Consider the following 144,179-nt stretch of genomic DNA (forward strand, 5'->3'; position numbering starts at 1 on the left):
CACATAGACACAGGCAACAGGCTGCTATTCTCCCATGGAGACGATCGTAGAGATGCTGGACGTAGTCCTGTGGAACGGCTTGCCATGCCATTTCCACCTGGCGCCTCAGTTGGACCAGCGTTCGTGCTGGACGTGCAGACCGCGTGAGACGACGCTTCATCCAGTCCCAAACATGCTCAATGGGGGACAGATCCGGAGATCTTGCTGGCCAGGGTAGTTGACTTACACCTTCTAGAGCACGTTGGGTGGCACGGGATACATGCGGACGTGCATTGTCCTGTTGGAACAGCAAGTTCCCTTGCCGGTCTAGGAATGGTAGAACGATGGGTTCGATGACGGTTTGGATGTACCGTGCACTATTCAGTGTCCCCTCGACGATCACCAGTGGTGTACGGCCAGTGTAGGAGATCGCTCCCCACACCATGATGCCGGGTGTTGGCCCTGTGTGCCTCGGTCGTATGCAGTCCTGATTGTGGCGCTCACCTGCACGGCGCCAAACACGCATACGACCATCATTGGCACCAAGGCAGAAGCGACTCTCATCGCTGAAGACGACACGTCTCCATTCGTCCCTCCATTCACGCCTGTCGCGACACCACTGGAGGCGGGCTGCACGATGTTGGGGCGTGAGCGGAAGACGGCCTAACGGTGTGCGGGACCGTAGCCCAGCTTCATGGCGACGGTTGCGAATGGTCCTCGCCGATACCCCAGGAGCAACAGTGTCCCTAATTTGCTGGGAAGTGGCGGTGCGGTCGCCTACGGCACTGCGTAGGATCCTACGGTCTTGGCGTGCATCCGTGCGTCGCTGCGGTCCGGTCCCAGGACGACGGGCACGTGCACCTTCCGCCGACCACTGGCGACAACATCGATGTACTGTGGAGACCTCACGCCCCACGTGTTGAGCAATTCGGCGGTACGTCCACCCGGCCTCCCGCATGCCCACTATACGCCCTCGCTCAAAGTCCGTCAACTGCACATACGGTTCACGTCCACGCTGTCGCGGCATGCTACCAGTGTTAAAGACTGCGATGGAGCTCCGTATGCCACGGCAAACTGGCTGACACTGACGGCGGCGGTGCACAAATGCTGCGCAGCTAGCGCCATTCGACGGCCAACACCGCGGTTCCTGGTGTGTCCGCTGTGCCGTGCGTGTGATCATTGCTTGTACAGCCCTCTCGCAGTGTCCGGAGCAAGTATGGTGGGTCTGACACACCGGTGTCAATGTGTTCTTTTTTCCATTTCCAGGAGTGTATATATACTTACCTAGCAGCAGTCAGATTATGGCTGTTACCGTCCCATGTGTGGGCATCTGTTGACACCACAACGCGTTGTCAGTGGTGATGTGATGGGGAAGCATGGACCGCTGCTGAATGGTGACGCATTGTGTTCACCGACATTTCACGGTTTTGTGCTAACCAGGATGATGATTGTCGGCGAATATGGCGTCAGTCTCGGGAAGGTCCCATCTGTACAATAACACGGAGAGGCATAGCGGTAATACTTCTGTCTTCTGCTTACAGCGAGCTATTGGGTATGACTTCAGGTCAAAGCTGATAGAGATGGAAATATCCCTGACGGAACAAAAGTACGTCACGGACATACTGCATCTTCTGTGTTGCCTCTCCTGAAATGTGATCGTGACACCATTTTTCAATAAGTCAAGTTGAGGTACTCTCGTTGGCAGCAAGATCCATAGACTTGCCTTGACAGAACATGTTGATTCCGTTCAGACAACAACTTCGTCCTAGTGCCATAAAAAGATTTGTTTCTCCTTCTTTCAGGATAATGGTTACTGAAACGATAAACAAATAAATATTGAGAAGTTCCACATTCATAATGAATCTGTTGTTGCAATTACGTGGGAATAAAACAAAAGAAGTACGAGTATGAGCAGCGAGATTGCATCCAGAGACCTCGCAGTAATGAAACTAACTGCTTGCTCGCCCGCCTATGGACTCCTTGAATACTACCGACTATACAAGCATATAACCACGCCTTAACTTTCAAGCTCGATTTTCTCGAAAACGGTTGAGAGTTGCGTATTACTGCTTACATATGTAGAAGTTCTAGTCGTCCCCTACACAACCTGTCAATAAGAATGAAATCGGCGAGGGGATCCTTCGTACGGTCCTCTCGTTAGCTCAGGATGGGACAGCAGGAGGTGCCCAGTGGCAACAGAGCGGTCTGGCCACACGCGTGGCATCAGTGAAACAGCCAAGTCAGCGGACAGTGTCACACCCACACACCACAGCAGCAGACTCTGACGTATCCTGGCCACGTCGTTTGGCAGCCAGTAGCCTGAGGTGTGCCCGGTGCGGGAGGCACCAGTGTGCTGGCAGCAAGCACAGCACCACCTGGCAGACGCCCTGGAGTCACCTGAAGTCAGTCAGCAGTTGGCCTCCAGTATCTGAAGGCACTAGTTCGGCTGTGGGCAGCTTCATCACTAGGCAAAGTGCATAGTCTGGTAGTAGTGATGTGCACGGGTCGTCTAGCTGCAGTGGTACACACACACCGTATTAGGTGCTCTGAAATGGACGGAGGAACCGTGACAGTGCAAACAAATTACTGGCACGCGCCTATACACTTCATTCGGCTTAACTTCACTAAAGGTGTACAGCAACTTGTTGGATGTACTTGTGGATATATACAACTAAGCAGTGGCCTGTGAAGGCGTGTATTACTGAATACAATGACAACAAGACTATGTACTTCCTGAATGCCACATTGTCAATCACTCTAGCAAACTCTCGTCCCTATGCAAAGGCGACTCTGCTTGTGGAGTAAGTCTCACAGTCTGATCTCCACTATGAACTGCATCTAAGAATACCAAACCTTGAAATCCCATATTATAAGTTCTACGCAAACGCCATTCAAGAACCTACATTGCTGCCTGTGCCTGCCACTTATCACGATGCAACAAAAGCCCATCTCATTGGTGGCGTCGTGGAGATTGCCGATTGGGCCGCGCTCGTGGTTGACGGCGAACTTCAGAGAACGGACAGTGGCGCCGGTCGGAAACTGTCTCAATCCGCCACCTCTAGTTGCCTCCATTGATAAGGACACAACAAGTAGTTAGAAAGGAGAGCCCACATCAGCTCGACGACCAGCGTGCAGTACGTCTCAGTGCTGGCTGTGGACAATGTCAGGTATTGCCTAGTTGAAGTGGGCAGTTTTTATGGCCGCTAAACCCGACCTTGTTCTGACAAGGCACTACTTTTTATTGCGTAGAGCACGGGTGAGCAACCAAGGGCATGCAGGCTGGACCCGGCCTGAGATTGGGTTCAATCCAGTCTGCGGAAGAAATGTATTGTCATTGTACTGTGCCCGGAAACCATTTTGCGATATATCTGATGGCATTTGATTCGCCTTGGGTTTGCAGCTCACGACGCAGACCACTGAAAGTTTTCTTAATCCGTGCAGGCACAGTGCTGTTTCGGTGCAGCTGCATGCGTTTCCAATCTGAGAGCGAAGTTGTGGCCTATGTGGTTATGTGTGTGTGTGTGTGTGTGTGTGTGTGTGTGTGTGTGTGTGTGGAGAGTGGGAGCAACGGCTCACTACCTTGAAAGAGATGCGGGGAGAACAATTTTCGCCTCTGGATCAGTGCTGACGACATACTCATACCTTACTTCTTACTGCCTACGACTGTGCTTTACATCGGTAGCCCAAGATAGTAGCAACAAGGGGGCGAAAATTATTGACTAGTGGCGTAATGTGCCTTTGAACCGGGGCAAACTAGTTATTTGTTGTCAGTTCGTGTGTTTAGCTCTATACTAGTTGCTCGTTAATTTTGTGCAAGTGTTTCCATGCACCTACCATTAAAAGAGAATAGTGGACGTCGCAACTTCCAGCAGAAAAGGGAAAAATTACGGCCGTAGTTTCCCCTTGCTTTCAGTCGTTTTCAGTACCAGCACAGCAAGGCCATTTTGGTTAGTGTTACAAGGCCAGATGAGTCAATCGTCCAGACTGTTGCCACTGCAACTACTGAAAAGGCTGCTGCCCCTCTTCAGGAACCACACGTTTGTCTGGACTCTCAATAGGTACCCCTCCGTAGTGGTTGCACCTACAGTACGGCTATCTGTATCGCTGAGGCACGCAAGCCTCCCCACCAACGGCAAGGTCTATGGTTCGTGGGTGGGGGGAATGTAGTTATCTTTTCATAAGTAACATTTCAAAGATATAGCGGCAGTTAGCCTTTGGCTGATTGCGATCATTTATGTCACTTATTTTTGTTTTAGAAAATAAGTGAAGGGCACTGCTGGCCATTTCTCTCTCTGCTGTTTGTCGGCTTTTGTACTGTTAGGACGCTCTACATCTGTGTTCTTGTGTACTAGTAAGTAATCTTTCTTTTTGTATACAGATCAGATGTGGAAGTACCTTTAGAAACGTCTGTAATTAAATTAATGGAAATTAGTTAAGTCTCATGAGTTGTCATTTTAACAGTTGTCCTAAAAGATATATGTGAAATGTTTTATTCTGACAGCCAACGACAAGTATGAGCTTAAAGATCTTGGCATGGAGACGAAATGACCGAATCAATTAGTATTCAGCCATTTATTCATTTGAAACTTACTCCAGCGTCCCTAAGATTAACTGCCGAAAATCACAAAACGTTTTGCCAACTAGAATGCAAGTGTGGGAGCTTAAATGATATGGCCACAGTCTCCAAACTGCGATTCCATTTCGCCTGCAATTACAATATACTGGCCCCTCAAAACTGCTGGTGCTCTTATAAGATGTAATCTTCTCTAAATTTTACAGCTTTTTTCTAGAATCAGTTTGGTCACAGAAATGCATCCAGCATCAACAATGGGTGTCTGCTCCAGTTAATTTTAACAGGTTTCTTTCCAGCGGTCAAATTCAATTTCTACTTCTCTTGCGTGAACAGACAGATAACTCAAATTTAAATCGACGAATGGAAAATCCAGGATGGAATGTAACAATATTATGAATGGGAAAGTTGCCACTCTGCACGTAGCGGAGATGCTTTGGGCCAGGGACGCTCATGTGAAAACGCACACATGACTGCAGTCTCAGGCAACTGAAACCACACTGTGAACAGCAGTACCAGTCCATGATGGGAGTGGCAACTGGGTGGGGGTAAGGAGAAGGCTGTAGTGGGGTGGGGGAGGGGGAGGGGAGGGGGAGATATAGTAGGGTATGGGTGGTGGAGAATGAAGTCCTGCAGGTTAGACAGCGAGCAGGGGAGCGGTTGGGAGGGGGGGGGGGGTAGTGGAAAAGGAGAGAAGTAAAAAGTGCGATGGTGGAATGAGGGCTGTGTAATGCTGGAATGGAATCAGGGAAGGGGCTAGTTGGGTGAGGACCATGACTAATGAAGATTGAGGCTAGAAGAGTTACAGGAGTATTGGATGTATTGCAAGGGAACTCCACACTTGCACATTCCAGAAAAGCTGGTGTTGGTGGGAAGGATCCATATGGCACAGGCTGGTCAGCAGTCACTGAAATGAAGGATGTCATGTTTGGCAGCATGCTCAGTAACACTTGTTTCTTGGCCACAGATTGTCGGTGGCCATTCATGTCGACAGACAGCTTGTTGTTTGTCACGCCCACATAGAATGCAGCACAGTGGTTGCAGCTTAGCATGTAGATCACATTACTGGTCTGACAGGTAGCCCTGCCTTTGATGGGATACTTTATGTTTGTGACCAGAATGGAGTAGGTGGTTGTGGGAGGATGTCGGACAGTCTTGCATCTAGGTCTATTACAGGGATATGAGCAATCAAGTGAGGGGTTGGGAGCAGGGGTTGTGTAGGGATGGATGACTGACTTTTTGTTGTGCCTGCCTACGACTCAGCATCTCCGCTACATGTTGAGTAGCAACTTTTCATGATATTGTCACAAATTTAAATCATATTTACCATGACTTTGTTGGTGGTGATTCAAGTTTTGATAATTTTAAGGAATATTGTAGAACACATTAGAATGATCAGATTTTTTTATAATAGACATGACAAGGAAGCTAAAGGAAGGTAGGTGTAGATTTTGAACAAAAGATTGTTTACACATGTTATAAATGTTTTATTAATGTTTTTTTATCTATATTAAACGTTTGCCAAACAAGACCCATGGCGTGTTGAGAAAGCTAAACGAAACTGAAAGGAAAAGGAATAATTAAAAGAAGAATTTAAAAATTATAACAACAAGAAAGTAGGAATAACAAGAATACTAACAAATAAATTTAGTGACTTCATCAACAATCCATAAGGAATTCTAAATTTGATTAGATTTTTTAATAACTTACCACACACGTTTTGGGAAAGTGAAAAATGTGGAAAAGACAATTGGACTTTAAATTATTTATCATTACGAGATATGCATTTTCCATGATATGTGAACAACTCCTGGTAGTGGCCACACTGCCAGGCCTAGACCTCGGACGAGATTCCACTCCCTGACAAGACACTGGCACAATCAAAAGTTTCTGCCCGAATCACAAAGACATTCCAATGACTCTCAAACACAGAAACACTCGGCAGAACCTTTGACTCGATATATGGGTAAGTGTGTAAAGGAACACGTTACACTACTGACAAAATCGCAGCTTTGACCTTAAGTATTTTACACATAACCAACTGTATTAATAGAGTGCAGGCTTTGAAAACGCCAACATAAAATCATTTGATTACAAGAAACACAGAGTACTAGTAAAACATTTGAGAAAACTTTCAAGTAACGGTCACCATTTAACTAGGCCGACTGAACTCTTCCACACCATCTTAAAGATCGACTATAAAAGTCTCGCCATAACAATAAAATTTAAATGCCTCTGAGTGCGTCGGTCAACAAAACATAATTACGACCACTTACTTCATATCACGTACACAACACGAGGGAGTTGGTTCGACAGCTTCACTGCTTCACTTCAAATTTTGTTCCCAGTGAAGTCACAGAAGTTGCATCTCCAAGCTACCCATGTCACCAAAACGCCCGACGAATTTCACAATACAACATATAAAGGTCATCACACTCGTTTGGTAGCCGTTGATACTCGTCTCCCAGCGACTGTCACGAGGTCTCGAGGGTTACCCGTCGAAGGCTAACAACCCAATCGCTTCACCACCTGAAACTTATTGCCAATCAGTGCCAAGGAGTCTGCAAGAGGTACCTTTGTAAAAAGAGTGTGGGAATCACTGCTTTGTTTCGCCACGCTCTCTCCTCAACATATTTTATGTTCAACCAAGAATGTTTTGAACAGATTGACGGCGTCGCCATGGGTAGCCCCTTGTCTCCCTTGGTGGCCCACCTTTTTATGGAGGATTTTGATGAAGAACACTTGAAGCAGCAGCCCTCAAACCATTTGTTTTTTGGAAGTACGTGGATGACACTCTCGTAGTGTGGCCTCATGGAGAAGAAAAATTAATGGAGTTTTTAGATCACCTCAACTCCATTCATGAGAACATTCGGTTTACCATGGAATTAGAGAAAAATGGTTGCCTCCCTTTCTTGGATGTGCTAGTTAGACGGAAGAGTGATGGCTCTCTAGGGCATTCGGTTTATCCAAAGGCCACACATACTGATTTGTATTTAAATTCGTCCAGCTGCCATCACCCATCGCAAACAATGAGTGTACTTAAAACACTTGTACACTTGTACACAGAGCTCATGTAGTGTCCGATGCAGATAGTTTGCCTGAAGAGATTGCCCATCTGAAGAGGGTTTTCAAAGAGAATGGATATTCTCCCTGGCAAATTGGCAAGGCACTTGCAATTAAGCCAAAGAAACAGGGTGTGGAGAAAGAAGACAACACGCCTACTAAATCTTTAGCTTTTCTTCCCTTTGTTGGCAACATTTCCTTCAAAATTGCAAGAATCCTCCACGGTTTCGAAGTGAAAGTAATTTTCCGTCCACCATCGAAGATTTCCGACCTGCTGGGATCAGTGAAAGGCGATCTTACATTGCGTAAGGCGGGAATTTATAAAATACCTTGTCAGTGTGGCATGTCATATATAGGACAAACGTTGCGAACAGTAGAAGAACGTTGCACTGAACATCACCGCTGTATTCGCCTTTTGCAACCTAGCAAGTCTGCAATTGCTGAGCACTGCATTTCCACTGGACGCTCAATGGAGTATGACAAGACAACAATTTTGGCCACACCAACATCCTTTCGGGACTCCGTCATAAAAGAATCAGTGGAAATTCGCATGACAGACAATCTTATCAACCGTGACAATGGATGTCAGCTAGATAATGCGCGGAACCCCGCCATCTCTAAGATCTGCTCCAGACGAAGACGTCAGAGTAATCGGATGGCCGCGGCAACTGACAACGCCGAAGACAGCTGAGTCCTGCAGCTCCACCAGCGAGGGCGCTGCTGGCGGGCGGTGTGGTTCGTCTCTCCATATGATTTTGACGCATGCGCGGAATACTCGCTGCACGCTATATATTACGGAACGGAGGGCGTCTTCGTCCCCGGTTCTATCAAGCCCTCCAAATCCTCGAACGCCATGCACTCGGCCTCGCCTCCGCATCCGCCTTCCGTCCCCCACGCGCATCCTCTATGACCTCATCCCCTTCCCCCACCTTCTCCTTTTCCTTGAACACATCCGCACACTATATATTGTCCGCCGCCTTGATCCCCCTCACCCCCTGGTGTCTCCCTTCCTCTCCACTCCCACCCAGTTGCCGCGCCTTTACCGTTGTGTCCCTCCCTCTCTCCATCTCCACACCCTCCATCTCCTTTCTCAACACAACTTCCACCGTCTACCCCTCTCGGATGATGAGCTTCGCCCTGACATCTACCCTTCCTACCAACTCTAACCCCCTCTTCCTGCCTCCTCCTCAGGGCTCCCTCTCCTCCCCCTCCATCCTTCTGAGCAATTTCCCCTCCTACTCCCCCTCCATCTCTTGTGCCTTCTTTCAGTGTCTCTGCGCTCCCTCCTGCCCTGTCTTCCCTTTTCCTCTCCCACCCCCTGTGTCTCCTGCCTCTTCGTGAACCCTCGGTTGCCCCTCCTCTCTTCATCCCGCCGCTTCCCCAGCTGCCCCATGCTCTCCCCTCCTTTTCCATTCTCTCTGACCTTTCCCTCGGCAGGTCCCCCCTGGTAGTTTTATTCTTCGTCGTGTGTGCTCCCAGTGGGTTTTAAGTGTGTTGTTTCGGAGTGTTTTTAATACTGTGGCAAACTTTTAACCTGTGCATGAGCATCCAGTGTTTTCTCTGTGTTTTAAGAATCGCCAACTGTGTTTTTTTTAACTTTCTGGTGACTTTTTAACTGTCCCCCATGAACGTCTACATGTCCATGTCTTTTTACCTCCATTTTTTCCCCTCACTCTGTTTTATGTTCCCCTTTTTTATCTCCTTATGTATGTATTATTTTATTCTTGTTTTAGTTGTCGTGTCACTCGGCTGAAGAGCGGCGGATTGTGCTGCTGACAGCCCTCCCCTGCCCATATGGGCAGGGGAATGAAATCACAATAAAGAAAAAAAAAGGCGTCTTCGTCAGACTTCGATGGCTCACCTGAGGATGGCTGACAGTTGTCCAGTCGACGACCGGCTGCAAGCCGGAAATCTTTTTGAACAGCTTGCACTTGATGGACCGTAAGACAGCCCGTGTCAACCGGCACATTGCACACATAGCTCACATACCCTGCACCAGACTGCTGGCACGAACACAAAGAGACAAGCTGTGAGGCGCAAACTTAAAATAAATGACACTCCGACAGTATTCGAATACCAAACTGGCATGCTGGATGAATCACACTCGAGCAACAAAGGGACCCTCAAATTCTTAGCTATGAAAAATCTATGACGCCATGAGAATTTACCGACATGCAACCACTGCCTCACCTCCCCTACTAGAGGTAACTCTCGCCCATCGGCGACCCGACATCTCTGAACTGGAGACTGCGGAGACGAAAACCTGTACGTATGTTATATTCTATGTACCAGTCATAAGAAACTAAGGATTTGGAACTACCCGAATCCAACAATGCACACACTGGTTCCTGTCTTACCCTAGCACAGAGAAAATGGAGCGCCGGAACATGCGTCGCCTGAATGGCTTTACAATTCACTGGCCAGTTAGAAAAACTCACCCACTTTTCCCATACTCCGGCGTCAGCTATTTGAGCGAAGGCTCCTAAGTACCGGACAATCCCGTACTAAATGATCAACGGCATCGCAGTGGTAGCAACACAAAACTACTGTATTAGAACTGGTATTAATAGAGTTACTAAACGTTGGTGCCTCAGATATTACTTTCCCTTGTAAGGCGGAACGCTGTCCGTCGGCCAAAGAAATAGCATGAATAGCATGAAACTGTTCCATAGAGCAAGGGCGCTGTACAACGTTCAACCTGGCGCGATCCTGTACCCACATGCCTTTCAACTTATGTTCCATACTCGTACAATCAAGATCGGACACACGCATATTCAACGCCACTACGGCCATGCGAACCCTCTCCAAACACTGCGCTAAGGTTTCGTTACGAGCTTGGAACTTCCAGTAATATTCCCGCTCTAATTCGACACGCATTCGAGCTGAGAGGTTTCTCTTAATAATACTTGTGATGGCTAAAAGATTTGTCTTCTAGAAGCCAATAAAAAGGAAAAGAAAAGAAAATTAATAATACGCTGGCGGAGCTGAACTAAGGTACCCTGTTGTTCCAGTACCTCGGCTATCATGCTACTATGCACACCGTTACCCATCGGATATAATAATGCTAATATGACAGACTGTGGAACATGCAACGCATCAGTGTGAATGTGGAGACGGACTAACGACCACAAGAAAGACTGAATCTGGCTCAAATTTCCAATGTACAAGACAGATGTATCTTTCGAGACATTCATAATTTGATTAGGTAACTTGGAAATTAACCTCAAATATTATTCGTTACACTTAATGAGTGTGACCTCACTCACATTTTCAGGTTCATAATTAGTACCTAAACCACCCCCGCTTAAAGCAAACGCCACGGCGCGTGACTGCAAACCTCCGGTGACACCAAGCGACTGATGACGGAGAGCACGCATTGCATCATTAAGATCGATTGAAGCGATATCTGATAAACAATTACAGTAATGGGCTAAAGGTGCCCGTACGCGACATATTTGTTTATGCGTCGGCTGAGCAGACGCCAGAAATTCAACTGTCCGAGCTTCATCACTCAAAGCTGTTTCGATAGTCGACAACAAGTCACCTACCTCGCTAACGATGTCAGTCGATAGGGCAATGGGAGAGTCGACCTCTGGATGAAGCCTGGCCACCACATCAAACGCATTTCCGTGTACCGGCAGCCCGCGTACACGTAGTTCGTACATCATTTCCTCTTTCCGTAAATAAATTACGCCGAGGCAAGCTCGGAGACTCATGTTACGTAACTTCCTGAAACAGGCAGAAAAGTCTCAAAACACAATAATGAGAATTTTACAACTTACTAAGCAACGACTATCAACCATAGGAGAGCATAGGAAAAGCAAGCCCCCCCCCCCCCCCCCCTCTCCAATGTGTCTCTGCTACCAAGTGGTGCGTGGATCGCTATTCGTACCACACTTACCGAGCATTTCTTAGATACCATAAAAGAGGAAGCGGGATGGAATCATGGTTGGTAGTCACAACTTATAATTAAGACAGTTTATTGACATTACGCCTTTTAAGGAATTTGACAATTAAAAATGAACCGAGCGGTCTAATGCGCTGCAGTCATGGACTGTGCGGCTGGCCCCGGCGGAGGTTCGAGTCCTCCCACGGGCATGTGTGTGTGTGTGTTTGTCTTTAGGATAATTTAGGTTCAGTAGTGTGTAAGCTTAGGGACTGATGACCTCAGCAGTTAAGACCCATAAGATTTCACACACATCTGAACATTTTTTGAATTACAAATGGTGGACGAGCCACTGGATAAAACTTTTCAAATACAGTTAGAAACCCAACGTACTCAGTACTCAAATAAACAGTCCCTTAAGAGAAAATTATAAGAAACTTAATGTGCGAGGAATTTACAGAAACCTTAATCATTGCAATTATCAATTACTTCACATATCCACTCCATCAAAATCCTTAAAACCAATTATTACATTAAGATGGCCACACTTAACATTCTTCTATAAAATACCCTAATAAGCTTACTACTTCAGTCCGCTAAGAAACACTTGTTAAAAGGTCAATTACAAACCTAACTTTGCCGGGGTACTAATAAATGGTTCAAATGGATCTGAGCACTATGGGACTTAGCATCTGTGGACATTAGTCCCCTAGAACTTAGAACCACTTAAACCTAACTAACGTAAGGACATCACACACATCTATGCCCGAGGCAGGATTCGAACCTGCAACCATAGCGGTCGTACGGTTCCAGACTGAAGCGCCAAGAACGGTACGGCCACACTGGCCGGCGGGCATTAATACCCTTCACTTTATTTTCGCTTATTAAGAAAACAGAATTACTGAAAAACTTGAGAAATTCAAACTCCCACATAGAATTTCCCTCAAAATACATATAATGAAAACAGTTACCAATTAAGTGTGAGTTAATTACACTTCAACACGAGTGCCAAGCTAAGATCCAATTGCATAACATAATAGAACAACTTACATAAAAAACTACAGCAGAAACACTGATCTTAAAAATGAATGTTCGCCTGCTCAGGCGTGTTAATAAAAGACGACGAAGGAGATGCGCAAGGAATTCAGCAGATGCTATGCAATTTAAAGTTTAGCCAGTTTCCAGACACTAATATTTAAGGAAACAGGTTCGTATAAGAACAGATTACATACAATATACACTACTGGCCATTAAAATTGCTACACCAAGAAAAAATGCAGATGATAAATGGGTATTCACTGGACAAATACTTTATACTACAACTGATATGAGATTACATTTTCACGCAATTTGGGTGCATAGATCCTGAGAAATCAGTACCCAGAACAACCACCTCTGGCCATAATAACGGCCTTGATACGCCTGGGCATTGAGTCAAACAGAGCTTGGATGGCGTGTACAGGTACAGCTGCCCATGCAGCTTCAACACGATACCACAGTACATCAAGAGTAGCGACTGGCGTATTGTGACGAGCCAGCTGCTCGGCCACCATTGACCAGACGTTTTCAATTGGTGAGAGATCTGGAGAATATGCTGGCCAGGGCAACAGTCGAACATTTTTTGTATTCAGAAAGGCCTGTACAGGACCTGCAACATGCGGTCGTCCGTTATCCTGCTTAAATATAGGATTTCGCAGGGATCGAATGAAGGGTAGAGCCACGGGTCGTAACACATCTGAAATGTAACGTCCACTCTTCAAAGTGCCGTCAATACGAACAAGAGGTGACCGAGATGTGTAACCAATGGCACCCTATACCATCACGCCAGTATGGCGGTGATGAATACACGCTTCCAATGTGCGTTCACCATGATGTCGCCAAACACGGATGCTACCATCATGATTCTGTAAACAGAACCTGGATTCATCCGAAAAAATGACGTATTGCCATTCGTACACCCAGGTTCGTCGTTGAGTACACCATCGCGGGCGTCTGTGATGCAGCGTCAAGGGTAACCGCAGCCATGGTCTCCGAGCTGATAGTCCATGCTGCTGCAAACGTCGTCGTCGAAATGTTCGTGCAGACGGTTGTTGTCTTGCAAACGTTCCCATCTGCTGACTCAGTGATCGAGACGTGGCTGCACGATCCGTTAGAGCAGTCATTTCGACTGCTATTGATACGAGGCCGTTGGGATCCAGCACGGCGTTCCGTATTATCCTCCTGAACCCGCTGATTCCATATTCTGCTAACAGTCATTGGATCTCGACCAACGCGAGCAGCAATGTCGCGATACGATAAACCGCAATTGCGATAGGCTACAATCCGACCTTTATCGAAGTAGGAAACGCGATGGTACGCATTTCTCCTCCTTACACGAGGCATCACAACAACGTTTCACCAGGCAACGCCAGTCAACTGCTGTTTGTGTATGAGAAATTGGTTGGAAACTTTCCTCATGTCAGCACGTTGTAGGTGTCGCCACCGGCGTCAAACTTGTGTGAATGCTCTGAAAAGCTAATCATTTGCAAATGGGATCTTCTTCCTCTCGGTTAAGTTTCGCGTCTGTAGCACGTCACCTTCGTGGTGCAGCAATTTTAATGGCCAGTAGTGTATTTGTATATCTACCAGCTTAACCCGCCTTGGCGGAAGGAATACTAACTTAGGCGGTATGTGAAGAACTTCCGTTAGTGGTCAGGTTTTTAAACACTGCCAGGCCTAGACCTCGGACGACATTTAACTCCCCACCAAGGCGCTGGCACAATCAAAGGTTTTTGTTCGAATTACAAAGACATTCGGATAATTCTGAAACACAGACACACTGTGGCAGAAGCTTTGACTCGATATATGGATAAGCGTGTAAAGGAACACGTTACACTACTGACAAATTCGCAACTTTGACCTTAAGTACTTTACACATGGACAACTGTATTAATAGAATGCAGGGTTTGAAAACTCCAACAGAAAATCATTTGATTACAAGAAACACTGACTGTGCTATGTGCAGTCTAGGGCTGGTCGACATTGTTGCAAAAATGGCTCTCAGCACTATGGGACTTAACATCTATGGTCATCAGTCCCCGAGAACTTAGAACTACTTAAACCTAACTAACCTAAGGACATCACACAACACCCAGTCATCACGAGACAGAGAAAATCCCTGACCCCGCCGGGAATCGAACCCGGGAACCCGGGCGCGGGAAGCGAGGGTATTGTTGCAATAGTCGCTATTGTAGTGTTGGGCAGTTGGCTGTTAACAGCGCGTAGCGTTGCACAGTTGGAGGTGAACCGCCAGCAGTGGTTGATGTGGGAAGAGAAATGGCGGAGTTTTGAGAGCGGATGAACTGGACCTGTGTCCATCAGAGACAGTACATTTGTAAGACTGGATGTCATCAATTGCTATATATATTATGACTTTTGAACACTATTAAGATAAATACATTGTTTCTTCTTTATAAAAAATTATTCATTTGCTAACTATGCCTATCAGTAGTTAGTGCCTTCAGTAGTTTTTATTTATCTGGCAGTATTGGCGCTCGCTGTATTGCAGTAGTTCGAGTAACGAAGATTTTTGTGAGGTAAGTGATTTGTGAAAGGTATAGGTTATTGTTAGTCAGGGCCATTCTTTTGTAGGGATTATTAAAAGTCAGATTGCGTTGAGCTAAAAATATTGTGTGTCAGTTTAGTGTTGATCAGAGTAAGTAAAGGGAGTAATGTCTGAGAGCGTTCAGTTTTGTTCAGCTGTTTGAAAAACAAATAACGTAAGAGGTTTATCAGCACAGTAATTCATTAATTTTTCTAAGGGGACGTTTCACTCGGACTGATCATCTGGGAGGGATGAACACACCGGTCTACAAAAGTAGAGCAACACTGAGTTACCAGATCGCTCGCCGTGTTGTCAGTCTCGTTACTCCCATCTCGTAGGACTTGAGGTTCAGTTTCTGTTTATCCACCTCGCTCACTTTGTCTGAGATGGCAGGTTCCACATATGTGGATCGGCCTGTATATACTAAAGAAAAAATAGCCTGACTAAAGGTGATCGATCACTCAACCATCCTGAGACAAACTGCAAACGGCCGCTCTATGGATGACAGAAGAGCAACTGCAGGTATTGTAGCATGATGTTAACTGTTTCATGTAGTCACAAAAGTCTTAGTCTCGGTCACATCTTGATTTATCTGTTTTATTTGGAATATATCAACAGTACGTTTCCGCATACAAACTATTTATTCGTGAATCTTTCCAGTAACTGCCATTGCCTCACTGGCGCTTGTGACTGACACGATTTGACCTACGCATCGACCCCAGGTTAGAGTCCACGCACTTCGTGCCTTACTCATAGCTGTGCGAGAGACACTTGCTTCTCGCATGATTGCTTGTACTTCTGAAGCCCAACTTGTCGCAAGATGAATTCGTTGTACTTAGGAAATGCTTCGTGTCGCTTCGGAAAACACTCGAACTCAAGTTAGAATTTATAACGTCTCGGAAGAAGCAAGAAGTACTAACAAAACAAGATGACACACGGTTCACAGGGCAGAAAACGAGAAATTAAGAGTGTAGCATTAGCAATTTACATTATGAACTAACTGTTTTGCATGAAAATGTAAAGGAAACAGTGTCAACCACTTGGGATACACCGAATGAGGCTGCGCTGTTTTTAACAGACTAGCTTTGTATTGAGGAAGTCGAAGGTCCCAGTCGCCTATTTGTTTTCCGTCTCTTCCCTAAATTACTTCAGACAAGATTTTCCCTGTTATAGGGTAACGGCAAACTATGCAGACTACCTGACCCGTTCTTGTCGAGCTGGACCTGTAAGTATGTAAATACGAATTACGTTTCTTGTTCTTGAACAGTAATAACAAGATGCGACCAGTGTCCTCCGAAAAACGACCCACGGGAGAATACACTACTCTTACTACTACTACTACAGTTACTGCTAAAACGACCACTACCACTATCACACAACTGAGTGGACGTACCTTCTTTATTACATCGCATACATCGAGAGACGAAGGATTTAAAATATAGTTACTTCCTTGTTCTGTCATGTTTCTTAAGCATGTTGCTTTTATCACAAGAACTGAACAGATATCTTGTTCTCCAGTTTCGTGATGTGTGGAAGTTCTCACTTTACTTTAGGGTAGCTCCACGAAACGCTGAAACGTGGCACTGAGTAGTCGTGTCGGTATGAAACTAGATCAATTTGTTTCACTCGACTAGTAGTGATTTATGGCGGCACTTCCTCCTAATCGATCTTTCTTTCTGATGGTGGTATTTCGTTTGTCTAGTAGCGTATTTTAGTCATTGTTTTATAACTGTTACTGTGATAAAGCTTTATACACTTTAACACACACACAGACACAGGAAATGATACATCACCATAGAATTATCCAATGGGGTGGAAATAAACAGATGTGACGCACACGTACAAACAAATAACTACAATTTCAGAAAAATTGGGTTACTTTATTGAGTAAGAGGAGCTTCATAAATTGAGCAAGTCCTTATGCAAGTAGTTATTAGACATGGCAATGATTGATACGTCAGTTGGATATCCTTCTGTGGGATATTGTGTCTAATTCTCTCCTATTGGTGCGTTAGACAGTCCAAATACCGAACTAGTTAGAGGGCCCTGTCAATAATGCTTCAAACCTCAGTTGTTCCGTCAGCCTTGCTGGTGAAGGTAAAGTTTAGCAAGCTCGAAACCAAGCAGTAGAAGCGTTTGCCTTGTGCGGGTGGGCATTATCTTACTGTAAGCCCAGGATGGCTTGCCATGTAGGGCAACCAAACGTGGTTGTAAAATATTGTTGATGTACCTTTGTGCAGTAAGGGTATTGTAATAGGATGGCCGGAGCGGGTGAAGTGGTGAGGGTCGTAGGGCGTGGCTGGGTAGAAGAAGGTGGGTATTTTTAGCAATCTTCCTCTTTATTGTTGGTGCTTCCAATACATTTGCCGGTAGCTCAGCCCCACCGCTCGTGTCGTGGTGGAGACGTGCTGATGTACAAGCCCGGGGAATGCGACGCCATGCTCTGTCAGTGGCTGCGCAGGCGGTAGGAGGTTAGCAGCATGAGGCCCAGCCTAGCTCACCTGTCCCCTGCAGATGCTGTGGCTAGTGACGACGCCGGGAGTTGCTGGTGCAGCAGCAGGCAACGCCCTCCGCCGGCCGGTCCTCAGGGACAGCGTCACTGATGACGACGACGTAACAATGACCGAACGCCCAGTCGGTCGAACCGAATGCCGACGCCCTCCTCTGATGCCCTTAAACAGCATAGATCGCTGCTGAATATGCCGGATACGCGGCGCCTTGTTTATTAGAATGTTCCCGATGAGTTGGCTAACGCAACCGCTAAAGCTGCATTCTGGCTGTTGGTGGCTGCCGCGCACGTACACACATACCGACGCTCGTTGCAAAACTGTCACCTGCATAAAGCGCCGACCAGCCTTCGTCTGCTGTCTGCCATGAGGCTGGCGCATTGTGTACTGAAACACACTAAATCACAATTTAGCACCATATTTCCTAAAAATAACCCCTTGTCCTCTACAGTACTGTGGATGACAACCAAAGATATCCTGCAATGAAATAAAATGGCGCCCCAGACCAAGACTCCTTGTTGCTGGGCCGTGTGGCGTGTCACAGTCAGGTTGGTATCCTACCGCTGTCTGGGACGTTCCAAGACACATCTTGGACCTGGAATCTCATTGCCTGGAGTAGAATTGCCTTCAGTAATGAGTCCCGCTTCGCAATGAGCCCCGATTACCAGATAAGACGCGTCCGGAGTCGCTACGGACAGCCCAGCCGTCGACCGTCATACGGCGTGACAACCAGGAGAGATGGGCGGAAGTGCCACTTCAGTTCATCGCAGGACGCCTTACGTTGTCATCTGTGGCACCCTTACAGCACAGCGGTACCTCAGTGATACTCTAAGCCCTATTTTGTTGCCCTTCTATGCAAGCCATCATATTGTGGGCTTTCAAAATAACTACGAACCCTCCGACTCAACGCTGCAATATTAAAAGTTTTGGGTGGTTTCGTTGTTGAGCAGTGGTAAAAATTTCTGTTTTGAAGAGCGCGCCACAGCGCATAGTGTAAAGCAGTCGCCCTCCGTTTCTGGCGGTGGGGCCGTTGTGGCAATCGCAGCTTTGATGTCTCCCTCTGCTGGGAAAGGGGAAAGGTTCCCTGTTCACGTGCATTTAAGGGGCGCTATCAGCTCGGCAGTGGGTCAGTCGGTCAGTCTCGGCGAGTCTGCTCAGTTGGTCAGCCGGGCCAGTGTGGGGCAATCAGTGTCTGTCTGTCGTCCAGAGTGCTAGTATGAGTTAGGCCGCCAGTCTGCTCGAGTTTGCTCAGGCAATGGGCATTGTCGGTTGGATCGATCGGCTGGTCGGTCGTGCACTCGGATACAAGATGACTTGTCGGTCTCGAGCGTCAGCGCATGTGAGGTCGCCACGTCAGTCCAGTGGCCCACACCATATAGCGAGGGGTAGTGGCTTTGCGGCCGACACGAGAGCAACAGGAGTCAACCCACGACAGCGGTCTGGCAGGCGCGAGCTGCGACGCCCTCCTGCGTCCGTTGAAGTGGCTGGCAGCGGACGGTTCGGGAGAGCATTTTGGGCGTGCTACGCCTGGTCTTCACCAGACATCGCAGTTTATTAAAAGTTAAGGGATTCGTGATGTTGTTGTTGTTCTGGTCTTCAGTCCTGAGACTGGTTTGATGCAGCTCTCCATGCTACTCTATCCTGTGCAAGCTTCTTCATCTCCCAGTACCTACTGCAACCTACATCCTTCTGAATCTGCTTAGTGTATTCATCTCTTGGTCTCCCCCTACGATTTTTATCCTCCACGCTGACCCTCCAATACTAAATTGGTGATCCCTTGATGCCTCAGAACATGTCCTACCAACCGATCCCTTCTTCTGGTCAAGTTGTGCCAAAAACTTCTCTTCTCTCCAATCCTATTCAATACTTCCTAATTAGTTATGTGATCTACCCATCTAATCTTCAGCATTCTTCAGTAGCACCACATTTTGAAAGCTTCTATTCTCTTCTTGTCCAAACTATTTACCGTCAATGTTTCACTTCCATACATGGCTACACTCCATACAAATACTTTCAGAAATGACTACCTGACACTTAAATCTATACTCGATGTTAACAAATTTCTCTTCTTCAGAAACGCTTTCCTTGCCATTGTTAGTCCACATTTTATATCCTCTCTACTTCGACCATCATCAGTTATTTTCCTCCCCAAATAGCAAAACTCCTTTACTACTTTAAGTGTCTCATTTCCTAATCTAATTCCCTCAACATCACCCGACTTAATTCAACTACATTCCATTATCCTCGTTTTGCTTTTGTTGATGTTCATCTTATATCCTCCCTTCAAGACACCATCCATTCCGTTCAACTGCTCTTCCAAGTCATTTGCTGTCTCTGACAGAATTACAATGTCATCGGCAAACCTCAAGGTTTTTATTTCTTCTCCATGGATTTTAATACCTACTCCGAATTTTTCTTTTGTTTTCTTTACTGCTTGCTCAATATACAGATTGAATAACATCGGCGAGAGGCTACAACCCTGTCTTACTCCCTTCCCAACCACTGCTTCCCTTTCATGTCCCTCGACTCTTATAACTGCCATCTGGTTTCTGTACAAATTGTAAATAGCCTTTCGCTCCCTGTATTTTACCCCTGCCACTTTTAGAATTTGAAAGAGAGTATTCCAGTCAACATTGTCAAAAGCTTTCTCTAAGTCTACAAATGCTAGAAACGTAGGTTTGCCTTTCCTTAATCTTTCTTCTAAGATTAGTCGTAAGGTCAGTATTGCCTCACGTGTTCCAGTATTTCTACGGAATCCAAACTGATCTTCCCCGAGGTCGGCTTCTACTAGTTTTTCCATTCGTCTGTAAAGAATTCGTGTTAGTATTTTGCAGCTGTGGCTTATTAAACTGATTGTTCGGTAATTTTCACATCTGTCAACCCCTGCTTTCTTTGGGATTGGAATTATTATATTCTTCTTGAAGTCTGAGGGTATTTCGCCTGTTTCATACATCTTGCTCACCAGATGGTAGAGTTTTGTCAGGACTGGCTCTCCCAAGGCTGTCAGTAGTTCCAATGGAATGTTGTCTTCTCCGGGGGGCTTGTTTCGACTCAGGTCTTTCAGTGCTCTGTCAAACTCTTCACGCAGTATCGTATCTCCCATTTCATCTTCATCTACATCTCCTTCCATTTCCATAATATTGTCCTCAAGTACATCGCCCATGTATAGAACCTCTATATGCTCCTTCCACCTCTAGCCATCCTTGCTTAGACATTTTGCACTTCCTGTCGATCTCATTTGTGAGACGTTTGTATTCCTTTTTGCCTGCTTCATTTACTGCATTTTTATATTTTCTCCTTTCATCAATTAAATTCAATATTTCTCCTGTTACCCAAAGATTTCTACTAGCCCTCGTCTTTTTACCTACTTGATCCTCTGCTGCCTTCACTACATCATTCCTCAAAGCTACCCATTCTTCTTCTACTGTATTTCTTTCCCCCATTCCTGTCAATTGTTCCCTTATGCTCTCCCTGAAACTTTGTACAACCTCTGGTTCTTTCAGTTTATCCTGGTCCCATCACCTTAAATACCCACCTTTTTCCAGTTTCTTCAGTTTTAATCTACAGGTCATAACCAATAGATTGTGGTCAGAGTCCACATCTGCCCCTGGAAATGTCTTACAATTTAAAACCTGGTTCCTAAATCTCTGTCTTACCATTATATAATCTATCTGAAACCTTCCAGCATCTCCAGGCCTCTTCCATGTATACAACCTTCTATCATGATTGTTAAACCAAGTGTTACCTATGATTAAGTTGTGCTCTGTACAAAATTCTACCAGGCGGCTTCCTCTTTAATTTCTTAGCCCCAATCCATACTCACCTACTACGTTTCCTTCTCTCCCTTTTCCTACACTCGAATTCCAGTCACCCGTGACTATTAAATTTTCGTCTCCCTTCACTATCTGAATAATTTCTTTTATTTCATCATACATTTCTTCAATTTCTTCGTCATCTGCAGAGCTAGTTGGCATATAAACTTGCACTACTGTTGTAGGTGTGGGCTTCGTATCTATCTTGGCCACAATAATGCGTTCACTATGCTGTTTGTAGTTGCTTACCCGCATTCCTATTTTCCTATTCATTATTAAACCTACTCCTGCATTACCCCTATTTGACTTTGTGTTTATAAACCTGTAGTCACCTGACCAGAAGTCTTGTTCCTCCTGCCACCGAACTTCATTAATTCTCACTATATCTAACTTTGACCTATCCATTTCCCTTTTTAAATTTTCTAACCTACCTGCCCGATTAAGGGATCTGACATTCCACGCTCCGATCCGTAGAACGCCAGTTTGCTTTCTCCTGATAACGACATCCTCTTGAGTAGACCTCGCCCGGAGATCCGAATGGGGGACTATTTTACCTCCGGAATATTTTACCCAAGAGGACGCCATCATCATTTAATCATACAGTAAAGTTGCAAGCCCTCGGGAAAAATTACGGCCGTAGTTTCCCCTTGCTTTCAGCCGTTCGCAGTTCCAGCACTGCAAGGCCGTTTTGGTTATTGTTACTGATGTGTTGGCAGAAGAGCCAACACTTTGTTGCTAGAGGAGGCCAAAATGCATGCGTTTACGCTCACGCTGACTGGCGTGAGGTCTGGAACAAGTAAAGGAGTTGAGTCTAATAAATAAAGTACGAATTTTATGTAATACTTAACTTTAATCCACAATTGGTGGACATCTCTCTTCACTGTACATGCTTCACAATATAAATAGCAAAGGATATGGCGCCCGCATCTCGTGGTCGTGCGGTAGCGTTCTCGCTTCCCACGCCCGGGTTCCCGGGTTCGATTCCCGGCGGGGTCAGGGATTTTCTCTGCCTCGTGATGGCTGGGTGTTGTGTGATGTCCTTAGGTTAGTTAGGTTTAAGTAGTTCTAAGTTCTAGGGGACTGATGACCTAAGATGTTAAGTCCCATAGTGCTCAGAGCCATTTGAACCAAAGGATATGGCGCATTGCTAGGTCGTAGCAAATGACGTAGCTGAAGGGTATGCTAACTAGCGTCTCGGCAAATGAGAGCGCATTTGTCAGTGAAGCTTCGCTAGCTGTCGGCTGTACAACTGGGGCGAGTGCTAGGACGTCTCTCTAGACCTGCCGTGTGGCGGCGCTCGGTCTGCTATCACTGACAGTGGCGACACGCGGGTCCGACGTATACTAGTTGACCGCGGCCGATTTAAAAGGCTACCACCTAGCAAGTGTGGTGTCTGGCGGTGACACCACAGTTACAAGGCCATATCAGTCAATCATCCAGACTGTTGCCCTAGCAACTACTGAAAAGGCTGCTGCCCATCTTCAGGAACCACACGTTTGTCTGGCCTCTCAACAGATACCCCTCCGTTGTGGTTGTACCTACGGTACGGCTATCTGTATCGCTGAGGCACGCAAACCTCCCCACCAACGGCAAGGTCCATGGTTCATGGGGGGGGGGGGGGGGTGTGGTGATTGGTGATATGTTGTTTCATTTACTTGCTTGTCTGTCTCTCGTCCGCATTTGTTAGGCAGTTAGTGTCTGTCTGCCTGTCTGTCTGTCTGTCGGTCTGCCGTACGTTGGTAGCTGCCTCTGTCATGTTTGTCGGATTCAGTGTTAACGAATTTATTGCTTAAGGTGTAAAGGCCGAATTCCTGAAATAGTTTTTATCTTGCCTATCATCTTGAGAGGTGGTATATGCGTAATGTAGAGCATGTTTCTACATTTTATGTAAGACTGCATTTCATGGGTTTATATTTAAATGGTCATTTTAGTATATAAAGTTGTCATCCTTCCACCGTAAGAGTTCTTTTAAAAACAAGTTGCACTTTCGGTGGCAAATAATTTTTAATGTGAGTGTTTTATACCATTTCCATCCCTCTTACGGGGTGCATAGTTTATGTGTTTGTATGAGTTGTTAAAATGTTTAGTTTAAAGTAATTTAGTGTGTTGCAGATGTGCACCAGTGTAGTCTTTCAGAGGCCGTGTTAAAAGGGAGCGACAAGGTTCTCAGCGCAAAAGCTCATAAAAAAAATCTGCTTCTGAATCAATTGTAATTTGATATTTACAGGATGCTTTCTGGTTATAATTTTTAAATCTGTTTTTAAAAAAAAGGCTTTTAGGAATAAAATTTCCATTTATTAAAAAAAAAATTTAATTTGTGTCATCAGTTACCATTGGCAACTACTTCCACGCTCACATAGTGTGATTAAATGAGTTAAAGTTCTTGATGAATCGCTAGTAAATACAGTAAATTCTTAATAAAAGGTTTTGAAAGTAACTTCACGGTTCAGTTGTCTTGGGGCTGGGATGCATGGTTGCCGCATTACAGACCAAATACTACTGAGTCTACAGTATACGATAAGAATACACACATGAATCGAATGGTCGAAGGTTTCTGTCACTCGGCAATTGCGAATTATGAATGTAAAATATAAATTTATAAATGAGAGATTGCAATTAAATAAAATCTGCAAGTACTGTCTTACGATAGTAGAAGTACTTTTGAGAATGTGGTATATTTCTGCAAAACACTTATTGGTGTCCTATCCCTGTGTCCTCATTCACGAGCGCTGTGATTGGCTAGAGCGCTCGCGCCATGTCTTCATCCCAACGTACAGTCACACAAACATAATGAAACATATACGAAATACTGGAGTTACATTTAAATAAATCGAAATTAAATAAATATTCCTACGGCTCAACCTTAAAAACGCTCTGACACACATTATTAAATACATAAGCAATTAAATAAACATATATCAAAAGAAAAGAAGCAAAAGGTAGGCCAGGAGACTAATGTCTCTGTGCTTTCTAACACACTGTAAATGTTTGACCAATTTCTTCATCAATATTATATATCGGGTGTAAACAAAGACATAGATGAACAAATATATTTATAAGCACGCTGCTACCGTTTTTTCGTGTAACTGCGGAGTACTTATAGCCTGATGCGACCGATAGTAATCGGCCACTTTGACCTCCAATAACTCATGTACTATTTAAGTTACATGCCTGTAATTTATACCAATTTAGGTCTACACTAATAGCTTTCTAAAGACACGTAGATCGACGTAATCGGATGAACCGTTTAGATTTTGGAAATTCCTTGCTGCGTGTTACTTGTATAATTTATCGTCAGATACTAAACTTTAAACTAATAAATATATTGAAAATCTGATTACACCATCAGGATCGTCGTGCAAATAATAGTAATGTACATGTTTATTTTTGAGGTATCATGATTCATCTGGCTACTATTAATTTCTATACGAACTGTGAAATGTCTGCCATTAAGGTCTCACAAAGTCCGCCATCTTTGGCAGTCCCGGTATAGAAATCTCCTTCATCGACACAAAGCTCTGTCTTCGTCACAGTGTCAACAGTAAATTCCCAGCCACGTTGTCGGACCATGCACTGGGGCTACCCCTCTCGTCCGGCTAACGTTTGCCACCACGTGTTTTTGCTGCCGGGCCCCGGCTTTGAGGAGCGTCCTGTGTGGCCGCCCCAATTCCGAACACATAACATTTCTAGGGTGCCACAACTCACCCTTTACTTCACAATGTGCTTACATTTCAGCAACATAATGCCGGCCGGAGTGGCCGAGCGGTTCTAGGCGCTACAGACTCGAACCGCGCGACCGCTACGGTCGCAGGTTCGAGTCCTGCCTCGGGCATGGTTGTGTGTGATAGGTTAGTTAGGTTTAAGTAGTTCTAAGTTCTAGGGAACTGGTGACCTCAGAAGTTAAGTCCCATAGTGCTCAGAGCCATTTCGGCAACATAATGCCCACCAGCACACGGCTAGAGTTTCTACTGATTGTCTTCGTGCTTGCCAAACCCTATTTTGGCCAGCAAGGACGATGGAACTTTCCCCAGTTGAGAAGATTTGGAGCATTATGTACTTGCTGTGGATTCAAAAAAGAGCTACATATTCATGCGGAGTCGAATACTTCTTGACCAGAAAAAGTCAAAAGAAATCAAAATAGCTATTTTTCAGAAGTACAAGAAGTGAGGGAAATTAAACGCAAAGTTTTATCAGCCTGTTTTGAAACCGATTTGTCCTCGGACGTCCGACACTTGGCTGTTCAGTGGGTTCTTAGTTCACGGATTTTAGATCTTTCTATCAGGTTACACCAGTTAACTTTACACTTTTTTCAAATTTTGTTTTCCAAATGGAAAATTTGTAGCTCCTGTCTTATTTCTGCCTTTCGGATTTTGTCCGTCACTGCAACCTTCGACTCTCTTGTGAGATTTCATCTAAGCTGATGTCTTCGGCCTGGAACCTTATTAACTGAAGTAGAATTGAAGTGATGTGACCTGTATTGAAATGAGCTTCAATGACAAGCAAAGACAGGTATGGAGATGTCCTGGACAGTGGCGGGATACCAACGTCACTGTCGCCCGTCATGCGGTCTGACAACCTGGAGTGATGGTGTGGGTTTGTAACCTCCCCCTCATTTATCGACCTTAATGACAGTGAAAAATTAAACCGCGTGTACCTAACGGAAATTTGGGAAAAGCAATCGTCACCGTAGCTAATCTGTCGGTAAAGAGGGAGGAAAGGGTTACATCTAAATGAAAGGAAAAATGCTAATGAAACTGGTGGAAATTAATTTTGAAATAAGGGTAAAGTTAATAAAGAAAGTAAATGTACGGCCGTTACGTTAACAATCAACTAGCGGTAATTAGATATTTGAGATTTGGGGGAAATTACGGTCGCCAGTCCTAAGGACAATTACTATAGTAACTGAAAAAGAAAGATTATTACACATATAATTAGCTCTAGAAGCGTGGCAACTGAAGGTTGACAAGTGTAGTGTGAAAACTGAAAGTTTGTCAGAAGTAATAAATTTCGCTACACTCTGACTTAATTTAGCAAAAGAATTAATAAAACCGGAAAATCGAAAGTTAATTTAGTGACTGAAGTTAATAGTGAGCTTTCTTTCTGAAGCACATCGAAATTCAGTAAAATACGGATAGTCTTTGACTACCTCAACAATCATTTCAAAAGCTACTTGAATCTACGCAATTTAGAAATAAGAGATTTAACTTTGAACTTGAATTAAATGATTCTGAACAATTAACAATAGTAAAATTTAGCACGTACCAAGCTGAGCTGCAGTCACAGGTAAGCTAAAATACGGTAACAAAACTCGCACTCTTAATTTGTGCTTGTGTAATCTAAATATTGTAGCCAGCTATGAATACCTTAACTGAACTTTGAAATTAAAGCAATGAAATCGAATGATATTACTTTAATGCTGGCGTTTGAATTTCAACGACACTCGGGTTCATTCCGGAGAAGGAAGGGACCCTGCTTGGTAATGCAATTGGGACAATGAGCAACAAAGGTTCATGCTACGTTGCTGTAATTTTGTGATTTGAACAGTTTTAAAAGCTGAGGTCTGCCATACAGTTCTAAAACTTTACGTGCTTCCAGTCTTCCTTGTTGGTTGATTGAAGGTTTGAAGCCGTCGATCGAGGAGGTGGCGACAGTCACTCATTGTCGGCCGTCGCTGTTGCAGAAGCTGGGTGTTGGCGCGCCTTCTTCTCGACACGGTCACCAGACGAAACGGGCTCTTGATGTGCGCCAGCTAATGCTTCCCGTCCGCGACACCATGTCAGAAACTATCATCGCAAGTCGAGCGCAATTACATGCTGCCAAACCCCGAAAGCGCGGCAACTCGCGGGAGCTTCACACAACACACCTGCTCCACTCGCTACTCCAGCCAGTCCCCGCGGCAGAGTTAACACTACCAAAGATCCTAAACACTCTGGTTCTCCACACGAACTATCGACGTATTCGTTCGATAGCATACTTTTCCCTAGGCAAGACCCAGCGTAAAAATACAAATAATATTTACAAAACAACCAATTATACATCGACATAAATGCATATATATATATATATATATATATATATATATATATATATATATATATATACAAACAGTAAAACAATTACAATATATAGAGAGACAGAAATGTCATATCTTGAGGTAACAAAACAAGGAAAAAAAAATTATAGTACAATAGATGGAAATAGGAGGATATGCATTTCCGGCGTTAGGGTTGTCGTTTCTTTTCATAGCAGGACCACTTTGCTTGTCATCCGAGGCCCCTGTACAGCACAGTTGCACGTCGACAAAATTCTACGCCACATTCTGGTGGGCTTCATGGCAAGCCGTCATGGGCTTACAATTCAACACGATAACACCTCCACTCCCTGCCCCGCACATGAGATTTTCTGCTACCTGTCTTCGTCCTTGCCAAACCCTACCTAGGCCAGGAAGGTCGCAGGATCTCTCCCCACCTGAGAACGTTTGGAGCATTATGAACAGGGCCTGTTCAACCAGTTGGGAAGTTTGACTATCTAACTCACCAACTGGACAGAACTTGGCGTGATATCCCTCAGGAGGACACCCAACAACGATGTCAATCAATAGCTGCTTGCGGAGTAGACAGGATTTGGGGCTATGAACGCACTTTTCCGAAAATCAGTAAGACACATCAGAATAACAATATTTCATCAAAATTATAAGAAAATAACAAAAAATAGTCATCGCAAGGGATCGAATAAAATATCCGTTTTCCCACCTTTCTTCATCACTTTTCGACCATTTTCCTCGAATATCTTCACGAATTTTTGAAATATTTTCACAACATTTTCAAGTCTGTCTCACCGATAATTTTTTCAAAATAGTTTCATAGTGACAAATCATTTCTCTATCATTTTTAAAATATTTCAAGGAAAAAATCGTAAAATTTCTAGTTATAAAATTTTTAAAGCATCTCTTTTTTCTTGAATATCTGGATAAGAAAATTAAAAACTCAGTATAACTAGTAATATTTTTTTAATTCCTCTAAGTCATTTATTAGTTTAATAGTTTTAGCACTTTATAAGGCAAAAAGATGTTAAAAATGTAATCAAAAATCTGATATATTTGTAATAAAACTCTCAAATCATAAAATTCATTATATTTATCCCGTTTCTTTATTCCTTTGTGTTGTACCATCTCCTGAAAAGCCTTCTAAAAACTGTAAGAAACTGCTATGATAACCACAAGTGAACTGTGTCACTAGCAAATAATTCTATGCTTGTTTATGTTTGTAGATCCTGATCATTAAAGAAAAATTATTTTAGAATATGAAAATTCAACACCTTTATGTGTTTTCAACATAAAAAATGTTAATACCAAATATATTTCCATGTAACAAATTCTAAGAATAATAAAGAATATAATAATATCACATCATGGAATTTCTATATAATAGTGGGATAAAGACTTGGATGAATAAAATTATCACCCTGGTTAAAAGTCTTTTATATGAGGTTGCTTCTGAACACAAGATTTTGTTAATTGTACGTAAATTGTTTCGCAATATATGGATAAAAAGAATTTGTCCTTTTAATTTAATTTCGTACTTTACCCTCCATTTGGGTATAATTAAGTGGAATAATTAATTATCCTTAGAATTCAAGTTTCGTCATTGGCCATCTGTCATTCTTTTGTTATAATGGCTGATTGGCAGCCATTACATGAAATCACACGATGTTCACGCTTCATCCACAAGATAACAGGAAAGGAAAATATTTTTTGCAGGAAATATACATGATGAACACAAAGATAATAAATAATAATATACAGCTCTAGCTTGGTTATGTGTAAATCGCTGCATGGTCAAAATCTTGTTTTCATTGCTGTGTATACAAATTAATCAAATCATAATTATGAGTATCAAAGGTCTGTGGTTAACAATAAATTTATGTACCATTTTATGCAGCTTGTACCTGCTTATATCGTTTCTCTCTGCAAGAATACTTATTAAATGGACATTAACTATTACAGTTTTAAACAAACAAAATGCATTTTTGTGCAAGCTGACAACATAAATAAATTGTTACAACCCAACCTACTAACTTTACTCGGATGGCTATTAGCGTATGTTTTAGCCACTATTACGAATGTGAGAAATATCTTTGATGTCACGACTTATAATAATCTTCATCCATGATTCCAAATGCAACAAACCAATACCTTTTAAGAAGAAGATGGAGAGAGAGTAAGAGAGATTATATAATATTTTAGTTTAATATTCCCATATAGAGAAAAATAGTACAAAAGATAAAAACATTTAAATGAAATCAATTCTAATAATTACAGTATATATCATGTGCCTCCTTGTGTCTTGTAATTTTTTTAAAGGTTTACCAACCTGACATTACATATGTGTTTTACTGAATAACAAAACACTTGACTCACAAGGAGTGAAACTGGAATTTTTAACATTTTTTCTATGTTTACTGTTAAATGTGTAAATAAGTCAGACACGATTTATACATAATTTTACTTGTATTTTATTTTACGTTATTCCCATTCTAATTTGAAGTTTTTTGCTAGAAACCATAACTGCTTTCCTTTGAGTGTGACACATCACATAGTTCATATAGAGGGCTTCATACAGCCAATCGATGTGGTCTCCATAAAGCCTACCTTCATTATACAGTACTCTAGAAAGAACTGTGAAGCTTGTTTGGGCAAACCGGAGTGGTGGCCAAGCGGTTCTAGGCGCTACAGTCTGGAACGGCGCGACCGCTACGATCGCAGGTTCGAATCCTGCCGCGGGCATGAATGTGTGTGATGTCCGTAGGTTAGTTAGGTTTAAGTAGTTCTAAGTTCTAGGGGACTGATGACCTCAGAAGTTAAGTCCCATAGTGTTCAGAGCCATTTGAACCATTGTGTAAGGCACACAGGTTATGCTACAAATAGTAATTTTTTATAGTATCGCCTGACCATGTACTTCTTGTATTTTTAGCATTGATTATGGCTAGGCACTAGCTTAAATCTAGATTTGCCAAATAAAACCTACAAAAAAGCACGACTGATTACTGTGCTATATCATTTGTAAATTTATCACTTATATAACTATCGTTCGACGTACCATAAAATTCTTGCTTTGGTGGAAGCTGATGCTCTCTAAACTTTTCCAGCTATGTACACTCCTGGAAATGGAAAAAAGAACACATTGTCACCGGTGTGTCAGACCCACCATACTTGCTCCGGACACTGCGAGAGGGCTGTACAAGCAATGATCACACGCACGGCACAGCGGACACACCAGGAACCGCGGTGTTGGCCGTCGAATGGCGCTAGCTGCGCAGCATTTGTGCACCGCCGCCGTCAGTGTCAGCCAGTTTGCCGTGGCATACGGAGCTCCATCGCAGTCTTTAACACTGGTAGCATGCCGCGACAGCGTGGACGTGAACCGTATGTGCAGTTGGCGGACTTTGAGCGAGGGCGTATAGTGGGCATGCGGGAGGCCGGGTGGACGTACCGCCGAATTGCTCAACACGTGGGGCGTGAGGTCTCCACAGTACATCGATGTTGTCGCCAGTGGTCGGCGGAAGGTGCACGTGCCCGTCGACCTGGGACCGGACTGCAGCGACGCACGGATGCACGCCAAGACCGTAGGATCCTACGCAGTGCTGTAGGGGACCGCACCGCCACTTCCCAGCAAATTAGGGACACTGTTGCTCCTGGAGTATCGGCGAGGACCATTCGCAACCGTCTCCATGAAGCTGGGCTACGGTCCCGCACACCGTTAGGCCGTCTTCCGCTCACGCCCCAACATCGTGCAGCCCGCCTCCAGTGGTGTCGCGACAGGCGTGAATGGAGGGACGAATGGAGACGTGTCGTCTTCAGCGATGAGAGTCGCTTCTGCCTTGGTGCCAATGATGGTCGTATGCGTGTTTGGCGCCGTGCAGGTGAGCGCCACAATCAGGACTGCATACGACCGAGGCACACAGGGCCAACACCCGGCATCATGGTGAGGGGAGCGATCTCCTACACTGGCCGTACACCACTGGTGATCGTCGAGGGGACACTGAATAGTGTACGGTACATCCAAACCGTCATCGAACCCATCGTTCTACCATTCCTAGACCGGCAAGGGAACTTGCTGTTCCAACAGGACAATGCACGTCTGCATGTATCCCGTGCCACCCAACGTGCTCTAGAAGGTGTAAGTCAACTACCCTGGCCAGCAAGATCTCCGGACCTGTCCCCCATTGAGCATGTTTGGGACTGGATGAAGCGTCGTCTCACGCGGTCTGCACGTCCAGCACGAACGCTGGTCCAACTGAGGCGCCAGGTTGGAAATGGCATGGCAAGCCGTTCCACAGGACTACATCCAGCATCTCTACGATCTTCTCCATGGGAGAATAGCAGCCTGCATTGCTGCGAAAGGTGGATATACACTGTACTAGTGCCGACGTTGTGCATGCTCTGTTGCCTGTGCCTATGTGCCTGTGGTTCTGTCAGTGTGATCATGTGATGTATCCGACCCCAGGAATGTGTCAATAAAGTTTCCCCTTTCTGGGACAATGAATTCACGGTGTTCTTATTTCAATTTCCAGGAGTGTATATAAAGGATAACTCCGTTTATAATTACTAAATTTACTAGATCTTCTGTAAAAATCTTTTAATGTTTGTCATCTTATCATTTCTTAAATCTGATGAATGTTTGTCAAGACCTGAAGCCGTAATATATCTCATTTTTAAATTTCCTGTGTTTTCCAAACCTAATATATTTTGAGGTGTGGTGAGCTGGCGCCAGTGTTATTTTGTTCACGTATCGTTGAGATCGATTGTGGTTGAGCTAAGCTATCTTTGACTTTCGCGTGTCTTATCTTCCGCCGGCCGCGGTGGTCTCGCGGTTAAGGCGCTCAGTCCGGAACCGCGCGACTGCTACGGTCGCAGGTTCGATTCCTGCCTCGGGCATGGATGTGTGTGATGTCCTTAGGTCAGTTAGGTTTAAGTATTTCTAAGTTCTAGGGGACTGATGACCACAGATGTTAGGTCCCATAGTGCTCAGAGCCATTTGAACCATCTTATCTTCCGGTTTGGCGGGCGAAGCGAGTTGGTTGTTAACCTTTGTGGGTAACCCGCGAGATGTCGTGACATCCGCTGGGAGACGAGTGTCAACGGCTGCCGAACGAGGCTGATGACCGTTATATGTTGTGGTTTGAAGTTGGTCGGGCGTTTTGGTGACATGGGCAGCTCGGAGATACAAGTTCTGTGACTTCGCTGGGAATAAAATTTGAAGTGAGGCGGTGAAGCTGTGAAACCCGCTCCTTTGTATTGTGTACGTGCACTCTACTGATACAGTTGCCCATTTGTAAAATACTGAAGGTCAAAGTTACGATTTTGTCAGTAGTGTAACGTGTTCATTTACAGGCTTACCCATATATCGAGTCAAAGGTTTTGCCGAGTGTTTCTATGTTTGAGAGTTATTGGAATGTCTTCGTGATTCGGGCAGGAACTTTTGATTGTGCCAGCGCCTTGGCGGGGAGTGAAATGTTGTCGGAGGTCAAGGCCTGGCAGTGTTTAAGAACCTGGCCACTACCGTGAGTTGTTCACATATCGCCTTCCAAAGTTTGGTATTTATCTTCCTTCCGCCAAAGCGGGTTAAGCTGGTAGATGTATTGTAAGGTCGAAGAAGGTGTAATTAGATGAATGACGAACACTAACTTCACTTAACGAGGGTTTATTCTGCACTTGCACATACACGAGCGCGGAGCGAACTGCCTCCGGCCAGAACACATCCAGAATATATACAGCTACAGAACATTGCAGTACAATAATGACTGACATTTGGGAAACTTCTAGAATGTATTTGAACCAAATATAGAAATTAAAATTGTATAGAGGAGGTGAGTTTTGTACTCACGATCCTCCATGCGACAGTTTAGTGTTACAACCACTACACCACGTTGGTATTCAGTTTCTTCTGCAACAATATAAATATATATTGTATGTAACCTGTTCGTATATGTACCTGTTACCTTAAATATTACGGATTGGCAACTGTCTAATGCTTAAGCTGCATGACATATGCTGAGTTCCTTGTGCAGGTCTTTCTAGTAATATTCTTTTATTAACACGTCGAGCACGTCAACATTTATTTTTAAAGATCAGTGTTTCTTCTGTACCTTTTTTATTTAAGTGGTTCTACCATGTTACATAATTGGATATTAGCTTGGCACTAGTGTTCAAGTGTCTTTAAGTCACCCTTTACTGGTAATTCTTTTTATTATAGGTATTTTGAGTGAAATCCTAAAGGGAAGTTTGAATTTATGAAGGTTGTCAGTAATTCTGTTTTCTTAATGAGGGACTGTTTATTTGATTACCGAGTACCTTGGGTTTCTAGCTGTATTTGCAAAGCTTTATCTAGTGGCTCGTCCACAATTTGTAACCATGATTTCATCCCACTTCCTCTTTTATGGTATTTAAGATATGATGTGTAAGAGTGGTACGAATAGCGATCCATGTACCACTTGACAGCAGAGACCACTATCCTGTCCTACGGTTGGTAGTCGTGGTTTAGTAAGCTGTAACATTCTCATTATTGTGTTTTGAGACTTGTCTGCCTGTTTCAGTCTCTGAGCCTGCCCCGGCATAACTTATTTACGGAAAGAGCAGTTGACGTATGAACTCTGCGTGTGCGGGCTGCCGGTACGCGGAAATGTGTCTGATTTGGTGGTCAGGCTTCGTGCAGCGGTCGACACCCGCATTGCCCTGCCGACGGACATCGTCAGCGAGGTAGGTGACTTGCTGTCGAATATCGAAACAGCTTTACGTGATGTACGTCGGACAACTCAATTTCTGGCGTCTACTCAGCAGAGGCATAAACATAATTTATCGCGTGCAGGCACATTTAGCCCATTACTGTAATTGTTTATCGGATATCGCTTCAATCGATCTCAATGATGCAACGGGTGCTCTCCGTCATAAGTTGCCTGGCGTTGCCGGAGGTTAGCAGGCACGGTCCGTGGCGCTTGCTTTGAGCGGGGGAGGTTTAAGTACTTATTCTGAGCCAGAAAATGTGAGTGAGATCACACGAGTTAAGTGTAACGAAGAATATTTGAGTTTATTTTCCAAGTTACGTAATCCAGTTATGAATGTCTTGAAAGCTATAGCTGCCTTGTATATCGAAAATTTTAGCCAGATTCAATCCTTTCTGTGATTGTTAGTCCACCTCTACATTCACACTGATGCGTTGCATGTTCCACAGTCTGTCATATTAGCATTATTATATCCGATGGCTAAGGGTGTTCTTACAAGGGAACCTCCCCATCGCACCCCCCTCAGATTTAGTTATAAGTTGGCACAGTGGATAGGCCTTGAAAAACTGATCACAGATCAATCGAGAAAACAGGAAGAAGTTGTGTGGAACTATGAAAAAATAAGCAAAACATACAAACTGAGTAGTCCATGCGCAAGATAGAAAACATCCAGGACAATCAGAGCTCAAGAGCGCCGTGGTCCCGTGGTTAGCGTTAGCAGCTGCGGAACGAGAGGTCCTTGGTTCAAGTCTTCCCTGGAGTGAAAAGTTTACTATCTTTATTTTCGCAAATTTATGATCTGTCCGTTCGTTCATTGACGTCTCTGTTCACTGTAATAAGTTTACTGTCTGTGTTTTGCGACCGCACCGCAAAACCGTGCGATTAGTAGACGAAAGGACGTGCCTCTTCAATGGGAACCGAAAACATTTGATCGCAAGGTCATAGGTCAACCGATTCCTCCACAGGAAAACACGTCTGATATATTCTATACGACACAGGTGACGGCATGTGCGTCACATGACAGGAATATGTTGTCGACCCACCTAACTTGTACACTTGGCAAATGGGTTAAAAGATTCTTCTACCTTGCCCGATTTAGGTTTTCTTGTGGATGTGATAATCACCCCCCAAAAAAGTGATGAAAACAAAAGAGTTTGTGACATAAACTGTAAATAAAAAATTAAACTTCTCACCCGAGGGAAGACTTGAACTAAGTATCTCTCATTCGGCAGCTGCTCACGCTAACCACGGAACCACGGCGCTCCTGAGCTCACCTTCTCCTTGATGTTGCATATACTCAGCATAGACTACTCAGTTTGTATTTTTGCTTATTTTTTCGTACTTCCACACAACTTCTTCCTGTTTTCTCGATTGATCTGTGTTCAATTTTCAAGGCCTATCCACTGTGCCAACTTATAATTAAATCTGAAGAGGGTGCGATGGGGAGGTTCCCTTGTTAGTAGCATGATAGACAAGGAATTGGAACAACAGGGTACCTCAGTTCATCTCTGTCAGCGTATTATTAACAGAAGAATCATGGCGTGCATGCGTGTCGAATTAGAGTGAGGATGTTATTGGAAGGTCCAAGCGTGTAACGAAACCTTAGCGCAGTATTTTGAGAGGGTTCGCATGGCCTTAGTGGCGTTGGATATCCTTGTGACCGATCTTGATTGTATCGAACATATGTGGGAAGTCATGTGGGTACAGGATCGCGCCAGGTTGAACCTTGTAGGCCGGCCGTGGTGGTCTAGCGGTTCTGGCGCTGCAGTCCGGAACCGCGGGACTGCTACGGTCGCAGGTTCGAATCCTGCCTCGGGCATGGGTGTGTGTGATGTCCTTAGGTTAGTTAGGTTTAAGTAGTTCTAAGGTCTAGGGGACTTATGACCTAAGATGTTGAGTCCCATAGTGCTCAGAGCCATTTGAACCATTTGAACCTTGTACAGTGCTCTTGCTCCATGGAACAGTTTCAGCATTTAACGATTAACAGCGTTCCGCCGTACAAGGGAAACTAATATCTGATGCACCAACGTGTAGTAACCAACGTGTATTAATACCAGTTCTAATTCAGTAGTTCGGTGCTGCTGCCGTTGCCATGCGGTCGATCATTTAATGCGCGATTGTCTGGTACTTAGGAGCGATCGTTCAAGTAGCTGACGCCAGAGGATGGGAAAAGGGGGTGAGTTTACTAACTGGCCAGTGAATTGTGAAGCCATTCAGGCGACGCATGTTCCGGCGCTCCCTTTTGTCTGTGCTAGGGTAGGACAGGAACCAGTGTGTGCATTGCTGGATTCGGGTAGTTCCGTATCCTTAGTTGATTATGACTAGTACATAGATTATAGACATTTGTGCAGGTTTTCGTCTCCGCAATCTCAAAGATGTCGGGTCGCCTGTGGCCGAGAGTTAGCTCTAGTAGAGGAGTTGCGGGGGTGGTTGTACATCGTTAAATTCTAATGGCCTCATAGATTTTTCATAGCTAATAATTTGAGGGTCCCTTTGTTGCTCGGGTATGATATCATCCAGCATGCCAGATTTTTTATTCGATTATGCCGGGAGTGTCTTTTATTTTGCGCCTCACCACCATCTCTCTTTGTGTTCGTGCCAGCAGTCTTGTGCAGGGTATGTGAGATATGTGCGCAATGTGCAGGGTGACACGGGTTGTCTTACGGCGCATCAAGTGCAGGCTCTCAACAAGGTCTTGGAGCACTATACTCTGGTCTTATCGCCATTCATAAGTATGCCATCCACTTAACTGATAGTGTTCCCGTCCGTCAGGCCCCTTATAGGCTGTCTCCACTGAAGATGAAGATTTTGAGAGCTAAAATCAATACCATGCTACAAGAGGGGTTGATTAGACCATCAACTTCGCCCTATGCTTCGCCGGCATTTCTAGTGACAAAAGACCAGGGTAGCAATTTTCGTATGGTAGTTGATTACCGAAGGCTTAACAAAAAAGTGGTGTCGGAGTCGGTTCCCTTGCCCGATTTGCACAATTGCTTCACATCGTTTGCAGGTGCTAATGTGTTCACCATCTTAGATCTCAATCAGGCACATTACCCGATCCCCCTTGCCGAGTCATCCAAGCCTATGACAGCGTCTTGTACAGATTGGAATTTTAGTTCAACGGGGTCCCTTTTGGGTTGGCCACTTGTGCGGTTGCGGTGTCCCGTTTGTTGGATGCGGTCTTAGGAGGCTTGAAGTTCGTTTGTGTCTTTAACTATTTACATGACGTAGTTGTCTACAGTCGCACCTTTGAGGTACACCCTGTTCACGTGGAGCAGGTTTTTCCTAAGGTTTCGTTCGGCTGGCCTCACCATCAACCCATCTAAGTTCACCTTGTGTAAACATCACATTTATTTCTTAGGTCATGTGGTACCTGCAAAAGTTAGTATTGACCAGGATAGAACCAAGGCCTTACGGCATTTTCCCCCTCCCCAGAATAAGAGAGATGTCGAAAGCTTCATTGGCATGGCGAATTTCTTCCGTAAATTCATTGCCAATTTCTCCCATCTTGGAGCCCCCCTCAATGATCCATGGAAGAAGAATAGCTGATTTTCTATGGGGAGAAAATCAGCAGCGAGCCTTCGCACAGATTAAGACCGCAATTACTAATCCCCCGTTGTTGGCTGTGCCAGAATTTAATAGTACGTTTGTGGTACCTGTCACCGGGGTAGCGGCAGTTGTGCTGTAAGAACATGAAGGGAGGAGACAACCCCTAGCTTATGCCTCACGGCGACTGACTGCTCCTGAATTAAACTGTTTTGTATATGAATTAGAGGGTCTGACCGTTGGTTTTGCAGTGGTGAAGTTTTGTTTCTATGTGGAGCATAAAGAATTTGTACTAGAGACGGACAACCAAGCATTAAGTTGGGTCTTGACTAGGCCAAGGAAGACTTGCCGAATTGCACGTTAGGCAGTCTGTATATCTACCTTCCGTTTTCAAGTCTGACATATTAACGACTCGGATAATGCAATTGCCGATGCTCTGAGTCGTATCTTTGCACCTCACTCCCACGAAGATTAGGAGCAAGGCGAACAGGACATTACTGTTGGGCCGATTTTGTGCGACCTTCCTAACCTATTTGGTGGGCTTAAGGAGAAGCAGGCGCAGGACCTGTATTGTGGCCCGATTCGAGAAACGGTCATGGCTGGGGTTTCGGGTCCTGGTTATTGCTTCCAACAAGGGGTACTGTGTAAGCAGGGTAGTGGCGATCAACAATGGAGGGTGTGTTTGCCAATTGAGTTAGTGCCGATGGTGTTCTGGTATTACCACTATTCTGTTCTTGGTGGCCATTTGAGCCTGTATACGACCTCGGCCAGGATCCGCGAAAATTTTGTGTAACCCTCACTTTATCGCGATATTAGGCGACTGATTGGGCAGTGTGATCTCTGATTCCGGGGTGTCTCGTGGGCTTCTACATTCACAGCGGGAGCAGTATCCCCTCGTTAAAGTTTTTATCGACTATATTGGACCGTCGCCCCGGACAAAGAAAGGCAACTGTTACATTTTGGTTGTCATGGATGCTTTCTCCCAGTTTACTTGGCTGCTTCCTGCTCGCGGGTCACTGGGGAAATCACCACCCAGCAATTGTCGAAGGTCATGTCCTGGTGCGGACGGCTGAAATCATTGGTAAGCGACAATGCACCCGCCTTTCCGGCTCGTGTGTTTAATGCCTTCTGTTTCGATCAGGGTATCAGACATATTACCACCACGCCTTATTATCCTAAGGCGTCATTTGCCAAAAGAGTTAATCGAAATTTGAAAACAGCCCTAACCATGTACCATGCCCAGTCACCTGGTACATGGGATTTCACCTGGCTCAATACGGCCAAACATGAGTCAACCGAGATGACACCCACTGCGTTAATGTTTGCGTATACCATTAATTCTCCATTATCAAACTTGTGGAGTATAAACGACCTCTTACCAACGTCCATCAACCCTCAGAGCCTCCATTAGAATCCGCGAAGAGCCATGCAGGTCACTGGCGACAACAGCTTCGATATAACAAGGTGTGTAGACCATTTTCGGGAAAGATTGGGGACCTGGTTTTTATCCGTAACTTGACTGCTCCATCTATACCAGACACCAAGGGAAAATTAAATCTTAGAAATTGGGACCCTTGCCGTATCTGCAAAATCTTGAGCCCGGTTAATTTGCTGGTAAGGGAGATCGCGTCGGGCAAGCTGGCAAGCTGTTTAGGATACATCTCAGCCAGGTTAAGCTGGGATGAGTAGGGAGGGTCTGTCCCACAACTGGGCAGTGTCCTTTCGCTTAGGATGGCGAGGCTGAGCCGTGGCGACCTGGAGCCAGTGTTATTTTGTTCATGTATTGTTGAGATCGATTGTGGTTCAGCTAAGACATCTTAGCCTTTGGCGTGACTTACCTTCCGAGTTGGCGGGCGAAGCGAGTTGGTTGTTAGCCTTTGACAGGTAACCCTCGAGATGTCGTGACATCCGCTGGGAGACGAGTGTCAACGGCTGCCGAACGAGCGTGATGACCGTTACACGTTGTGGGGTGAAACTGGTTGGGCGTTTTGGCGACATGGGAAGCTTGGAGATAAAAGTTATGTGACTTCGCTGAGACCAAAATTTGAAGCGAGGCGGTGAAGCTGTGGAACCCACTCCCTCGTATTGTGTACGTGATATGAAGTAAGTGGTCGTAATTGTGTTTTGTTGACCGACGCACTCAGAGCCATTTAAACTTAATTATTGTGGTGAGACTTTCATTCAGCATGGCAGTGTAAGTTTCCCGCACATAATTTATTACTGATGTACTGCTAATGATGTATTTTATACCCAAGCAGGAATAGCTGCATAAAACCTATACATAGTTTTCATTCTAACTTTCAATGAAAATAATCAGTTGAGGGATCATTTTAAATTTTTGCAGCCCTGTGTCTAAATGAAGCCAAATTCAGAACTCTGAACTTAATGTAATGGTACCGATAGTTATAACTTTTCCACCCCCACGCCTTAAACGCGAATTCAAACTTTAATTAAAGTAAACTTCGTTTCCCCATTCTTCTATTTATGGGAAATTTTTAAATGGCGCCCGAATGCATCGCTCAATTCACATAGATAATTTTATGTAATTATGTATGTAAGAAGTTTTTTCTTGTTTATGTACTAAAACTTGGTCCAATTTTTCATACTCTATCGCTGTAGCCACTGCCAGTGAAATTATTCACAGTATTGTTGTACAAATTGAGAGACAATAAGAAGCTGAGTAATTGATATAATATTGATAACTTTCAATAGTTTCAAACAGAAAATTTATCAGGCTACATCATCTTGACACTGTGCAAAGGTAAGAATAACTTTTTATCTGGTTTTTCTTTGTTATTTGCTAGTAGGTCTTTTCCCATCAGGAGAATCTGTTAGGAAAAGTCATTTGTTAGCGCTCACAGTGACCATATACAAAATTTTAATATTTCAAAATATAAATATTTATTTTCTGAGACATGATGGAAATAATACAGTGCAGAAAGTGGTCAGAGATATTCTTGCTGCATCCAGCCACAGAGCCTACTCCAGTTATCATGTTAACAGAGTGTGAACATTCTGTGAAATTGTTGACATGCCAAATATGTAACTTAATGTAAAACAAATTTATGTACTGATGTTATGTTTAAGCATATGGTAAGAACATATGGGCAGTCAATAGCAGTGATGTCTCGAGTACCGAATTATGATAATCTTGAAGGAGCAGATGGCGAATTCGAAGAAGATAGAGACTAAAATATGAGTACTACTGTATATGAATGTGAATAACATGTGGACAGTAATCACGTTGCAACAGCAAACACATATCTCATTTCTGGTGTACCTGATAAAACTTCGAATGCCAAACGAGTTTCTCCTTTGATGATTCTCAATGGGAATGATGAAACAGCAGTTGTATAAGACAGCAGCTGGTCATTTCAGGAATCACGATAAACAGTAGTGAGGAAAGTAAACAGCAGCTGGATCATTTCAGGAATGAAAACAAACAGCAGTTGGATCATTCTAAAACCGAAATCTCTACACATTTGGGTTCTCATTTGAAACAAATAATAGTAGTACTAACCGAACATGTAGCTAATCAGGTTACTGAAATGCACGTTCTGAACTTGCTCTGTTAACAGATACACAGAAACGCGTGGCATCCCTGTTAGCGGAAATTAGCAAGGAACAAAACACTATGTCAGCACAAATGACAACGTTAGTGTTAGAATTAGTTAGGCTTGCGGTCAGACACGATTTCCAATTCCTTACAGTGAAGTTCCAGAAGCAGTTAGAAAACTTTGCAAAGAGGTGAGTACTATACAAACCGAACAACAATCGATGAAAACTAATATTTAGGAACTTAGCAACGTGTTAGAAAGGCTTTCTGCTAGTTACGAACCAAAATATAATGATTTCATGAGGCAGAAAGAAACAGCTTAACGAGGTAGTTGCTTCAGAGGTAAGACAATCCTTGCGTAATTCTGCTAATGATATACCCATAGAACTTAGCATAGATACCAACAAGATTAAGGAAACCAGAATGGAGACAGTTAATAACCGTCTCTGTAATCTAGAAAAGGAATTATCCAAGATAAGAGAAATAGGTAATGAAAGATCCATTTTAGATAACAGAATGTAGGATTTAACTGATCATGTGATATCAAGTGAGCGTTTCCCTATGAGAACAGCAAACTATTACACTCTGTCACCTGGTTTCCCTGCGTACAATATGGGAGCTGACCAAGATGATCAAACTCTTAAAAGAAATCTTTATTCCTGAAAAACGTAATTTACATCTTACAGTGCTCATACGATCCTTTAGAGGTATTTTAGTAAATTCGTGGTCAGAGCCACAGCAGATAGAATACATGGCAGGACTTATTGAAGGCGATGGGGCCCCCTGGGTAACTGTAGCTACTGAATAGTGTCAAACATTTGAACATTTTGAGGAAGCTTTCCTTGCCAAGTACTGGTTGGAAGAGATTCAGGAGCGATTGTGTCAACAACTTTTCAACCCTGAGAAGTACAATAGCAAGAATTGTAAATCACAGAAATATTTTCTACATCTACATCTACATCCATACTCCGCAAGCCACCTGACGGTGTGTGGCAGAGAGTAGCTTGGGTACCTCTAACGGTTCTCCTTTCTATTCCAGTCTCGTATAGTTCTCGTACAGTTCGTTAGAGAAGTATCTGAATAAGACTAAATACTGGAGTTAACCAATTTCGCATTGAGATGTACTGCCGACACTAAAAATTAGTTTACCTTTTGTTATCAGTGAAAAACTCATCAGTCTACCCGTAATCAGTGCGGAACATTTTCCTTCTCTACTCTACTCTTTTGTTGCGTATTATGAGGATATCAAACGTGTTCGAGGTGGTGAGTATACCAATGGCAATGGTTAAGTTATCAAAATGTTCCATGTCCACCATGCAACAATCAGGATAGGTCACCTTTTCCGATCTCAACGGTGGTGGACAAGTTTTTATTCCTGCATATCAAAATTCAGACCCCCAATTTAATCTGGGGAATTATAGTGAAGAATCGTAGATCTGACAATAGATTCCAACCAGTATATCGCTACACGGGGAGGGGTTCCTGGTATAGTAGTAGTAACGATGGTAATTATGAAACTTCCTGACATATTAAAACAGTGTGCCAGACCGAGGTTCGAACTCGGGACATTTTCCTTTCGCAGGGAAGAGCTCTACCATCTGAGCTACCCAAGCACGACTCTCGCTTTAAGTCCACCAGTACGTCTGCTCCTACTTTCAAAACTTTACAGAAGCTCTTCTGTGAGCAGAAGAGCTTCTGTGTAGTTTGGAAGATAGGTGGCGATGTACTGTCGCAATTACAGCTAAGAGGACGGGGCGTGAGTCGTGCTTTCGTATCTCAGTTGGTAGAACACTTGCCTGCCAAAGACAAAGGTCCCGAGTTCGAGTCTTGGTCCGGCACACAGTTTTAATATGCCAGGAAGTTTCATATCAGCACACACTCCGCTGCAGATTAAAAATTTAATTCTGGAAATGGTAATTATGGTCAAAACTGGGGTCCTCTGAAGGAAATTCACCATAAAACAAGAATAATAAAAGTAATGTTTACCTGGTGCATAACCTAGTGACAAAGAACAAGTACAGACACCACCGGCAACCTGTCAAAGCATCAGTGAACATAACTGAAACGGCTGAGGAGTCACGTTCTCAGTTGAATAATTCGACAAACTAAGGTTGCCCACATCTTGCCTTCACATGTTGGCTGAGGAATGGAGCGAGGGCGAAATTCTTAAAGACGTTGATCTATTGCAATATAGTTATGATACCAGTATGAGATGGGAATTATTAGAAGGATATGACAACTGTGTAAACACACCAAAAGTATTGTTCAAGGAGAAATTATAGCAGTGACAGGCAATATCCCTATAGTTGTCCTTCTAAATACAGGTGCGGATATCATTTTGATTTCCCAGGACTTACTTGAGCAAATTAACAATGGCAATGATGTCCCTCGCTATCTCGTACAGAACTATCTACTTGGTAGTGCTTTTGGCAGCAGGTCACAACCTGTAAAGTGACAAGCATGGATCAAAATAGAACTAGAAAATGGAGTAACTGAATGCCCATTCTTTGTAGTAGATAAATTGACGGCAGGTTACATTTTTGGTCTTTATTTTCTTAGAGAATGGGAAACTAAGACTGACCTTTCCTCGGATAAATGCTACTTGTTGAGCCAAGAAATTATAGTAGGTCTCTTATGTACAGGGGCTTTACATGGAAAATAATGTGAAGGAATAAAGATTAAATTTGTAAAAACTGAAACGATACTCCATGACGATATACTTGGAAGCAGCAATGAGGTAGAGGACTTAAAACTGACATTTAAAGGGGAAGTATCAGAAGCTGTAGGGATTGATAGGACCCAACAGAATATTATAGTGCAAGCATTGGTGCAATACATGTAAGTGTTTGAGAAAATACCAAGGATACTCCAAAGTTGTGTTTATCATATGGATGTAATTCCACGTCAGACCTAATGCAAAACACACGTCTTCAATCCTTGATCGAAACTTGAAAATGTAGGTAAAGAAATTAAACAAATTATTAGTGGCAATTATTATGCAAAGGGTCCACATGAAATTATACAAACATCACATGGTAACAGCTATCTTCTGGTTTTACCAAACACCGAGAGAATAAAATCTCTTTCAGGATCCTAAGAGATACTACTCCAATGCTTCTTAATCTCATGTAATTTATGTTTATTATTTCAGTGATGTACGTTAGTACATATGAACTGTTTTCTTAATGTAGTAAAGAATGGTATAACACAAATATGCATTATTATGTAAGTATTCCTTATAGAATAGATTCTGTTTTATTGTGCATGTAATAGTATTCTCTTTAGTTTTAAGTTTGTTTGTATTAGTAGAAGAAGAATCAGGGAAATCATGGTCCTCACTGGTCGCTGTATATAATAATTGTGACAGTCATAGATTTGACCATAACTTAAACTACATCTTAGTAATCAATGTTCCACTAAAAGTAGGAACTCTTAGGTATTCCGTGAAAGATACTCACTTGAGAGACCTATAATATTACAGAGATGCAATTGTGCATGCATATATATGATGACCAGATGATTATTTTCTTTAGCTCTTAAATGAATTTGAGGTAGATGAAGAGATGTATCTTGTTCCAAAAAATTTCCCCATAATGCACCGATGAATTTAGCCAACCATGATCCATGCTTAGTACAATTGTGATAAGAAGAATTGCTTGATGTCACAGTGGCTTTGATCTTGGTAGGCAGTTTATGTTTGTAATTAAGTATCTGGGGATAAAAGCCTCACAGGCGAACTGGTGTACACTCTTGGGGATGCCAAGATGAAGTCATTCTTGTCTTCCATCAGCACAGTCCATGATTAATAGTGCATAAATTATTCATAAACCTGGTATAAAAAGCAACCATTAAACTGATGAGTTTCATGGTCATTAATGTCCTCTGTAGAGCAGATGTAATAGATTAAAATGAATATGCACTGATCGCTATGTATAACACGAAATTGTATGTAAATATTGTAACTACCCTTAATATGTAGGACTTTGTTTACAGCTTGGTTACAAGTATGTAGACAGTGAATTCGAAAGATACTGAACACTAAACGATCTGGACCACTTTATAGGGCTGAGTGAAGAGGGCACTGATAACGTACTAAGCAAAGAGTAATATACGAGTAGTGGACACACATTGTTAGTCTGACACGGGATAAATTTATTATTGAGAATGTGAGAATTGATGGAACTATGGAACTATATTTTTCGTCCTGATATATCAGTGGATGTGTTGTCTATAGTAGTGGGTACAGTGCACTACACTTTTGACACGCACTGTGATGGGTGTAAGCAGACAGTGGCCAATTGCAGCGAAGTTGAATTCAAGTTACTGTTGGCAGACTGTTTTTGGAGAACAACAGTAAGAATAATTCAAACTTCAGCACTCTGGGGGGGGGGGGGGAGGGGGGCACTTACAATATACCATGTAAGCTGACGTATTTATGTCTTGATAAGCTTGCATGTTAGCAGGAAATGAACTTTACTTAATGAATAATTATATGTACGATGCACTCCAGAATATATGTAAATAAAACCCTCATGCTGGTATCGACCATGCCAGGAATTAAATTAATGACGTCATTTGATGTTTCTATTTGACCTAATGTGATACTATATGTTCTTTATCAGACCATAATGTGCTGTAAAAATGCTGTATGAATATTAATACCTTTGTGCAATCTTAACATGTACTATTGATTGGTGAGGGCAAACTAGTCATAATCTTGGTAAATCTGCTGAGACGAAAACCCATCCTCGCCCATGGTATGTGCAGTTTACTGAGCCTTTACCATGCATGGCTTCTGACGCCAGTTCCCATGGTGCACAGCTCTAACTGGCCATCCACCTGCTCCATCCATTTGCATAAGAAAACTTCCATCAAATGCGACCCATTTCATAAATGCAAATTCTTTAACTTAATATGTTAAAATTATGTACTCATAACTGTGTATACTTAAACAGAAACTATTAAAGGATCGTTAAAATCCCACAGACATTAGCACAAACTTTCTGAACACTTTACTATAATGTAAATTTGATCTGTTTACTGAATGAAAATTTTAGACATCTCTTGGTAAGTGTGGTCTTTCATAACCGTGCTGTTAAGGTAAATTACTTAATACTGAATTTCAGAAAGCTCTGATCAAAACAGACCAAGGAGATAAATTAACATGACCGTAGATTTACCAAAGTAAACTGGAAAGAATGAAATTAGTGCTGTCGTATTTGGAAGAAACTTAATTTCCCTTCAAAAAGTCTGTAAATCTACCTATCTCCATTGGCAAGAGCCCAAACTGTAAAATATTCATGCATTGTACAACCATAATTACTGTAACAACAATACAACCTGACACAGGTGAATGGCAGCACAAAAGATTTTAAGATCGTGCAATGCCACTGCCATTCATGTAGCCATGAAATGCCTCCAAATGAACTTACAAATTTCTCTACAAAATCATGATTTATGAATACTGCATTGGACAGTGGTAAGTATTAGTTTTATCATTTCTCCAAAACATGAACTGTACTTCTGTGAAAATCATAGGAAGGACGTGATTGATTTAGTATCGGTGAACTCTACAGATGGACGAAAAAAGGGTGACTACCGATGGTTGTTCTCTTTCCTTGAATACATTGAGCCAAGTATGTAAACATCTGCTTTAAGCCACTAGTGTAATTTCATTAGCTGAATAGTATTTTATTGAGATAATAACTTATTTTATTTCAAGGAGTTTGACATTGTATCTTTTTGATAAATGTCCACAAGAATCTCTTTGTAGCTCATCAGCATGTGATGGTATTATGTTGACATTCTCAGTACTCTGCACAGTACTTTGTACAGATACCAACACCCACAGATCGAAACTTCTTAAAGTATAAATCTTGTTTCGAAAAGTAAACTCACTATATATGTAGCAGATAATATTCAGATTTTTTCCAAGTTATTGCTCATTCAGCATGGCAGTTTAAATTTCCTGTGCATGGTCAATTATTGACATACTGCTAATGACGTGTTTTACGTCTGGGCAGGAATAGCCAGATAAAAGTTACAGTTTTCACTCTAACTTTAAATGAAAATAGTCATTTGAGGAATCGTTTAAATTTTAGCAGCTCTGTGTCTAACTGAAGCCAAAACAAATTCAAACTTTAGTCAAAGAAAAAATTTTCCCTATTATTCTGTTTGTGCAAACGTTATAGCTGTTGGCAAATGCTTTAGTAAATGGATTTCTATTTTTTGTTTACCAAATATATTAGTAGGAAAATGAAATATTTCTTCCAATGGGTTAGTTTCATTATTTTGAAAAATTTAATCTTAGTTTTCAATTTTAGAGTAAATTAAATGTTTCCAAATACTTGTGTTGATATTATGTTTAATTTTAAAAGAAATATAGATCATCTTTTCTTAATTTATAATATCTACTTAAATTGTTTCCTTTATAATTATTACAAAGTCGAGTGATTGTGAACTTTCTCAATTCTTTAGCTATTTATAAGAACACATTTTTATTGGAATTAAAAAAAAACATGAAATTAATTGGCACCAACTTGATTTTTTTACACAAGATTTCTTATTTTTTTATATCCTAGAACAGATTTCTTAAATTTAGTTATAAGTATGAAAAGAGTTCTTCTTATTTAAAGAAGATCTTCAGTTCACAGACTGAAAAATCTTTTATTTCTTTTTTTGAAAAACATCCTCATACTTACTAAAGTCTTCTTCAAAGAAGGAAAAAAAATTATAAAGAAATATATGGCACTCAGATACTTGTATAAGGAACCACAAACTGAAAAAAAACTAAATTTTCTTTAATACTTTTTTCTTTAGAAAGAGGCTGATTACAGATTGGCCCAGGAATCCAAAAGTTTTGGTTGAAAGAGACTTTGTTATTACTGAAAGAGATTACAAAAATAAAATTTAATAAAGAAACATCAAATAAATTTGAGTCAACTTGTTTTTTAACAGAAGCTAATCGCTTTTAATATATTCAATAATACATTTCTTACACTTAGTCATAATTCTAAGGGTTTAAGTTTTTGGCAATAAATACATTTTTTGCTGTGTTATCACCCTCAGTTTGTTGTTGTCCTTTAGTTTTTGTCAATAAAAATATGTTACAGTCTTCTTCCCTTGTAATTCGTTTTAAATTCTTTTTGTTATAAGTATCAGAAATATATTTTCATTACACACTCAGAATTTGTTTACTATTATAGTTTTTTATATTAATTTAAACATTCTCTACCAGTTATTCTATATTTTGTGTATTGTTGTGAATTAAAATTATTAGCTGTCTTCTCGACTTTGGAAGTGTTTGATGGCTTCCACTTATTCAGAAAAAATTTAATAGGAAGAAATAAAATGTTTAAAGTACCAAAAATTTCTAGCGTCTTGAGGGGTCCCAATTCAAGGCACACTAAATACATAACGTCATTGAAACAGGTTTACCTAAATCAAATTGAATGAAATTATTTAATGAAAAATGGAGTTGATAAGCCATCATCAACAAATGGGGCATCATCAACAAAAGCAAACTTTATATATAATCATAAATAAGTGTTAATGACTATTGATGAAAAATATAGTCCTTCATTTAAAGTTGAACAAATTTTAGAATTTACAAACAAATGACAGTAATATCAATTCATGTTAAAAGAAAAAATACAAAAAGTTGTAAAGAATTCAAGAGTAAAGATTCGTTAACCTACATTATCAGACAAATTTTATAAATGTGAGAGGTTTATACTCAATACCTCTAAAATAAAAAATAGTGTGGCACGTGAGTGGGCAAGGCGTCGGTCGCCCTCGTATTAATTTGTTTTGATGGAAGATGCTGTACGACATGCCAAGTGCAGGAAGACAGACTAAGCAGTTGCTTGACTCCAGGTGATGAAGATTTCTGCTGAGTTCTCAGGCCCATCCATATTTCCGCCTTGCGGGGCTAAAATAATGAGATGTGGAAGGCGATCAAGTTATTTCTCAGACTGCATGGTTCCGATTTCTCAGTGGGAGCTCCCTCAAGGAATGTTCACAAATAGATCAGTCATTGCACATCGTTCTTTGTATCAAAATAATTCTTTGTACACAGATTTCGAAGTATCTCAACGAACCTAAATGTATTACTTTCATCCTTTCGATCTATGAAGACAAATATGGGATTAACCTTTCAGATTTCCTGTTCCAGCTTCGCATCTATCTCCGGCGACACGACTTGACTGCCGTAGCGTATTTTGCTTCGGCGCCACGAATAAAATTCAGAGAACAAAGTTAATTAACTGAATTCTGTCACTTTCATACTACACTATGTAAGCAGCGCACAAGAGTTAAGTTGACTGGCATGAACGTTACGTAATAGTCTCTATTTGAAGTTATATCTCATGGCAGTGGTGTAAGCACATCATCATGTAAGTAATATACACTACTGGCCATTAAAACTGCTGCCGGCCGCGGTGGTCTAGCGGTTCTGGCGCTGCAGTCCGGAACCGCGGGACTGCTACGGTCGCAGGTTCGAATCCTGCCTCGGGCATGGGTGTGTGTGATGTCCTTAGGTTAGTTAGGTTTAAGTAGTTCTAAGTTCTAGGGGACTTATGACCTAAGATGTTGAGTTCCATAGTGCTCAGAGCCATTTGAACCATTTGAACCATTAAAACTGCTACACCGAGAAGAAATGTAGATGATTAACGGATATTCATTGGACAAATATATTATACTATAACTGACATGTGATTACATTTTCACGCAATTTGAGTGCATAGATCCTGAGAAATCAGTAACCAGAACAACCACCTCTGGCCGTAATAACGGCCTTGATACCCCTTGGCATTGAGTCAAACAGAGCTTGGATGGCGTGTACAGGTACAGCTGCCCATGCAGCTTCAACACCATACCACAGTTCATCAAGAGTAGTGACTGGCGTATTGTGACGAGCCAGTTGCTCGGCCGCCATTGACCAGACGTTTTCAATTGGTGAGAGATCTGGAGAATGTGCTGAACAGCATGTTGCAAGGCATCCCAGATATGCTTAATAATGTTCATGTCTGGAGAGTATGGCAGCCAGCGGAAGCGTGTAAACTGATAAGAGTGTTACGGGAGCAATTCTGGATGTGAGGGGTGTTGCATTGCAATGCTGGAATTGCACAACTCCGTCGGATTGCACAATGGACATGAATGGATGCAGGTCATCAGACAGGATGACGTCACCAGCCACAATCGTATCTAGACGTCTCGTTCTCACTGCACACGCCACACACCATTAAACGGCCTCCACCAGCTTGAACAGTCCCCTGCTGACTTGCAGGGTCCATGGATTCATGAGGTTGTCTCCATACCCGTATACGTCCATCCACTCGATACAATTTGGAACGAGACTCGCCCGACCAGGCAACATGTTTCCAGTTATCTACAGTCCAATGTTGGTGTTGATGGTCCCAGGCGAGGCTAAAGCTTTGTGTCATGTAAACATCAAGGGTACACGAGTGGGCCTTGATCTCGAAAAGCCGATATTGAACATGTTTCCTTGAATGTTTTGCACGCATTAAAATCTGCAGCTTTTTTGCGGAAGGGTTGCACTTCTGTCGCGTTGAACGATTCTCTTCAGACGTCGTCGGTCGCGTTCTTGCAGGGTCTTTTTCTGACCGCAGCGATGTCGGAGATTTGACATTTTAACGGATTCCTGATATTCACGGTACACTCATCAAACGGTCGTATGGGAAAATCACCACTTGATCGCTGCCTCGGCGATTCTGGGTGCCATCGCTCGTACGCCGACTATAACTCAACGTTCAGACTCAAATCTTAATAACCTGCCATTGTAGCAGCAGTAACCGAACTGCGGCAGACACTTGTTATCTTATATAGGCGCCCCATGTAATTTGAATACGCATGCCTGTACCAGTTTCTTTGGAACTTCAGTGTATACCTCGCACATTTCAGTGCACACATGGCAGAGGACCAGATACAAGGCACTGACAGGCTGTCTTATTTTCTGTCCATGGCGGGAATGACTTCTTACAGGTTGTGCGCGAAACGTTTTCCCACATCCCGCCCTAAACTGGCACAGTACGAGGACCTGTTGCAGGTGCTTACGAAGCGTGTTGAGGACAGGGTACCAGCGGCAACTGCTCGTTACATTCTTTTTACACTACGTAAGCAACAAGGACATATATACCGTCAGTGGGTGACTGAACTGCAACGCTCCACTAGATAGTGTAGATTCTACAGGGTGTTTCAAAAATGACCGGTATATTTGAAACGGCAATAAAAACTAAACGAGCAGCGATAGAAATACACCGTTTGTTGCAATATGCTTGGGACAACAGTACATTTTCAGGCAGACAAACTTTCGAAATTACAGTAGTTACAATTTTCAACAACAGATGGAGCTACGATCTGGGAAACTCTATAGTACGATATTTTCCACATATCCACCATGCGTAGCAATAATATGGCGTAGTCTCTGAATGAAATTACCTGAAACCTTTGACAACGTGTCTGGCGGAATGGCTTCACATGCAGATGAGATGTACTGTTTCAGCTGTTCAATTGTTTCTGGATTCTGGCGGTACAGCTGGTCTTTCAAGTGTCCCCACAGAAAGAAGTCATAGGGGTTCATGTCTGGCGAATAGGGAGGCCAATCCACGCCGCCTCCTGTATGTTTCGGATAGCCCAAAGCAATCACACGATCATCGAAATATTCATTCAGGAAATTAAAGGCGTCGGCCGTGCGATGTGGCCGGGCACCATCTTGCATAAACCACAAGGTGTTCGCAGTGTCGTCTAAGGCAGTTTGTACCGCCACAAATTCACGCAGAATGTCCAGATAGCGTGATGCAGTAATCGTTTCGGATCTGAAAAATGGGCCAATGATTCCTTTCGAAGAATTGACGGCCCAGACCAGTACTTTTTGAGGATGCAGGGACGATGGGACTGCAACATGGGGCTTTTCGGTTCCCCATATGCGCCAGTTCTGTTTATTGACGAAGCCGTGCAGGTAAAAATAAGCTTCGTCAGTAAACCAAATGCTGCCCACATGCATATCGGCGTCATCAATCCTGTGCACTATATCGTTAGCGAATGTCTCTCGTGCAGAAATGGTAGCGGCGCTGAGGGGTTGCCGCGTTTGAATTTTGTATGGATAGAGGTGTAAACTCTGGCGCATGAGACGATACGTGGACGTTGGCGTCATTTGGACCGCAGCTGCAACACGGCGAACGGAAACCCGAGGCCGCTGTTGGATCACCTGCTGCACTAGCTGCGCGTTGCCCTCTGTGGTTGCCGTACACGGTCGCCCTACCTTTCCAGCACGTTCATCCGTCACGTTCCCAGTCCGTTGAAATTTATCAAACAGATTCTTTATTGTATCGCTTTTCGGTCCTTTGGTTACATTAAACCTCCGTTGAAAACTTCGTCTTGTTGCAACAACACTGTGTTCTAGGCAGTGGAATTCCAACACCAGAAAAATCCTCTGTTCTAAGGAATAAACCATGTTGTCTACAGCACACTTGCACGTTGTGAACAGCACACGCTTACAGCAGAAAGACGACGTACAGAATGGCGCACCCACAGACTGCGTTGTCTTCTATATCTTTCACATCACTTGCAGCGCCATCTGTTGTTGAAAATTGTAACTACTGTAATTTCGAAAGTTTGTCCGCCTGAAAATGTACTGTTGTCCCAAGCATATTGCAACAAATGGTGTATTTCTATCGCTGCTCGTTTAGTTTTTATTGCCGTTTCAAATATACCGGTCATTTTTGAAATACCCTGTATGTGACTGTGGTAAATATTTCGTAATGCCATAACGCACAGTGTAGCTGAATCTGTAATTCGGGAACAGGTTGTAAAATTCCCGGAGACTTCCTTGCAACAGATTCTGAAGTTCTAGACAATCAAGATCCCTGCGAAAGCGCAGCAGACGGTTTTGAGTTAGCGCCAGTGTTTTTTTTCTGTAGACAGCCGCGACGGACTGGCCTCACGGCCAGCTCGCTAACAGCGGCCCGGCTGGCCACAGCCACTGTCCTCACGTAAACACGTGTTGCGTCCAGCACAAGGTGTAATACGACACATGGAGGGCGCTCATGCCCCTCGTGTGAAGCGATTTGCTTTTTTCGCAGCAAATACGGACATTTACAATCGGTATGCAAACAGAAACGTAGGGCAGCAGCTTCTGCTACTCCTTCTCGTAAGTCTAAGTCACAGTGTGCAACGTGCTTTTAAAGCCCCACAGTGTCGTTAGTGCAATACAACTGTGTAATAGCCGTTGGGGTGGTAATCATCTATGGAACCAAACTGCTGAGGCCATCGGTCACAAAGGCTTACGCACTACTTGCCCTATACTAACTCACGCTAAGGACAACACACACACCCATGCCCGAGGAAGGACTCGAACCTCCGACGGGGGAGCCGCGCGAACCGTGGCAAGGCGCCTCAGCCCGAGCGGCTATCCCGCGCGGTAGCCGTTGAGGAAAGGTTCCCAACTCATCTGCAGCGCTGTGTGATGACATCAATCTTTTCGTTTCTCTGTTTCGGGACAATCAGTCCTTTTGCAGCTTGACACTGAATCTTCATTGAATTTCCTCGTTTTTAACGCTTTCGAACTGCTTGGAAAACCTTAGTTATGAATATCGCCCCATACGCTGATAGTGGGCCACTACGCCAAGACATTCCTGTCTTGGGCACTTGTAGTCTTCCTGCAACTTTCCGAAATTTGATGAAGACAGAGCCTTCCTACGGAGACAGTGATAATACACTCCTGGTAATGGAAAAAAGAACACATTGACACCGGTGTGTCAGACCCACCATACTTGCTCCGGACACTGCGAGAGGGCTCTACAAGCAATGATCACACGCACGGCACAGCGGACACACCAGGAACCGCGGTGTTGGCCGTCGAATGGCGCTAGCTGCGCAGCATTTGTGCACCGCCGCCGTCAGTGTCAGCCAGTTTGCCGTGGCGTACGGGGCTCCATCGCAGTCTTTAACACTGGTAGCATGCCGCGACAGCGTGGAAGTGAACCGTATGTGCAGTTGACGGACTTTGAGCGAGGGCGTATAGTGGGCATGCGGGAGGCCGGGTGGACGTACCGCCGAATTGCTCAACACGTGGGGCGTGAGGTCTCCAAAGTACATCGATGTTGTCGCCAGTGGTCGGCGGAAGGTGCACGTGCCCGTCGACCTGGGACCGGACCGCAGCGACGCACGGATGCACGCCAAGACCGTAGGATCCTACGCAGTGCCGTAGGGGATCGCACCGCCACTTCCCAGCAAATTAGGGACACTGTTGCTCCTGGGGTATCGGCGAGGACCATTCGCAACCGTCTCCATGAAGCTGGGCTACGGTCCCGCACATCGTTAGGCCGTCTTCCGCTCACGCCCCAACATCGTGCAGCCCGCCTCCAGTGGTGTCGCGACAGGCGTGAATGGAGGGACGAATGGAGACGTGTCGTCTTCAGCGATGAAAGTCGCTTCTGCCTTGGTGCCAATGATGGTCGTATGCGTGTTTGGCCCCGTGCAGGTGAGCGCCACAATCAGGACTGCATACGACCGAGGCACACAGGGCCAACACCCGGCATCATGGTGTGGGGAGCGATCTCCTACACTGGCCGTACACCACTGGTGATCGTCGAGGGGACACTGAATAGTGCACGGTACATCCAAACCGTCATCGAACCCATCGTTCTACCATTCCTAGACCGGCAAGGGAACTTGCTGTTCCAACAGGACAATGCACGTCCGCATGTATCCCGTGCCACCCAACGTGCTCTAGAAGGTGTAAGTCAACTACCCTGGCCAGCAAGATCTCCGGATCTGTCCCCCATTGAGCATGTTTGGGACTGGATGAAGCGTCGTCTCACGCGGTCTGCACGTCCAGCACGAACGCTGGTCCAACTGAGGCGCCAGGTGGAAATGACATGGCAAGCCGTTCCACAGGACTACATCCAGCATCTCTACGATCGTCTCCATGGGAGAATAGCAGCCTGCATTGCTGCGAAAGGTGGATATACACTGTACTAGTGCCGACATTGTGCATGCTCTGTTGCCTGTGTCTATGTGCCTGTGGTTCTGTCAGTGTGATCATGTGATGTATCTGACCCCAGGAATGTGTCAATAAAGTTTCCCCTTCCTGGGACAATGAATTCACGGTGTTCTTATTTCAATTTCCAGGAGTGTATTTTCGGGTTAGACTCATTTGGTTTCTTTGGGTTAAGCATTCTGAGCAATCTACTTAGGTGCAGAATTTCAGGAGTAATTTTCTGCAGGCTTAGGCAAAGATATTAATTTTGTTGCCCATGTCACAATGAAAGACAATGCACAGCCACGCTTTGTTGGAACTCCTCGCGTTCCTCAGGCTTTTCAAGAATAGGCGGCTCAGGAACTTACTGCTTAGCAAGTATCGTAGCACCAATTACTGCCAGTCACTGCACGTTCCCTCTTGTTTCTTTCAAGAAGCCGTCCAGCAGACCCGGGTGGCTCGCCGTCTTCAAGAAAACTGTGAATCCCCAAAATGTCACTGAAAATTATCCCTTGCAATGCCCAGAAAAACTGTTGGATAAATCGGGTGTCGCTCGTTACTTTACCAACTGATTTGCGCGACACTTACTTGCAAACCTCTATGGATGAGTAGTCGCAAGAGGTCTTTGTCATTAGCTGTCACCTGCGTCTCTTTGAATTTTTGAGATTGCCATTTAGCAGTGCTTCCACACTCCCCATATTTTAACGCTCTCTCGACCAGATGACTGTCACAGCTCCTTTTTGTTTGCATTACTTGGATGACACTGTCGTCTCGGGTCGCATTCCTGAAGAAAACAATAGCACTATTTTTCAAGTGTTTCCAGCAGTTGGCCTCAAATGTAACAGAGAAAAACGTATATTTTCTGAGGTAGAACCTGAGTACTTAGTACATGTGATTAACAGTTAGGATGTTCACCCATTGGTATCATATATGCTTGATCTTACACCCCAACACAGTTTGCGGGAATTCGAATCTGTGTTAGGAAAGCTCACGTATTATATCCGATTTGTTCTTCGCTCAAATCGCGGCTCCCTTGCATCGCTTGTCAGGGAAGAATGCCCCTTTTGTTTCGTTACAAGAGTGTCGGTACGCTTTCCAGACGTTGAAAGATGCTTTGCTTAGTGATTGTGTTCATTTTTAATCAGCCAAACCTGTGGTTCTGGCTCCCTCCTACGGCATTTGGGCAGTTTCCTCGCACAAATTTTGTTCTATTGACAGGCCGATTGTTTCGAATTAAGCTCAGCGTAATTATTCGCAAAATGAAAAGGAGGTTGTGGTTTCCCAAACTCTCCAGCTTAACATTTTTCGTTTGCTACACCAAGGTAACTGAGGCATTGTTCCCACCAAGCAGTTGGTATGATGTCATTGAAGTCTGGATGTGAAAACTGAGCAGTTGGCTTCAAAGTGCCAAGCCTGTGCGGAACATCACACGTCCACACCTCACCAGTTCGATCAATGGCCTTAATCTCAACTGCCTTTGCTACATTTGCACTTGGAATTGGTGGGTCGGTTACTTTAATACACATTGGCTCATCGTCATTGACTCTTTTGGCAAATTTCCCTTTGTGGTTCCCGTGCACTCTAGTACTGCCCGTTCCACAATCCATGCCTTGTCGTCGATTATTTGAATCGAGGGATGCCTGAAGTGATTTTGACTGACAACTGATCTATGTTTGTTGCTGCCGATTTTGGACACATCCGCATCACCTTCGACGTTGGAGCCCATAACTAGCGCACCGTCCCACCTGCAACCCATTGGCGAAGATGTACGCTTTGTACGAACATTTGAGGAACGTATGGACAAACTTCGTGCCTCCCACAGGCGGGCTCACGCTCTGTTGCTACTCTTGTCTCCGTACTGCTCTCACCCACGTGTAGGGCCATGACCAGCGGAGTTATTGCATGGACGGCGCCATCACGGACGGAGGCGCTGGTAGTGGGGCACCTTTGTACGATGTATTGGAGGTTGCAGCAGGACAGGTTGGTCACTCACTAATATTTAAACAATCAGTCCACCTACCTGTTATATCCTAGCCAGTAATGCCAACCGAGCCCGCTGCCAAAAGGGTGGCAGCATCAAAGTCCGGACGCCGTCCGCATAAGCAGCGCCAGCGATACAGGAAATCGCCGCAAGTCTGCGCGCGCCACCGCTGGCTTCTGGCTTCTTAAGCGCTGGAGTCGCGAGCGCTAGGACAGTTCTGTATTCGCCGCTCAGTTGTATACTCGCCACCGATTTGTGTACTTGCCAATCAGTTGTGTGTTCATCGCAGCAGAGTTGTTGCTTGTCGTCAGCCGACGCTGACCTAGCCGCTCCGACTCGAACTAGACAGATTTCTGTAGACACGGAGTTCACTACTGTGTTTCTGTATCTTCGTTAATAAAGATAAGTACCGACTTTTATTTAATCAGAGTGTTTGGGTTTTCATCCTCTGTTCACTGTTCCAGCGGACTGGTCGGCCCGCTATTAAAAGTGTGGCGGTAACTTCGTAAGCCGTTTCTACAGCGAAGTGTTTGTCGCTACGAACGCCGCCACAAAACTACCTGCATAGATTTCAGGTTGCCTGCCCTTTCACTTTGCGATTGTCAATACTGGTGTAGCCGACAAATGCAGCGTCGACGAAATTTCGACTAAAGGCAAAGGCCACATAACTCCAGTACATGACCATAGCTGAAAGGTAGTTAAACTATCAAGCGTTCGGGATTCTTGCATGACTCGCTTGAAAAAAAAATCTAAAACTTGGTTGCTTTATTGTCTTTAAAACGCAGAAAATGGCTGTGAAGTCCTATTTAATATCCCGACACCAATTATGCAGTGTTACTGACTGTCTCTGTTGCAAGTTCACACCTGAAAGCAGCCAGAAGATACTTAGACCTAAACAGTCACTGACCCTCGAGAACTTGCGAGTTAACACATTCTTGTAAAGAATCTGCACGAAACACGCCACGCGCAGTTTATGTACAACATGTATTGTTTACACGCGCATGTCTTCCAAAATAAACCACTCACAAAGCTCAAACTTTCGAAAAATACTCAATACTGTACATGAGAAGCGAATTTCTCATTTTAGAGCAAATCTGATCAGCACATTTAACGTTAGTGTTTAGCAGAAGACGGCCCCCGAGCTACATTTCGAGTAATACAACTGAGGCACAAAGCCCTACTCAAACGCGCGGGAAATACTGAATTGCTATTGCGTGGTATATTAGGCAGCTAATCATTTCAGCTCGAGGACTTCTATACTCGTGATACTTCTAATGTTAGCCAATCAGATTACCACAAGTAATTTAGACTAGAAATCTCGTAATTCCGAAACTAAAAGAAAAATTTTTGGAAACAAAATACGGTTCCTTTCCTCAAAATAAATTAGTAATAAATTAATTACTTAGTGACCCATTTGGCTGCATTTGCAAAGTGAAGCTCACTCGGACATACGTAACAAATTTCTCTATTGCACAACAAAAATTTTCTCACAGACACATTTACATAGTTTTAATAAAATATCACATTCTCACTTTACGTATGTCCTTCATTCACTCTCTGTCTCCCCAAAACACTCACACAACCGAAACACGATGAAATAATAATTTTACAAAGTACTTTTAATTACATCAGAAATCTGTGGTAATGAAACTGAAGCAAATTACATAAAATTTGATAATACGAACCTATCCTCTTGTTTGTAGTTTTAGTTGATACTACAGATGAATGCATCTCAGTCCCTTACCCAGTTCCACAATGCCAGCAAGATTATTATGTGTTTTAGGTAAAAATTTATATCTCAGAAAGTGTTGACGCCACTGGATTGAAATTTTAACAAATGGTTCAAATGGCTCTGAGCACTATGGGACTTAACATCTGTGGTCATAAGTCCCCTAGAACTTAGAACTACTTAAACCTAACCTAACCTACGGACATCACATACATCCATGCCCGAGGCAGGATTGGAACCTGCGACCGTAGGAGTCACACGGTTCCAGACTGAAGCGCCTAGAACCGCACGGCCACACCGGCCGGCGAAATTTTAACAATATAGTTGTGTTATCTATAGAATGTGTCACATTAAGTGTGAAAAAGATCGGTTAGTATTTAATAGCACTTCTTCAGATTCATAGAGAGTATGTGTGACGTAACGCGCGCAGCAGCTCTAAGCACGTACCTGTCTCACTCGGCCCAGTAGCCAGACTTAGCTGTGCGGGCGGGAGAACCAAAATCTGCTCCCCTCCCGGGTCCACGGCAAGCAACGCTTTCAGTGGAAGATGAAAACTCGTCATAACTTGCTACGTTACAACATTCTGTTTTTCCTGCAGGGACTGAGGGAACTGCTGCGACTCCACCACTATCAAATTTGTCAGTGTTAATTGCGAGATCCTGCCGCTGGCTTCGTGCTTTCACATTCTGTGCCTGCCGGGATGCAGCAGCCCTAATTGAATCTGGCTGCCGCAAACCTCGCGCCACAGACGGTGGTCCCTGAGCCGATGAAAGTCTATGCCCTTCCAGGGTCGTTGCCGTCTCGATAGTCACCGTCGCCTGGGTATGGGCTCCTCTTACTTAGCTTGCACTTATCGCGAATCTCTTGTCCAACGTAAAGTCCCGAAAGACTGGAAAACAGCGCAGGTGACACCTGTATATAAGAAGGATAGAAGTACGGATCTTCAAAATGACAGACCAATATCCTTAACATCGGTTTGTTGCATGATTCCTGAACATATTCTCAGTTTGAATATAATGAATTTCCTTGACACAGAGAAGTTGCTGTCCACGCATCAGCACGGCTTTAGAAAGCATCGCTCCTGCGAAACGCAACTCGCCCTTTTTTCACATGATATCTTGCGAACCATGGATGAAGGGTATCAGACGGATGCCATATTCCTTGACTTCTGGAAAGCGTTTGACTCGGTGCCCCACTGCAGACTCCTAACTAAGGTACGAGCATATGGGATTGTTTCCCAAGTATGTGAGTGGCTCGAAGACTTCTTCAGTAATAGAACCTAGTACGTTGTACTCGATGGTGAGTGTTCATCGGAGGTGAGGGTATCATCTGGAGTGCCCCAGGGAAGTGTGGTAGGTCCGGTGTTGTTTTCTATCTACATAAATGATCTTTTGTATAGGGTGGATAGCAATGTGCGGCTGTTTGCTGATGATGCTGTAGTGTACGGGAAGGTGTCGTCGTTGAGTGACTGTAGGAGGATACAAGACGACTTGGACATGATTTGTGATTGGTGTAAAGGATGTCAGGTAATTCTAAATATAGATAAATGTAAATTAATACGGATGAATAGGAAAAAGAATCCCGTAATGTTTGAATACTCCATTAATAGTGTAGCGTTTGACACAGTCATGTCGATTAAATATTTGGGCGTAACATTTCAGAGCGATATGAAGTGGGACAAGCATGTAATGGCAGTTGTGGGGAAGGCGGATAGTCGTCTTCGGTTCATTGGTAGAATTTCGGGAAGATGTAGTTCATCTGTAAAGGAGACCGCTATAAAACACTAATACGACCTATTCTTGATTACTGCTCGAGCGTTTGGGATCCCTATCAGGTCGGATTGAGGGAGGACAGAGAAGCAATTCAGAGGTGGGCTGCTTTATTTGTTACTGGTAGGTTAGATCATCACGCGAGTGTTACGGAAATGCTTCAGGAACTCGGGTAGGAGCCTCTGGAAGAAAGGACGCCTTCTTTTCGTGAATCGCTACTGAGGAAATTTAGAGAACCAGCATTTGAGGCTGGCTGCAGTACAATTTTACTGCCGCCAACTTATATTTCGCGGAAAGACCACATTGACAAGATAAGAGAGATTAGGGCTCGTACAGAGGCATATAGGCAGTCATTTTCCCTCGTTCTGTTTGGGAGTGGAACAGGGAGAGAAGATGCTAGTTGTGGTACGAGATACCCTCCTCCACGCACCGTATGGTGGATTGCGGAGTATGTATGTAGATGTAGATGTAGATATCCCACGTCCCACTTCGAGCCCCTCTTCAGTCTTCGAGATGCCTCTGTCTTCGTTTGCTGCTCTGCTTCTGAAAGTGGGTGCCCGGTTCTTCGGCAGGCTCAACGCATATCTACATCTACATCTACATCCATACTCCGCAAGCCACCTGACGGTGTGTGGCGGAGGGTACCTTGAGTACCTCTATCGGCTCTCCCTTCTATTCCAGTCTCGTATTGTTCGTGGAAAGAAGTATTGTCGGTATGCCTCTGTGTGGGCTCTAACCTCTCTGATTTTATCCTCATGGTCTCTTCGCGAGATATACGTAGGAGGGAGCAATATACTGCTTGACTCTTCGGAGAAGGTATGTTCTCGAAACTTTGACAAAAGCCCGTATCGAGCTACTGAGCGTCTCTCCTGCAGAGTCTTCCACGGGAGTTTATCTATCATCTCCGTAACGCTTTCGCGACTACTAAATAATCCTGTAACGAAGCGCGCTGCTCTCCGTTGGATCTTCTCTATATCTTCTGTCAACCCTATCTGGTACGGATCCCACACTGCTGAGCAGTATTCAAGCAGTGGGCGAACAAGCGTACTGTAACCTACTTCCTTTGTTTTCGGATTGCGTTTTCTTAGCATTCTTCCAATGAATCTCAGTCTGGCATCTGCTTTACCGACGATCAACATTATTTGATCATTCCATTTTAAATCACTCCTAATGCGTACTCCCAGATAATTTATGGTATTAACTGCTTCCAGTTGCTGACCTGCTATTTTGTAGCTAAATGATAAAGGATCTATCTTTCTATGTATTCGCAGCACATTACACTTGTCTACATTGAGATTCAATTGCCATTCTCTGCACCACGCGTCAATTCGCTGCAGATCCTCTTGCATTTCAGTACAATTTTCCACTGTTACAACCTCTCGAATTGTGAATAGCAACGGTCCTATGATACTCCCCTGCGCCACACCTGAAATCACTCTTACTTCGGAAGACTTCTCTCCATTGAGAATGACATGCTGCGTCCTGTTATCTAGGAACTCCTCAATTCAATCACACAACTGGTCTGAAATGGGCGGGAAATGGGCGGGAGCTCGGCACCAGCCTCAGTTTCGGCTCCTGGCTCCTGATTGCCACACGTGTCCGTCGAGTGCCTCCACCCCGCCCCCAATCCCCTCCCTCCCCCCCCCCCCCCACCTCCCATCCACGGTCGTCGTTCACACATCTACACTACACAACAGTGGTGAGGAAGTTTGGAGGGGAAGCGTATGGTATAGCATATCGATACCAACCCACAGTTGACAACGGAATTGCAAGATGTCGACAGCAGCCTTGTGGGATCCGGTGGACCCAATGGTGTGCACCCACTGAGCCACACCCCCGGCGGCTCTGAACTATAAGTGCCCTCTGCCGCCACGGTATAAGAAGTCGGGCGTCTGCCACACGACCCTCTTTGCTACGACATCGTTGTTCGTTCATAGTACAGCGAGCCTCATCCTTGTTGACACTATGATAGCTGGACTCTGTTTCTTGCTGTATTAACTGTAATGAATTTTCGTACAGTTGGGAAAATACAAGTGTAATAAATCTGTATACTGTGTTAAGTTGTTCCCTAATCATTTCTGCATCTGTTCAACTTTCCCACGACGAAAGTTACCGAGCCGTGGTAAAAATGGCTGTTTTCAAGAGCGCGCCGCAGCGCGTTGTGTGGAGCAGTCGCCCTCCATTTCTGGCCGTGGCGCCGCTGTGGCAATCGTAGCTTTGCTGTCTCACTTTGGTGAAAAAGGGGAAAGGTTACCTGTTCACGTGCATTTAAGGGGCGCTGTGACCTCGCCAGTTCCGCATCCTCTACACCTCCCGCCGTCTTGAACCCCCTCACCCCCTGGTTGCTCCTCTCCTCTCCCATCCCCACCCCCTGCTACGTCTTCACCATTGTGTCCCCCCTACCCTCCATCTCTACACCCTACATCTCCTTTCCCAAGGTGGCTTCCATCAGCTCCCCCTCCCGGATGATGCCCTCTCTCCCTCCATTTATCCTTCCTATCAACTCTGATCCTCAACCCCCCCCCCTCCTTTCCTCCGTCCTTTCCCTGGGCTCCCTCTTCCTCCCCCCTTCCATCCTGTGTTTTCTCCCCGCCTATCATCTCCTTTCTCTCCTCCCCCCCCCCCCCGAGTCCTTTTGTACTCCCCTCCTCTGCCTTCCCCAATCCCTGGCCTGTCTGCTCAGCACCCCCCACCCCTCTTATGGACCCTCCTCTTCCATTGTCTTCTTTCCCCCCTCCCCCTTCACTTCCCTCTGCTTCCCCCCCCCCTTTTTCCCGTCATCTGACCAGTTTCCCCCTACCTGCTCTCGGGTGTGGTATGTCGTATTTGTGACAACTTTTAGCGCAGTGTTTAAGTGAGTGTTCGGTGTTGTGCGTCCTTCCACAGTGTTGCGAACAGAAATCATGCTGTCGCTGGGTGTGCTTTTTATATCTCTTGCGAACAGAACCCAGACTGTCGCCGTGTTTTTTTTAATTGTCTGTCTATTGTTTTTCTGCTTCCTGTGTGTTTTATTAGCTTCATCGACCCTGTGTTTTATGTTTTATGCTCCAGAATTTTCTGCCATTTTTCCCTTTAAGTCACCGATTTTATCGCCAACTGTTATTATTTTTTATTATCTTCATCTTTATAAAACAAATTCTGTAGGCTGAAGAGCGGCGAAATAAGCTGCTGCCAGCCAGCCCCCTTTAGGGGGAATCGAAACCCAATAAAGGAAAAAAAAAAAAAAAAAACTCGCCAGTCGGACTGTCTTGGTCAGTCTCTCGTCCCTAGCTTGCTAGTCTGCCTCTCGTCCGCATTTGTTAGGCAGTTAGTGTCTGTCTGTCGTTCGGATCAACCTTTAAAGCCGGCAAAATGAGAGTCTTTCCACTTCGCCAGTAAGAGAACTCAGCGAGTGGTCGCCCGGTCGGGGCTTAGTTCCTACATCTGAGTCTGCGCGTTAGGCCGCCATTCTGCTCGAGTTTTCTAATGGCAATGGTCACTGGCGGTTGGATCGATCGGTTGGTCGGTCGCGCACTTAGACACAAGGTGACTTGACCGTCTTGAGCGTCGGCGCATATGAGGTTGTCTCGTGAGTCCAGTGGGCCGCGGCGTATAGCGAGGGGTAGTGGCTTCGCGGTCGACACGAGAGCAACAGGAGTCAACCCACGACATCAGTCTGGCCGGTGCGAGCTGCGACGCCGTGAGACGGGAGATCGGCGCGCCTTCCTGCGTCCGTTGAAGCGGCTGGCAGCGGACGGTTCGGGAGAGCGATTCGGGGGTGCTTCGCCAGGTCTTCTCGAGAAATCGCAGTTTATTAGAAGTTAAGTGATTGGTGATATGTTGTTTGATTTGTTAAATTCTACTTGTTTTCTTGGTGAGGTCACCAGCCGTTTTGCTTTGGAGTCGTTCCACCATTCTTCTCCGTTTGCCCATCCGCGGGAAGGTGATTGTTTATAAATTGGGTGGTCCGTTTTTCCCTTGTGGAGTAGGGGCGGGATAGATCAACCTGTGGTTCGGGTTGTTCGGTAATCTCCCTATCAATCTACCGTACGTTAGTAGCTGCCTCTGTCATGTTTGTTGGATTTGGTGTGTTAGCGAATTTATTGCCTGCAGTGTACCAGCCTAATACCTGAAATATGTTTTGATCTTTGGAAACTTTGATATTATTGCCTATGATCTTGAGAGGCGGTATCTGTGTACTGTAGTGCATCTTAACTACTGTTTGGCCAACCTTGTAGAATTTTACATAAGATTGAATTCCATGGGCTTTTATTTAAATGATCATTTCAGTATATAAAGTTGCCACCCTTTCACCATAAGACTTTCCTTAGAAGTTAAAATCAAGTTGCACCTTCGGTTGCAAGGTTAATATTTTAATTGTTAGTGTTTTGTACCATTTCCATCGCTCCACGAGGGGTTCATAGTTTGTGTGCTTGTGTAAATTGTTAAAACTCCGAGTTTAAAGTTATCTGGTGTGCTGCAGATTTGCACCAGTGTAGTCTTTCAGAGGCTGTTGTGAGCGGTCGTAACTACGGCCGTGTCAAAAGGGAGCGACAAGGTTCTCTTCCCGAAAGCTCATACAGTCAAAACTTGTTTCTTTCTGCCGCTGAATAAATTGAAACTTTGATATTTAGAGGGTGATTTCTGGTTATAATTTTAAATGTTTCTTTTAAAAAAGGCTTTACGCACTATTAAAGTGAATAAAATTCCCGTTTGTTAAAAGGAATTTGGCTATGATTTCATCAGTTACTCCCTGGCAACTGCTTCCATGCTTACATAGTGTGATTAAATGTGTTAATGATGACTGACAGCCTCAGCTGCCGTAAGAGGTTGGGCAACATGTGAGCATTCGCACAGACGAAGGTCAATGGCTGGGTAGCCTTTAACTATATATATGAAGACAGTAACTTTCCCCAGGGAAAAGCTGCACGGTCATCAACAGTAACTGTTCTTTCGAGAACAAGTTACTGTCTTCACATATATACACTCCTGGAAACGGAAAAAAGAACACATTGACACCGGTGTGTCAGACCCACCATACTTGCTCCGGACACTGCGAGAGGGCTGTACAAGCAATGATCACACGCACGGCACAGCGGACACACCAGGAACCGCGGTGTTGGCCGTCGAAATGCGCTAGCTGCGCAGCAGTTGTGCACCGCCGCCGTCAGTGTCAGCCAGTTTGCCGTGTCATACGGAGCTCCATCGCAGTCTTTAACACTGGTAGCATGCCGCGACAGCGTGGACGTGAACCGTATGTGCAGTTGACGAACTTTGAGCGAGGGCGTATAGTGGGCATGCGGGAGGCCGGGTGGACGTACCGCCGAATTGCTCAACACGTGGGGCGTGAGGTCTCCACAGTACATCGATGTTGTCGCCAGTGGTCGGCGGCAGGTGCACGTGCCCGTCGACCTGGGACCGGACCGCAGCGACGCACGGATGCACGCCAAGACCGTAGGATCCTACGCAGTGCCGTAGGGGACCGCACCGCCACTTCCCAGCAAATTAGGGACACTGTTGCTCCTGGGGTATCGGCGAGGACCATTTGCAACCGTCTCCATGAAGCTGGGCTACGGTCCCGCACATCGTTAGGCCGTCTTCCGCTCACGCCCCAACATCGTGCAGCCCGCCTCCAGTGGTGTCGCGACAGGCGTGAATGGAGGGACGAATGGAGACGTGTCGTCTTCAGTGATGAGAGTCGCTTCTGCCTTGGTGCCAATGATGGTCGTATGCGTGTTTGGCGCCGTGCAGGTGAGCGCCACAATCAGGACTGCATACGACCGAGGCACACAGGGCCAACACCCGGCATCATGGTGTGGGGAGCGATCTCCTACACTGGCCGTACACCACTGGTGATCGTCGAGGGGACACTGAATAGTGCACGGTACATCCAAACCGTCATCGAACCCATCGTTCTACCATTCCTAGACCGGCAAGGGAACTTGCTGTTCCAACAGGACAATGCACGTCCGCATGTATCCCGTGCCACCCAACGTGCTCTAGAAGGTGTAAGTCAACTACCCTGGCCAGCAAGATCTCCGGATCTGTCCCCCATTGAGCATGTTTGGGACTGGATGAAGCGTCGTCTCACGCGGTCTGCACGTCCAGCACGAACGCTGGTCCAACTGAGGCGCCAGGTGGAAATGGCATGGCAAGCCGTTCCACAGGACTACATCCAGCATCTCTACGATCGTCTCCATGGGAGAATAGCAGCCTGCATTGCTGCGAAAGGTGGATATACACTGTACTAGTGCCGACATTGTGCATGCTCTGTTGCCTGTGTCTATGTGCCTGTGGTTCTGTCAGTGTGATCATGTGATGTATCTGACCCCAGGAATGTGTCAATAAAGTTTCCCCTTCCTGGGACAATGAATTCACGGTGTTCTTATTTCAATTTCCAGGAGTGTAGTTAAGGGCTACCCAGCCATTATCCTTCGTCTGTGCGAATGCGCACAGGTTGCCCAAACTCTTACGGGAATCGCCAAAGCGTGCGCGAGTAATGAGTGGGTGGGCGAATGTCTATAAGGTACAATACATATTTAGAATTGTGGACAGTTGGGAATGTGAGTCTCACGGGAAGCGTGCAAGGGATAAGTCCCTGCAGACGCGCTATTCATCTGTGTCCTCGGTGTCCCAGATGGATAGAGCGTCTACCATGTAAGCAGGAGATCCCGGGTTCGAGTCCCGGTCGGGGCACACATTTTCTGCTGTCCACATCGAGGTATAACAACAACACCTGCCGCCAGCTGAGGTTGTCAGTTAGTCATCATTTATTCCAGGGAAAAGCTGCATGGTCATCAACAGTAACTGTTCTTTCGAGAACAAGTTACTGTCTTCATATAAATGTGTTAAAGTTATTGTTGAATCGCTAGTAAATAAAATAAATTCTTAAGAATATTCTTTGAAAATAAATCACGGCTCAGTTACATTACCACTTTGTAGTCGACGTCTCCTTATTGTTGTGTCTGAAGTTTTGTGCAATACAGGCTACAAATTCTTTAAAGAAAGTCTGGTTTGTAAATGGTTCCACTTTTGAATCGGCGACATTACCAATAAAGTTAAGAAGTTAATGTTCTAACTTGTTTAGACTCGTACTCAAAATCACTTACTGATAACACTAAAACGCAAAGGACATGTGACTGATGTCATCTTCTGATGCTGAGTCAAACGACCGTGTTAGGTAGTCTCTTAACGTCTTTGTTGTCTAGGCGACTGGATTACTTCCCGTGCTGCAACTGCATTCTTATGATGCGCGTTACGTATTTTCTGCCAGATGTCCTATTCGTGAACTACAATATTTTGCAGCATCGGGTCACCCATTGTAGAGTTGGTATCTTACTGGATCTCCGATATATACTGACTACCAAAATAACTTTTCGTCCAGAACAAAACACAAAACAAGAAATGTATCAAGGGAATGTTTAGCTACCAGGAGAAAATTAATCGGATTGAATACTGCCGCCATAACTTTGCTCGTTATGAAGATATGAACAGCAGTACGTCTTTTTCCATATAATCCTTTCTTTTATTCGGAAATCCATTTATCTCCTTAACTGCAAAACGTATCCTGATGTAGCATTCGCGTTAACATAACGTTACTGAAATCATACAGAAGACTCACTTTGTTTCTCCTGTAATAGTACACGGTGCAAGTATCTGGTGTAAGGTAGCTCGTCTACTTGCTGGAGTCGATAGTCAACAAATGTAAATACAAGCAAAATGAATTTACAGAATGACCTATGTCCATTGTCAATAGTGTATCATTATGAATTGCTTATCTGATTGTGTCGGAAAATATATGAAAAAACTAAATAAATAAATAAAATAAAAACATATATCGCCCTTCTAGGCCACACTTCTCCTGGCTGTGCTTTACTACTTGCGATAAAACATATATCCGTGTGAAAAGAAGAACTTGGAAAGGTTTCAAGAATTAAAAGAAATGCATCTGATGAAAAATGGGCCTTCCCTGTTTCTATTTAAACCGCTTAACAATAACCAGTCAACAACGCAATGGTAGTGCAGGTGTTAACGTGATCTATAACAGGAGAATAATAATGAAGGCAAATTTAATTTGGACAAATCTGGATTCTCGTCTGCACTTACTAAGACAAAAAATAGCCACAGAACACGAAATTTATTCTTTTGTCCGTGAGAGGGCTAAACCATAGACTGAGGACAATTGGCAGTTTCTTGTATTTAAAAAAGTAGTATTTCACAGTGTCGACCATGTAGTATTTTTTCACGAGTTAGGGCAATATGGGTATGAGGAGAAAGCTCAACAGCGGTTCACTTCATATCTGGAAAGCAGGAAGTAAAAGACTGACCTCTAGTGTCAACAAAGAGTGATCAGTTTTCTACTGGTAAATGCGACGGTTGACTCAAAATGCTTTCTGTTTGCAGGCGACGCAAGCTTTATTGTGAAAGACGTGGAACTAAATATAAATGATGTGGCTAGTAGACTAGTCGTTGACATCAGCATGTGTCTGTCAGAGAACAGATTAACGGTCAACCGGAAAAGAAACTGAATACTGTTGTCTTCACTATAAATATTACCTTTTTCTCTTATGCCAAACAACGAAGGGTTTCTTACCGTTATTCTACTGTCTTCTGTGGTATTGCATTTTGGAGGAAGTGTGTGTTCTCTCTGCGAATATTTTTAGCCCGGAAAAGGGCGATTAGACGGCTCTGTGGCCTCAGTTCGCCAAGTTTGTGTAGGCCGTTGTTGGGTGTTCAAATGGCTCTAAGCACTATGGGACTTAACATCTGAGGTCATCAGTCCCCTACAACTTAGAACTATTTAAACCTAACGACATCATACACATCCATGCCCGAGGCAGGATTCGAACCTGCGACCGTAGCAGCAGCGCGGTTCCAGACTGAAGCGCCTAGAACCGCTGTTCGGGCGTCTCGCACTTCTCTCCTTATACATACGTTCCGTCATGGGATTTGTTGTTGACAGTTAGGAAGAAACTATAACATTCATTCGGTGAACATTAGAGGGAAACACGACATACATTTGAATATCGAAATGAGTGAGAAGTTCAAAGTATTTAAATGCAAGCTGAAAGGTTTCCTTGTGGCACAATCTTCCTGGAAATAAATGAGAATTTTACATTCATTTGCAATATACGTAGTTTTTACAATAGCGAGTGTATATACTGCCATCAAAATCGGCAATACCTATAAAATGACACCACATTTGTCAATCTTTAGCTTCCTAAGGACTGTGGGAGGTATGGAATGGTACATCACAAAATAGTTTATTTACGACTCTGTTGTGACCTCCATTTATGGATGAATGTAATTCACTTTTAAGACCAACAAATGGCTGGGAAACGTCATAAGGCCTGACCTTTTGAGGAAAGACATCGTATGTGTTCTCAACAACGTGAAGTTTTCTTCTCTACCCTTTGAGTGATACATAGGATACATCTATTCAATGCAATACCTACATTATTTAACACTCCAGATAAACCACGACGCATGTAACTGAAGAGAAAAACCCACAGACGTGGTAATAAAAAGTCAAAAGAAGTAAAACTGTGTCCCAAAACAGGAGAAGCCAATTCTACAATTGTTGCTAAAACTGAGCCACAGACGGAAGATTCTTCAACATATTCGCTTTCGATGCAAAAGTAATTACATTTACAAAAATAGTCGTGCATTAGAAAGCAGTGTATAGTGTAAGAATGTGCAAATCGTTAGACTCCATACAAAATTTTATGTGCCTATCATAATAAGAACAGATATCAGAAATACAAGCTTTTCATGCATGATATGTATCTGTATATTCTCATGGTTTCAGCGGAGTAAGCTCCAGCTATGTATTCGAAAGTATTTGTTCATGAATGAATTCTAGCTTATGTCACTGAATCAGTAAGATTCGACTATTTCTGCCGGAGTGGCCGAGCGGTTCTAGGCGCTACAGTCTGGAACCACGCGACCGCTACGGTCGCAGGTTCGTATACTGCATCCGGCATGGGTGAGTGTGATGTCCTTAGGTTAGTTAGCTTTAAGTAGTTCTAAGTTCTAGGGGACCTCAGAAGTTAAGTCCCATAGTGCTCAGAGCCATTTGAACCATTTCATTCCACTATTTTTAGACGTATATCACGATGATTAATGTATCTTAATGATTGACAAACGCGTTAGATGCAAAAATAAATTTGTCTCAAAAAGTAGAAAAAAGTTAGAAACAAACATTAGTCTTATGGCTGGCTTTCTCGCCACTGGGAGCCCTAGTGCCATTCCAACTGTCAGACGGTAACAATTTTTCAAGACCAGTTGGTGTCACGACTGTACACGTTAGACTGTAGTTTTACTGCGTGGGTGTTATCTCTGGTTCCGCTTCTATAACGTTTCATCTGCGATGAAGCTTCTCTTCGATGCTGCATTCCGTAGCTCGACAGTCTGAGATGTATACCAGCGGAACAGTTCGCAAGAGGCACCTGGCAGCTTCCCAACTACACGCACGCATTGTGTGCTAATCTGATATCGTCACGCCGCTAATGAATTGGAAGCGAATCCATTATCGACAATAAATCCGTTCTAGCGAGTAAATGGAACGCGCGCGCCAATTGCCAGAGAGCGCTCACCGCCGGATAAGCGAGTGGGGCGCCCGCGGAACGGTGGCGGCTGCTCCCGCAGGTGATGATAGCTGAGGCGTCCGGCGCTGCGCCCGCCCTCCGAGGTGTTTCCGTAAAGGCTACCGCTTGGGAGCGCTTCTTTCTGTGCGACGAGCCCACGACGAAGGGAACCCTGGAGGCAGCCAAGGCGTAATGGGATTTGCACGTGATACGCCGCTGGCCGTTAAAACTGTAGTGAGGAACAAAATTCTGTTTACTGTGGTGTAACAATGAGTTATATAGAGCGTAGTCTGAGTGAATAACGTGCAGAATAAGAGCCTCAAATATTTATTAATTGAAAGTACACAACTGGTTAGTAAAATGTTATTATTGTTGTTGTTGTTGTGGTCTTCAGTCCTGAGACTGGTTTCGTGCAGCTCTTCATGCTACTCTATCCTGTGCAAGCTTTTTCATCACCCAGTACTTACTGTAACCTAAATCCTTCTGAATCTGCTTAGTGTATTCATCTATTGGTCTCCCTCTACGATTTTTACCCTCCACGCTGCCCTCCAATGCTAAATTTGTCATCCCTTGATGCCTCAGAACATGTCCTACCAACCGGTCCTTCTTCTTGTCAACTTGTGCCACAAACTCCTCTTCTCCCCAATTCTATTCAATACCTCCTCATCAGTTATGTGATCTACCCATCAAATCTTCAGCATTCTTCTGTAGCACCACATTTCGATAGCTTCTATTCTCTTCTTGTCCAAACTATTTATCGTCCATGTTTCACCTCCATTCATGGCTACACACCATACAAATACTTTCAGAAACGACTTCCGAACGCTTAAATCTATACTCGATGTTAACAAATTTTTCTTCTTCAGAAACGCTTTCCTTGCCATTGCCAGTCTACGTTTTATACCCTCTCTCCTTCGACCATCATCAGTTATTTTGCTCCCCAAATAGCAAAACTCCTTTACTACTTTAAGTGTCTCATTTCCTAATCTAATTCCCTCAGAATCATCCGACTTAATTCGACTACATTCCATTATCCTCGTTGTGCTTTTGTTGATGTTCATCTTATATCCTCCTTTCAAGACACTGTCCATTCCGTTCAACTGCTCTTCCAAGTCCTTTGCTGTCTCTGACAGAATTACAATGTCATCGGCATGCAGCTTTACTGTATGGTTAAATGATGATGGCGTCCTCTTGGGTAAAATATTCCGGAGGAAATATAGTCCAAAATAATTTAAAGATATTGTTTATGTGGGCTAGAATCAGCCGGAATTTTTACAATTAAAAGTGTATAATTAGTCAGTAAAACGATTTTAAGAAATCAGGCCCATCGGTCCAAAGAAAGCAGCATAAAATCTGTGCAAATGTCATAGTAAAACAACTGCGGTGGAAGCTACTTAGGCGGTGTGTGTCCACAGGACACAGGGTTCGAGATTTGTTGCTAATTTCTGTGTGGGCGATTATAACAGATTACACAAGGCTATAACTTTGGTCATCTGAAAACTAACAAATATTAGCATTCATCACACAACGATTACGTTCTTATCGTACGAATTGGGACCTGTGGCTAGTGCAGTTCGTTTGACACCACCACGGTTCCAGCTACAATACGACAGTGCCAATCGTTATTACTCTTGAGATTACAGTAACAGGTTTATAAGAAGTTTCTCAAAATTATAGACGTATGATATCCACCAACTTACGCTTGGCCAGTTAAAATTTTAACCAACTAGAGAACTACACTGAAGCGCCAAAGAAACTAATGCTCCTGCCTAATATCGTGAGGGTTGCCGTGAGCGCACAGAAGTGCCCCAACACGATGTGGCGTGAACTCGACAGATATCTGAAGTAATGCTGGAGGGAACTCCCAACATGAATCCTCCAGGGCTGTCCATAAACCAGTAAGAGTACGAGGGGGTGCAGATCTCTTCTGAACAGTATGTTGCAAGGCATCCCAGGTATGCTAAATAATGTTCAAGTCTGGGGAGGTTGGTGGCCAGAGGGATTGGTTCAACTCAGAAGAGTGCAATTGTGGACGTGTGGGGTGTGGCATAGTTCTGCTGCAATTGCGCAAGTCCGTCGGAAAGCGCGATGGACATGGATGGCTGCAGATGATAGACAGGATGCTTACGTACGTGTCACCTGCCAGAGTCGTATCTCGACGTATCAAGGATCCCATATCACTACACACGCCTCACACCATTACAGATCGTCCACCAGCTTGAACAGTCCCTGCTGATATGCAGGGTACATGGATTCATGAGATTGTCTCCGTGTCCGTACAAATCCGTCCGCTCGACACAATTTGAAACGAGACTCGTCCGACCGGGCAACACGTTTCCAGTCATCAACAGTCCAATGTCGGTGTTGACGGGCCGAGGCGAGGCGTAAAGCTTTGTGTATTGCAGTCATCAAGGGTACACGAGTGGGCCGTCGGGTCCGAAAGTCCATATCGATGATATTTCGTTAAATGGTTAGGACTCGTTGTTGATGGTTATCAACAACCTGACATCTCGCAGAGCACGTGGATCTTTACCGTACCGCCTTGGCCACCGAACTACCCGAGTTAGAACCCAATCAAGCATGTGTGGGGCTACTTCGGTCCTAAACGAGAACCCTAGCGCAGGTGGAAAGGGCGCTGCAGTCGCCACGGCTCCACACGCCCGTGGTTCCTTCCAGAACCCTAGTGACTCTCCTCCTGCAGCTCTCGCAGCGGTCCGCTTTGCAGAAGGTTGTTATTCAGGCTTTTGAGCGGTAGTGACATTAATGTGACTCGACAGAGTAGAATATTAGCGTAAAATATCGATAACCGCATAATTTGTGCTGTAGTATTAGGCAATGAGTGCTGCTTTTCTTCCACTTCGTAGGTGACGGAAGCTGTAAGAGGATATCGTTACCTGATCTTCAAGATACGTTTGATTTAAACATGTGTAATACTCTCGTCTCCACAATTAAAGAACATTTGTCCACGTCTGTATCTACATTCATACTTTGCAAACCGCCGTGTAGAGCATTCTGGAGGATACTTCACTTTGTACCCCATACACGGGTTCCATAAAAATATACAGGATGGTCCATTGATCGTGACCGGGCCAAATATCTCACGAAATAAGCATTAAACGAAAAAACTACAAATGACGAAACTTGCCTAGCTTGAAGGGGGAAACCAGATGGCGCTATGGTTGGCCCGCTAGATGCCGCCGCCATGTCACACGGATATCAACTGAGCTTTTTTAAAATAGGAACCGCCATTTTTTATTACATATTCGTGTAGTGCGGAAAGAAATATGAATGTTTTAGTTGGACCACTTTTTTCACTTTGTGATAGATGGCATAGTAATAGTCACAAACATACGGCTCACAATTTTAGACGAACAGTCGATAACAGGTAGGTTTTTTAAATTTAAATACAAAACGTAGGTACGTTTGAACATTTTATTTCGGTTGTTCCAATGTGATATATGTACCTTTGTGAACTTATCATTTCTGAGAACGCATGCTGTTACAGCGTGATTACCTGTAAATACCACATTAATGCAATAAATGATGTTCGTCAACCTCAAAGCATTTGGTAATACGTGTAACGACATTCCTTTCAACAGCGAGTAGTTCGCCTTCCGTAACGTTCGCACATGTATTGACAATGTGCTGACGCATGTTGTCAGGCGTTGTCGGTGGATCACGACAGCAAATATTCTTCAACCTTCCCCACAGAAAGAAATCCGGGGACGTCAGATCCGGTGATCGTGCGAGCCATGGTATGGTGCTTCGACGAGCAATCCACCTGTCATGAAATATGCTATTCAATACCGCTTCAACCGCACGCGAGCTATGTGCCGGACATCCATCATGTTGGAAGTACATCGCCATTCTGTCATGCAGTGAAACATCTTGTAGTGACATCGGTAGAACATTACGTAGGAAAGCAGCATACATTGCACCATTTAGATTGCCATCGATAAAATGGGGGCCAATTATCCTTCCTCCCATAAGGCAGCACCATACATTAACCCGCCAAGGTCGCTGATGTTCGATTTGTCGCAGCCATCGTGGATTTTCCGTTGCCCAATAGTGCATATTGTGCCGGTTTACGTACCGCTGTTGGTGAATGACCATTCGTCGCTAAATAGCACACGCACAAAAAATCTGTCATCGTCCAGTAATTTCTCTTGTGCCCTGTGGCAGAACTGTACATGACGTTCAAAGTCGTCGCCATGCAATTCCTGGTGCATAGACGTTATTGAGATTCCCGATTCTCGCGCAATTTATCTGTTACTGATGTGCGTATTAGCCACGACAGCAGCTAAAACACCTACTTGGGCATCATCATTTGTTGCAGGTCGCGGTTGACGTTCCACATGTGGCTGAACACTTCCTGTTTCCCTAAATAACGTAACTATCTGGAGAATGGTCCGGATACTTGGATGATGTCGTTCAGGGTAGCGAGCAGCATACATAGCACACGCCCGTTGCGCATTTTGATCACAATGGCCATAAATCAACACGATATCGACCTTTTCCGCAATTGGTGAACGGTCCATTTTAACACGGGTAATGTATCACGAAGCAAATGCCGTCCGCACTGGCGGAATGTTACGTGATACCACGTATTTATACGTTTGTGACTATTACAGCGCCATCTATCGCAAAGCGAAAAAAGTGGTCCAACTAAAACATTCATATTTCTTTACGTACTACACGAATATGCAATTAAAACGGGGGTTTATATTAAAAAAAAAAAGACGCAGTTTATATCCGTTTGACCTATGGCAGCGCCATCTAGCGGGCCAACCATAGCGCCGTTTGGTTTCCCCCTTCGAGCTAAACGAGTTTCGTTCTTTGTAGTTTTTTCATTTGATACTTATTTCGTGAGATACTTGGCCCGGTCACTATCAATGTAGAAGTATCGCGAGAGATGCATGGTTGGACGTAAATGCAGATGATAGCCAAGCCTGCAGGATGCGGCGTTGTATTTGACCGCGGCGCGTGTGGATTGTCCTCAACACGTTCCGGGTGCCGGTCGTGCTCAGAACTGTATACTTGTGAGTGAATTATGTCGGAGGAAAGTGAATTCGAACACGGGCAAATTGTTGGTGCTCGTATGGGAGGTGATTCCGTAACCAAAGTAACCATGCCTGGTGTTTCAGTAGGCGCCGCATCAGGGTTTATACTGCATACAGGGAAAGCACAAGAACATCATCCACTATTTCACAAGGCGTACGAAAGTGTGCGGTGAGTGATGGTGACACAGACTGTCGTCGAAGAGAATTGAGACGAAAAATGAGAACAACATAATATGGAAGTAGTATGGTCCACTACTGTGGCAACTCCGAGAAAATCGTAAGCGAAGTTCTGCACGTCTATTATATAATTGAAGTATGTGTGCTAAGGTAACAGGTGCAAGAAGTCATTGTGGTCAAGTGCTGCTGGCATGGTAGCTCAGCGCGTTCGGTCAGAGGGTTAGCTGCCATCTGTAAAAAAAAAAAAAAAAAAAAAAAAAAAAAAAAGAAGTTCGTGATTTCCAGAAGGGTCGTGGATGAATCAAAAAAAAAAAAAAAGAGTTCGTGATTTCCAGAAGGGTCGTGGATGAATCGACGGTTAGAACCCCGCTAACACTTATTTTTTAACCTATATTCTTTTCATCACTGGTCACATTATATTATTTGTACGACATTTGAGAGGTAACATAGTTAAAAAGCCCACATGCGTTTCCATGAAGGTTTAGTAAATTTCATATGTTATTTGAATAATTTACTATTGTAATTAAATTTTCAAGTCGAGGGAAACGCTTGGAAAGACGAAGTCAAACCTCGATAAGTAATGATGCGATTGTCGCTAATCACGATCAGTAATACAGTAAATCACAATATGGCAGACCAGAACACCTAATACACAATTACTCTTCCGATGTGCCCTCGACATCCCCCGTCGCAGGATGGAGCTTGTCATTCAGACATGGAAAACATAAGTTGAAACGGCATCTATTACATCGACTGAATGAATACCGTTTTCCTACATTTACAGGAAATGTACAGAGTTTGTAAGGGAGAACATACCTCCTTCCATTTTCAAAATTTCCTCTTTCTTCCAATAGTTTGGATGGAAACCATGCCTAACGCAACATCTTGGCAAATATAGGTGCTGACAATTGGTGATGTACGATAGAATACAGTTCTGAAGGCGCTTAATAAAGGTTTTTACTTGCCGATAGAAATTAACGTCGCATGGTTGGTAAGTCAGAGTACATTGTGGGGGTATGACTTTAACCGAGCAAGCTGGAAGACCCGCGACAAATATCAAGAAATGCACTAAAACTTCACGTAAATGCACACGCTTTTTTTAAAAAAATTATGTTACCTATTAAATGCCATATAAATTAAATAATATGGTCAGTGACGAAAAAATTTGATTGATAATTAAATCTGAGCAGTACGCGAACCGTCGCCTCATACTCGTTTCTCTGCCGGAGCTCTGACGCTAATCACTTGACCATGATCGCTATCGTCGGGTACCTAAGCACAGATACATAAGGCACATAATGAACGCGTAAAATTTCTCTTGCGATTTTCTCGGAACTGCCACAGCAGTGCACCTTACTGCTTGCACATTATGTTGTTTTAATGGCCTACTAAAAGTGTAAAAAGTGTGAAGTACATCTGTGATCCGAACGCCGTGGCCTCCTCTTTGGATACCCACAAACAGGGAATTGCAGGGCGAGCTGGGACTCGTCAGTGATGCAAATACCCGTAATAGGAAAACGTGGTACTGAAGCCATGAAACCTGGACTGTAGAGCAATGGAAGAAAGTCATGTGGTCAGTTGAGTCTCGTTTCTCATAGTTTCCAGCTTCTGGCGGAATTTGCGTCCCGTGACTCTGAACCGTCGAATTACTGCGAAGAACTAAGCGACCATTTTGGCTGGTCATGTCCAACCCGTGGTACAATGTCTGATTATGCTGTGATCCAAGACAGCAGGACCTCTTTTCACACAGCTCTCATCGTCCAGGTCAGGTTTTGTGTGCACTACGATGAATGCCTCATCTCTTCTGACCACCCCAGTCTCCTGATCTCAGTATTATTGAGATTTTGTGGCCTACCTTAGAGAGGAGGGTGCTTGATCGCTAACCACCTACATCATCGTTACCCGAACTTTGCATTAATTTGTATGAAGAGACTCCCTTGAAAACCATACACGACCTCTATTTATCTGAACATAACCATTTCCAGTCAACGGTTCAGTTGGACTTGAGGACTCCGACAATTCCATGTAAACAAAGCCTTCACCATTATCCATTCAGAGTTGACTGGGATCTGTGTTGAATGCTGACAGGTTTCCTACATCATAATAGGCATGGTAAAGTGTTCTGTTTTTAGTGTTCCCATATTTTTGTCCATCCTCTGTACTACAATCACTTTCGGCTCCATTCACTTTTATAGCTTGGGAAGAAACAAAGCATAAATAATTCTCAGGATACAGTTTTGCCCGCATGGTCTCCTACTAAACGACACATAAAAGGCAGTAGTACATTCTTTGATTCCTCAGTTAAAGCCTGTTGTTGGGACTTCGTAAGCAGGATTTCGCCGGGTGGTAGGCACCTATCGTCCAGTGTCTGCTGGTTCAGGTTTTCTGACATTTCTGTGACACTCACCCGTGGGTCAAACAAATCTGTCACCAATGGTCTCTCTGGTTTGGGACACGCAAACTAGAGCAGTATTTTAGGTCGGCTACTTTTCTGTAAGCAATTCCCTTTTTAGAATGAGTGCATTTCACCAGTATCGTACCAATGATGCAAAGTCCTCCATCTGCTTTAAGTACAAGTCAGCCTATGAGATTATTTTATATCCTTACAAATTTTTATAATAATTATTGGCCTGTGTTGAGTGATTCAAATTGTGATTCTTATTGTAGTCCCATAGCACTATTACCTGTTACCAGCGGCTGAACTGGCATATCAGTAGTTTTGTTACGATGATGTCCTCTCCAAAGTAGGCCACAAACACTGAGATCTGGAGACTGGGGTGGTCAGAAGATATGAGGCATTCATCGTAGTGCAGACAAAACCTGACCTGGACGATGCGAGCTGTGTGAAAAGAGGTCTTGTCGTGTTGGATCACAGCATAATCAGACGTTGCACCACGGGATGGTCCTGACCAGCCAAAATGGTCGCTTAGCTCTTCGCAGTGCAACAATCTCAGCTGCCCTCGCGTATCCGCCTCTCCCTGTAAGCATAGCTCGTGATGTGTGCTGCCCTCCTCCTCCCCCACCCAACTTGCTCCCTCCCCCCTCTGACCACATCATTGCCTCAATTCATGACGTGGCAGCATGCGAAACATCACTGCCGAGCGGTGCGTGCAGATGGGCGTCGACAGGAGCGCAGTCTATATGCGTCGTGCAACCGAAATAACTGTACATGATACAAAGTGGATTTTATGCAAGAAATTTAATATATTTTTAACGTAGTTTATGTGCACTGATGAAAAAAGGATTTTCCATCGCATACTTCACACTCTTAGGCGTACGTTTATTTTTGTTTACTTTCTAATGTTCAAAATATTTCAAATGGCTCGAAGCACTACGGGACTTAACATCTGAGGTCATCAGTCCCCTAGACTTAGAACTACTTAAACCTAACTAACCTAAGGACATCTCACACATCCATGCCCGAGGCAGGATTCGAACCTGCGACCGTAGCAGTGCGCTGTTCCGGACTGAAGCGCCTAGAACCGCTCGACCACCGCGGCTCGCACTTTCTAAAGTAGCCTACGTTATTTATCAGGAGTCATGCCAACACCATACCAAGTTTCATCGATATCGCTTCAGCAGCTCTGTCGCGAAAATTTAACAGACTGACTTACCTTCGCATTTAATAATATTAGCACGGAAGTGTGGATTTAACACGTTGAGGGTTGTATAAGGATTATATTCATTACGCTGAGTCGTATTATGTGGAATATATCCATCTATGAAAGCATTTTAGAGTTGAAACGTCAAATCGTAAATAGCTTTTTCAAAGAGTAAATATGTTTCACAATGTCGCGTTGTATTATTCAAACGAAATAAAATTTTAAATCACGATATACACTTTTTTTGTAATCCAATTTTGATGAAATAAAGACAGTACGTTACCTCAAGCTACACTTCAGTTACCTTTGAAAACCTGGTGAGAGCTCGTTTAGTGGTTTTGGAGATCAACGTATTGAAACAGGCAAAGAGACAGATACGACGGTTTTAGATAAAACTTCAAATCACGTCCCTTTTTCTTCCGAGATACGATTTTGATGAAATGAAACTGATACGGTGACCCAAGCTACCTGCGGAAACGCCATAAAAATGTGTCTAATTGTTTTGGAGATTAGTGTGCTCTAACAGGCAAACAATTACAACGGTTTTAGACGAACTCTAAATCAGAATATCTTTTTCCGTGATGCGATTTTAATGAAATGAAGCCTATAGGTGCCGCAAGTTATGAGAAAACGCCACGAAAATTCATCTAGTAGTTTTGGAAAAGCGCGTTCAAACAAACAATCAGGCACGGCAGTTTTACAGATTTGATGATAGTATAGGAAGATGTTTTCAGTTTCTTAAACTGCTCAATTTTCCATTGACGAACATTTAAAGCAAATTTCCAGTCTTTGCACTACTTTTAAATCTTAAAAATATCTGCCTATTTGCGCAGGTATTACTTTATTATACGGGGTGCCCAGGAAAACACTGACAAATTTTAGGAACATGTTCCTTACAGCAAAACACGGAAAAAGGGTCTAGTAAACTCGGGCTATAAAATGCATACCTTGAGTGATATTAGCACTTGTTAAACGTAGATGCTACGAAACATCCCTCTTCTACTGCAGGGAATTTTGTTTCCTGTACTTTGAGAGGATGTTATATTCACCAAACCACGAGAAAACGTCCAGTAAACATTGGGTCTAAAATGCATACTTTAACAGATATGAGATCCTCGCTAGAGTGAAACACATCTCTTCTACTGAAAACAATGCTCATCGCTCTTAAGGTATGAATTTTAGAACCCATGTTTTGCTGATATTTTTTCTTGGTTTGGTCCATACTACCTCCTCCCAAAACATGGAAAGCAAAGAGCTTGCGCTTTAGAGCCCATCTTTAATACACATACTTTTCTTGTTTTGGCATAAGCAGTGTTTTTCTGGAACGCCCTGTGTATAAATAAAACTTTGCCAAAACGTTTGAGGTTACTGTCAATATAGATTCCCAAGTCAGTAGTTTACAACATCAGCATTAAGTTAAATCGTTAAAAATACTAAGAAGAACTTTCTACGAGAGAGTGTGATGGAGGGGAATGTCCGAACTAGTACAGAAAACCGTTGGCAGGGAATATCAAGTAATTTGTATTTGTAAGGCAAGAGTAGGGCTGAATGTCACTTGTGATTTAGGATCTCTGAGGTAATATCTTGGCGATGAAGGTTATGTAGCGAGTATTTGGGGTGCTGGCAATAATTAGGACTACAATCTGGACTATGGAGTTGAGGATGACAACAGCCATATCGCCGGGGACGCTTCTCATTCAGATGTGAAGATCGTGTCACTCTTTCAACGTCAGAACAGGACTTAAATGAAGTGTTCTGTTGATAGTGTAAATGCAGGGCTCCAGTGTCGCTCGGCAAAATGTGGCGACTGCACATAGATGGGCCCCTCACACACACAATGTTTCCGGCAAGAGGTTCCTTGTAACGAATAACTTACAGAAACATCCAGTCTGACCAACTGTCCAGTCCCTTTCACTGTCAATATTTTATCAAGGCCTTCTTTTAGGGAGCTGCAAAATAACTGAAGACAAAGATGGAACAATCAATGGACGAACAATGAAGGCGCCTTCGACAATGCAATAACATACACTGAAGTGAGAAAAGTCATGAGCCATCTCCCAACATCGTGTCGGGCCTCCCTTTGCCCGGCGTAATGCAGCAACGCGTCGTAACATGGACTCAAAAAGCCGTTTGCAGTCCCCTGTAGAAACATTGAGTAATGTTGCCGCTATAGCCGTCCATGATTGCGAATGTCTTGTTGGTGCAGGTTTTTTTGCAGGGACTGACCTCTCGGTTATGTCCGATATATGTTCGATGGAATTTGCGTCGGGCGATATGGGTAGCAAAATCATTCGCTTCAACTGTCCAGAATGCTCATCAAATCAACTGTGAACACCTGTGGACCGATGACATGTCGCATTGCCATCCATCTTGTTTGGAAATATTAGGTCCATGAACGGCTGCAAATAGTCTCCAAGAAGCTGAGCGTAACCATTTCCAGTCAATGATCGGTTCAGCGCGACTACAGGACCAGCCCATTCCATGTAAACACAGTCTTCAACAGTGTGGACCCACCATCAGCTTGCATAAAAAAAAAAAAAAAAAAAAAAAAAAAAAAAAAAAAAAAAAAAAAAAAAAGGTTCAAATGGCTCTGAGCACTATGGGACTCAACTTCTGAGGTCATCAGTCCCCTAGAACTTAGAACTACTTAAACCTAACTAACCTAAGGACATCACACACATCCATGCCCGAGGCAGGATTCGAACCTGCGACCGTAGCGCCTAGAACCGCTCGGCCATCCCGGCCGGCCATCAGCTTGCACAATGTCTTATTGACAACTGGGGTGCTTGCCTCCGTGTGGCCTGTGCCAAATTCGAACCGTACCATCAACTTTTACCAACTGAAATCTGGACTCATCTGACGAGGCCACGGTTTTCCAGTCGTCTAGAGCCCAACCGATATGGTCACCCAAGGGAAGGCTCTTGCTATTTCGTGCTGTCAGCAAAGGCACTCGCGTCGGTCGTCTGCTGCCGTAGCCCATTAACGCTGAATTTCGCCACGCTGTTTTAACAGATAATTTCGTCGTACGTCCCACACTGATTTCCGCGGTTATTTCGCGCAGCGTTGGTAGTCTGTTAACACTAACAACTGTGCGCAAGCGCTGCTTTCCTCGGTCGTTAAGTGAAGGCAGTCGACCACTGAGTTGCCTGAAATTTGGTGTTCTCAACACACTCTTGATACTGTGGATCTCGGAATACTGAATTTCCTAACTATTTCCGAACTGGAATGCCCCATGCGTCCAGCTCCAACTAGTATACCACGTTCAACGACTGTTAATTCTTGTCGTGCGGCCATAATCCCATTGGAAACTTTTTCACATGACTTATCTGAGCGTAAATGACAGATCCACGAATGTGCTGCCTTTTTATACGTTGTGTACGCGATACTATCGCCATCCGTGTATGTGTATATCGTTATCCCATGACTTCTGCCAGCTCAGTATATTTGCATCAAAAGGTTACAAGCGTTTTAAATATGGAAGATAAGCGGCTCATACCAACACTGAAAAACGTAAAGTTCTCTCTGCAGATATACGAGGGTAATCCCAAAAGTAAGGTCTCCTATTTTTTATAAGTACAGAACTCTGTTTGTGTGGCAGTTGGTCACACTGTTATGAAGAGTGCTTCACTCGCTGTGTGTAAACATGCGCACTCCGCACTGAGGCGTCTAGGTCCATGTACATGGCACTTATTAGACCCCTGATGACGTACGCAGCCCCTGTCTGGGGATACGCTGCGCCAACTCGTCTGCGCCGTCTGCAGCTCATACAGAACAAAGTACTCAAAATCATAAGCAACGCTCCGCGCTACACACGCATCGCGAACCTTCACCGGGAATACCGGCTAGGTACCATCTTGCAGGTATTCCAAAAACTCTCCACACGACTGTACAATAACACGAGACACTCGCGCAACCCGTTTATCCTTTCTCTGGATAACTACGACCGCAACCATAGATGGAAGCATAACAGACCAAAGACATTACTGGCTAGGAGCTAAACATCTATGGTCCATAGAACACTAACACGACAGTACTGGCGAGCCCCTGCAACACAGTTATTACTGGAAACCCAGATGTGCGACCAGCCGAAAAACAGGCAACCGCAGGGAAACCGTACTGTACACAGCACGCAAACCAACCACACACACCCCCTACACCGTCTGTGAGCCGATCTATGACCGATCGCCCACTAATCTACAACGACCTTGACCTGTTGCAGGGACGCAGCAACTGCAGAAAGCGCCGCAACAAGCTCCAACAACGACAAAGGTAACGATGCACGATACCTGGAACTAACACAACCACACCTTGCCTGCACTGTCGCAGATAGCAAGCCGCTACTGCCCTTACTACCCGCCCTCCTGTCGCAGAGGTTTTTTTCCCTTGGCTCTTGCCTTGGCACTTTTCTTCCTCTGCCCTTACAACCGCTACCCTTCAATCGTTTTCGTCCACTTCTATCTCCTGGTGGACCATGTTAATGAGTAATCTTAATCAGACGCATTGACAACATCACAGCCCGCATCCTGTGACGCCTGATTCAAAACTAACATGTTTACGGAGGTGACAGTAGAACTTTTGGTTTGGTCACCACGTTGGTGTGGGTGTGGAGGGGCCCCATCCTATATCCGCGCTGAGGCGCTCTGTCTTGGCTTGGCAGCCGTTGAGAATGGAGCTCCAGTTGGATGTTACCGCCAAGTGCGGGTTGCGCGCAGTTATTCGGTTTTTGAACGCAAAGGGCACTGCCGATTGAAAACCATCGCCAATTTACGGAAGTGTATGGTGAGTCGTGCATGGATGTCAAAAATATTCGTAAGTGGTGTAGAGAGTTTGCAGCTGGTCGGACCGAAATTCACGACGAACAAAGGAGCGAGAGACAGTCAATTTCTGAGGAGACAGTGTTGAAGGTTGAGCAAAGCATGCGTGAAGATCGGCGGATCACCCTGGTTTATATCTGCACGTTGGTTCCTGAGGATTCCCCAAATAGCGCTCACAGAATTTTGACGGAAACATTGAACTACAGGAAGGTGTGCGCAAGATGGGTGCCACGCATGCTGACTGAGGACCACATGCGGCAACGAGTTAATGCTTCCCGCGCATTTCTTCACCGCCTTGCAGCCGAACAGGACAACCTTCTCGTCTCAGTTGTCACGGGTGACGAAACCTTGGCATACCAAGCAACAATCACGCCAGTGGCGGCATCCTCATTCGCCAAAGCCGTGGAAATTCAAACAAACACAGGCTGCCGGTAAAGTCACGACAACAGTTTTTGGGATCGGAAAGGGGTATTGCTGGTCGACTTTATGCCCACTGGGACCACATTTAACGCTGACAGGTACTGTGACACTCGGAAAAAACTCAAACGGACAATTCAGAACCGGAGAAGAGGAATGTTGAGCAAGGGCGTACACATTCTCCATGACAACGCTCGCCCACACATCGCTCGGCAGACCGTAGCTCTCCTGCAACAGTTTCAGTGGAACATAATCACCCACCCACCCTATAGTCCTGACTTGGTGCCCAGTGGCTGTCAGCTGTTCCCTGGGTTAAAAGAACATTTGGCCGGAAAGCGATTCAGCTCCGACGACGAGGTGAAAGAACAGGTTCATAACTTAAAACTTTGAACATAGCTGCTAAGCTTCAGTGACCGTGTCAGAATTATATTGTAACAAATAAGCCCTCGGTCACAAATATTAAGTCAAAATTGACCTGGTTTCGACGCTTCTATGAGCGTCGTCTTCAGAATTAGACTAACTGTACTAAATCATTAGGTATATAGTACATTAATTTTATTAAAGTTTGTACTGACTCGAAAAGATGCAGTACTTGCAAGTCACATATAAAAAAATTTCTAAGCCGGAAAGGCGACGTCATGAACACTTGTGAGATGGCGAGCCGCTAAGGGCTGCTCGTACTGTGAACAAGGGTTGCAACAACTTGCTGAACAGCATGGTGGAAAGCTGGTATGACATGGGCATACAAAAACTGCCACAGCGTCTACAAAAAATGCATCGACAGAAATGGTGATTATGTAGAAAAATAGCTAAATGTTCAAACTGTAAACTGATGTAAACCATTGTAGAAATAAACAGGTCTATGTACTTATAAAAAAATAGGAGACATTACTTTTTGGGATTACCCTCGTACAATGCATAAAGAAGAAATAGAAACAAAGCGAACAGCTGTTATTATTAACTTAGCTTTGCCTTGTCCGAATTCTCCTGCAGCTCAGTATGGCCGTTGTGTAACAACTTATGACACCTGAAGACCGCTGGGCGAATGCTAAAATGATCTGTTAGTTCGAAGACGCAATTTCATGGAGTGTTGTAAAATTCTGGGCTTGTGTAATGTACTGATATATCTGTTTGCTCCTTCTATGTATTCTATTCACATTAGACAAGATGTTCTCTGGTGAAATATCTGAGTGTAATGAAAACACGATTCTCTATAAATTGCACAATGGGTTTCTTCCGCGTTTTCGTGGTCAAACGAAGACTGGGAAATGGGCAAATGGAATATCAAAATGACCATCGTGATGTCCCACTTCTGTCCAAATTTTCATTGCCAAACAAAGAGTGGCAAATGGACAAATGGGGTACAAAATTCTCCAGCATGACATCTGATTTTGAAAAAAAGTGTTTAAATGCTTGGAATGTAATCGGCGTACTTAAAAAAACTTAATAGTGATTTGAACGAACAATTTTTTCCTAATTTTAATAGCGAAATTATGATCGGTAAATGGACAAATAGAGTATCAAATAAACGAGTGGGAGGATTTATTACTTGAAATAAATTTAGACAAACTTAATTAGTGGCCTAAGGGAAAAATCGAAGTATTTCACAAAGAATTGCTGTTACTCATTTACATGAAATTTCAAGAAGTTCATCTCTTCAGGTTTAGCCAGCTTACACATAAAAAGTTATACTGGTGTGACATTTAAGTCAAAATGGCTTGCTTTTAGCCAAGTACTATATTCAGGACATTTGCATAACGGAAGTCGGTAGGAGAGCGATTTTGTAAACGTCTGAGTGTTGTCGCAGCTCTAAAAATGTTCTTTCTCGTGCAGCCGTTAGCGAATCCATTCTAGCAAATCAACTGAATGAACACCAATTCAAGAGAGCGCACACCTCTGGATAAGCAAGCGTGCCTAACTTTCAAAGTCGCCTGGTAAACGGGAGAAGCCTTCCAGCAACGTTGAATGCGAAAGCTGAATTCGAAAAAGACAGTCCCGTGGCGCACTGATACTTGAAAGTGTAGTCAAAATTCTTTGCATGCATTGACACTTTCTCGACCAAGTCGTGTCGGCTTTGCAGTCGCCAAATGCTTCCACATCTTTTCGTGTGGCGTGCAGATTCGTAAGCTGTGTCAGATAACAATATATCTGTCGATGATGATGGAAAATTTTGCGCAATATGCTGTCCATTCCTTGATCGGTCAGAGCACTCCAGCGCAGGCAAAGTGCAACAAAATGGAATTGGAAGAACTGCTGCCTGTCTCACTTACTCGTCATTCGAGGAAAAAATCGTCTTCTTGAGTTATTCCATGCATGTATCAGCATCCAAAGGTATCATTAAGTTATTCAAAGTACTTTCCATAAATCATCGAGAAAGTATTCGAGCAGGTCTCAAGCAATCTTATGGTTGCTGGCGGCATTGTGATCACAGAAGAGTTGCCGTCGATTAATACCAAGCGGAAGTTCTACATTCGACCAAAATCATGCAAGCTGCTTTTAATTACCTTAGGTAGCACAACCATTCGTATTCCAGCGACACTCTTGTCAGTTTCGAACAATTGGCTGGCTCTGCGAATGAATCATATGTTCGGATAATGTTACCTTCAAAGCTGCCATCAAACCCAGTGAAAAAAAGTGGAGAAGACGTAGAGCCATGCGGCAGGGAACGTATTTCGCGAGAGCTGGAGCAAAAGAGACAACTGCTCATTTCTTCAAATTTCCGCACATCAGGAAAACTACTGTGGTGTCACCGCCAGACACCACACTTGCTAGGTGGTAGCCTCTAAATCGGCCGCGGTCCGTTAGTATACGTCGGACCCGCGTGTCGCCACTGACAGTGATTGCAGACCGAGCGCCGCCACACGGCAGGTCTAGAGAGACTTCATAGCACTCGTCCCAGTTGTACAGCCGACTTTGCTAGAGATGGTTCACTGACAAATTACGCTCTCATTTGCCGAGACGATAGTTAGCATAGCTTTCAGCTACTTCATTTGCTACGACCTAGCAAGGCGCCATTATCATTTGCTATTTATCTTGTGATGCATGTACCGTCAGACCGATGTTCACCAATTATGGATTAAAGTTAAGTATTCCTGAAGATACGTACTTTTCTTCCTACTATAAACTCCTATAACTGTTCCAGACCTCACGCCAGCCTGCGTGAGCTTAGACGCGTACCTTTCGGCTACCAATCATAGTGGCTTGGCTGTCTTGCCAAGTCACAACAACTACCATAACGATCTTTGAGTATTTCCATAAGCATGTTTTAGGTACTAGCGAAAAGAGATTCTGGTTTAGCGAATATCGTTTTTACGCTGACCAGAAGGTTGGGGAACCGTGCATGAACACTAGCTTTAGTGTCTTGAGCAAAATCAGCAGTCCAGAATGTGACCCTCAAGCGTGGTACAGCTCACAGATCTGAGCTTCTATTTCAAGAATATGCGATCTTTTGTGTGTTACTAGAGAAGCACGTGAAGCGATCTCATAGCAATGGTGAATCAATCAGTTAGGATTTCCTTCCCGGTTTCATACTCTCAGCTCTAATGACTCTTTCTGGTCTGGTTAGTATTGTGGTAGTGAGTAGACTCACCGACACTGAGAATAGCGTGGGCAAAGTTCGTTTGACGCCAGTCTGCAGTGTTGCCAAATTTATCTAAGATGGCGGCTCTTCTTTGGCGGTACCCATCTCCTCTCTGTGGGGGTAAATGTGGCAATGTCGCATTATTGACACACTACCCCTACTCGTCCACCTCCCCCACTTCCCCTCTCTTCCCCGCTTTGGAATTGGTGGTTAAAGGTTCAGGCTAAGCTGCACTGCTGGAGAGAAAGGACGTAAGGTACTGTCTTACTTACTTTTTTATTTTTGAGGCTGTTATCCTGCTCGAAGAATTTCCAATATTTTGGCAGGAAACTGGCCTGACGTTTAGCCTACAGCCTTGATGTATGAAACTCAAATGAACATAACTGCTTAAAACTGGTAGGGTAATAGAAAAACACTACCACGGAAAAAATGGATCTCAAAATGCGCAGTATATTCGAGCAGTATGCTGTTTATTTATTTAAACACTAATTAAATTCCTGGAAAATGTGTTCAATTGATGACATGTTGGTTTTGGAAAGAGAAGAGTTTAAAAAGTGTATTAACTCTAAGTACACTGCTCAGGACTGCGACCATTACCTCCTACATGGGATATGAAAGGAGGTGATAATGGTTGTAGGGGGAATACCTGTCAGCAAATAATGGTGACAGAGCAGGATGCACTGAAGGTGCATTTTGCAAGTCGTAGAAAGTACTGCCTATGCTGGAGGTGTTTGTGTTTTTGTTTTGAAATGGCCCGTCAGTACATAATGCAGGAGACAAGTTCGTCGTATTCCAGTGTCCCAGACTGAATGAACGAGAGGTGCTCGCCTTGCTCTATAGGGCTCAACTGAGAACGCTTGAAACGGGTTTTGTTCCCCTTTCTGACCGTTTTTGGGTATATGTTGATGTTACTGTATACCCTAGTCCACAATGCGACTTGAAATTGGCGAGGAACTGTCCAAAAGCCGCTGCTGGAAGAATTATCTCCTACCCATCAACAAGTACAAGCTGCTGAAGAAATTGTACACAGACACATGGTAAGAAGGGATAGGCAGCAAACCATCACTGAATTGTAGGAAGAGATGCCTCCTACCAGTCTAAAAGTGTGTCGTTGCTGAGGAATTTGTGTGTGTGTGTGTGTGTGTGTGTGTGTGTGTGTGTGTCTGTTTATGCAACACAACTGAAAATGCCGCACTGTTCTAATTACAATCGAAACTGTCGAGTAAAAGCCATCACTCGTAAACAACGGATCGTAATACAGCACATGCACTGGTAATTGAGAAAAATCTTGGTAATAACTCATCTACCACTAAAAGCGACCCCAAAAGATCTCGCCAGGAGTGAATGGTGGTGGCTACATTTATGTTCCCCTCGATGTATGGCTAAAAACTAAGGAGCTTAGAACAAGTCTCACCTCCCCTCCTACCTCCCCACCTCCCTCACTTTCCTCCCTCCGTAGTTCTCTTCCTGCAAGGCATTGGAGGCATTTCACGGGTAGACTGTCCCCCTGGAACAATAGCGAAATACCTGACTATTTGGCATGAATGAAGAACTGAACAATCAACAGCAATATGCTTTCAAACGTTCTGGATGTGCTGCCACTGTCCTTGGCTAAGTAACATCAGTTCTCTGTAGGAAAGACATTGAAACAATACGTCCCGCACAAATGAGATACACACACGTCTTTATATTGTATTAGTCGGCTCACTGTGATCCGATCTGACCACTCTTCCTTCGGCAGGTGGACAACAGTGCCTGCACTCGGTAGCCCCCGCTGCTGCATGCGGTTATAACCTGGCATTGCTCACGTTCACTCTGCTTCTTCAGGTAAACTGTCCAAAGGCTGTCTAGTAGAGGTTTCAGACACTCTACTGTACCGAAAAACAGCACTATGTGCGCGCGCGCGCGCGCGCGTGTGTGTGTGTGTGTGTGTGTGTGTGTGTGTGTGTGTGTGTGTGTCTGTGTGTGTGTGTGTATGTGTGTGTGATTGTTCTTTGCCGCGCGGGATTAGCCGAGCGGTCTAGGGCGCTGCAGTCATGGACTGTGCGGCTGATTCCGGTGGAGGTTCGAGTCCTCCCTCGTTCATGGGTGTGTGTGTTTGTCCTTAGGATAATTTAGGTTGAGTAGTGTGTAAGCTTAGGGACTGATGACCTTAGAAGTTAAGTCCCATAAGATTTCACACACATTTGAAAATTTTTTGATTGTTCTTTTATACTGTGGGAAGATGAGATTCCTGCTTTACAGACAATGCAGGAATAGACGGCGTAGGAATTTTACAAAGATCACTTGCTACTGTGTATCTGAAGTATGTTAGCGGCAAGAAACTATCAATGCCTTCTCTGCGCTATAGCGATGGAGATACTATCGAAGACAGTGCTACCAAATCAGAGTTCTAAACACAGCCTTCCGAAACGCCATCACAAAATAAGACAACGTAAATATTCCAGAATTAGAATCGAAAACAGCTGCCAATATGAGTAACGTAGAAGTAAATATCCCCGGAGTAGTGAAGCAACTAAAATCACTTAATAAAAGCAAGTCTTCTGGTCCAGACTGTATACCAATTAGGTTCCTTTCGGGGTATACTGATGCATTATTTCCATACTTATCATCTACAACCGTCCGCTCGACGGAAGATCCGTACCCAAAGACTGGAAAGTTGCACAGGTCACAACCAATATTCACGAAAGGTAGTACGAGTAATCCACTAAATTATAGGCCCATATCGTTAACGTCGATATTCAGCAGGATTTTAGAACTTATATTGTGTCCGAACATTATGAATTACCTCGAAGAAAACTATCTATTGACACACAGTGAACATGGGTTTATAAAACATCATTCCTGTGAAACACAACTAGCTCTTTACTCACATGAAGTGTTGCATGCTATTGACAAGCGATTTCAGATCGATTCCGTATTTCTTGATTTCCGGAAGGCTTTTGACACTGTACCACACAAGCGGCTCGTAGTGAAATTGCGTGCTTATGGAATATCGTCTCAGTTATGTGACTGGATCTGTGATTTCCTGTCAGAGAGGTCACAGTTCGTAATAACTGACGAAAAGTCATCGAGTAAAACAGAAGTGATTTCTGTCGTTCCCCAAGGTAGTGTTGTAGGCTCTCTGCTGTTCCTTATCTATATAAACGATTATGGAGACAATCTGAACAGCCATCTTATGTTGTTTTCGGATGACGCTGTCGTTTATTGACTAATAAAGTCATCAGAAGATCAAAACAAACTGCAAAACCATTTAGAAAAAATATCTGAATGGTGCGAAAAGTGGCAGTTGACCCTAAATAACGAAAAGTGTGAGGTCATCCACATGAGTGCTAAAAGGAATTCGTTAAACTTCGGTTACACGATGAATCAGTCTAATCTAAAAGCCGTAAATTCAGCTAAATATCTAGATATTACAATTACGAACAACTTAAATTGGAAGGAACACATAGAAAATGTTGTGGGGAAGGCTAACCAAAGACTGCGTTTTATTGGCAGGACACTTAGAGAATATAACAGATCTACTAAGGAGACTGCCTACACTACGCTTGTCCGTCCTCTTTTAGAAAACTGCTGCGCGGTGTGGGATCTTTACCAGATAGGACTGACGGAGTACATCGAAAAAGTTCCAAGAAGGGCAGCACGTTTTGTAATATTGCGAAATATGGAAGAGAGTGTCACAGAAATAACACAGGATTTGGGCTAGACATCATTAAAAGAAAGGCGTTTTTCGTTGCGACGGAATTTTCTCACGAAATTCCAATCACCAACTTTCTTCACCGAATGCGAAAATATTTTGTTGATACCGACCTACATAGGGACAAACGATCACCACGATAAAATAAGGGAAATCAGTGTTCGTACGGAAAGATACAGGTGTTCGTTCTTTACGCGCGCTGTACGAGATTGGAATAATAGAGAATTGTGAAGGTGTTCGAAGAACCCTCTGCCTGGCACTTAAATGTGCTTCGCAGAGTATCCATGTAGATGTAGATGTAGATGTCCTCGTGGTGTAACACACTGCACGTCTGCGTAAAGTGTAGTCGTTCTTAGTATCTGAACTACTGTAATGTCAGCTTATTTATTTAAAAATAAGTGACTGAATAAACGTTAATACTCATTTCCTGCATGAAGTATTACTGCTGTGTATTTTCCAGGTGTGATTCTTATGTTGCTACAACGAATATTGCTAGAATCATTGTACTAAATTCATTGGAATATCCAGCTAAATACGTGTAAAAGCACTCTCGTGCTATGAACATAAGCTTGCTACAATGAATATTGAGCCGAGAACATTGAATGTTGTATTGAACATACTACAAAATTAGCACTTAACACCATTAAACAGTCCTTGAAGGTACTTTCAGCTAGTAAGTACCACATACTATGGTCGGTAGAAGACTTCATCAATAACTTAATGGTGGTAGGACCAAACAATGTGTGTCTTAGGACCACGCGAAATTAGTGTCTGTGGAAGTATTGTAAATAAATTGTCATGTAATTGGGTATTACATACATTTGAGAGGCACAAATATCAATACAGCACATCGGCTTTCACGCTCTCTATTCACATGTTGGGGAAAAAAAGTAATTTTTATACCCGACACAAAGTTACAATTATTTCATAACGTCCAACTCAGTAAAACTACGAACCGAATCTGCGATACTGTTGTCGATGATGTATGCTCAAACTGCCGAGTTTGGGGCTCTGTAACATTTATTTTTGTCGTATTTTTAATAATTTTACTCGAGGTCCAAACCACTGCTCTCGACTACTTGTCAAGTCAACAAAACGTCACACTTTTTTTTTTTTTTTTTTTTCTTTTCTTCATCAGTCTACTGACTGGTTTGATGCGGCCCGCCACGAATTCCACGAATTCCTTTCCTGTGCTAACCTCTTCATCTCAGAATAGCACTTGCAACCTACGTCCTCAATTACTTCCTTGACGTATTCCAATCTCTGTCTTCCTCTACAGTTTTTGCCCTCTATAGCTCCCTCTAGTACCATGGAAGTCATTCCCTCATGTCTTAGCAGATGTCCTATCATCCTGTCCCTTCTCCTTATCAGTGTTTTCCACATATTCCTTTCCTCTCCGATTCTGCGTAGAACCTCCTCATTCCTTACCTTATCAGTCCACCTAATTTTCAACATTCGTCTATAGCACCACATCTCAAATGTTTCGATTCTCTTCTGTTCCGGTTTTCCCACAGTCCATGTTTCACTACCATACAATGCTGTACTCCAGACGTACATCCTCAGAAATTTCTTCCTCAAATTAAGGCCGGTATTTGATATTAGTAGACTTCTCTTGGCCAGAAATGCCTTTTTTGCCATAGCTAGTCTGCTTTTGATGTCCTCCTTGCTCCGTCCGTCATTGGTTATTTTACTGACTAGGTAGCAGAATTCCTTAACTTCATTGACTTCGTGACCATCAATCCTGATGTTAAGTTTCTCGCTGTTCTCATTTCTACTACTTCTCATTACCTTCGTCTTTCTCCGATTTACTCTCAAACCATACTGTGTACTCATTAGACTGTTCATTCCGTTCAGCAGATCATTTAATCCTTCTTCACTTTCACTCAGGATAGCAATGTCATCAGCGAATCGTATCATTGATATCCTTTCACCTTGTATTTTAATTCCACTCCTGAACCTTTCTTTTATTTCCATCATTGCTTCGTCGATGTACAGATTGAAGAGTAGGGGCGAAAGGCTACAGCCTTGTCTTACACCCATCTTAATACGAGCACTTCGTTCTTGATCATCCACTCTTATTATTCCCTCTTGGTTGTTGTACGTATTGTATATGACCCGTCTCTCCCTATAGCTTACCCCTACATTTTTCGGAATCTCGAACAGCTTGCACCATTTTATATTGTCGAACGCTTTTTCCAGGTCGACAAATCCTATGAAAGTGTCTTGAGTTTTCTTTAGCCTTGCTTCCATTATTAGCCGTAACGTCAGAATTGCCTCTCTCGTCCCTTTACTTTTCCCAAAGCCAAACTGATCGTCACCTAGCGCACTCTCAATTTTCTTTTCCATTCTTCTGTATATTATTCTTGTAAGCAGCTTCGATGCATGAGCTCTTAAGCTAATTGTGCGATAATTCTCGCACTTGTCAGCTCTTGCCGTCTTCCGAATTGTGTGGATGATGCTTTTCCGAAAGTCAGATGGTATATCGCCAGACTCATAAATTCTACACACCAACGTGAATAGTCGTTTTGTTGCCACTTCCACCAATGATTTTAGAAATTCTGATGGAATGTTATCTATCCCTTCTGCCTTATTTGACCGTAAGTCCTCCAAAGCTCTTTTAAATTCCGATTCTAATACTGGATCCCCTATCTCTTCTAAATCGACTCCTGTTTCTTCTTCTATCACATCAGACAAATCTTCACCCTCATAGAGGCTTTCAATGTATTCTTTCCACCTATCTGCTCTCTCCTCAGCATTTATAAGTGGAATTCCCGTTGCACCTTTAATGTTACCACCGTTGCTTTCTTTAATGTCACCAAAGGTTGTTTTGACTTTCCTGTATGCTGAGTCTGTCCTTCCGACAATCATATCTTTTTCGATGTCTTCACATTTTTCCTGCAGCCATTTCGTCTTAGCTTGCCTGCAATTCCTATTAATTTCATTCCTCAGCGACTTGTATTCCTGATTTTCCCGGAACATGTTTGTACTTCCTCCTTTCATGAATCAACTGAAGTATTTCTTCTGTTACCCATGGTTTCTTCGCAGCTACCTTCTTTGTACCTATGTTTTCCTTCCCAACTTCTGTGATGGCCCTTTTTAGAGATGTCCATTCCTCTTCAACTGTACTGCCTACTGCGCTATTCCTTATTGCTGTATCTATAGCGTTAGAGAACTTCAAACGTATCTCGTCATTCCTTAGTACTTCCGTATCCCACTTCTTTGCGTATTGATGCTTCCTGACTAATGTCTTAAACTTCAGCCTAATCTTCATCACTACTATATTGTGATCTGAGTCTATATCTGCTCCTGGGTACGCCAGTATCTGATTTCGGAATCTCTGTCTGACCATGATGTAATCTAATTGAAATCTTCCCGTATATCCCGGCCTTTTCCAAGTATACCTCCTCCTCTTGTGATTCTTGAACAGGGTATTCGCTATTACTAGCTGAAACTTGTTACAGAACTCAATTATTCTTTCTCCTCTTTCATTCCTTGTTCCAAGCTCATATTCTCCTGTAACCTCTTCTTCTACCCCTTCCCCTACAATTGCATTCCAGTCGCCCTTGACTATTAGATTTTCGTCCCCCTTTACATACTGCATTACCCTTTCAATATCCTCATACACTTTCTCTATCTGTTTATCTTCAGCTTACGACGTCGGCATGTATACCTGAACTATCGTTGTCGGTGTTGGTCTGCTGTCGATTCTGATTAGAACAACCTGGTCACTGAACTGTTCACAGTAACACACCCTCTGCCCTACCTTCCTATTCATAACGAATCCTACACTTGTTGTACCATTTTCTGCTGCTGTTGATATTACCCGATACTCATCTGACCGGAAATCCTTGTCTTCCTTCCACTTCACTTCACTGACCCCTACTATATCTAGATTGAGCCTTTGCATTTCCCTTTTCAGATTTTCTAGTTTTCCTACCACGTTCAAGCTTCTGACATTCCACGCCCCGACTCGTAGAACGTTATCCTCTCGTAGATTATTCAATCTTTTTCTCGTGGTAACCTCCCCCTTGGCAGTCCCCTCCCGGAGATCCGAATGGGGGACTATTCCGGAATCTTTTGCCAATGGAGAGATCATCATGACACTTCTTCAATTACAGGCCACATGTCCTGTGGATACACGTTACGTGTCTTAATGCAGTGGTTTCCATTGCCTTCTGCATCCTAATGTCGTTGATCATTGCTGATTCTTCCGCCTTTAGGGGCAATTTCCCACCCCTAGGACAAGAGAGTGCACTGAACCTCTATCCGCTCCTCCGCCCTCTTTGAGAAAGCCGTTGGTAGAATGAGGCTGACTTCTTATGCCGGAAGTCTTCGGCTGCCAATGCTGATTATTTATCAAAATTTAGGCAGTGGCGGGGATCGAACCCGGGACCGAAGACGTTTTCATTATGAATCAAAGACGCTACCCCTAGACCATTTTCTTTTTAGTCTCAGTTTGTTCGCTTTCGTTCGTTATGTCTGCTCGGGGCGGACGTGGTAACACATCCGTATAAGTTCGTTGTTGATCGATTAACTCAGTTTCTTTATTACAGAGGGCAGCTAACCCTCTGACCGAACACGCTGAGCTACCGTGCCGGCAACCCATTCGTTTATTGGTATAAGCCAATAACATTGAAGTATGGTTCTCAAATTCTGTGTCATTTCTAAACCACGCGCTGAATTACATTGCGATTGGTATATACATGTGGACATATCGTACGCCCTGTTACACTGCCTACATCACATGACATGAAGGAAATTGACGGAGATCCGAAATGTGAAATGATTTGGGTGAAGGTCGCGGTTAAAGCAGGCTCAGACATGGTAATTGGATGTCTCTATAGGCCCCCTGGCTCAGCAGCTGTTGTGGCTGAGCACCTGAAGGATAATTTGGAAAATATTTCGAGTAGATTTCCCCACCATGTTATAGTTCTGGGTGGAGATTTTAATTTGCCGGATATAGCCTGGGAGACTCAGACGTTCATAACGGGTGGCAGGGACAAAGAATCCAGTGAAATTTTTTTAAGTGCTTTATCTCAAAACTACCTTGAGCAGTTAAACAGAGAACCGACTCGTGGCGATAACATATTAGACCTTCTGGTGACAAACAGACCCGAAATATTTGAAAAAGTTAACGCAGAACAGGGAATCAGCGATCATAAAGCGGTTACGGCATCGATGATTTCAGCCGTAAATAGGAATATTAAAAAGGGTAGGAAGATTTTTCTGTTTAGAAAAAGTGACAAAAAGCAGATTTCAGAGTACCTGTTGGCTCAACACAAAAGTTTTGTCTCAAGTACTGATAGTGTTGAGGATCAGTGGACAAAGTTCAAAACCATCGTACAATATGCGTTAGATGAGCATGTGCCAAGCAAGTTCGTAAGAGATGGAAAAGAGCCACCGTGGTTCAACAACCGAGTTAGAAAACTGCTTCGGATGCAAAGGGAACTTCACAGCAAACATAAACATAGCCAAAGCCTTGCAGACAAACAAAAATTACGCGAAGCGAAATGTAGTGTGAAGAGAGCTATGCGAGAGGCGTTCAATGAATTCGAAAGTAAAGTTCTATGTACTGACTTGGCAGAAAATCCTAAGAAATTTTGGTCTTATGTCAAAGCGGTAGGTGGATCAAAACAAAATGTCCAGACACTCTGTGACCAAAATGGTACTGAAACAGAGGATGACAGACTAAAGGCCGAAATACTAAATGTCTTTTTCCAAAGTTGTTTCACAGAGGAAGATTGCACTGTAGTTTCTTCTCTAGATTGTCGCACAGATGACAAAATGGTAGATATCGAAATAGACGACAGAGGGATAGAGACACAATTAAAATCGCTCAAAAGAGGAAAGGCCTCTGGACCTGATGGGATACCAGTTCAATTTTACACAGATTACGCGAAGGAACTGGCCCCCCTTCTTGCAGCGGTGTACCGTAGGTCTCTAGAAGAGCGTAGCGTTCCAAAGGATTGGAAAAGGGCACAGGTCATCCCCGTTTTCAAGAAGGGACGTCGAACAGATGTGCAGAACTATAGACCTATATCTCTAACGTCGATCAGTTGTAGAATTTTGGAACACGTATTGTGTTCGAGTATAATGACTTTTCTGGAGACTAGAAATCTACTCTGTAGGAATCAGCATGGGTTTCGAAAAAGACGGTCATGTGAAACCCAGCTCGCGCTATTCGTCCACGAGACTCAGAGGGCCATAGACACGGGTTCACAGGTAGATGCCGTGTTTCTTGACTTCCGCAAGGCGTTCGATACAGTTCCCCACAGTCGTTTATTGAACAAAGTAAGAGCATATGGACTATCAGACCAATTGTGTGATTGGATAGAGGAGTTCCTAGATAACAGGACGCAGCATGTTATTCTCAATGGAGAGAAGTCTTCCGAAGTAAGAGTGATTTCAGGTGTGCCGCAGGGGAGTGTCATAGGACCGTTGCTATTCACAATATACATAAATGACCTGGTGGATGACATCGGAAGTTCACTGAGGCTTTTTGCAGATGATGCTGTGTTGTACCGAGAGGTTGTAACAATGGAAAATTGTACTGAAATGCAGGAGGATCTGCAGCGAATTGACGCATGGTGCAGGGAATGGCAACTGAATCTCAATGTAGACAAGTGTAATGTGCTGCGAATACACAGAAAGATAGATCCTTTATCATTTAGCTACAAAATAGCAGGTCAGCAACTGGAAGCAGTTAATACCATAAATTATCTGGGAGTACGCATTAGGAGTGATTTAAAATGGAATGATCATATAATGTTGATTGTCGGTAAAGCAGATGCCAGACTGAGATTCATTGGAAGAATCCTAAGGAAATGCAATCCGAAAACAAAGGAAGTAGGTTACAGTACGCTTGTTCGCCCACTGCTTGAATACTGCTCAGCAGTGTGGGATCCGTACCAGATAGGGTTGATACAAGACATAGAGAAGATCCAACGGAGAGCAGCGCGCTTCGTTACAGGATCATTTAGTAATCGCGAAAGCGTTACGGAGATGATAGATAAACTCCAGTGGAAGACTCTGCAGGAGAGACGCTCAGTAGCTCGGTACGGGCTTTTGTCAAAGTTTCGAGAACATACCTTCACCGAAGAGTCAAGCAGTATATTGCTCCCTCCTACGTATATCTCGCGAAGAGACCATGAGGATAAAATCAGAGAGATTAGAGCCCACACAGAGGCATACCGACAATCCTTCTTTCCACGAACAATACGAGACTGGAATAGAAGGGAGAACCGATAGAGGTACTGAAGGTACCCTCCGCCACACACCGTCAGGTGGCTTGCGGAGTATGGATGTAGATGTAGATGTAGATGTAAATATAGTTTCGTAATGTCGGAAATAGCCAGCAGCAGACAAAAGGCACAAAACTACGTTACTTAGCGGAAATACTTTAAAAATTCGGTAAGATTTTATTACGATTTGCTATCTCTCCCTAGGTGGGTGGGAATCACGTAGTATTCTCACATTCGTTTGATGATCTCGGAGATTCAAAGATCTCACCAAAATCTTCGATGCTTACCACCCCAACAATCGAATCATATCTATAGCAGCAGTCTGCCCTTGGAAACGAGCTGTTCTTCGTTGAACATATCTGCTAAGGGTCCTGAGCGAAACCCTAAATGGTCTCTCAGTGCAGTTTGTACATGTTTCTCAGTCTTTAACCCGCCCTCCCTGCAACATTGTCTAGGTGATCGTTCTAACACTGACAGGAAGTCGGTGTGCACTATATCGCCCATCTTTTGTGTCTCGTGGAGGAGCGAGTTGAGTTAATGCGACTGACCGCGTAGTAACAACTTGGTGGGAATGAGAACATGTTTTCATATATACGCCGGTCGTGTACATGGCGTGAGACCGCCGTTAAACGGTTCTGCCTTTGACAACACGAGGCAGTAGAAAGACACAGCGCGTGAGCAGTTACGTTGGTGCTCCTTATAGTCAAATTTGGAAGGCTTCTCATCATACGGGAACTGGGAGAAGGACGAGGAGTTTGCTACTGCTCTCAGCACTGTGGAGCGTTTACAAACTATAGGCACTGCCAGCCGAAGGCGGTTACCTGTATACTGTGCAAAATCCCCACGTCAAATTGCAACCGCATTTAAAAGGTTGTAGCGTCACAAGACAGCTGCATGGTGAGGGACTCTGATCACCTGTACATGGTGTTCTGCCGACACCTAAACCGTTTGCGAAGAGATCAACAGCATGTAGAGTGGAATCATTTGCGCTTCTCAGATGAGAGCAATATCGGAGTGCAAAATCTTTGGACTGTGTCAACGTCACTGTGACACTTCACATCTTCCAGGGCTTACGATGCGTAACGGCACGTAGAGGCATTCTTGGTGTGATAAGATATTTGGCGAGAGCATAGTGAGTATGCAGTGCACCATCTGTTGTTACTCGCGGTGGTGGAGGATTGGACTGATTTACCTCTCTAATTTCCTACCAACCGTGCGAGTGCTTTGCAGAGCATGTATCACTTTACCAGCCTTACAGGTAGTGGCATAAACAATTAGCAACGTGAAGGCATCAGCACTAGGCACTGGAAATATGATCATGCGTAACACCGACTTTAGGATATCGACACCGAACGCAACGTGCAGTGCATTCACATTCCAATGCCGTAACTACCGTTCCGCGAAAATTGGGTCCTAACCAGGGCAGTACAACTCCTGTGAATTATAGGTGTATACCTCAGCATTCAGTTCAGACAAAATCGATGGTTAAGTAGTGCACTTCAAACGACTATCAATTACACGGGTTCTAGCGTTAAAAGTTTTTTTTTGGCTTTTCACATTTAACCAAATATAACATTGATGTTGATAATTCATGGCAATGTTTGCCGACAAGATAAAGAATGCAACCTTTTAACACTAGATTGCGTACTCACGGCAGTTCTCCTTGCCCGTTTCTTGGTACGACTTGGAAAAAGAGAAAAATTAATGAATGATCGACGATGCGTCGGTTCTCGATTGTGTTTAGGAGACGTACGGATTGATTGCGTGAAAATAGTTTCTCAAATGACCTCTTAACCCGGATTGCTTTCACGCAATCAGACTCTTCAATGAAATTACCTAAGGGATCTATTTGAATAATAAAAAAAATTGGAAATGAATGCAAAACAGTGAAATTTTGTAAAAAAAGTTGTCAGATCGTAAATTGAACTCGCTAATGGTCTCCCAAATACAATCGACACACCGCGATAAAGAGCGAACCTGTAACAAAGTTCATTTAAACATAAACATTATTTGTGGTTAATTTAAAGAAAAGAATAAGCATAGATTTTCTGTACAGTGGAGGAAAAGTATATTCTCAAAGAAGAAAGGCGTTAAACTATAAACATTACCAAATTTACAATGAATACAAAACTTACATTTTTATGTTTTTCTCATACATGGAGCAGTCCAACAATCGCTGCTTTTGTATGTGTGATATTTTGTAAAAATTAAATGTCCTGGCGTGCGCGTAAGTATTTTTTATCGTCACTAGGTTTACAAAAGCGTTTTCTTTCTTGATGATAACGTGGTTTTTCACACTAAACTTGTAGCGGTGCTACATAACACGTCTTAACAAGTCGGCAACCAAACATCAAAGGTAATGAAGTACATGTTAACATATCGGCGACCAGAAGTACAACTAACTATAAAGACTCTAGAATTTTCCTAACAAATGATAAATTGTTCTTTCTTCTGTTTCGCAGCTTCTTGCTATCAAGCGCTGCGGCAATGATTTTAAATATCTGCGCCCAGCGAGTCATAGTATTTAAAAGTACCTTTTAAACGCTGGCCGCGCGTCTTGGTGTAGGCGAACGTTATAAACAGATTTCGTTTTTTTTTTTTACTCTCGTGTTGTCATGCTTAGTATCACTGCAAACTACAGCTCGGTGGCTGTCCTTTTCTCATATGCAAAATGTCTGAAATCCAATAATATCACAGGGTGCTGATCGTGTGCGTGTATTGATAGGGACTGTATGCACTGAAAAGTTACTAACTACGACGGGAACGAACTGCGTCATGTGAACAAGCACACACACCTCGAAAGAGGATACCATCGTTTTTTTTATCTGGAGTGAACTTATTCATACTAAGTATGGTGTCATCTCCTGAGTCTTTAGAAGCGAAATTCGATGTCTGCTATACTTATAGCTACGTAGTTAAGGATACTTTTCAGAGGTATTACCAATGAAATTCGCCAACAGCCGTGTAACTGAGATGTTATTTTATTTTATTGTGACTACCAGATTTGGCATTCCACAACGCCATCTTCAGGCTCCACACGCATCTCTCAAAAATAAACGATATTGCCATATAGCGCCATATATTCCTGGATATCGTGAATTCAAAACCCTATTGAATTCAAGACATCCAGGAATATACGGTGCTGTATGACAATATCATTTATTTTCGAGAGATGACGTAGTGGAATGCCAAAATTGGTAGCCACAATGAAATAAAATCACATCTTAATTACACGGCTGTTGGCGAATTTCATTGATAGTTAACTATCCATGATGGATCAACAGAGATTTTTCAGAGAGGTAAATATGCCGTTCTCTCTCTGATTACAATGTGAATCTGTTGGCAAAGTGAATTTGCTATCACAGTAAAAACTCTATTTCAGGCCGAATACAGAGAGGGAGAGCTTGCTGTGCTCATACTGTGCAACCAGTAGACGCAGGCGGTAGCGGATGCATGGTCTTGTTTTGGTTGGCGGTTGTATTCTTATGAACTAGGGCACACAGCAAGGTGAACGTGTACACACATGCGATCGGAAAGGGGAACAACCCCGTTTCAACACGCCCTCAGTTCAGTCTCATACACCAAGGCAGGTTCACTCAGTCTGGGGTAATGGAATAGGACGATGTAGTCTCCTGCACTGTGGATTGGCTGGTCATTTTAAAACAAAAACGTGAACAGCTCCAGCACAGGCAGTATTCTCTATGAGTTGCGAAATGCATCCTCAGTCCATCACGCTGCATCGTCATTATTTGCTGAAGAGTATTCCCACTACGCTCATGCATAATCGCCTCCTTCCATTTTTCGTGTAGTAGGCTATCTACGCTGTCCTCAGTTGTACACTTACAAGTAATACACTTATTAAACTCCTCTCTGTCCGACACTATCGTCTCATCAACCAAACAGATTTACCATCAATTTAATTATTTAAATTAATTAATGTTTAAATAAATAAAAAATGTACTGCCCGAACTTACTGCCCATTTTGAGATCCGTTTTTTTAAGAGAGTGTTTTCCTATCGTCCTGCCAATTTTAAGCAGTTATTTTTATTTGAATTTCAAGCAGCAGCACTAGAGGATAACTATCAGTTCGGTTTCTCATGTTCTTCCTCTGCAGCAGCTCAGAGGAGCCTTTTTTCCTCCAATTACCAAGTGGGAGAGGGATGGGGAAGTGAGGGGAGGAGAGTGGGACTGGGGGAGGGGAGTGGGAGGGGAGGATATGAAAAGAGTGGGGGTGGTGAAGTCAACAACACATTTCCACATCCACCCATATGGAGAGGAAGTGGGGGGGGGGGGGGACCACCCACGAAGAGCCGCCATCTTGAATAAATTTCTAACACTCCAGACTGGCGTCGTACGAATTTTTCCACGGTACTACTGACCAGGCTATGCACAACAGTATTGCAAAGTATGATGGGCAATTATACCAAGTGGTACAGAACTATCAGACGAACAATCATTGCCAGACTTTCTGAGAAAGGAAAAAACTCCGCAGATTCAATTTTTCTCGTGAGGTTTGCTGGAAAACAATGATTCTGAAAATAAACGACATGAAAAAAAGGAACACTTGATTTGCCAATAGCAAACGAGAAACAGACGAGTAAATGATCAATTACTGTTATCCTGGCATTCGCAAGCCAGTATGGACAAAAAAAGAAGCAGTTGTAATGCTTTTCAATCTGAAGTTACTTCTCACGAGTTGATGGTCTGTATTTTTGAACACTGTTCACGAAGAAGAAAGGACAAGACTGCTTCGTTTAGGACTAATATTGGACACAAACCTTTCGGACTCATTTTCTAAAAGTATGAAAAGAGACCAGAAACTCGGACAACATTTGTCTCTCAGAATTTGCAGCAACTTAAGGACCGTTCTTCAAGTCTCGTGAAACAGAGCCCAGAAATGAAATTTATGTCGCAGATGCCACACAAAGCGGCAAAATCGCTCGTTTAGGTGGAAAAAAGATTAAAAAAAGGTAGGTTTCAACAGTGTTTAAATCACAGCAATAAATGTGCTAGGAACCACGCGAACAAATTGCTACTTTTGCTCAGCCCCTTCCGAAAAAGATATTCCACTTAGCGAAGGTAGTGCACTTTCTAGCAGGGTTCAAGAAGCGCTCGGTTCGAAAAGAGATTCACTGCAGTCAATATTCGATGCAGGCATAGAAGGTCTTGGGAATATGTGTCGCGAACTACTCAATGCTCTTGAAGCTCTTAGTGTGTTTGAAAACAACGTTTGTCACTTCAGGTCTGAAACGGGTGCAGTTGCGACCGCTGCACAGTCTGCCTTTCATTTTGACTTCGATTGCATCATTTCAGCTGAATTCATACCGCCAGCTGAACGCAAAGTAACGCGCGATGCGCTCACAACCGAGCAGAGATGAGTCAGCGATCTTGTCCAGCGTCAGGCAAATGCAGAATTTAGCAGCCGTCCTGCTCTACGTTTATTTGTATCTGCAGGCGCTGGAACTGGCAGAAGCTTTATGCTCAAGGCGATGTGCGAGTTGCTACTAACTCCGTACCGCAAGGTTGATGTTACGAAGCCTTCTTCCTGAGTTAGCAAGACTTATAGCCAAGAAATAAGCAGTTACACAATATTTATTGTAGTGGACTGGCCAGACAGCCAATCCACTATGACCGGTAGCCGAAAGGCACGCGTCTAAGCTCACGCAGACTGGCGTGAGGTCTGGAACAGGTCAGAGAAATAAGACTAGCAAAACAGGAGGTAACTGGTAGAATACTTAACTTTAATTCATAATTGATGAACATCGGTCTGACGGTACAGGCATCATAAGATAAGTAGCAAAGGATCATGGCGCCTTGCTAGGTCGTAGCAAATGACGTAGCTGAAGGCTATGCTAACTATCGTCTCGGCAAATGAGAGCGTACTTTGTCAGTGAACCATTGCTAGCAACGTCGGCTGTACAACTGGGGCGAGTGCTAGGATGTCTCTCTAGACCTGCCGTGTGGCGGCGCTCGGTCTGCAATCACTGACAGTGGCGACACGCGGGTCCGTCGTATACTAGCGGACCGCGGCCGATTTAAAGGCTACCACCTAGCAAGTGTGGTGTCTGGGGTTGACACCACATGTATGTTGGCTTCACATTATCTTGATAGAAACCAATGGACCGAGATGTTGATCCAGTGGTTTGACTCGACCGTCGGAGGACAGTGACAGCAGCTCCAAAGAAGAGACGCAGGTTTTCCACGGCACTGCAGTTTACGAAAGTTGGATGCAGTAGGGCCCTACTCCGCACGTTGTCTGTAAATGTCACAGGTTTTCTTCTTTGAAGGTAGTCTGCTTCCGAGCTACTTGAAGCCCGTACTGTATCACTGAGCGTGTCAGACTCACCTCCCTGTAAGCAGATCTAACAACGGGCCACAATGGCACTGCCCGGTCACCGTGCCTTTCACTCCAGATTTTGTTATTCAGTAAACGGATCGTGCCCCCTCCCCCTCCCCCCCCCCCACTGCGTCGGAACGAGGGGCTCGACCAATGAATGCAACATCGCTAGCGTGTATCTGAGAGGTGTCTGTGCGGTCAGATATGTGCGACAGAAAAGACTAACAGATATACCCACTTCTGTATGAGCGCGATGACGCCTCTACGTTTGTTTCAGAGGGGAGACACTAGTATCGTCCGAATTCCTACTGGGAACAATAATATGCGAGTTGCGGGTTAACGGTAGAGAAGTTGCGATAAGCTGAGAATTTTGTCGGATGGAAAGCGTACCCGCATGGGCAATACGCTTAAGGCAGCCCTTCTCGAGAAGCGGAGCAGCACAGATTTTCGACTTTCACCATTGCCCCGTGCTGCTTGAAGTCGCAAATTCCCGCCCATACTTTCTGATTGTTTCCCAGATCCGTATTTCATAAACACTGATAAGCCAAAACATTATGACCGCTGCCCACCGCGACGCTCGATGTCACCTGGTGGCGTTGCGGGAGCTTGACGCGGTAACAAAGGTATTTAAGTGGAGCAGACACGGACGGGGGATCACCCTAGCGAATATATGGGGTATAAATCGGGAAATTCATTGAGATAAGCGACTTTGACAAAGGACATATTATTATTACGCAGAGCCTGTGAACTAGCATCTCGAAAGCGGCGAAGCTGGTCGAATGTCCACGTGCTACTGTCGTGAGCATCTACGGAAAGAGGAAGAGGGACAGTGGAACCACCACTAGGTACTAAATGGTCGGATGTCCTCGACTCCTCACAGAAAGTAGGGTTGGGAGGCTTGTCTGCTTAGTAAAATTTGATGATCTGTGGAATCTCTGCCTACAGAGCACAATGCTGGTGCACGCACAAGTGTTTCGGAGCACGCCGTGCATCGTACATTGTTGAACATGGAGCTCGGCAGCAGGACACCCCTACGTGTTCACATGTCGACCCAACGATATTGTCAGCTACGATTGTTGTGGGTACGGGACCATAGGGATTCGACCGTCGATCAGTCTGAACATACCGGCCCTTTGAGTGAATCTGATGTTCGCCACACTAGGTCGCCCGTCATCTCCACAAACGCCATCATGGAGGTGAACGGTGGCTCCAAACGTACAGCGCGCCACGCACGTGGGCTGTTGGGAGCAGTATCACGCTGTGGGAGACATTCTCCTGCGCTTTCGTGGATCCTGTGATAGTAGTCGAAGACACGCTGGCAGGTGCGGACCTCCTGCAGCTCTTCGTGCTTAATGACTTACACGGCGGCCATATCATGTTTCAGCAGTATAATTGTCCGCGTCTCGGAGCCAGAGAGTTATAGCGAACTCACGTTGATGTCTCGGAGACCAAATTCGCCTGGTGTAAATCCTATGGAATCCATTTGGGTCGCTATCGGGCGCCATCACCGCCTACGCAAATCAGCGACCCGTTATTTATGCGAATTTCATGCCTGTGCGCAGACATCTAATGCCACATAGCTCCACAAACTTACCAACAAACTGTCGGATCCTTGACACGCAGAACCAGTGATGTACCGGGTGATCAAAAAGTCAGTATAAATTTGAAAACTTAATAAACCACGGAATAATGTAGATAGAAAGGTAAAGATTAACACACATGATTCGAATGGATAGGGTTTTATTATAACCAAAAAAAAAAAAAAACAAAGTTCACAAAACGTCCAACGGATAGCGCTGGACAGCAAAACTGCTGCCGTGACGGGTGAGAGGTACGCCAATATGTTACAGAATCGCATCATCTCCTGCCTGCCTGATAAACACATGCTGGAACGTACGATGTGTATGCAGGATGGCGCTCCACCCCATATTGATAGACGCATGAAAGATCACTTGTGCATATCGTTTGGTGATGATCGTGTGCTCAGCCGCCACTTTCGTCATGCTTGGCCTCCCAGGTCCCCAGACCTCAGTCCGTGCGATTATAGGCTTTGGGGTTGCCTGAAGTCGCAAGTGTATCGTGATCGACCGACATCTCTTGAGATGCTGAAAGACAACATCCTACGCCGATGCCTCACCATAACTCAGGACATGCTTTACAGTGCTGTTCACAACATCATTCCTCGACTACAGCTATTGTTGAGGAATGATGGTGAACATATTGGGCATTTCCTGTAAAGAACATAATCTTTTCTTTGTCTTACTTTGTTATGCTAATTATTGCTATTCTGACCAGATGAAGCGCCATCTGTCGGACATTTTTTGAACTTTTGTATTCTTTTGGTTCTAATAAAACCCCATGTCATTCCAAGCATCTGGGTCAATTTGTACCTCTCTATCTACATAATTTATTCAGTTTTCAAATTTATACTGACTTTTGATCACCCGGTATATAGGAGCGAATTCTCCGTCATTTAGTGTGAAGTGTGTTCAGTTATTTGGGCGAACAAATATCTATTGTATTCAGATCCGATATCAATATCAGGACCTATAACTTTCCAAAACCTTTTCCTAGTCAGCCGACCCTCTAAATATACAGAGAGTCCCGTTTATCTTGACTATCCTAAATAACTTTGTCCAGATGTAAATTACAAAATCTTTCAAGGAAATGTTCTTTAGCCGTTAGGGGGACATCAGTCAGCATGAATGCCTTCGTTGTAGCTTTGTTTTTTTTTTTTCAAAGATATGAACAGCGGTATGACTTTTTTAAATGGCACCCTGTATTTTTTATTCTGCAATTCATTTCCTCTCCTAAAGACCTATTCAAAACTGTATCACACTGTACCATTCATTGAAACATAGCAGCGCTTAGTGCAGGTACTCGGGGTAATGGAACACATCCACGTGCTGACGTTGACAGAGAAAAAATGTAAACATAAGTAGAATGCACACCCGTCATTCCGTCAACTATCGTCAGTTGAAGAGTAGTGTGAGTAGAATGTATACCAACGAAGAGAAGGTAGAAATGCTATTCATCCAAGGGGAATGTAAGTTAGCGGAACAATAATTGCAATACTGTTTTCTTGTGTACGGGTACATTTAGTACAGTAGTTTAGTCCTTTTAAATACTGTTGTGTAGAGCAGACATACAGTAAAGGTTGCCCTTCCTACAAACTTCATCGACATGTTTCTTTTATTGTTGTTGATGTTGAAAGTAGGCGAAATGCTACGCAAGCAGCGGAACTGTACAGAGTGCGATAGCCTGACAGGAACCCACCTTCCCGATGGATGTTTTCTCGTCTTGTTGGGACGCTTCAGGAAACGGGAAGTTTTAACCCACGACGATGCAATCGTCGTAGCACTCGCACGGACGAAGCTGCCTAAGTTACTGTTCTCGCTTCCGTTGCTATGAGTCCACATGTGAGCACACGACAGCATGAACACGAGACTGGCATTCCTAAATCCAGTTTACATCGTATTCTTACACGTCACCAGTTCCATCCTTACCATGTACACCTACATCAAGAATTGCATGGGAATGATTTTCAGAATCGTGTACAGTTCTGTCAGTGGGCACAGCAGCAAATCCTCGCCAACCCGAACTTATTCTCCAATGTTCTATCTACCGATGAATGTTCCTTCTCAAACAAAGGATAGGTAAATACAAGGAACATGCATTATTGGTTCAGCGACAACCCACGATGGCTTAGACAGATGGAACATCAGCGTCAATGGAGAGAGAACGTCTGGTGTGGGATGCTTGGTACTACAATTATTCGCCCTTAATTCATCAATGGTAGTCTAATCGGCACAGCGTATGCCAACTTCCTCAGACGAATTCTTTCTCCTCATCTGGATATGAAGTGCCGCTAAGAACCAGAATGCTTATGTGGTATCAACACGATGGATGTCCAGCACATAATGCCTTGCGTGCACATCGTGTTCTGAACGGAAGGTATCCTGCCAGATGAATTGGCCGAGGAGGAACAGTTATTGCCCTGCTAGGTATTCTGTCTTCTATCGCTATGTTCCAGCAACTACAGAGGACATGAAGGAACGTATCGTGCTTGCTTGTAATTCTCTTCATCAGGCAACACTGGAAGCAGTAAATAATTCTTTCATTCAACGAGTACACCAGTGTATAGGTGTGCTAGGTCACCACTTTGGCCACCTTTGAATGTTCTACTCCTGGGCAATGGTACAGGAGAGTCAAAGTCAATTTTGTGTTGCGTTTTACTTGGTTTTCATTTGTTTTCTGACAACTCCGGCAAGTGGACGAGTTTGTGATCCCAGGCTCGAAGTCAATGTTGTGTTATGTAATTAATAATATGTTTCAGTGAATGGTACAATGTGATACATTTTTGAATAGGTCTTTAGGAAAGAAAATGAATTACCGAATAAAAAATACAGGATGCCATTTAAAAAAGTCATACCGCTGTTCATATCCTTGTAAGAAAACAAAGCTACAACGAAGGCGATCATGCTGATTGATGTCCCTCTGAAGGTTAAAGAATATTTGCTTGCAACATTTTCTAATTTGCATCTGGACAAACAGTTATTTAGGGTGGTCAAGAGAAATGGGACACCCTTTATATGTAACCAGATTAGGTGCATTTCCAATTTTTTGTCTCATTTTGACGGAGTTCTGTTCCAATACAGGGGTCAGACCATCTGATCATTCAGTTTATACGCAAACATTGTGATCGGTTGTCTAATTGTGCATACGTCGAGCACGCTATTGAAGGTGTCAAAAGTAAAGTCGGATGGATACCATTTCGCACTGAAATGAATATGTAACGGTCACATTTCAATGATCATTTATGTCCACCTACTTACCAAAATTTCTCTTTTCTCAATAAAAAAGTGTAAAGTTTAATTATGTGGATCAACGGGTTGTTGACTTGCTCAATTAGTGAGACTCTTTGTTCTGAAATTGTAATCATTTGTTTGCCTGTTCCTGTGTTTCACATCTAACGATATCCGTCCCGTTCGGGTAATTTCTTCGTGGTGTGTTTTTTCTCCTTTTTTCTTTTTTTGTAATACGAGTCAAGAAATGAATGTAGTGTAACGTCACTGCCGGTTCAGTACGTTTTATTAATTATGACTGAGATTTTGCAGGTATTTCGATACAGGTGACGTAGCACAGAATCCAAATTACATGCTCGAAACATGAGAATTTTGCTCGCTTTACATTTCAGCTACGCTAAATCGACAAACAGGCACGGTGAAACCAGAAAACTCATCATTAATTAACATGTAATTGAACCGCACTTCAGTGGAGCTTTAACGAGTAGCTAGTCTAGAAATTGCGGTATTGCGTGCGCTATGTGCTATTCAGAATTTCTGCAACCTTTCTCCATCCACCCCTACATAAATTCACCGCAAGCCACGGTACGATGCGTGGCGGACGTCATCCCGTACCGCTGCTAGTCATTTCGTTTATTGTTCCACTCGCAAACAGAGCGAGGGAAAAATTAGTATCTACACTCCTGGAAATTGAAATAAGAACACCGTGAATTCATTGTCCCAGGAAGGGGAAACTTTATTGACACATTCCTGGGGTCAGACACATCACATGATCACACTGACAGAACCACAGGCACATAGACACAGGCAACAGAGCATGCACAATGTCGGCACTAGTACAGTGTATATCCACCTTTCGCAGCAATGCAGGCTGCTATTCTCCCATGGAGACGATCGTAGAGATGCTGGATGTAGTCCTGTGGAACGGCTTGCCATGCCATTTCCACCTGGCGCCTCAGTTGGACCAGCGTTCGTGCTGGACGTGCAGACCGCGTGAGACGACGCTTCATCCAGTCCCAAACATGCTCAATGGGGGACAGATCCGGAGATCTTGCTGGCAAGGGTAGTTGACTTACACCTTCTAGAGCACGTTGGGTGGCACGGGATACATGCGGACGTGCATTGTCCTGTTGGAACAGCAAGTTCCCTTGCCGGTCTAGGAATGGTAGAACGATGGGTTCGATGACGGTTTGGATGTACCGTGCACTATTCAGTGTCCCCTCGACGATCACCAGTGGTGTACGGCCAGTGTAGGAGATCGCTCCCCACACCGTGATGCCGGGTGTTGGCCCTGTGTGCCTCGGTCGTATGCAGTCCTGATTGTGGCGCTCACCTGCACGGCGCCAAACACGCATACGACCATCGTTGGTACCAAGGCAGAAGCGACTCTCATCGCTGAAGACGACACGTCTCCATTCGTCCCTCCATTCACGCCTGTCGCGACACCACTGGAGGCGGGCTGCACGATGTTGGGGCGTGAGCGGAAAACGGCCTAACGGTGTGCGGGACCGTAGCCCAGCTTCATGGAGACGGTTGCGAATGGTCCTCGCCGATACCCCAGGAGCAGCAGTGTCCCTAATTTGCTGGGAAGTGGCGGTGCGGTCCCCTACGGCACTGCGTAGGATCCTACGGTCTTGGCGTGCATCCGTGCGTCGCTGCGGTCCGGTCCCAGGTCGACGGGCACGTGCACCTTCCGCCGACCACTGGCGACAACATCGATGTACTGTGGAGATCTCACGCCCCACGTGTTGAGCAATTCGGCGGTACGTCCACCCGGCCTCCCGCATGCCCACTATACGCCCTCGCTCAAAGTCCGTCAACTGCACATACGGTTCACGTCCACGCTGTCGCGGCATGCTACCAGTGTTAAAGACTGCGATGGAGCTCCGTATGCCACGGCAAACTGGCTGACACTGACGGCGGCGGTGCACAAATGCTGCGCAGCTAGCGCCATTCGACGGCCAACACCGCGGTTCCTGGTGTGTCCGCTGTGCCGTGCGTGTGATCATTGCTTGTACAGCCCTCTCGCAGTGTCCGGAGCAAGTATGGTGGGTCTGACACACCGGTGTCAATGTGTTCTTTTTTCCATTTCCAGGAGTGTATTTGCCTCCGTATGAGCCCTAATTTCTGATATCTTGTTGCTCCTTACGCGCAATGTATAGTTGGAGGCAGTAGAACCGTTCTGCAGTCGGCTTCCAATGCCGATTCTCTAAATTTTCGCTTAGCGTTTCCCCTTCAGGGATTCCCATTTAAGTTCCCGAAGCATCTCCGTAACGCTTACGTGTTGTTCGAACGTACCAGTAACAAATCTAGCAGCCCACCTCTGAATTGCTTCGAAGTCTTCCTTCAATCCGATCTGGTACGGATTCCAAAAACTCGAGCAGGAGTCAAGAATAGGTCGCAACATAGACCTATATGCTGTCTCCTTTACAAGTAAACCACTCTTTTCTAAAATTCTCCCAATAAATCGAAATCGACCATTCGCCTTTCCTACCACAGTTCTCACTTGCTCGTTCTATTTCATGTCGCTTTACTACGTTACGCCCAGCGTCAAGCAAGACACTAGTGGTACTGTATCCGAACGTTACAAGTTTGATCTTCCTACTCATTCGCACTAACTCAAATTTTTCCACATTCAGGGCTAACTGCCATCCCTGACACTTACTGGAAATTTTGTCTAAGCCGTCTTACATCTTCCGACTGTCACTCAACTTTGATACCTTACCGTCACCACGGCATCATCAGCAAACAACCGCAGATTGCTGCCATCCCTCTCCGCCAAATCATTTATGTATATGGAGAACAACAGCGGACCTACCACACTTCCCTGGAGCCCTCCTAACGATGCCCTTGTCTCTGATGAACACTCAGCCTCCAGGACAACATACTGGGATCTATTACTTAAGGAGTCTTCGAGCCACTCAGATACCTGTGAACTCAATCCATATGCTCCCAACTTCGTTAACAGCCTGCAATGGGGAGCCGTGTCAACCGCTTCCCGGAAATATACATATGTGGAATATGCTTGTTGCCCTTCATCCATTATTCGGAGTGTATCGCGCGTGAAAAGAGCAAACTAAGTTTCTCACGAACGATGTTTTCTGAAACCAAGCTGATTCGTGGACGTAAGCTTCTCAGTCTCAAGAAGGTTAATTTTTTTCGAACTGTGAAGTTGTTCAAGAATTCTGCGGCAAACTGAAGGGATTATCGATGTATAATGTTTCGGGTCCGTTCTTTTTGCCCTTCTTATATACTGTAATCAACTCTGCTTTTTTCCAGTCACTTGGGACTTCGTGCTGGGCGAGAGGTTCACGATAACTGCAGGCAAGATAAGGTGCCAAAGCCGTTGAGTACTCTTCGTAAAATCTGACTGGGATTCCATCCGGACCTGGGGATTTAGCTGCTTTCAAATCTCTCAGCTGTTTCTCAACGCCAGGGATGCTTATTACTATGTCGTCCTTACGGGAGTTTGTCCGATGATCAGCTAAAGGGACAAAAATTGATTCAAATGGCTCTGAGCACTAAGGGAGTCAACATCTATGGTCATCAGTCCCCTAGAACTTAGAACTACTTAAACCTAACTAACCTAACGACAGCACACAACACCCAGTCATCACGAGGCAGAGAAAATCCCTGACCCCGCCGAGAATCGAACCCGGGAACCCGGGCGCGGGAAGCGAGAACGCTACCGCACGACCACGAGCTGCGGACCTGAAGGGACATTTGTAAGATTTTCCCGTGTGAACGATTTCTTGAAAGTGAAAATTAAAAAAACTTCAGCGTTCGTTTTGCTGTCTTCAACTGACACACCATATTGGTCAACAAGGGACTGAATGGAAGCTTAGCGATTTTACGCAAGACCAAAATTTTCTCCGGTTGTTTGTCAGACCTTTCGCTAAGGTCTTGCTCAACTTCCTCCGAATACCGTTATTTAACCATGGTGGTTCTTTTGCATCCTTTATCCACTTACTAGACACATAACTCTCCATATCACGATTTGCGATCTGCTTAATCTTTGCCCATAATTCCTCTACTTCCATCTTATTGGAACTAAGTGATGCCAATTCACTCTCTAAGTGGGATGTCAATAACCGCTTATCTGCCCTATCTAGCAGAAACAGTCTTCTTGACTGATTTTTAACTTTAGTATCTATGATTGCTACAGTGATATCATGATCGCTAATGCCCGTTCCTTTCCTGACATTGTCCAAAATTCCGGCCTTTTTGAAGCTACAAGGTCTAGGATATTTTCATTCCGTGTGGTCTGACGAGCTAGCTGTTTTCAGAAAACGTGTTCAGAAATATTCCCCCATATTCGTCCCAGGCAGAGGTCGCCTCCAACTAGTATTGCATGATGTGGTATTTTTGTGCTGACTGTAGAGTTTCTTTGAATGACTCTAAAACTGTCACAGCAGAATCTGGTGGCCGGTAAAACATCCGACAGTTAATTTGGTTTCACCAACACCTGTTATACATGACAGGATAACTTCAGTGTCACACTTAACTTCTACCTCAAAAAAGACAATACTTTCGTCAACTGCAATGAATACTCCCTCTCCTATGGTGTCTAATCTATCTTTCGGATATAAGTTCCACGAGTCGCTAAATATCTCAGAGCTTTCCACTTATTGTTTCATCACCTCTCGGTCCCAAGAATAATTTCATCGCGAGAACTTTCCTGGAGGACAGTAAATTAGGGAACTTTATTACGAAAACCTCGCCAGTTTACTGAAAAAAATTGTCATAGCCGAAGTGTCTTTATTGTGGACGCCGTTTGATTCCCTTGCTGCAAATCGACTGTGTAGTGTTCGTCATAGCACCTCAAGCTACCGCCTAGCCTAAGAAACCCTATTAGCTGCTTCCTTTGTGTAGTGCTCTTCTGACATATCAAGTGGAGTCCTACAAATCCCCACACGATAACACAGGTCTGAAATCTACAGCCAAGACCGTCACAGATTCGACGAAGCCTCGTCTACTCGACTCCAGACCGAAGGACCCCGATAAACTCTGGGAACCGTGCTACAAACTGCGAGCTCTGCTTGCACCCCGCGTGCTGGCCACCAGTCTTCTCCACCTCCGCCAGCCGCCTGTACAAACTGGGGATCGCCTTAGAACCCATCCGACAGGCACCGTTGGTGCTATGTGAGGCACAACTTGCACACGACTGCACCCTGCACGCTCGATAGCCACAGGCAAGGCCGCCTCAACATCTCGGTTGAGGCCCCCCGACAGACTCACCGAGTGTACGTTGGCTTTCTTTCCAGCCCTGAACGCTAACTGTCTACGAAGCTTGACACTGGAGCTGCCAGCAACTAGTAAACCCCTCCCCCTGTGCGCGTGCTCGGATCTTGCTGAAGGAGCGGCCACATGTGCACTCACAGGGTGTATGGGCGAAGCCAGGCGGCCAGTCTCCACATTGGCCCCCCGTCTCGAGTGACGCCAACGCCTTACCACCCGCCACTCACTCTGTTGTCAGGACGGGTCCACCACGGCGGGGGAACTAGAAGGTGCCTCGGAAACAGAGTGGCCAAAACAAGCGACGCCTAAGGTGTCCCATGCGACGCTCCAGATTCTGCCTCGCCGCTACATCCCAAAGAGGCAACCTGAAGGTGATTGACATTAGGAAAACGCACATTTAGCTGTTCCCGAACTGAAGCCAGCTCTTCCTGTATCCTTACACAGCATGCACACATCCAAACCACCCCAGCGAAACTGAAGAAGAAAGCTATAAAAGCAGACAGAATTGTAAATATGCAGCTAGTTTGCCTGCTGATGTCTCACCAATGGACGCTGACGCGTTTTGAGCTATGTAGCTGACTGCCCCGTGAGCAACTATTGCACTACAGATAGAATGCATTTACAATTACAAAAAACGCAAGATTAAACCTCTTAAACAGAAAAACGCATGAAAGTTAGTAAATATACAACGAGGAAGACATAGAAAAAGATAAAAACTAGCCGCTCTGTAGTTGCATGTGAGCTGAGAGCTGGAGTCTGATTTTGTGGCACCGAGTATTACATACTAAAGATCATATTGAACCGTGTCATCTTCACCTTTGCCTAGATGTGGTGTGTCGTCTTCCGGAGCCTTGGCTTTGCTCTGCCGCGATGGGCCCGTTTGCTTTTAAATTTCTAGGAAGAGATCTGCTGATGACGAATCGAGTGCTTCTGCCGTAGTGAGACGGGGAGTTTAGTTTCCGCATGTGTGGCAGCACAATGTTGCGGGAAAAGTGGTATGACTTCCTGTGAACGCACGTGATTGCTACGAGCGTGTGTACTCGAGACGGCGGCAGTCGTTCTGGACGGGCTGTGTGATGAGGAAGCTCGGCGTGGCAACTGTTGACGCGGCGTGTCCGCGTTGCTATGACGGAACTGGGGCGATTGACATGAGTTGGTGCTGGTTGCAACCTGTGGCCGAATGCTTGTCTGCCTTCTGGACTAACGGTGAGAATTTCTTGACTTGATGTGTCTCACTCAATTTCTGCCCGTGTCGTCGGATGTGTTTGCTCTAAGGTCGTGTGCCATGGTGTCTCGCAATTTCAATTGGCTTAGGCGTGCCCGAAATCCCGATTCAATGATCTACTATTGTATTGTCAAGTTTAACTATCACTAGAAAAGAGTGTTAACTCTCTGTGCCTTAATAACTGAACCTAAAATACACTCCTGGAAATTGAAATAAGAACACCGTGAATTCATTGTCCCAGGAAGGGGAAACTTTATTGACACATTCCTGGGGTCAGATACATCACATGATCACACTGACAGAACCACAGGCACATAGACACAGGCAACAGAGCATGCACAATGTCGGCACTAGTACAGTGTATATCCACATTTCGCAGCAATGCAGGCTGCTATTCTCCCGTGGAGACGATCGTAGAGATGCTGGATGTAGTCCTGTGGAACGGCTTGCCATGCCATTTCCACCTGGCGCCTCAGTTGGATCAGCGATCGTGCTGGACGTGCAGACCGCGTGAGACGACGCTTCATCCAGTCCCAAACATGCTCAATGGGGGACAGATCCGGAGATCTTGCTGGCCAGGGTAGTTGACTTACACCTTCTAGAGAACGTTGGGTGGCACGGGATACATGCGGACGTGCATTGTCCTGTTGGAACAGCAAGTTCCCTTGCCGGTCTAGGAATGGTAGAACGATGGGTTCGATGACGGTTTGGATGTACCGTGCACTATTCAGTGTCCCCTCGATGATCACCAGTGGTGTACGGCCAGTGTAGGAGATCGCTCCCCACACCATGATGCCGGGTGTTGGCCCTGTGTGCCTCGGTCGTATGCAGTCCTGATTGTGGCGCTCACCTGCACGGCGCCAAACACGCATACGACCATCATTGGCACCAAGGCCGAAGCGACTCTCATCGCTGAAGACGACACGTCTCCATTCGTCCCTCCATTCACGCCTGTCGCGACACCACTGGAGGCGGGCTGCACGATGTTGGGGCGTGAGCGGAAAACGGCCTAACGGTGTGCGGGACCGTAGCCCAGCTTCATGGAGACGGTTGCGAATGGTCCTCGCCGATACCCCAGGAGCAGCAGTGTCCCTAATTTGCTGGGAAGTGGCGGTGCGGTCCCCTACGGCACTGCGTAGGATCCTACGGTCTTGGCGTGCATCCGTGCGTCGCTGCGGTCCGGTCCCATGTCGACGGGCACGTGCACCTTCCGCCGACCACTGGCGACCACATCGATGTACTGTGGAGACCTCACGTCCCACGTGTTGAGCAATTCGGCGGTACGTCCACCCGGCCTCCCGCATACCCACTATACGCCCTCGCTCAAAGTCCGTCAACTGCACATACGGTTCACGTCCACGCTGTCGCGGCATGCTACCAGTGTTAAAGACTGCGATGGAGCTCCGTATGCCACGGCAAACTGGCTGACACTGACGGCGGCGGTGCACAAATGCTGCGCAGCTAGCGCCATTCGACGGCCAACACCGCGGTTTCTGGTGTGTCCGCTGTGCCGTGCGTGTGATCATTGCTTGTACAGCCCTCTCGCAGTGTCCGGAGCAAGTATGGTGGGTCTGACACACCGGTGTCAATGTGTTCTTTTTTCCATTTCCAGGAGTGTATTATCTGTGGTTGAAATTTTATTCTGACCCAAGTGCAATAACGATCTTGTAGTTTACAATTTGTTGAGCGGTATTATTATTTAGTACTGGCCGTCACATTTACTAAGTCGAAGATTTACGAAGGCCATTGGGCGTCATTAAGAGTTCCTGCCTAGATAGGCGTTATATTTTGAACCATGTGTTTCAATGTTTAGTAATTTTCATTTTATGTGTTATAGAGAGTTGCTGTCATGCCCTATGTGGACGATTCGCAACGTTGGTGAAGTTTCTAGTTGTACTGCTGGTCTGCGCCATATTGCTAAAGCAGGCAGTCCTAGCACAGTTGATTGTAAATTTTTCCTAGTGGTGAGGAGCACGGGCTGGTTTTAAGTGCTAACTCACTAACTTCAACCATTTTCAAATATTTATTACTACTGATATTCAGGCCCTTCAGGCCGAGTGGCGACGTCACTACCGCTTTTTGGTTATTAATTTTATCTTGTTAGCTTGTTTCATTAAAAAAACACCTTTGGTATATGAATTTGTCGTTTGGTCTTTACTGCTCCTTTGGACGAAATAAATTAACAGTTGCGTTTGCACTCTTGTAGCATTATCAAAACAGCATTTGTGGTTATATTTGATTGGCCTTTCTGGCCGAATGCTTAGTCATTCCTTTCAGTAACGTACTGTATCGGTCAATAATTAATCAAAAGTGTTGGGTCCTTCAGACCGTGATTATTTTGAATCTTAAGATTGTCATTCTGACATTACAGTTGTGAATGTTCAGCGGTCCTTCAGGCCTGGAGTTTAAAAATTTTTATTGTGTTTTGTGATTATATGTACCAGTGAACAAGTGTTTTTTAATGTTTAATGAAATTAAATTGTGTTTGAAACTGTAACCTCATTTGGGTCTACGCTTTCACTCCCTGCAGCCTTTGAGCTCTGCTTATCTTACGTTTTCGTTAAGTTTTCCCATACCACGACGTATCAATTAAAAATAAAATTCAGAGATATCAAGCTGTAGTAGAAAGCATAATTTCCAACATCTTAGTACGCTTACTGAAACCAGACAATATAGAGCATGTCACTTAATAGTGTATACGGAAGAGAAAATGCATAAGGATATCTGGATTACACCGAAACGTCACCCTTCATAATATTTATTTTACAGGGTAGCACATACAGAAAGACCGATAAAATTCTAAATTAGTATGAGTACAATACACAGTCTGGCGTTCTGGAACCGGATCTGAACGCTCTGGCTACTGTATAAGTTGTCAATAATCTTTCGGTCCCTGTATTTTATCGCTGCTAACCTCTATATCTCGTGGTAAGATTATGAGAGTTCATTCTAAAGTTTATAAACGGAATGGAAATCGAAAATGATGCCAGAAGTACCATCCGTTAAACACTGCAATGTGGGTAGCAGAATGTATTTGTAGTAGGAGTTGATACGTTACAATAAGCATTGTGGCACGTAGGAATGGTGGGCTCTGCAAATTCATTTACATGGGCCTCTTTTCAGGCTTCTTTATTACATACAGTCTGTTAAGTAAGATTGTGCTCAGGTTAATCAGTATAAAAACAACAAATTAAGACATTTGCATACATCATATATGACCAAAAGAAAAATGCAGGTACAATCAATAATGCGTCCCGTCACCTACAGCGTCAATAATTGCTTGGCATCTCCGAGGCATGCTTGAAACCAGGTTTTCCGCATGTGTTAATTTGTATATCCAAATACGTCGAATTTTCGTTGACAGCTGTTTCAAAGTGGAAACGTTTATTTCTTGAAAATTCTTTTTGACGTAAGACCATACGTTTTCAATAGGATTTGTGTCAGGCAACTGTGAGGGCCAATCCGGAACCCGCACACCTTTCTCCTTTTTCCAGTCGTTGCAGAGACAACTGCGGTGCTTCCGATCATTGTCCTCCTGCAGTACCCTATTTTCAATTTTGTCGGTTACGCTATAGGCGTCAAACATCTTTGATAAATATGTAACATTTTCTGTGCATTTGAATTGTCTGTAAATGCGTGCAAATTGCCGAAACCCAACGTTGAGAAAAAAAAACACAAATATGCTTTTTGGACATTTCATGAAGGACAAAGGTTGCCTCTATTCCGTTGTGAAACAACTTTGGTGATATCTATTACCGTCTTTGTGTAACGACGACCAAGCTCTTACTTAACAGACTGTAAATCGTGCAAAGATCTGATTATGAAGTTCTGACATAATGCAGAAACGAGGACCAGCCACTTGGATTAATAAATTTTATTTTCTCTTCTTTGCGTTCGAAATTGGTCTTCCACAGACTTGTGAAGAGACCTTACAATAATAGTCTTAATGAAGTTACACTATCTTGAAAAGTATTACAATTCTATGCATGTGTGGAAATACCAGTTATGGTTATAGCGTAAGTGTGCACTGGTGGAAATGTACGTTAACATTTACAACGAACGCTATGATCTGAGAATGGACCATGTAGTCCGAAATTAGTCATCACAAATAAAAATTTTGGACTCTATTGTGACAGAAGCTGAATAAAAAATAAAAATTATTGAGATGTGATTACAGTTAACAACATCGTTACCAACGTATTCACTTCACAACAACAATGCTACTGATTTACTACAATATGTGATGACAATGAGTTTCCAAAGTATTGTTTCACCTAACACAATTGACGCGTGAAGTCACTCGCTACGAACAGCGCTTGAATGACATACGGACATCAGGTAAAATATCTTTAAAATACCTATATACAAAAAGACTCTAAATATGTGTCTACATCTACATCTACATTTATACTCCGCAAGCCACCCAACGGTGTGTGGCGGAGGGCACTTTACGTGCCACTGTCATTACCTCCCTTTCCTGTTCCAGTCGCGTATGGTTCGCGGGAAGAACGACTCTCTGAAAGCCTCCGTGCGCGCTCGAATCTCTCTAATTTTACATTCGTGATCTCCTCGGGAGGTATAAGTAGGGGGAAGCAATATATTCGATACCGCATCCAGAAACGCACCCTCTCGAAACCTGGCGAGCAAGCTACACCGCGATGCAGAACGCCTCTCTTGCAGAGTCTGCCACTTGAGTTTGTTAAACATCTCCGTAACGCTATCACGGTTACCAAATAACCCTGTGACGAAACGCGCCGCTCTTCTTTGGATCTTCTCTATCTCCTCCGTCAACCCGATCTGGTACGGATCCCACACTGATGCGCAATACTGAAGTATAGGTCGAACGAGTGTTTTGTAAGCCACTTCCTTTGTTGATGGACTACATTTTCTAAGGACTCTCCCAATGAATCTCAACCTGGTACCCGCCTTACCAACAATTAATTTTATATGATCATTCCACTTCAAATCGTTCCGCACGTATACTCCCAGATATTTTACAGAAGTAACTGCTACCAGTGTTTGTTCTGCTATCATATAATCATACAATAAAGGATCCTTCTTTCTATGTATTCGCAATACATTACATTTGTCTATGTTAAGGGTCAGTTGCCACTGCCTGCACCAAGTGCCTATCCGCTGCAGATCTTCCTGCATTTCGCTAGGATTTTCTAATGCTGCAACTTGTCTGTATATTACAGCATCATCCGCGAAAAGCCGCATGGAACTTCCGACACTATCTACTAGGTCATTTATATATATTGTGAAAAGCAATGGTCCCATAACACTCCCCTGTGGCACGCCAGAGGTTACTTTAACGTCTGTAGACGTCTCTCCATTGAGAACAATATGCTGTGTTCTATTTGCTAAAAACTCTTCAATCCAGCTACACAGCTGGTCTGATATTCCGTAGGCCCTTACTTTGTTTATTAGGCGACAGTGCGGAACTGTATCGAACGCCTTCCGGAAGTCAAGGAAAATAGCATCTACCTGGGAGCCTGTATCTAATATTTTCTGGGTCTCATGAACAAATAAAGCGAGTTGGGTCTCACACGATCGCTGTTTCCGGAATCCATGTTGATTCCTACATAGTAGATTCTGGGTTTCCAAAAACGACATGATACTCGAGCAAAAAACATGTTCTAAAATTCTACAACAGATCGACGTCAGAGATATAGGTTTATAGTTTTGCGCATCTGCTCGACGACCCTTCTTGAAGACTGGGACAACCTGTGCTCTTTTCCAATCATTTGAAACCTTCCGTTCCTCTAGAGACTTGCGGTACACGGCTGTTAGAAGGGGGGCAAGTTCTTTCGCGTACTCTGTGTAGAATCGAATTGGTATCCCGTCAGGTCCAGTGGACTTTCCTCTGTTGAGTGATTCCAGTTGCTTTTCTATTCCTTGGACACTTATTTCAAGGTCAGCCATTTTTTCGTTTGTGCGAGGATTTAGAGAAGGAACTGCAGTGCGGTCTTCCTCTGTGAAACAGCTTTGGAAAAAGGTGTTTAGTATTTCAGCTTTACGCGTGTCATCCTCTGTTTCAATGCCTTCATCATCCCGGAGTGTCTGGATATGCTGTTTCGAGCCACTTACTGATTTAACGTAAGACAAGAACTTCCTAGGATTTTCTGTCAAGTCGGTACATAGAATTTTACTTTCGAATTCACTGAACGCTTCACGCATAGCCGTCCTTACGCTAACTTTGACATCGTTTAGCTTCTGTTTGTCTGAGAGGTTTTGGCTGCGTTCAAACTTTGAGTGAAGCTCTCTTTGCTTTCGCAGTAGTTTCCTAACTTTGTTGTTGTACCACGGTGGGTTTTTCCCGTCCCTCACAGTTTTACTCGGCACGTACCTGTCTAAAACGCATTTTACGATTGCCTTGAACTTTTTCCATAAACACTCGACATTGTCAGTGTCGGAACAGAAATGTTCGTTTTGATCTGTTAGGTAGTCTGAAATCTGCCTTCTATTACTCTTGCTAAACAGATAAACCTTCCTGCCTTTTTTTATATTCCTATTAACTCCCATGTTCAGGGATGCTGCAACGGCCTTATGATCATTGATTCCCTGTTCTGCGCTTACATAGTCAAAAAGTTCGGGTCTGTTTGTTATCAGAAGATCCAAGATGTTATCTCCACGAGTCGGTTCTCTGTTTAATTGCTCGAGGTAATTTTCGGATAGTGCACTCAGTATAATGTCACTAAATGCTCTGTCCCTACCACCCGTCCTAAACATCTGAGTGTCCCAGTCTATATCTGGTAAATTGAAATCTCCACCTAAGACTATAACATGCTGAGAAAATGTATGTGAAATGTATTCCAAATTTTCTCTCAGTTGTTCTGCCACTAATGCTGCTGAGTCGGGAGGTCGGTAAAAGGAGCCAATTATTAACCTAGCTCGGTTGTTGAGTGTAACCTCCACCCATAATAATTCACAGTGTCCTACTCACTACGATTAGCGCTGCCAAACCCTGTAAACGGCGACAACAAATATACAAATTATACACAGTATTAGGTGATGACGTATAGGTAGCACAGCGTTATATCAGTCGTTATTATAAAAGTGTATCCAATGTCTGTATACACTTGAATAAGTACGTCAATCCGCCACTGAAAAAGACCTACGCACACCACAATGGCGAGAAAATACCAAATCTATAATTTTAAACAATAAGATTATGCATAACGTTTGAAACAGATCACGTACACCTGTATAATAGTCAAAATTTTTCGTTATTTAGTTTCTACAGTTGACTTGACTGAAGGCATCGATATCCATTAGAACCAATTTTTCGACTATGCAGGATGACCATCGGTTAAGTAACAGCACAAGATCATGTATCTACGGCTACATCTACATGGATACTCCGCAAATCAGATTTAAGTGCCTGGCAGAGGTTTCATAGAACCACCTTTACCATTCTCTATTATACCAATCTCGTATAGCGCGCGGAAAGAATGAACACCTATATCTTTCCGTACGAGCTCTGATTTCCCTTATTTCATCATGATGATCGCTTCTTCCTATGTAAGTCGGCCTCAACAAAATATTTTCGCATTCGGAGGAGAAAGTTGGTGACTGAATTTCGGGAGAAGATTCCGCCGCAAAGGAAAACGCCTTAGTTTTAATGATGCCCACTCCAAATCCTTTATCATTTTACTGACACTCTCTCCCCTATTTCGCGATAATACAAAACGTGCTGCACTTCTTTGACCTTTTTCGATGTACTCCGTCAGTCCTATCTGGTAAGGATCCCACAACAGGCAGCAGTTTTCTAAAAGAGGACAGACAAGCGTAGTGTAGGCAGTCTCCTTAGTAGATCTGTTACATTTTCTAAGTGTCCTGCCAATATAACGAAGTGTTTTCCTCGTCTTCCCCACAACATTTTCTATGTATTCCTAAAAATTTGCCGACCTCTGTTGCCGAGAGGTTCTAGGCGCTTCGGTCCGCAACCGCGCTGCTGCTGCGGTCCCAGGTTCGAATCCTGCCTCGGGCATGAATGTGTGTTATGTCCTTAGGTTAGTTCTAATTCTATGGAACTGATTACCTCAGATGTTAAGTCCCATAGTTCTTAGAGCCATTAGAACCTTCCAATTTAAGTTGTTCGTAACAGTAATTTCTAGGTGTTTAATTTAATGAATGGCCTTCAAATATGATTGATTTATCGTGTAACGGAAGTTTAACGGATTTCTTTCATGCATCCCCTTACACTTTTCGTTATTTAGGGTCAACTGCCAATTTTCGAAACATACACGTATATTTTCTAAATCGTTTTGCAATTTGTTTTTATCTTCTGATGACTTTATTAGTCAATAAACGACAGCGTCATCTAAAAACCTTAGACGGTCCTCAGATAGTCTCCCAAATCATTTATATAGATAAGGAACAGCAAAGGGCCCATAAACTACCTTCGAGAACGCCAGAAATCACTTCTGTTTTACTCGATGACTTTCCTCCAAATACTATGAACTGTCACCTCTCTGACAGGAAATTCGAATCCAGACACATAACTGTGTTGATACTCTATAAGCACGCAATTTCACTACAAGCCGATTGTGTGGTACAGTGTCGAAATCCTTCCGGAAGTCCAGAAAAACGGAATAAATCTGAAATCGCTTGTCAACAGCACGCAACACTTCATGTGAGTAAAGAGCTAATTGTGTTTCACAAGAACGATGTTTTCTAAATCCATGTTAACTGTGTGTCAATCGACCGTTCTCTTCCGGATAATTCATAATGTTCGAACACAACATATGTTCCAAAATCCTCCTGCATTTCGACGTTAATGATATGGACCTATAATATAGTGCATTACTTCTATTACCATTCTTGAATACTGGTGTGACCTGTGAAACTTTCCAGTATTTGGGTACGGAACTTTCGTCGAGCTAGCAGTTGTGTATGATTGTTAAGTATGGAGCTATTGCATCAGCATGCTCTGAAAGGAACCTAAATGGTATACAGTCCGGACAGGAAGACTTGTTTTTATTAAGTGATTTAAGTTGTATCACTACTCCGAGGATATCTACTTCTCCGTTACTCACGTTGGCAGCTGTTCTTGGTTCGAATTCTGGAACATTTACTTCGTCTTCTTTTGTGAAGGTACTTCGGAAGGCTGTGTTTACAAACTCTGCTTTGACAGCACTGTCTTTCGTAGTATCTCCATTGCTGTCGCGCAGAGAAGGCACTGACTGTGTCTTGCCGCTAGCATACTTCAGATACGACTAGAATTTCTTCGTATTTTGTGCCAGGTTTAGAGACAAACTCTCGTTGTGGAAACTGTTATAAGCATCTCGCATTGAAATTCACTCTAAATTTCGAGCTTCTTTAAAAGATCGGCAATCTTGGGGATTTTACGTCTGTTTAAATTTGGTATGTTTGTTTCGTTGTTTCTGAAACAGTGTTCTGAGCCGTTTTGTGTACCAAGGACGATCTTCTGTTACTTTATTTGGTATAAATCTCTCAATTTCTGCCGATAGTATTTCTTTGAATGCAAGCCACATCTGGTCTAGAGTTATATTGTTAATTTGGTAGGAATGGTGATTGTCTCTCAGGAAGGCGTCAAGCGAAATTTTAGTTGATTTTTTGAACAGTTATATTTTTCGTTTATTTTGGAGAATTTGGGTGTTACAATATTCAATCTCGCTACGATAATCCTGTGTTCACTAATCCGTGTATCCGTTTTGCTGCTCGTTATTAACTCAGGATTATTTGTTGCTAAGAGGTCAAGCGTGTTTTCACAACCGTTTACTATTCGCGTGGGCTCATTAACTAACTCCTCGATATAATTTTCAGAGAATGCATTTAGCACAATTTCGGATGATGTTTTATGCATACTTCCGGAATTAAACATGTATTTTCGCCAATCTATCGAGGGTAAATTAAAGTCAGCACCATCTGTTAACGTATGAGTAGGGTAGGTGTTTGAAATCAAACTCAAGTTTTCTTCGAACCTTTCAGCAACTGTATCAACTGAATTAGGTCGGTAAAAGGATCCAATTATTATGTTATTCTGGTTGCCAATAATGACCTCTGCCCATACTATCTCACAGGAACTATCTACTTCAATTTCGCGACAAGAAAAACTACTTTTAATAGCAACAAACAGGCCACAGCCAACCGTGTTTAGCCTATCCTTTCGCAACACCGTTAGGTTTATCGCAAAAATTTCGACTGAGCTTATCTCCGGTTTTAGCCAGCTTTCAGTGCCTATAACGATATGAGCATCAGTGCTTCCTATTAACGCTTAGAGATTAGATACTTTCCCAACACAGCTACGACAAATTACAAATGTTATACCGATGGCTCTTCTACCTACGTTCTTCCTGTATTCAGCCTGCACCCTTTGTGACTGAAGCCCGAGACCCTCTAACCTAAGAAACCTCCCAGTCCACGCCACACAGCCCCTACTACCCGTGTAGCACCACACTGTGTATAGTGGACTCCTGACCTATTCAGGAAAACCCGAAACTCAGCCACCCTTTGGCACAAGTCGAGGAATCTGCAGCCTACACGGTCGCAGAACCGTCTGAGCCTCTGATTCAGACCCTCCACTCTGCTCTGTATCAGAGGTCCGCAATCAGTCCTGTCGACTATGCTGGAAATGGTCAGCTCTGCTTTCATCTCGCAAGCAAGACTCGCACCCATTACCGTTTCCGTTAGCCGCTCGAAACCAGAGAGAATCTTTTCTGATCCATAATGACACACATCATTGGTACCAACGTGAGCCACCACCTGCAGCTTGCTGCACCCTGTGCTCCTCATGACATCTACGAGGACCCGTTCCACGTATGGAATGACTCCACACTGTATGCCCACGGTGTGCACATTGGCTTTCTTCCCCTTCTTGGCAGCCATGTCCCTAAGGTGCCCATTAACGCGCCAAGCGTTTGAGCTCCCAACCATCAATAATCCCACCGTGCAGACTGTGAGGCTTCCTCTGAAACAGGTCAGGCGGCGGCATCTGGCTCAGCGATAGTGTCAGCCAAAGACAGTACCTGGAACTAGAGATGGGGGATCCGCTCTTGAACTAATTCATAGAGTTCAATCTTTCAAAGGAGTGAACAATCAGTGATTCAGAAAAAAAGAACAGTAGCTCCAAACGTTTCCCACGGCAGAGAGAGAGAGAGAGAGAGAGAGAGAGAGAGAGACGGAGCATATCAGCAGCGCCTCTGCTGGTCAGAGCACTGTGCACGCCACACAACACAGCCAGCGCCGGCCTCTGCCCTGCTTCTACCTTGGCTGCCTGGATTGTGCAGTGCCCCATTGGATTTTGTGTTTCACATATGCCGTGCCGTCTCTGTGCGTCGTCTGCCATGTGCACCGTGCAGTGTCTGGCGCAGCTTAACTTCGCATCGCACTCTGTCGGCGATCGTTTCAGTCGCACGTCCTGCCCTCTGGGCAATTGATGCGAGCAACAGGACAGAGAGCCACCTAGCGGATAACATAGGAACTACTTGCAAAAACCTGCTCGCAAGGGAACAGACGATTTGTCTCGGAGTGGGTGAGTTCACCGTTCCCCCCCACCCTCGGAACTCGCCCGCTCAACGCTCACCCCACCGTCTCGACTCTAGCCAGAGCGTCGAGCAAAGCGACTCAGGTGTCACTCTGGTCTCTGCGGTCTCAGCTCACGCAGTAATACAGCTCGCGGCTCGACCTGCTCGACTCAGCGCCTCTGCATCGGAGTTCGTCGCCACTGGATATTGTTCTTCGTAGTAATACCGCTATGTATATTACATTATTATGTTATGTACACATCAATTGTTTTTATTTTATTTTTATTTGTTTAAACTCATTAGATTAGGTTCCTGATGACTCCTCTTACAATAGGATTTTTATTATGGACACTCGAATTTACGCTTTAATTACGAGCGAACCGATAAACGTATCGCAAAATGTGATACACCAATATTTTCCTTGTTTTATTCTGCATAAGGCTATATGCAGCACTTTCGTTTTACAGTCAAATTTATATTTTTTTTTCTTATTCTGGTACGGATTTTGCGATTTTAGGCGTCTTCGAAAGGAAACGTTCACTTTAAAAATATATGGCTTGCGATGTATTTGTATGAGGTTAATTAAATTTTAATACATTATAGCCAAATATATTGTTAATGTAAATCTCAAGTTACAACATTTTGCGATCAGCCAAAAAACCACGACAGTGCAAAATAAATCAATAATCAAAAACTTTGTCATATCGTGGAAATTTCAATAAACAATACAAAATTCTTACTCATTATCTGTGTTACTTCAAAATAGGATCAAATAAGGTCAAAATACAGGTATAGTACTGGAATAAACCAAGTTTAAAGGGCAATGTGCCTTCCATTTATTTTCTATTGTAAATGAGTGGTGAGTCATGAAAAAGAGCTAATTCATTTCAGGGAGTGAACAGTTCTGATCCAATCTCTGAAAAGAACAGTTTTGCCCATCTCTACCTGGAACCCGTTTGTCAGACTAACTAGGGAGGCCTTACGTGCGGCCCCCTGGGAAGTCTTTCGTCGCCTGCTATGCCCAGGGGCGACCTCCCACTCGAGCACATGTGAGTGCAAGCAGTTTATTCTCTAGCATATACCATGTCGATTACCAGATGTGTTTATACATACATGCCTCCACATTGTTCGAACGGCACTCAGCCGGCAGCCATGCACACATGCTGACGTCACTCACTCAGTGTTTGAAATAGTTTGCTGATGAGAAGTGGCATATGGATCTTACAAAATTTCATATTTAGTTGATAGGCTATACACTAATGAAAGATGTACTCAAATAAACACACGTCTTCCATCACACTGTTGCCAATAAGAAATTTCTGCAGAGGCTTATCGTTTGGATAAAATGATGAGGAACAAATAAATTTGGGTCCAAAAGAAACGGAAAGAAACGTTACCTAAACTTTGGCATTTGAGGGGACACTACCTCAAAGCCAAGAATTCAATAACAAGTAAAATTTAGCATATACTACACGCAGTTTGAAAAGTGTAAACGACTCTTTTTTTTATAGTACTTATGAGTCTCACAACAACTTCGAGAAATCAAAGATACTGTATGTCATAGCAAATATATTCCTGACATCCAGAGACTGTCACAATGAACATTGGATAGAAAAAAGGGGGTTTTACGTCAAACACGGTTGAGATACAGGGGTAAAATATTACGATATACTTGTTTTGTAAACAAAACAACAATACACTCACACACATATATGATTAATATTACACATAATTCTAAACATAAAAATTAGAACACTCAGAGATAGACACACATAAGAGATGAACAAAAATGAGAAAGAAAACAATGAAATAGAATCATCACTATCTAAGACCACACAACTCCAGTGAGAACGACAAAACACTGATCACTAAGGCACAACTTTCCTGATTGGCAATATAACAGCCTTTGTCTGCCTCTAAAAATGTAAAACACTCTAGTGAAATTGCTATTTACAACACTTTCGTCTGAGCACTGTGCTGTAGTGGCAACTTCTGCCACCGAATGTATCAGGATGACCAAATGTAGCAGGGAGAGGTAGAAGCCACCGTAATAAAACTCGTATGAGCTTTCCAAATGATTTATTGTTTCCAACCACAGTGCCCTCATACACCGCAGTCTGCATCACAGGGCCCCGCAATGCTGAGGAAGCACCCCAGCAGACCGTGCAATGCAATGCTGGCCTTGTACGCCAGCTGAGTTGCGGCGCCTTCAGGATGCCGGCAGTTGGCATAGCGGTCTGTGACCATGCCAACTCAGCGCCGCTTGGTCTGAGCCACAGGTGGCCAGCTACATCCTTCTCGCCAGCGTGGCTGAGATCGCGGCGACAACAAGCGCCTGTGATCCGGCGTCCGAATCTGCAGCCCTTGCCTCAGGATGCCTCTGGCGTGTTCTGGAAGCCAGGACGACTACCCGCAGCAGCGAGCTGTGGTGTGGCCCGCCACTGGCTGGCTACGGACCCTGTGTCGGCCTCAGAGGGTCGAACCTGCAACCTACCGTGCACTGGGGCGCTGGCACCCCATCTGCTGCTGCGGGTAGCTGGTAGTGTGACACGCCCCGCCATCCAGGAGAGCTGCCACACTTGAATGAAAGAAACCTGCACCTATTTATATGCAGCTGTGTTACTCTATTTTGCCATTCATGCCACTTCGTCACATGCTCCTAACACGCTAGGTTGGTCAGTGGACCCCTTCTGCCTGTGACATGCAAAACCGCTATGAATACTCTTTCAGCAATTTGATGGCCCTGTGGCCTCTATTCTACTTCGCAACCGTTAGTATGTGTAACTCACTGCAATCTGGCCCACACCTGGCTGTAACTTGTGCTCAGAATGTTGCACAAAACTAACTTTCCCTATGCTAAACAGTGGCGCCGTTGCAGCAATGACTGTGCAATTACACCACTGCCATATTTTGTCAAGCGATCTTGAGCGATTGCTTATCCCTGAGGTGCATTGCACCAGAGTGGAGATAAATATCTGCAATGTTCAGCCTTGTGCAGAGTGGCAGAAAGTGCGAGTGGAGTCATGACACCATTCAGTCTAGTCTGGTGGTGCTGTTCCAATAAATAACTTCAATAATTATTGTGGCTCTCTCATCCTCTATAATTCATGTTCCCTAATGTCTGTACTGATCTAACTATCTGTCAGGCAACTTAAAGAATCCATGCACTGTCACTGACAGAATCTTTTTGCGTTAAATTATGCCAGTATGACTAAAAAGAGAAAAAGGATCCCTGTCCATAAGTTCGTCGTCACATTGTAACATTATCAGGATCAGTGTGGCATGGTCTAAACTTAACTGCATTTGCTACAATCTGTCCTGCCTTCCATGCCATGTCGGACATTCACAATCACGACCATCTGTTCACAAAGTAGTGTCCATCATACATGTCCTAATTGGGAGTGAAGGGCACGCAGCTTCAACCATCCAGGGAAGAGAACATAATTAAGCGACAGATTGACACTATATCTGTATTTATGGGTGTATAAGCTGAAAACAACTACCACTGTCTCTGAGGGGTCTCATTTTGCTTCAAACACATGCCATAACGCTTAGTGATTCAAATTTATGAGGCTACAGAAGTCTCTCTCAATCATGCCTGCAAAAAGGGGTATGATCTTCTGCATAAGCTACGGCGCAAGTGAGCACACAAATGGTTCCATAGTGCTGACAAACCTCCAGCGATTGAGAAGCCTCACTTTCACTTTCGTTGGCAGGCAGCAACAGGGTGGTGGCAGCAGGATCCTCTAAAGAGAACCTGGTGTGGAGGCCTCGTGGGAGAACCAGCATCAGGTGGGCGCCTGGCACCCACAGTGCACGTGCCGAGGGCAGGTCTCCCTGGGCGACCAAGTGTGCCCGATCAGTGTCGTTGAATCAGCCCTATGCAACACATCAGCGGTGGGCGCAGCCATCCACACATCCTCAAGGCCACCACCTGTGGAGCCGAGGGCAATAACCCCCCAGGCAAGCTCCACTGCAGTCCCGTTTGTCTGAGCCACCAAACACTAAAGCACCACAGTCATGTCTGCACAGCGCCCATCCCACACGGTGAGTCGCGGTGGATGGGCACTGTGAAGGCTTGAATGCTGTACCATAACAATATGGAACATGATTACCAGAGTATGTATTACAAATACCACTAAACATTCCGTGTTCAGTGGTGCTAATGACAAAGGACTGTACAACAATTTTTTCACAAGGAATGACAGACAATCTTTACATACTTTTACATAACAGAACTAACTCAAACTTGACTTTCAAAACAAAAAAAACAAAAATAGGCGCTACCACATGCTCGCAGTAACCAAAGTGAAACTTATTTATACACACACAAAAAAATTTTGCATCACCTCAGTACCTAGAGTTTCGGAACCTGTACAGAAAATTGAAATAGAGATCAACGTAAACATCATTTCCACCATTTTTATTGCTCATGGAAACCACATATTGCAAGTTGACCCATCATACAGCAAGACCTTCAAAGGTGGCGGTCCAAATTGCTGTACACATCGGTACCTCTAATACCCAGTAGCACATCCTCTTCCATTGATGCATGCCTGTATTCGTCGTGGCATACTATCCATAAGTTCATCAAGGCAATGTTGGTCCAGATTGTCCCATTACTCAATGGCGATTCGGCTTAGATCACTCAGAGTGGTTGGTGGTCCACGTTGTCCTCAAACAGCCCTTTTCAATCTATCCCAGGCATGTTCGATAGGGTTCATGTCTGAATAACTTGCTGGCCACTCTAGTCGAGCGATGTCGCTATCCTGAAGGAAGCCATCCACAAGATGTGTAGTATGGGGAGGCGAATTGTCGTCCATGAAGACGAATGCCTTGCCAGTATGCTACCGATATGGTTGCATTATCGGTCAGAGGATAGCATTCACGTATCGTACAACTGCGGCGCCTTCCATGACCACCAGCGACGTACGTCACCCCACATAATGCCACCCCAAAACAACAGCGAATCTCCACCTTGCACCTTGCTGGAAAGTGTGTCTAAGGCGTTCAGGCTGACTGGGTTGCCTCCAAACATGTCTCCGACGACTGAAGGCAGATGCGACACTCATCAGTGAAGAGAACGTGATGCCAATCCTGAGCGGTCCACTCGTCATGTTGTTGGGGCCATTTTTGCCGCGCTGCATGGTGTCGTGGTTGCAAAGATGGACCTCGCCATGGAGGTTGGGAGTGAAGTTACGGATCACGCAGCCTATTGCGCACAGTTTAACACGGCTGCACGAAAAGCATTATTCAACATGGTGGCGTTGCTGTCAGGGTTCCTCCGAGCCATAATCCGTAGGTAGCGGTCATCCACTGCAGTAGTAGCCCTTGGGCGGCCTCAGCGAGGCATGCCATCGACAGTTCCTATCTCTCTGTATCTCCTCCATTTGCGAACAACATCGCTTTGGTTCACTCCGTGACGCCTGGACATTTCCCTTGTTGAGAGCCCTTCCTGGCACAAAGTAACAATGTGGGGGCGATCAAATCGCGGTATTGAGCATCTACGCATGGTTGAACTACAGACCACACGAGCCGTGTGCCTCCTTCCTGGTGAAATGACTGGAGCTGATCAGCTGTCGGATCCCCTCCGTCTAATAGGCGCTGCTAATGCATAGTTGTTTACATCTTAGGGCGAGTTTAGTGACGTCTCTGAACAGTCAAAGGGACTGTGTCTGTGACCCACTATCCACAGTCAAGGTCTATCTTCAGGAGTTCTGGGAACCGGGGTGAAGCAAAAAATTCGTTGATCTGTGTAAAATTATCTAACAAGATAAAATCTATTTCATTTGAATTCTAACCAAGTAAATCCAATTATTAACATATCTATCGAACAACATAAACTTATTTAACGACAATCTCCATTGCAAAAGATGATCAGGGACGAACGGATTTGTCGTGGATTGGAAAATGTTTTATGTTCATAGGAGTCGGAGGAAATGGTGGAGTACTGCTGCCCACACACCTTCTGATAACAACCAAGACGCAAGTATTTCACACTCAATAAAAGGGTGTCACTACCTGTCAGTCATTCATGCAAACGAAATTGCACTTCTTATCACTACTTCCAGTCAGCATGCTATTCAGTTTCCGTACAACTGTCTAATGCTGGTACATCCAAAAACATGCATATGGATATAATCCCCAGTAAAGATGTAGAGACGGCCATTGGCATCGAACGGGACGAAAAAGATCTCTCGATACTTCTTTGATCCAACTTTATCTCGTCCACTGAAACAAGTACAGCATCTATCATAGCATCACAAATGAGGATCGCAAACCTGAATACATCAATAACATTACCAGCACTCTTCAGACGTAATAACATTGCGTAATACTTCTTCAAAGAATCAGTACTCGCAAGAAGAAAGGTGGGAAGTACATGTTTGAGCACCCTAGTCCTGTGGAGGTGTCTGTCGCTGAGTGGATATTTGACTGCGATCATTTCATTCCTTCCATGTTCAGATTCGTAATTCCATTGTCACTTATAATAGTAAGCTGGAGCAAATAAATTCGTACCGTCGTCTCCCACTCAGTAGTGATGCCACTTGTTCCTTCCTGCAACAGAGAGTTCAACTTTCCTACGTCGGTACAGAAGCCGCATCGATCTCTGCGGCTATATGTCGACTTCAGTATCATCAGCGCTTCCCAAGTGTCTGGAATATCGGCAAATTGCGTCCATTGTATTTGGTCATAAAAAATCTATACTCATTTCTGTAGCTCAGTCTGCTCCACTAACAATTAACCTCAACACATGATTTGTTGAAGTTGAAGATTATTTCTAAGAGACAAATGGCAACTTCTATGCAAACATGTCCTCCAGCGACATACACACGAACAATCACAACCGAAACATGTCACAAATTGGCACAGCAATAACCCCTCTCTATCTATCTAGGAACCACTTATTAAGTATGTCACATACAATCAATGTTCAATTACAACTCTTTATGAGTGCTACAAACAGGTGAGCAGTAATTCGACTCTCCGTTTATTTCCTGTGCGTAACCCTGAGATTTCCTGAGACAAACTGTTGTGTCTAGACAAGACAGCCTAGACACAATGAGAGGAAGCCGAAAGGCACGCGCTTAAACACACGCAGGCTGGCGTGAGGTCTGAAACGGGATACGTAATGAATGCTATAAAGAAAAGTACGTAGCTTCTGGAATACTTAACTTTAATCCACATTTGTAGAACATCGCTCTTGATGATACAGTAATAGAATCTCAATATCACTTGAATACGGCGCCTTGCTAGGTCGTAGCAAATGTAGCTGAAGGCTATGCTAACTATCGTCTCGGCAAATGAGAGCGTAATTGTCAGTGAACCATGGCTATCAACGTCGGCTGTACAACTGGGGCGAGTGCTAGTACGTCTCTCTAGACTTGCCGTGTGGTGGCGCTCGGTCTGCAATTACTGACAGTGGCGACACGCGGGTCCGTCGTATACTAGCGGACCGCGGCCGATTTAAAAGCTACCACCTAGCAAGTGTGGTGTCTGGCGGTGACACCACACAAACTATGTGTTGTATACCCTTAGATTTTCGTGTAGGGAGACTTTCCACTTCGACACAATTTGGGTGAACAATCCTCTTAACCCTGAAAGGTCATGCATAGAACTTGAAGAATTTGTGACCCAGATATTTGTGATACCTTGACAAATGATGTATTCTCAATAAGACTTTTTGACCAAAAAAACAAAAAAAAACTTAAAATCCCTTATTTACCACTTTCAGTGCTCGTTCCTCTTCTCAGCTTCTCCGTTAATCTGCTGTCGCCAAGGACAGTGATTACTGGTGCCTTTTCTTGCACACATTGAGGTACTGCATTTCTTCCCTGAATATGTCGGATGGTGAATTGTTCCTAAAGACATGTGAGCTCGACTGCCGCTAGAACGTATGAAAGCCCACGTTCCGTAAGAGGCCCTATCCAAAGAGGTAAACTGTGGTTAATTCTTGTAGCCTAGATGGTACAATAGAGTAACATTCAGTCTTGAGCGACACCGGAGAAGGTTTTGCCAACTAGAAAGCCTCTCATGATGCAAGGAATCCACGTATCCTTTTTTTTAATGATAGAAAAATATGCCCTTAATTTTGGAAAACGATTTCTTTCACTAAAGTGTTCATCACTTAGGTCTACGTACCAGACAAGTTTGTTTATGAATTCCTCTCGTACGCACAGTCCTCACTTATCACTCACAATAACTCTCCTTCAAAACTGGACTCTTATTCTTTACTTTACAGAAATTCCTGATAGTCACCTTGAAACGTCCCCTTAGAAAAATTTATACATGACTGTGCTTAAACTGACACACAATATTTTTTGCGCAACGCAATCTGACTTTCAAAAATCCCTACAAAAGAATGGCCCTGACTAACATTAACCTATTCACAAATCACTTACCTCACCAAAAATCTTCGTTACTCGAACTACTGCCATACAGCGAGCGCCACTACTGCCAGCTAAATAACAGATTCAAACTACAGAAGGCACTAACTACTAGTAGGCATAGTTAGCAAATGAAAGATTTTAATAGAGAACAAACATTGTATTTACCTTAATAGTGTTGGAAAAGCATAATATACATAGCAGTTCATAATATCCATTCTGTACTCAAAAATGCGCCATCTCATTTCCCACATCCACAACTGCTGGCGGCTCACCTCCAACTGCGCAACGCTACGCGCTGTTCACATCCAGCTGCCCAACACTACAATGGCAGACAACAATACAAACTAGCCACAGACTGCACACAGCACAGCCAGTGATTTTCATACAGAGCGCTACGTAACGTTGCCAATAAGAAAACATAAACAGCCAACTTACAACCTGACTGTGATCGTACCACTTATTCTTCACACTTTTCAGTATGGACCGAATTTCGTGCTCTTTCAAAATTTTCCTAAGTATCGTCCCAACCAATTTCTTAGATGAGAATGACTTGAGGTGCATGATATTAACGCATTTGTCTCTCAAGTCATCAGGACTTTCGGACGTAAACCTGGAGGGCTTCTTGACAGATAATCGACAACTATTTCTATTTTACCTGGAATGTAGAGTATGGTAAATTGAAATTTCTGGAGGACTAATGCTTGGTTAGTAGAGTGTTCTGTCTGGCGCCATGAGCTCATGGGCTGTATCGACTATCCCTCTTGCGGCCCCATTGCCAATATCTATGAGGAAAAGTTAGTATCTATGGGTTGTGTCCTTAGAAGGTCTTTGCTTGCTGATATATTCCGGTTCGCTGACCCGATAGGAGGAGGCACGAAGTTTGGGGATTGGCGGTAGCGTCGCGACACGAGGTGGCCACGAGGTCCGAGGGGCCCAAGCCACGACCTACGCAAGGAGGGCCTGCACAGAGCGAAGACGCCGGAGTACTTCATCGGGGTCAGCGTCGACCAGAAACAGCAGGCCGACATCCCGTCAGTTGGTTGGCAACATTCGTGTCGGACGACCACTCGTGGTCTGGCTGCCCTCCTCTACCTGTCTTTCATCGGCACCACTTAGTAAATGCCCCGTCGCACCGTGGATCCACGGATCTGCTTGATGATAAAGGGGAGAAACATTCGGTAATCAAATGGTTCAAATGTCTCTGAGCACTATGGGACTTAACATCTGTGGTCATCAGTCCCCTAGAACTCAGAACTACTTAAACCTAACTAACCTAAGGACAGCACACAACACCCAGCCATCACGAGGCAGAGAAAATCCCTGACCCCGCCGGGAATCGAACCCGGGAACCCGGGCGTGGGAACCGAGAACGCTACCGCACGACCACGAGATGTGGGCGATCAAATGGTTCAAATGGCTCTGAGCACTATGGGACTTAACATCTGTGGTCATCAGTCCCCTAGAACTTAGAACTACCTAAACCTAACTAACCTAAGGACATCACACACATCCATGCCCGAGGCAGGATTCGAATCTGCGACCGTAGCAGTCGCGCGGTTCCGGACTGAGCGCCTTAACCGCGAGACCACCGCGCCCGGCAAACATTCGGTAATCCTCGTGGTGAATTGTGTCATTGTCTACCTGCCCTTCTAATTATTTTCTGGTTTGTAACCGACCCTCAGAGTTTTACTCGGTCGGCTCTTTGGTCGTAAATATAGGCCGTAGTAATGTACACAGTAGTTGTCGTTTAAAAATGTGTTCCACTATTGTATTGCCTTTCCTTTCTGATTTATTCCCTATCTTTAATGTTCTAATGAATCAGCTCCTGGTCGTAAATACAGCTTGAACAACTGTGCTAAGCCACAGGTTGCCGTTAAACAAAGCAGGTGTTTTGCGCTTAGATCTAGATGTTAACCAGTTCAATTCTTTGATTGTAATTGCATTAGTTATAATCTGAACGACCTGTTGTACTAAGTTTTGCGTTGCTGTCTTTGAAACACCGGGTCATTGTTGATGTATTTTTAACTGGATCTTGAGGTTCCGCCGAGTGAGTTCTCTCGTAATAATTATTCACAAGTAATGTTTTAAGACATTCTTTCAGAGTGATCTTAATAACTGACAGTCAATTTGACTTGAAAAATATTAACAGCCAACTGTCATCAGGGTTTTGGTCCAAATAAGATCGTCGAAAGGGACGTGTTGGGATGCAGTCGCACCTTCGTTGTCGATTGAAATTAAGAGGTTGCTTGCTTTGAAAAAGCCTTGTCATTGTCATATTGTTTCCTAATATGTTTAACCTTAAAGCACATGTGCACATCTTAACCCCGAACCTCTCTACATAGAGCTTTCATATTAAAAATTACGTCATCTGTTGTAAGTAATTGAATCACTATTTAATAAGAGAAACTGTGTCCAGCGCGGTAGTAAACACAGCTGGTTCACCCGATAATGGGTGGGCTGCAGGTCTGGTCGTCTCGTAATTATTGCAATATTGTTTGCTGTTTTGATTTCTCTTGCAAAACTTATTAATTTTACAAATTTGTTTATTTTGTAAAAAAACATAATTTATAGTTAAATATACAGGTTGTCTAAAAAGAAAGCTATACAGATGGGCCCTCCCTTCCACGTTTTCCTTAATTCCAGTGAGTACCACGTTTCATTGATAGCAGAGCGTGGTTATCGATCCGTTAGCGGGGGGTTGTCACTAGTTTCATTTCACGCAACCTGCTTCAGTTTAAATTTTGTACTTGATTCTTTTGGAACATTGTCTAATCATATTTTTTCAAACGATCCAACAGTGTTCAGGAAGGATAGATTAAATACAGTTGGTGGTGGAGCATTTACTGCTGTCAGAGATAGTTTGCTTTGTAGCGAAATTGAAGTAGATAGTTCATGTGAAATAGTATGGGCAGAGGTTATACCTGACAATCGGACTAAAGTATTAACTGGATCGTTTTACCGACCCCCCAACTCAGAAGATATAGTTGCTGAACAGTTCAAAGAAAAATTGAGTCTCATTTCAAATAAGTACCCTGCTCATACAGTTATAGTCGGTGGTGACTTCAATCTATCCTCGATATGCTGGAAAAATTATACGTTCAAAGCCGGCGGCAGGCATAAAACGTCATCCGAAATTGTACTGAATGCTTTTTCAGAAAATTATTTTGAACTATTAGTTCCTGAGCCCACTCGAAGCATAAATGGTTGCGAAAGCATACTTGACCTATTAGCAACAAATACTGCTGGACAAATAGTGAGTATTGTGACGAATACAGGGATCGACCACAAGACAGTTGCTGCTGAGCTGAATACCGTAACACCTACAGCCATCAAAAGGAAACGCAAAGTATATCTGTTTAAAAAAACTCATAAAAATGCACTTAACGCTTTTTTAAGAGACAGTCTTCACTCCTTCCGATCTGATCATGCAAGAGTAGAAAAGATGTGGAATGTTTTCAAAGAGATAGTATCGACAGCAGTTGAGAGATATATACCACGTAAGTTAATAAGTCATGGTACTGATTCCCCATGGTACACAAAACAGGTCAGATCGTTGTTGCAGAAGCAACGAAAAAAGCATGTCAAATTTAAAAGAACGCAAAATCTCCAATATTGGCAAAGTTTTACAGAAGTTCTAAATATAGCGCGTACTTCAATGCGAGATGCTTTTAATAATTTCCACAACGAAATTCTGTCTCGAAACCTTGCGGAAAACCCAAAGAGATTCTGGTCATACATAAAGCACACCAGTGGCAAGACTCAATCAATACCTTCACTGCGCGATAACAACGGTGAAGTCACTGATGACAGTGCCACTAAAGCAGAGTTATTAAACACGGTTTTCCGAAACTCCTTCACCAAAGAATACAAAGTAAATATTCTTGAATTCCAATCAAGAACAACTGACAAGATGAGACACATAGAAGTAGATATCCTCGGTGTAAGAAAGCAGCTTAAATCACTTAATAAAGGCAAGGCCTCCGGTCCAGATTGTAAACCAGTCAGGTTCCTCTCAGAGCTCCATATTTAGTAATTATATACAACCACTCGCTCACAGAAACAGCCGTAACTAAAGACTGGAAAATTGCTCAAGTCACACCGATACCCAAAAAGGGAAGTAGGAGTAATACGCTGAATTACAGGCCTATATCACTAACGTCGATTTGCAGTAGGGTTTTGGAACATATACTGTATTCGAACATCATGAAGTACCTCGAAGAAAACGATTTATTGACACATAGTCAGCACGGATTCAGAAAATATCGTTCTTGTGAATCACAACTAGCTCTGTACACTCCTGAAGTAATGAGTGCTATCGACAGGGGATGTCAAATATATTCCAGATTTTTAGACTTCCAGAAGGCTTTAGACACCGTTCCTCACAAGCGTCTTCTAACCAAACTGCGTACCTACGGGGTATCGTCTCAGTTGTGCGACTTGATTCGTGATTTCCTGTCAGAAAGGTCACAGTTCGCAGTAATAGATGGAAAGTCATCGAGTAAAACAGAAGTAATATCCGGCGTTCCCCAAGGAAGTGTTATAGGCCCTCTATTGTTCCTGATCTATATTTACGACGTAGGAGACAATCTGAGTAGCCGTCTTTGGCTGTTTGCAGATGATGCTGTCATTTACCGTCTTGTAAAGTCATTATATGATCAAAAGGACTTGCAAAATGATTCAGATAAGATATCTGAATGGTGCGGAAACTGGCAATTGACCCTGAATAAAGAAAAGTGTTATTCACATGAGTACTAAAAGAAATCAGCTAAATTTCGATTACGCGATAAGTCATATAAATCTGAAGGCTGTAAATTCTACTAAATACTTAGGGATTACAGTTACAAATAACCTAAATTGGAACGATCATATAGATAATATCGTGGATAGAGCAAACCAAAGACTGCGATTCATTGGCAGAACACTTAGAAGGTGCAACAGGTCTACTAAAGAGACTGCTTGCACCTCGCTTGTCCACCCTATTCTGAAGTATTACTGTGCGGTGTGGGATCCGTATCAGGTGGGACTGACGGATGTCATCGAAAAAGTAAAAAGAAGGGCAGCTCGTTTTGTATTATCGCGAAATAGGGGAGATAGTGTTAGAGACATCATACGTGAATTGAAAATGTAGGGTTAGGGTAAGTAATACTGTTCAAATTTCGCTGACCATGGGCTTCCATGAATGCATGATAACGATAGAATATTGATTGTGTTCTGGAACTGTCATAAATGTCACATGACGTCATTTTATTCACGTTGACGTCTTGATTTGTATTTTACGTTTCGGAATATGAGTTGGGAATGGAGTGTAGTGCCACATTGTACAAATACATCTATAGAAACACTCGGGAACTTCATTTTTCCTGATTTCCGTGGTTCATTAGTGGCTTCAAAATTCATGGAAGTACGTTCCGTCTACGCAACTAATTGGAGGCAGTTTGTTTATTGCCATACGCGTTTCGCTTCCTTTATTCGTGATGATACTCCACAAATAAAAGAACCGAAACGGGTACGGCAATAAACTGCCTTCAATTAGTTGCAGAGAGGAAATACCTCTCCACGAACCTGAAAAATTGTTTGAGAAAGCATCAAAGAGGAAGAAGATGCATAGAATGTGGTTGTAGCTCGCTCGTAGAAACTCAAATGATGAAGTAGCCTACTTCCCTATAGGATACATCAACGATTTGGTTCATAAATATAAAATTTTAAAAATCGCCTTTTCGAGAGCGAGTGGCGAGTGCAGCCATAGAAGTTCGCTGTAGTTTATAACATGCATCTGATTCATCAAAACGTTCCACATATGATGTTATAGTCTCAAAATAATGTGGTGGGAATTTTTCATCTCTGTCTACTGTTGTTAACGATTCGATCACAGATAAATACTTGACAACCTAGAGTATAAAGACGATTGCTGCTAATTTCATTCGCAGTAATTTACGTAGTGTTCTTAGGTTCCTATCTGACCACACTCCCGGAAATCGCTATGTACTGCGAAAAAAAAAATGGTGAATCATTTGTGACAAGAAGTATAAATGTTACTGTCAGATGTTTCATGCACATTAATTTCATCTTCCATTTCTTGAAGATATGGAGGTAACGAAATATGACATAATCGTTACTGAGAAAGCGCGAGCTTACATGTAAATTACAACGAATATTTCCGAAGATTGCTTAACTTTGACAATTAACGAAGTCTCAGAATGTGCTGCAAATACGAAGAGGAAAAAAAATTTTTTTTCGCATTTTGCAGTATACGGATCTACGTTCTTCGGCACCTCAGTTCGTCACTTTACCAACTTCGCTAGTACAACTTGCGTAAGGCGTGAGATTTATTTTATGTAATTCCAGTCGAGAGAGACGCATGCTTAGTTGACGAATGATGCTGGCGTAAGCTGTAAATGCATGAAATTTTTGAAGGTTTCCTCTATCAGGCTTCACAAAATTCCTTTCCGTTGTTACTTAAAAGTTTTAAGCGCGTCTAGATGATTAATAAGTAAACCATTTGCGGAAAAGAGTACGCGAAGTTCAGCTAACACTCATGTAATATACATAAGGATAGCCGATGGCTTGATATTCAATGATATTTATGTGGTGTCACTGCCAGACACCCCACTTGCTAGGTGGTAGCCTTTAAATCGGCCGCGGTCCGTTAGTATACGTCGGACCCGCGTGTCGCCACTATCAGTGATTGCAGACCGAGCGCCGCCACACGGCAGGTCTAGAGAGACTTCCTAGCACTCGCCCCAGTTGTACAACCGACTTTGCTAGCGATGGTTCACTGA

The sequence above is a fragment of the Schistocerca cancellata genome, chromosome 8 (genome assembly GCF_023864275.1).
Source record: "Schistocerca cancellata isolate TAMUIC-IGC-003103 chromosome 8, iqSchCanc2.1, whole genome shotgun sequence".
NCBI classification, from domain to species: Eukaryota; Metazoa; Arthropoda; class Insecta; order Orthoptera; family Acrididae; genus Schistocerca; species Schistocerca cancellata.